Genomic DNA, 144,179 nt, shown 5'->3' on the forward strand with positions numbered 1-144,179 from the left:
CTTTGTCAACATTTATGGCACCTTTGGTATCACGATATAATGTTAAACATATTTTTCTTATCAAACTGCTGATCTTGACAATTTAAACAATGCTGATTGTTTAAAGCCCTTTATGATTTCAGGACAGTCAGTGGCTCCAAATACAATCAATTACTCTGCAGACAGAGCAACAATTCCTTGGGTCTTGTAAGGCACTTGATTGAAGTGTAACATTTTCTCCCAGCTACCTTCAACTCCAGAGCACAAAGAATCACAACCCATGTGGGGCTAAAGATCCGTTAGGAAAAATGACTCCGGCCAGAGACTGCAAAAAGGAGGATTGCATGGCTTAGTTTTGCAAATATAAATTTTGTTTTAGAGTTGGAGGAGAACTCAAAGAGGAAACCAGCAAGTGCAGCTTTCAGCCTCCAGGAAGGAAGGACTACAAGAGCTAAACCTGGATGTGCTATTTCAGTTCAAGGAAAGGGGGAAAATTTAATTTTGCAAAGTTTCATTTCTTTTAAAATAAGTGTAATGCTATGGCTCAGCAGGCTATATGGAAATGTGTATAGAGTGTGCACTAAAATGCGAGGCTAATTTCCCTAGAAAAAAACTGGGAGAGAAAGAGAGAGAAAACAGACTCCACTCTCCTAAAAACTCTCCAGTCTGTCGAGGAGGCAACTACAGAGTACAGTAAAAAATGACGGCAATACTTTGACAAGAACGCCTACAGAGCCGCTCAGTAGAATAAGAGTTAACATTCTCCTGCCTGACAACTTTACAGCAAAGCCCAGAAGAGGAAGCCAGAAAATTCAGAAAAACCAAAGCTTAAGTCTGACTATATTTTTAAATTTCATTTTTGGTTTCTTTATACTTGAGCAGAGCTCAGTCCCGCAAACGTCTTCTTCAACGGCGGCAGATGTCACCTTGGAATTCTCCCAGAGGCAAAGTGCTAGATTTGGGGCAGTTCTTCCTCGGTCACTAACCCGAGGTGGGCTGGGTTGTGCCTGAGCTGACTGAACTTCGGACCCGTAGAAGCACCTGCATTGGCACCATCTCCTAGGATGCACCCAGGCTAAGGGCCCGGGGAGGTAGGCGAGCCAGGTATCATTGCTTCGGGGCGAAAGCCGAAATCACAGCTAGGAGAGGGCTCTGCTCCTCGTCACGCTGTTACTTGGCTGCAGATTCCAAGGCTCAGCCTGACGCGCGCAAAGCGCCCGGGAAATGCCCTGGGGGCCAGAGAGGAGCCCGGAGCCAGTACTTTCTATTAAACTCGGTAAGTACTGCGCTCCCGCTGGCGGGGACACTGCATCGCCAAATGGAAGGGAGGGTTCCCTCTCCTCCACCTCGAACTCCTTCCAACCGCCACCTTTTCCTTCCCAACAGACCTGCCGCCCATTCAGGCGGACATCTGGGTCGCTGGCCTGAGGGCCAGAGCTGGGAGTCAGGGGGTCTGGGCGGCTGGGACCCTGGTTCCCCTCAGCACCTGGAGCCGCCAGTGGCCGAAGGACACTCGCGCTTGACGGCCGATTGAATCACGGGTGAATCAGCCCCTGCAGGGTTTCGGAGTTTCCTACTGGGAGGAGGCGGGGCCGGGGTGTGGATTCGCCAGAAGCAGCCCAGGGAGGCTGCTGGAGCCTGGCTGGGGGCGGGGAGTCGGGAGGAGGGGCGGGGGCGGCCGTAGGGCCTGCGGAGGCGCGGGCGTGCGAGGGGCTCTTTAAAGCGCGCCGGGCACGGGCTCCCACAGACTCGGGGTTCCTCGCGCCCCTCCTGCTCCATCCCGCAGCCCCAGGCGCCTCCAGTCCAACCTCAGCAGCCTCCCCGCCTCCCCAGCCTCCGGGGCGCAAGGAATCCTCCCGACCTCGCCGTCAGCTCGTGAACATGGCGACCCCCACCGGGCCCCGGGTACCCTGCTACGAGGCCGCCGTCGCTCGGGCGCTCCTATTCGGCTGGGTCCTGGTCCGGGTGGCCGGAGCCACAGGTGAGTGGTACCCTCCCCCCCACCCCCGAGCCCTGGGGCCCGCCACCGGGAAGAGGGAGGACAGTCCTGGCTGGCAGCAGGCTCGCCCTGCCGCCCTGAGGTGCCACCCGCCCGGGACCCGCCGCCCCTTCTGCTAGAGATGCTTGCTCGTGGCGTCCAGCGTTGCCTAAGTGCGTTCGGGGCTCTCGCTTGAAGTTTAGGAAAAGAGCTTCCCAGGGAGCCGACACCTTGAAGGTGGTGGGACGTGGCTCCTCACCTGCACGGGTCGGCGTGCAATGTTTGAATGTTATCCTTCATTATATATGCACTTTCCATAATAAAAAGCGGCTCTCGGTCTTATCTTGATCGTCTGTGTTTTAGATTGCGCTAGAGGCAGTCCCTGCAAAATGTCGCTTGGACTGGAGCAGGCACCACATTGTGCATGCCCTGTAAGCCTGTTCTGTGTGCGGGCAGGGCAGAGGCTGATCTGCTGAGAACTGGCCAGGCAGACCTTAACACTAAGGCATCCTAACCGAATACATCCGACGGTGTTAACAGGCTTAACGGCTGCATGGTTGTCTGTGGAAGTTTCAGTATAGAGACATTTTAGATACAAATGAAAAAAGTCAAGGTTTGGGTTTTTTATTGGATGCAGTCCTAACTCTTCTTACACATGTGGGCTTTGTCCTTTAACGTAATTTATGGAAAACCCTTCCTAGCTGGCTTTCCCTGCTAAGTTGAACCTGGAGTCCTGCCCTTCCCGAGTTGGGCCGTGGACACCCTGGGCCACTGATGGCTCCTGGGCTGTGCTTCCAGGTCATTATCACAGGGCTTTCCCCCATGAATAATTTCAAACAAGGGTTTCAAGATCCTTGTGTGTTTCCTCAGATTACCCGGTCAATCTTGCCATGAGGAAATTCTGGGTTTAGGAAAAAATTGCAGATTTTTTCTTGTAATTCACTTAAAGCTTTTGTGATTGGAAAAATATTAATGTGAGGTTTATGATGGTGTTGGGGAGTGGGAAGCTGTTTTATACCATCAACATGAAATCGTGTGCTGAGAAGTTCATGTAAACATTAATAGCTGTTTCTCTGTTGTTTAAAGGCACTACAGATGTAGCAGTAGCATATAATTTAACTTGGAAGTCAACTAATTTCAAGACCATTTTGGAGTGGGAACCCAAACCCATCAATCATGTCTACACTGTTCAGATAAGGTAAGCCAGGTACCAAAAAAGAAAAATAAGATTTTTGCTGTTTCCTGTGCTGAATATAAATGTCTTTAAAGCTGATTGATGGATGAGATTATTTAACAGATAACAAAGAAGAGGGCGTTCATCATAATTTGCTGGCCAGAGCCATACTCTGTCAAGCCTGCAACATTTCCAGACCTTAAACTGATAGAACATTTTAATTGTTTTTGGAGATGATGGGGAAATTTGTAAGTGGAGTATAAACTATGGATAGGAGAACCTTCTTGAGCAAGCCACGGTGGCACTGATCGCTGATAATTCATCTCATCTAAGTACACAGCTTTTTCCGTGCTGTCTAGACTGCTAGCGGGATTTAACATGTTAGAGAAGAGGTGGGGAGGAGTTTGGATGTATACATTGCCTTTAAACAGTGTTTGATTCATTAATCTTTGGATTCATGATTCAAAATTCGGTTGCATACATGATCTTGGAGGGGGTCAAATTCATGACTCACTGAGCGGGAATGGAATACTCCTCTGTCTGCACCCTGAGCTGTCAGGGCTGCTCTGCTCATCCGTCCCCATCCCTGATTGGCAGCTGTCCCCAAGAGCCCCTAATTCAGCATATTCAGTCTCAATGTCCTCTTTTTGATGGTTGTCACCATATTCTTAGCAAGTTTTTGGTTTCTGAAATGTTCTAGGAAGCTTGGTAGAGCTCTTATTAAGTAGAGGAGAGCAGCTGTGGAAATTAACACTGCTTGTAAAAGGCACAAAAGTATCGCTGGCTAAAATTAAAGGTGCTTTGCCATTTTGTTTAGCTTGTGCCAAGCCTTTTGTAGCATTTGGAATGCAGCTGCTAAGTATGGAGTGGGGCTTTTAGGTGGTTTTTTTTTTTTTTTTTCCCAAAAGCAACTTCATGACAACCATTGCCAAGGCAACACGGAAGAGAATTTGTGTGTGCATGCGTGCTTGTATAGATACATAGAAAGATTTAAAGGAATTTCATAACTCAAGGTAATAATTACTATTATGGTCAAACTTGTCAAATCAGATTCTACTGGTTGAGAGTTAGTAATTCCACTGATACAGAGCTGAAGCTTACCTTAGTAGATGCTTTCCTTCTGGGTAGTGAAAATAAGATTTTAGGAGGAATGCTTACCTCCAAAATATATTAAGTTTGGTGAACACGAGGAAACATATTTCTGAGTTACCAGCTTTTGAAACATAAGCCTTTGTCAACTCAAAGTTCTTGGACTTTGCAAGGCTGTTGTTACGTAAGTGGACGCAGTCCCCTTGTGTAAACATCCTAGTGCAGAGCTGCCTCTTGGGGGCGCCCGCGGACCCGGGCTGGGGGTGGTTCCCGCCGCACCGGCCGTCTCCACACCTGTGCTGGAGGACGTGTGAGCAGTCCCTCGCCCCTGCCAGAGACCCGCACTCTTCGGCGACCAGCCCACGGGTAAATGGGATTCCTGGGTGAAGGGACCGTAGCAATCATTTTATAGAAGAGGAAACTGGCCCTGGGAAGGTGAGGGACTTATTCATGACTGCGCTGATGGGGCTCGCCCAGCAGGGTCCGGTACCACGGTCTACCCAGCGACGCGCACCGCCACCCCTCAGTGGGTCTCCCCCGGGTCTGATGTGGGGCTCCAAAGCCGGGAGGAGGAAAGAAAGTCATTCCCACTGGTCTCCTCAGTGCGCCTTCCTCCCTCCCGGTTTCTTTCCCTAGAGAAAGCGTCTTGACCTGCTGCTCCTCCTGACCCACCCACCTCACCACCAGCCAGTCCTCAAACACAGGGTGCCGCTGCTGTGTCTGAAGCCCCTCCTTGGAGCGCCAACTGCCTTTTTCCCCTTTGGAAAGTGTTCACCGGTGGTTGCAAAGTGTTACTGGCTCAAGCCTTAGCACCAACCATCCCTTGTAGTATTGATTCCATGAAACGTTCTGAATTCTAAAACAGAACTCCCCAAGCTTGTAGAAAACAACTTGCTTCTTAATTGGTGAGTCTGGATTCTGTTGGGATTTTTTAGAAGTGCAGGCGGAACTTTTATTATTTCCAAATCAGGAGATTTTGCAATACCCAGAGGAACCTTGGAGGCGTTTATATTGTTCATGCTGATTATAGCATTCAGAGGAAGTGAACTGCAGAATTGCCCCTTCCTAACCTGTTCACAGCACTTCATGGCTTTATTACTTTTGATGATTTAGTTGCTTGTGCTAAATTTTGTCAGAGGACTGTGGTTGCTACTGTGAGCTGGAAGGAACCAAATGCTCTCTCTCAGACAGAGTATAGCCTCAGCACCCAGCAGTGTTGCTCCTGTTATCTGAACCATTTGTTTGCCATAGCAGTGGAGAAGAACCATCAGGTTCTCATTCACTTTTTAAAATAGAAATGATGTAATTTAAAAAAATGCATTCTGGTCATTCTGGAATTAAGACTGCATCTCTACTTTTATCACAGAAAATTAGAGAAATCTAAGAGTATGTAAACTGATATTTCTGTATCAATCTTTATTTGTGAATTTAAGGACCAAGAGTGTGTTTACTCACACCCTCTTAGCCCGATTACTTAGTTCAGACTTTTAAAAAAATACTTATTTGTGGTTCTCATGCCTGGATTTAGACAACTGAATCCATATGGCAGCTTGTTTTCCCCCGGTTCAACCTGGAAATGTAAACCATCTAATATCCAGCAAGGCCTGGCCATGTGCAAGCCCTAAAGCCCCACTGCGTGATGGGGGAGCACAAGGGCGTGGAGCCCTGGTACCACCCTCACCTTAAGTGCTTTAATGAGATGTCAGTGCTGGGGGATGGGGAAGGGAAAGATCAATTCTGAGCAAGGAGATCTGGAGATTCCTGCAGAAGGTGGGATTGGAACGTGGCCTTGAATGAAGGGTAGGGAACGCTAGTGGTTGATGATGGGGAAGGTCAGGGTAGCTGTCAACTTATGTGGGACAGATGTGTGTGGATCCAGCTGCAGTGACATTTGTCTAGGAATTGTCTTGGTTCTGTAGAATAATTTCATTTTTAGAAGCTCTTTATATCATTTCAGGATACTTTCATTTTTGGCAGTACTTTAAATCATTTCCTCTTCAATGACATCTTACAAAAGAAAGCTCTGTCTTTCGTCAGATCTGTCTCAGTCTCAGACTTTGACAGATAACCACCTGTATTGTTGCTCTATAGTTTTTGACAGCACATCTTGTGAAAGTGAGGGAGGCATGTCGTATAATGAGAGGAACAGACCCAGCTCTCACCGCATAAGCTGTGAGACCTTGTACAAGTTACCTAGCAGCTCTGTGCTTCAGGGTCCTCATATGTGAGGAAGATCCAATACCTTCTTGGAAGGATTATACCAAACAAAGTAACATGGCTGAGGGTCCAGTACAGTGCCTGGCTTATAGTAGATTCAATAACTGTTAAATAACCACACCAAGAATGGTCACAATAGAATGTAATAGGATAGAATATATTACATAGAACATAGAATGTGGTAAACAGAATATAATAAGTGGACTGTAATAAATAATTGGGTCTTGATGGAAAATTGCCCTTTATCCCACATAGTCATGACAAATCATCTACATTTTAAGGAAGATATTTAACAAAACGGTTCAGAGCACAGACCCAGTAGTCAAATTGCTGTCTGGCTCAAAATCCAGCTGTGTGACGAGGAGCTGGTCACCCAGTCTCCCTTTGCCTCCATTGCCTTACCTGTAAGAACAGAGACAATTACAGAGCCACCCGCAGGTTGCTGTGAGGATTCAAACTCATCTGAAGTGCTCAGCGTACCAAACGCCTCCTCGGGATCGCTTGTGGGAAGCTGCTATTGTAACAAGGCACCCCAGCCAGAAACCAGTTTGTCTTGTTGGATGCAAATCATAATGTTCCATTTCTCTTCCTTCAGCTCTAGATTAGGAAATTGGAAAAACAAATGCTTCTACACAACAGACACAGAGTGTGACGTCACCGATGAGATCGTGAAAAACGTGAAAGAGACATACTTGGCCCGGGTCTTTTCCTACCCATTGGATGCCATCGGTTCTACTGGGGAGCCTCCGTTTACCAACTCCCCGGAGTTCACACCTTACTTAGAGAGTAAGTAGCTCGGTTTGTAGTAACCATTCATTCTTGTTTTAAAAACTTCTGAATATTCTTGTGAGCTTGTGACCCTTAGGAGCCATGACGTAAGAAAATATTTATCCATAAACACGTCTTCTTTCTCAGAGACTGGTAAGTGCCACAGGCCTCTTCGCTCATTCCGGATGTGGCAGGAGGTTCACGGAACGTGAACTTTGGAGTTGATAACAATGTCATCAAGTAGGTTTCTCCACCAGTCTGTCCCCAGACCCTACCAGTAACTGGCTGGATGAGGGGCAGGGAGTAGGAAATTCACCAAGCCTGGGGTTCCAGTATTTCCCCATATATATTTAGGAGAGTCTATATACCTCACTTCTGAATTTTCAGAAGTCCCAGTTGAGGGTTTTTCACAGATGGTCACGAGTCCATGGGGAGAGTTCCATCTCCCTCCAATCTCATCATCGGGCTTGCTGACCTTTCTAATCGCTTGACCATGATCTGAGTCCTGTGATGTGCTGCCACTTGCCGGGCCAGCTCCCGTCCTGCTTCCTTCTTGCTGGTCTTGAAAACGCAGAATGCTTTTCTCCCCAGCCTTTGGCCCAGTAAACTGACTTGAGCGTCTACTAAGGGAGAGCAGAGGATTCCTGCCAAGTAGGAGACGTAAATTTTTTGTCACGGCTATGGTTCTGAACTAGGTATTTTAAATAAACACATGTAGCACATTGAGAAGAGTGAAATCAGCTGCTCTAGCAAGAAGACTTGGAATGAAAGTGTTGTGTTATTGGTGCTTTTATATTTACCCTTCTGACACCCAGAGGGGAGTTTCTCCCCTAGTGCTTCTACCTGTGTGCCTCTCCCAGCACTTAGCTAGAGTAGCGACCCTACCCACAGCCGCCTGCAGTAACTGCAGGGTCATTGACATTTATTCTCCCTCCACTGGCAGCATCCCCATGATTCCTTTTTATAGTTCTTGAGTTTTTTGTCAGCCACTGCAAATCCTTTTTCGGTGCAAGAGGGGAAATAGTTTATTTATTTATTTATGTGCTCACACACACACATACTTGCACATAGTTCCTGTTAAGTTATCGGGATTTGTTTTACTGTCCTTCAACCAAAGCACATGAGATAATTGAGCCATCAAAGAGACCTGGTGGTTAAAACTGGTTCCTTGAGGTACCAAAGACAGACATTTCTTGGGCTTTCCCACAGCCTCTACTTTATTGTATGTAAGATCTGGAACCTTATGCAGTTGGTTAACCACATGTGGCTGCTGAGCACCTGAGATATGGCTAATGCCCTAAGTGTAGAATACATGCTGGATTTTGAGAAAGATCTCCAAAAGTTTTTATACTGATTAAATGTTAAAATGATAATATTCTAGCCATATGGGGTTAAAAGAAATATATTATTAAGATTAACTTCACCTGTTCCTTTTTACGTTTTCTAATGTGACTCCAAGGAAACTTAAGGTGACATCTGTGGCTCCCACTACATTTCCGCTGGACAGCACTGCTGTAGAACGTCTCGGGGCCCAGCTCTGGGGCTAGGGAGTTGGTTCTATGAGCTGTTTCATGAGGGATGACCAAGTTGTTATTAACCGTGATTAATGGGATTCTACGTTGTCTAGAATTCTTTGATTCCAACAAAGCTCATTTTCTGTGTTTTAGCAAACCTTGGACAGCCAACAATTCGGAGTTTCGAACAAGCTGGGACAGAACTGAATGTGACCGTACAAGATGCACGTACCTTAGTCAGAGTGAGCGGCACATTCCTAAGCCTCCGCGATGTTTTTGGCAAGGACTTGAATTATATACTTTATTATTGGAGAGCTTCAAGTACAGGAAAGGTGAGCGCTCTTTTGTTTTTATGACTCGTTTTAAATTGTAGATCCTTGATTTTACAGCCTACTTCTTTTCCAACTCAAATATCAGAGCGGGTGGTTGAGAGGACAGGTTGGCGGAGTGGGAGGGGCCGCTGTCCTGGTTTTACCTGTGACTTCCAGCTGCCTTGGTCAGGGCCTCCTCGGATACTCAGGTTCCTCAGCCAGGGGGCTGGACCAGTCATCTCCAAGGTTCCCACCAGCTTCCTCATTTCTTCCTCTACGGAGGATCCCAGAGACAAGATTTGTTTTTCATTCAACAATTCATACTTCATTCCTATTTTCCTTTACTGCAGACTTTTTAAATTAATTAATTAATTAATTAATTTTTGGCTGTGTTGGGTCTTCGTTTCTGTGCGTGGGCTCTCTCTAGTTGCGGCGAGCGGGGGCCACTCTTCATCACGGTGCGCGGGCCTCTCGCTATCGTGGCCTCTCTTGTTGCGGAGCACAGGCTCCAGACGTGCAGGCTCAGTAGTTGTGGCTCACGGGCCTAGTTGCTCCGCGGCATGTGGGATCTTCCCGGACCAGGGCTCGAACCCATGTCCCCTGCATTGGCAGGCAGATTCTCAACCACTGCACCACCAGGGAAGCCCCAGATATCTTCTAAAGGGGCTAAAAACTGGGTTGGATGTGCCCAAACTGGATATCTTCATCCTTGGGGAAAACAACATCCTTAGCAGTTATCGGGGGAACTTGATGAGCCAACTCACTTCCAATCCTTTATGTCAGATGTGTCCATGTAGGCTTTAACTACCACAGTGACTTAGTAAAGGGGGCAGAATTCACGGAGCCCAGATGAATAAAGGACTCTGTCTTTTAACAGAAAAAGGCCACGACGAACACTAATGAGTTTCTGATTGATGTGGATGAAGGAGAAAACTACTGTTTCAATGTTCAAGCAGTGATTCCATCACGAAGAGCTAACCAGAAGAGTCCAGAAAGTCCCATCGAGTGTACCAGCCAAGAGAAAGTTCTGTCCATGGGTGAGTGGCTCTACCCCTGCCATGTGGGAGGGAGGGAGGGGTGCCTTCCAGGACGAGGATGTACTTTCTTCAGGGGAAAACTGCCTTGGTTTTTTGTGGTTTTGGGGGTACTCATAATTTTAGGCATTTAGAGATGTTTCTATGTTGTTCCCTTGTATTAGCAAGTGTTTTTCTGAGCACGTACCATGTGCTAAGCTCTCTGCTGAGCCCTGGGCCCATGGTACATGTTTAGGATTTAGCATCAAATGCAGATTTCTCTGAGCATTTCTTCATACTTAAATTCTGATTTGGGGAGCTTGGGGGGAGCTTCTGGACCAGGTGCAGCAGCACCTGATGCACATTTATGAGCACCTACTGTGGGCTGTTGCCACAAAGGTTTTAACCCACGAAGGGAAGGGACTGAGTCTATCAGGTATACCACGTGCATGTGTGTGTCCCTGGCCGGCACGTGTGTGTGTACATTATGTGCCACACCAGGGCCCTGACACCAAGTGAGGAGTGGATCTTATTTGGAGATGCCATGGAGGCTCAGACACGTGCATGAGGGTGAGAGCCCAGGAATCTCCCACCAGGCTTGAGCAGGTAGTGCTCTGAGTACTTTGGGGAACAAAAAGTCAAAGGATAGCAATAATGACCTAGTGCCTTGTTAAGATGTAATTTAAGCCTTTTAAAAACACTTTTAAAATTCCCTCCCGTTTATTGACACTGACAGAAGGAAAGGGCTCTCTTTCCCTCTGGTTCTGCACCGTCTGGGCCCTCATACCCACAGCCCTCAGGTCCATCCTCCTAAAGGCAGCTTGAGCTCCGCTGCTCTCTGACTTCATGCACACCTAGATCGCTGCTTCCCCTGCCTCTTCTCTATCTGCTGAATTGGGTCCTTTGAGAATCATTTCAAATGCCACCTCCACCAGGAAGCCTTCTTATTGCCCCAACCAGTTATCATCTCTTCTTTACTTGAATTTTGGTAGTGCTCTGCATCTCTCTTTGCACTGAGAGTTCAGCTTCTATAATCGTTGCCACCAAACTCAGCATCATTTTCAGCCACTTGTTTCTAACAGCCGTTCTTGCTTCCGTCTTCCTGCATCTTTCTAGACTGTGAGCATTATCCAGTTTATTAAATCGTTTTCACCATTGTCAATTGCCCGCAAACATCTAGGGTTTGACAGATTCTTTCCTAATCGAAATGTGTTGTGGTGGAAAGAGCGCAGGAAAGAAATTTCAAGTTACGCAAAAGCAGGATGGTGTAATTTGGGGTTATGCCTTCAGTTCTGCCCACTGATAAATGGGATTCAAGCTCTCTCTCTGAGTTGACTTGGTACCTTTTATTTTTCAGAAATGCCCTTCATCGTTGTAGCAGTGATGCTTGTGGTCATCATCTTCATCATCGTCCTGTCTGTGTCTCTGTATAAGTGCAGGAAGGCGAGAGCAGGGCAAAGTGGGAAGGAGAGCTTGCCCCTCAATGTTGCATGAAAGATCCTGCTCTTGGATCTGCCAGCTCTGCAGAACTCGTGTTGCACTGTGACCAAGAACATTTAAGGCAGTAGAACACATGGAAACACAAATGAGTGTTTGAAGCTTAGAGACCCTTGGGCTCAAAGAAAGCTCTTATCTGACCTGTTCTCACCATTAGCATTCTGGTTTCAACATCAGCATTAGACACTTTGGGACGTAATGAGCGGTACAACCAATTCCAAGTTTTTTAAATTTCTATTTTAATGCTGCAGCACCTTTTGCACATATCATGCTCTAGACTGTATATTTTCTACACTCAAGTTGAAGCCAGATCATCTAAGGAAAAACAAATGAACAAATGCCCTAAAAAATCCTGGGTGGATTTTTGGAGAACTTTTGAGAGGCCGACTTCAAACCATGTGGGAGAGTAAAATGGAAACTGGGTGGACTTTCTAACGTATGTCTGTCCTTTTGTAATATGGTGTTTAGGGTTTTTTTTTTTTTTTTGAGTACTTTTGGAGGTTCAAAACAATTAGCAAACAACATTTATATGAATGTGTTAAAAGCAGAAGACTTGTATTTGGGGCACATTCATAACATGCATTACAGTTTAGCACTTTAACTGACTTAAATGCTGTTGATGAAACACTTGACAGATAGCTGTATTTTTATAAGACTACTATACCAACAAATTACATAGAGTTTAAGATTTAAGGTACTTCACACTTTATGGTCAACATTGTACATATTTATAATTTGAAAAAAGGTTTTATATATGGGGATTTTCTATTTATAGAGGTAATATTGTTTGTATATATTGAGATTATTTATTTAATGTACTTTTATATAAATAAAGGTAACTGGGAATTGTGACTATTAATTATATCTTATTTATCTTATTTAGTTATTATTTATGGTTTGGCCTTTGTATTAGTTGGCTCTGCTGCAGTAACAAATGACCCTGGAATTCTCAGTGGCTTATGACAATGGTATCTTTACATTACACTTACAGTTTGGTGGCTGTGGATTGACTACAGCTCTTCTTAATATCTTCTCATTCTAGGACCAAAACCAAAGGTGAAGCCCCTATTTGGATCAGGGCAGAGGGAAAAGCAAAAAACTAGTAGAACGGGCAGCCATGTCTTCAAGGTTTAAGCCTCCTCCTAAAACTTCCACTCCAGAGTGGCTCAGTGTCACTTCTGGTCACATGCCACTGGCCTAAGCAAGACATATGACCAAGCCTGATAACACTCTGCCTGCCAGGAGGCACCACGAGTCACACAGCAACGGGCACGGGTGTATGGTTTCCAGGGAAGGGAGGATTTTATACCATCTACTGCAGGCTTAGCGGGAGAGAGACCTTCCCATGGGCATCAGTTTGAGTTGCAGATGAGGGTTGGAGAGGAGAACAGAAGAAAAATTCTTCAGATTATTGAAAGAAAATTTGATAAAAGGACAATGTAAGATAAGGAGAGAGAGAAGTGGAGTTTCTAGAGTTATTAGAAGCAAACTAGGTTGAGAGCTCTTTGTGGACAGGATGGGGTCACCGTCTGCTGCTCCTTGAGGGTGACCGTGCCAGTGGGCTCTTAGACATGGCTGAGTCGAACTACTTCACTTCGTCTAGAATGTAGAAATAGTGAGTTCTCCATTCAAATGCAAATAAAATCTAGCAGAACAGTCTTGATCCCACAACTGCACTGAAAGAGGATTCTAAGTAGAGATGAAAATGAGCCTCCTGGCATCTGGTTGAGCCCAGCCGTGTTTGCCTCCTGTTGTGGAAGGCTGGGCCAGTGCGGCCTAAGAAAGGCTTCCAGAGGCCACCCCCGCTTGGACATGGTCCCGCCAAGGAGACACTTAGTAAGCACTGAAAGCCAAGACGCAGCTCACTGTCCAGCTGTTCATGAATTAAGTGCATTTTGTTCCTTTGCTCCAAAGAGTTCAAAGCATTGTCAATAAAAATCTAAACATGAAATGTTAGGTATAACACCATATTTTTAGAAAGAATGGGGCCAAACAACCTTTCAGGTCCTCAGAAAGATGGCAGCCTGAAAAAAATATATTTTGGAGAAATTAAGGGAAACAGACCAGTGGTTGGTTTATTGGCTGGTTCTGATGGGTTGTTTGCCAGTCTGTGTCAATGCTGGAGTGGCATTCAAGCCAGAGAAAGGGCGTGCATTTGCAGCAGAGTCAACAAAAGAGAGGTTGGCATGGGAGCATGTCCCCAAAGAAGTATGCTTTGGCTGTTATCTTGAATTCCTGCTCACATGGGGCTATCCAGGACAAAGAGCTTAGTGCATGGGGGTAGAACAAGCTCCCAGAGAGGGTATCTGACTGGGTGGTTCCATCAGGCTGCTCTATTTTCGGCTAGGAATAAGTACAGCATTATGCAATTCCATGGCCTCATAATCTAAGGAACTTGAATGGTCCCACTAAAGAAAGTACTGGCAGAGTGAAAGCAGGTCTGGGTAGTAATGAGGTGTCTGGCTGTTCACAGGGAAGGAATTCATTACAGATCCAAACGAGGCTGCACTGCAATGATCGGGAAGCTTCAATATTGCACATTTTAACCACGACTCAGGTTTCCACCCCCGCCCTTATCGCTGAGACTAAAGAGCTGCTGCTCAAATCAACATCGTAATTAGCACTGGAGCAGAAAACCATACTCTAAATTGTTGGCTGGTATCCAGAAACTACTGCCCTCCAGTGGGCCAAATTATACTTCACTATTTATCCTGGTCTTTAAAAGTATCCCATAAAGCTAACTGTTAGTAAACTAAACGTTCATGCTTTGAAGACAGATTTTTACCATCTTAAATTATTAACCAAGTTTGACTTACATATAAGAGACTAATACTTGTGAAATCCAAAGACATTTTACCTTAGTTACAGCTGAGAGCCAATAACCTAAGGACTTGTCTCAAACAAAGGAACAATTCTATCAAATAGTAAATAAACTCATTACCAAATGCAGTTTTGACCTGTTCTAAGACACGTGTATTTAGCATGTGTTATTTTTCTTCGGTGGTTGCCTGAGAAGCTTTGTGATGGTCACAAGGTGACTTTCATTCATACCACACACTTATAATGGACTCTAGTTCTTCTTTCCCACAGCCCTGCTTTTCAACTGCAGACAGAGGTGATTCTGGCTTTGCCATTCAGCACATTCCTTCCTCATGACTGCAGAAACTGGTTTAGGGGTAATCACATGCCCTAACTTGGTCTAGGAAGGGTGAATCTCAGCGCTCTTTGTGGGAATGTTGGGATGCTCTCTTTCTTGATGAACATAATGAAGAAACATGTAGCCCCAATGTTAGCTTAATCTGATGGTTCTCAAAGTGTGGTCCTGCATCTCAGGTGATGGAATAAGAATTAGCATCACCTGAGAGCTTGTTAGAAATTCAAATTCACAACCCTGACCTCAGACTTACTGAATTAGAAATCTGCATTTTAACAAGAAGCCCTTCAAGTGATTCTAATGCCCAGTAAAGTTTCAGAACCACTGGCTTAATCTATAATCTACTGCAATGAGAGACTACAAGTAGCTCTAGACACAAATGGGGCATTCCTAGTCCTGGGAGAGCTCAGAAAGCAGCTTGCTGTGAAGCCAAAATCAAATTAAGAATACATAGAGCATAGACAAGATCCTCTGTCTTTAGCTGCACTGGAAGGTCTGTCATATATGGGTCTGTTAGGATTTTTTCTGTTGCAACGTACCGAAACTCTTTCAAGAGAACTTCAGCAAAATTGGGGAGCCTGTTTTCTCTTTTGTCAAGTGAGCTAATTGGTTGAAAGCTCTTCAATCTCTTTTAGCCTAAATTCCATGATTATGTATTCATTAGACAGAGCATGAATAATTAACAGCTGAAAGGCAACACTTTCTCTGGGAGAAATGAAAATACTTCAAAACAATCCAGGAATTTTGTAACAGAAATTGCAATTCATCTTGAATATACAAAATTTAATAAACATTTAAAACAGGGTTCTAAAAAAGCTTTAAGAAAAAAGGTTTTGACATAATCTTAATCCAGCCTGATTTTCAAAAATCCCTGGAAAACTATGCTCCATCTGCAAAGAAACTTGTCTTCTCTAAGCATGTATCAGGCCAGAGAATAAGAAACATTCAGAGGGGCAGGAAAATGCTTTTCCTCTGCATAACGGCATTTAGGGTGGAAGCGTCCTTTAATGACTAAGATTGCGGTGCCACCTTCAGTTCCTGAGGAGGATCGCAACTTAACCAGAATTCACGAACTGGATTGCAAAAGCAAAGGAATAGTAAATAAAACCCAAAACACCTGTAAATGATTAAGAATGAAGGAACATGGTGGGGGGGTGGCCAGAATCACTGAACCAGAGAACCTCCTCCAAGTTGCTGCAACTCCACCTGTGATGGTCTCTTTAGTCCACAGCTAGAGCTCCACCCCAGATCCTGCTACTTAAAGTGTGGTCTCGGGACAGCGTTTGAGCATCACTTGAGAGGTAGTTAGAGATGGAAATTCTCGGACCCCACCCCCGACCTACTGAACCAGAATCTGCATTTTCCAGGTGATTTATGTGCACACTGAAGTCTGAGAAGCTCTGTGCTCTGTGCTTTCCCCAATCATTTAGCCCACTCTTCTGATTTCACAAAGGCAGGGTAGGGGAAGTGAGGTGGAGAAAGGGAAGAGACACCTCACCAATGGATAGAACTGCACAGCCTTGACAAGAAGTTGCCATTTATTAAACTTAAATTTTAGCAAGTTATTAATCCAGGCCAAAAGTAAAAGCAGAGCCATGATCATACTGTAAATACTACACATTCACTAAGACAATACTTTGAGGACCTCTGCTTTAATCCACAGCTCTCTAAAGACCAAAAGCTTTCCTGCCTCAATCTCACTGATTCATGTGCCCTGCTTCTACCTACCCATCCTTCAAGACTGGATAATAATTCCTGGATCTCACCCAGGAGCTTTCCTCTCCCGTATTCCCAGTGCACTCTTCCTACCTCCTTACTGCATTCTCACAATTCTTTCTTACCACCCTTAGTATTGTACAGATCTTTACCTGTTATGGCCCCTTTCTAGATGGTAATTTTTCTGGCAAGAACCATGCTTATGCATTTGAATTCATTCATTTATTCTAATATTAAGCACCTATTATGTGCCAGGCATTTTGGATTTGATAAAATACAACAGGTATAATCTCAGCTCTTGTGGAGCTCATGTATTTGCAGGGTAAAATGTCAAACAAGTAATGATAATAGAACGTAATCATTATGATAGGGGAAGTATAGGGTGCTTTGGGAACTCACGTGGGGCCATCTAACTTGGAAGGGCTACCTAAAACCTCAGCTGAAGGACACAGTTATAACCAGGCAGATGGAGGAAAGGGAGAGGAGAAAGTGTGAGAAGTGTTCCAGGAAGACGGAAGGCTTGATCACAAAACAATGTCTTGGACATAGGATGATGCCAAAAATAAATATGTGTTTGAAAACGCTTGGAGTTTTGTACTGCCTTAAGCATCCCAAATTCAAAGCCATTTGGCAAAATATCTTTGGCTAAATAGTTTGGCCAATTAATTTATGTTTAAAATTTAAATTTCTAATGGATATGTGTATAACTAACTCGCTTTGCTGTACAGCAGAAACTAACACAACATTGTAAAGCAGGCTAGGATCACTAGCTAAAAGCCCGCCTGTGACAAACTCAAATCCTCACACATCGACTGCTTTAAATATTGTCCCAAACCATAATTTTAGCCGATTAGAGCCTACCTACTTTACATACCCCATGAAATTGTATTGAACATCTGCTGACCATAGATAAGACAATCCTATAGCTGTAAGACCCCAAACCACTGCTTGTCCTTCAGAGCAACTGCTGCTGAGGGACATCACCTAGACACATGAGCCCCTCTCTGATTTCCCTGTTGCCCTTGGGAGTCCCCTTGTCCTATTCCATTTATAGGCGGTGGTCTCACGCCACCATCTCTGGAACTATTTTTTTCTTAAGTTCTGTCAGTTCTCACGTGTTAAAGGACTTCCTCTCTCATGCAATCCTGTCCAACTGCCATCCAAATAAACTTTATGTGTTTAAAGTTTATCTTGTCTCCTCCTTGATGAACACCCAAGCCCTTGACTTACCACAAGAAGTTACGAAGTTCACAGGTTCAACGGATGGGATTATAAACCTCACTTCTCTTTGGAGGATGTTCATACCACACTGTAAAGAGCATGTGGGATAGGAGCATCCTTGGAAAATACAATCTGTCACAAAGATCAATTTACAAAAATTAACAAGTAGAAAATAAAATATACTATACTAGAATCAACAAACATCAAATGCCTAGCAATGAAGATGTGCAAGACCTCTACACAGGAAACAACAAAATATTACTGACAGAAATTCAAGAAGTCTTAAATAAACAGAGGGATCTATCATGTTGGGTGAATTCTGCAGTTGCTGGGTACACATGTTAATTAGGTCAAGTTGGTTAATTGTGTTCAATATTTATGTGGGTTTTTTTTTTCCCCCACTACTGGTGGATCAACCTTTTATCATCATGAAATGACCTTTTTAATTTTTAGAAATGCTCATTATCTTAAATGTCTACTTTGGATTCTGGGACAAGATGATAGAGTAGAAGGACTTGAGCTCACCTACTCTCATGAAAACACCGAAATCACAACTATCTGCTGAACAACCATCAACAAAAAAGACTGGAACCTACCAAAAAAAGATATTCTATGTCCGAAGACAAAGAAGAAGCCACAGCAAGACAGTAGGAGGGCGTATGTGTGATATAATCAAATCCCATACCTGCTGGGTGGGTGACCCACAAACTGGAAAGTAATTGTATCACAGAGGTTCTCCCACAGGAGTGAGAGTTCTGAGCCCCATGTCCGGCTCCCCAGCCTGGGGATCTGGCATCAGGAGGAGGAGCCCCCAGAGCTTTTGGCTTTGAAGGCCAGCGGGGCTTGATGGCAGGAACTCCACAGGACTGGGGAAAACAAAAACTCCACTTGTGGAGGGTGCACGCAAGGTCTCATGTGCACTGGGACCCAGGGAAAAAGCAGTGACTTCATAGGAGCCTGGGCCAGACCTACCTGCTGCTCTTGGAGAGTCTCTTGGGAGGCGGGGGGTGGCTGTGGCCCACTGTGGGGACAAGGACACTGGTGGCAGAGGTACTGGGGATTACTCATTGGCGTAAGGTCTCCTGGAGGCTGCCATTCTGACACCAAGACCTGGCCCCACCCAACAGCCTGTAGGCTCCAGTGTTGTAACACCTCAGGCCAAACAACCAACAGGGTGGCAACACAGCCCCACCCATCAGCAGACAGGCTGCCTAAAGTCTTCCTGAGCCCACAGCCACCTCTAAACACAACCCTTGACGTAGCCCTGCCCACCAGAGGGTCAAGACCCAGCTCCACCCACCAGTGGGCAGGCAACAGTCCTCCCACTAGGAAGCCTGCACAAGTCTCTAGACCAGCCTCACCCACCAGGGGGAAGACACCAGAAGCAAGAGGACCTACAACCCTGCAGCCTGTGGAACGGAGATCACAAACACGGAAAGTTACGCAAAATGAGATGGCAGAGGAAGATGCTGAAGGAATCAGATAAAACCCCAGAAGAATAACTAAGTGAAGTGGAGACAGGCAATCTACTCAAAAAAAGAATTCAGAGTAATGATAGTAAAGATGACACAAGATCTCAGAAAAAGAATGGAGGTACAGACCAGGAAGATACAAGAAATGTTTAACAAAGAGCTAGATGTTATAAAGAACAGAGTTGAACAAATACAATAACTGAAATGAAAAATACACTAAAAGGAATCAATAGCAGAATGAGGCAGAAGAACAGATAAGTGACCTGGAAGACAGAATGGTGGAATTCACTGTCATGGAACAGAATAAAGAAAAAAGAATTGAGGACAGTTTAAGAGACTTCTGGGACATTAAACACACCGACGTTCACATTATAGGGGTCCCAGAAGGAGAAGAGAGAGAGAAAGGGCCTGAGAAAATATCTGAAAGGGCCTGAGATAATAGCTGAAAACTTCCTTAACATGGGCAAAGAAACAGTCACCCAAGTCCAGGAAGTGCAGAGTCCCATACAGGATAAACCCAAGGAGGAACATGCTGAGACACATAGTAATCAAACTGATAAAAACTAAAGGCACAGAGAAAATATTAAAAGCAACAAGGGAAAAGCAACAAATAACATACAAGGGAATCCCCACAGGGCTGTCAGCTGATCTTTCAACAGAAACTCTGCAGGCCAGAAGGAAGTGGCACAACATAAAGTGATGAAAGAGAAAAACCTACAATCAAGAATACTCTACCCAGCAAGGCTCTCATTCAGATTCAACAGAGAAATCAAAAGCTTTACAGACAAGCAAAAGATAAGTCAGCACCACCAAACCAGCTTTACAACAAATGCTAAAAGAACTTCTCTAAGTGGAAAAGAAAAGGCCACAGCTAGAAACAAGAAAATTACGAATAGGAAAGCTCACCAGTAAAGGCAAACATATAGTAAAGATAGGAATCATCCACACACAAATATATCAAAACCAGCAATCGTGAGGAGAATACAAATGTAGGATATTGGAAATGCATTTGAAATTAAGAGACCAGCAACTTAAAACAATCGTGTGTGTGTGTGTGTGTGTGTGTGTGTGTGTGTGTGTATGGACTGCTATATCAAAACCTCATGGTAACTGCAAACCAAAATTCTACAATTCATATACACACAAAAAAGAAAAAGCAAAAAAGTAAAATTAAATTTAAAAAAAAGCAACCCAAACACAACACTAAAAATGGTCATCAAAACACAAGAGAACAAAAGAGGAAGAGAAGAAAAAAGACCTACAAAAACAAATTCAAAACAATTAACAACATGACAATAAGAACATACATATCAATAATTACCTTAAATGTAAATGGATTAAATACTCCAACCAAAAGACAGACTGGCTGAATGGATACAAAAACAAGACCCATATATATGTTATCTACAAGGACCCACTTCAGATCAAGGGACACATACAGACTGAAGGTGAGGGGATGGAAAAAGGTATTCCATGCAATTGGAAATCAAAAGAAAGCTGGAAAAAAAAAAAAAAAAGAAAGCTGGAGTAGCAACACTCGTATCAGACAAAATAGACTTTAAAGACTGTTACAAGAGACAAAGAAGGACACTACATAATGATCAAGGGATCAATCCAAGAATATGTAACAACTGTAAATATGTATGCACCCAACAAAGGAGCATGTTAATATATAAGGCAAATGTTAACAGCCATAAAAGGAGAAATCAACAGAAACACAATAGTAGTGGGGGATTTTAACAACCCACTTACATCAATGGACAGACCGTCCAGACAGAAATCAATAAGGGAACACAGGCCTTAAATGACACATCAGACCAGATGGACTTAATTGATATTTACAGAGCATTCCACCCGAAAGCAGCAGAATACACTTTCTTCTCAAGTGCACATGGAACATTCTCCAAAATAGATCACATGCTGGGCCACAAAGCAAGCCTTGGTAAATTTAAGAAAACTGAAATCATATCAAGCATCTTTTCCAACCACAACACTATGAGATTAGAAATCAACTTCAAGTCTTCGTGCAGGAAGATCCCACATGCCATGGAGCAACCAAGCCCGTGCACCACAACTACTGAAGCCCGCGTGCCTAGAGCCCGTGCTCCACAACAAAGAGAAGCCACCGCAATGAGAAGCACGTGCACCACAACGAAGAGTAGCCCCCACTGGCCACAACTAGAGAAAGCCCATGCGCAGCAACAAAGACTCAACACAGCCAAAAATAAAATATAATAAATTAAAAAAAAAGAGAAATCAACTACAAGTAAAAAACTGTAAAGAACACAAACATGTGGAGGCCAAACCATATGCTACCAAATAACCAATGGATCACTGAAGAAATCAGAGGAAATCAAAAAAATACCTAGAGACAAATGAAAATGAAAATGTGATGATCCAAAACCTATGGGACGCAGCAAAAGCAGTTCTAAGAGGGAAGTATTCAATATATAGCAATACAAGCGTATCTCAGGAAACAAGAAAAATCTCAAAACAACCTAGCCTTACACCTGCAACAACTAGAGAAAGAAGAACAAACAAAACCCAAAGTTAGTAGAAGGAAAGAAATCATAAAGATCAGAGCAGAAATAAATGAATTAGAGGTGAAGAAAACAATAGAAAAGATAAATGAAACTAAAAGCTGGTTCTTTGAAAAGACAAACAAAATTGATAAACATTTAGCCAGACACATCAAGAAAAAAAGGGAGAGGGTTCAAACCACTAAAATTAGAAATGAAAAAGGAGAAGTTACAACTGACACCACAGAAATACAAAGGATCATAAGAGACTAGTACAAGCAACTATATGCCAATAAAATGGATAACCTAGAAGAAATGGACAAATTCTTAGAAAGGTACATTCTTCCAAGACTGAACCATAAAGAAACAGAAAATATGAACAGGCCAATCACAAGTACTGAAATTGAAACTGTGATTTAAAAACTCCCAACAAACAAAAGTCCAGGACCAGACAGTTTCACAGGCAAACACTATCTTAACATTTAGAGAAAGTTAACACCTACCCTTCTGAAACTATTCCAAAAAATTGCAGAGGAAGGAACACTCCCAAACTCATTCCATGAGGCCCCCATCATCCTGAAAACAAAACCAGATAAAGATATGCCTAAAAAAGAAAATTAGAGCCAATATCATTAATGAACATAGACACAAAAATTCTCAACAAAATACTAGCAAACTGAATCCAACAATACATTAAAAGGTTCATATACCATGATCAAGTGGGATTTATCCCAGGGATACAAGGACTTTTCAATATCTGCAAATCAATCAGTGTGATACACCACATTAACACATTGAAGAATAAAAACCATATGATCATCTCAATACATGCAGAAAAAGCTTTTGACAAAATTCAACACCCACTTATGATAAAAACTCCCCAGAAAGTGGGCATAGAGGGAACCTACCTCAACATAATAAAGGCCATCTATGACAAACCCATAGCTAACATCATACTCAATGGTAAAAAGCTGAAAGCATTTCCTCCAAGATCAGGAACAGGACACGTTTATTCAACATAGTTTTGGAAGTCCTAGCCATGACAATCAGAGAAGAGAAATAAATAAAAGGAATACAAACTGAAAAAGAAGTAAAACTGTCACTGTTTGTAGATGACATAATACTATACATAGAGAATCCTAAAGATGCTACCAGAAAACTACTAGAGCTCATCAATGAATTATGGTAAAGTTGCACGATACAAAACGAATACACAGAAATCTGTTGCACTTCCATATATTAACAATGAAAGATCAGAAACAGAAATGAAGGAAACACTCCCATTTACCATCGCATTAAAAAGAATAAAATACCTAAAAATAAACCTACCTCAGGATGCAAAGGACCTGTACTCTGAAGGGAGTACACAAAGGGTATCCAATTACATATGAAGTTCACAAACAGGCAACCTAATTTATAAGTCAGGATAAAGTGGCTTTTATGGGCTAACGATTGGAAGAAGACATGAAGGAGGCCTGGAGGCGTGACAACGTCCTATTTCTTGATCTGGGGGGTGGTAATGCACATGAACACTTTCTAAAAATCCAATGAGCATAAGATTTGTGGGCCTTTCTGCTTATGTATTATATTGCAATAAATATATTGGCTGTGGCTGGAATACGGGCAGCAGGGGATGCCTAGAACTGAAAAAGTAAGAAGTAGCTATTATAATACACTGCTTAAAAATAAAACCACCAGGGCTTCCCTGGTGGCGCAGTGGCTGAGAGTCCGCCTGCCAATGCAGGGGACACGGGTTCATGCCCTGGTCCGGGAAGATCCCACATGCCACGGAGCGGCTGGGCCCGGGAGCCATGGCCGCTGAGCTTGCGCGTCCGGAGCCTGTGCTCAGCAACGGGAGAGGCCACAACAGTGAGAGGCCCACGTACCGCAAAAAATAAATAAATAAATAAAAAATAAAACCACCATAAAACAGTTACAGGTTAAAAATGGTTGCCCCACTGAACAGCAGAAACGACCTCAGCATTGTAAAGCGATTATACTCCAATTTAAAACAAAAAAAGAGAGAGAGATTGCCCTTAGGGTGTGGGGACGGACTGTTATTTATGAATTTCTGGTACTAGATTTTTTTAAGTGGCATGCATACGTTTATAGGTCAGAGCATTTCAACTCTTCACAAAAGAAAAATTACTGATGGAGGTAAAAATGTAAACAGCTTCCTACAACTAACAATGCTAAAGTCCCATCTGATAGGAGAAAACTCACTCTGCTTTTAGGCAAACTATGGTTTTAAACACCAAATTTAAAAGTTAAAAAATTATATAAGGAAATGATAGATGCTATAATATCACCACAGTTTTAAGCCAAATGCTAATCATTAAGGGGTGGAGGGGGAAGAGGTGAAGGGTGGTAGGATTTGTCATCCCAAAATATGCCACTTTGGCATAAGGACTAGTTTGAGCTACAGGCACTTAAACAGCAGGTGCAGGAAGGGCACTCTGACTCTCCCCTTTTTCTTCCTTAAAACAGGCGATAAAACCCCCATATGGAATATGTCCTCACTACATCCGAAGGAGAATAACACTGTTATCAAGGACAGGATGTTGAGGCTGAGAGAATTCTATACAAAACTTACTGAAATAATTCTTACCTTCTTTTAGCCTCTCCACATAGTTATTTTCCACAATTGCGTGTTTGTTCAGCTTTGTAGCCTCAGGTTTTGCCACTTCTTTGGGGCTTTATTTCCTTACGAGGGCTCCCGTGTCACATAAAACTTATATTAAATAAATGGGTATGTTTTTGTCCTGTTAATGTCTTATGTCAATTTAATTCTTAGGCCCAGTCAAAAACCCAAAGAGGGTAGAACTTTTGTCTCCCTTATAGAGGCAAACCCCAGATACATTTATTCTATTAGTGCATAGCATACAACCCTAGGTGTCTGCATCCCTATTTTCTCATAGAAAAAGTAGAAGCTTGGTATGATACACTTGATATGCAGTGTGTTGCTCATGGATGAAAGTCCTTATCTTCAGTTTATTCTTCAGATTAAACTGCCATTTCCCAGTTCAGTCTATGAACGATACTAACAGGAATTATATGGGAAAAGATGTTCCATGGTCAATCACGTTCTGGAAACACTGGATTCCTTTACTGCAAGCCTTCCTAGAACCAACAAGTTAATGTATACTGTGATTCTCCAGGAAAGGGATCTTTCTTTATACCTCATATGGTGAGGCACTTTAACATTTGTTAAATTAAAAATGGAAGAAAAAAATAAAGAAAACAGAAACAAAAAAAGTTTTTTGATTGCAAGAATTCATTACAGGGCTTCCCTGGTGGCACAGTGGTTGAGAGTCCGCCTGCCGATGCATGGGATGTGGGTTCGTGCCCTGGTCTGGGAAGATCCCACATGCCGCGGAGAGGCTAGGCCCGTGAGCCATGGCCGCTGAGCCTGCGCATCCGGAGCCTGTGCTCCGCAACGGGAGAGGCCACAACAGTGAGAGGCCCGCATACAGCAAAAAAAAAAAAAGAATTCATTACAGAGAAATAAGGAGGCAGCTAGGAAAATACTTCTATTAGTAGGCTTACGATAACCTAGAAATCTGAAAATCTGAAACTTCCCCTATGCCATAAAATGTTTCCCAGGACTGATACTATCTTTTAAGGTCTCCTGTCTATTTGGTAGCATTTGTGAAGTACACTGAAGGTTTTTTCCTGGCTTTTCTAAAGAAGAAATTCATTCCATTAAAACCACATTTGACAAAAATTTTTAAAAATTAGATACTGGATGCTAAAAGGGCTTTCTGAATGTTTATTTTTGTATTTTTCAAGTCAAGACTGTATAACTCTGTATGAACTACCTAGGATTTATATACCAGAATAAAAAGAACAAGCAAAGGTTGTATAGGATATCTGATTCTTTTTTAATCTGAACAGAAAATAAGTAAGTATACAAGTTTGCTAAAGAGAAGTGGTAAAAATTGAATGTTATGTATTATGGAATCAGTACATCAAGTTTTAACTTTGGTAGTCAGTGATTCTTATAGTTAATTCTGCAAAAAAAAAACCCAAACCAGTTATGCAGAGACAAGAATATAAAAAGCCCCTTTCTGAATCCCAGTTTGATAAAACTGATTTCATATCTAGCTTATTGATAATACTCAATTTCAGTTCTCCCTGTGCAAATAATACACATAGTCATTAATGGTGGTCTGGTGAGATGAAATTGATTTCTCTTAGGATATAGTTCAACATAATGACCCAAATACAAAAAAGTTATTAAAGAGTCACAGAGATAAACCAGTGCCTTAGGAAACATAATTCATTCATGTGCATAATTTTATAACATATTTTTTAAACATAAAATCACAGTCAAAGACAGTGATAACATTGCATACTCAGTGCTTTACTTCATGTAATACATTCCTATGGCTCATCTGGAGTTTAACGCCATGTAACCACCACACTTCTAATGAATGGGCTCCTAACATATACAAATCCATCCAATTCTTTAAAAATTCTAAAAATCTTATAAGACCTTGAGCTTGACATGTAAGGACTTTGTGTTTTCATATCCCATCACTGAGAAGATTAGGTGTGAAACACAGTAACCATCCCCTGTAAGCAAGACTGCACATATACTTTTGTTGCATCACCACAAATAACCCTCAAAACAACTCAATAATGAAGATTGCGAGTGGCACATTTATTATTTAGCCAAAGAAAATCCAAATGGCTTTCCTGGATTCAAATGTACCCCAAGACATAAGCAAGGAATGAGTATAACTGTGGCAGCTAAAGACATCTGCCACGGGGTAATAAAGGCCATTATGCCAAGATGTACATTTTGATAATACACTATGATTTGTTTGTTTCCCACTATCATGGGGCACAAGAAAATGAAACTCAAGACTATCTTGTTAGAACAGGACAAGTGATGACCCTAGTTTTAAATAGGGTTCTTCATTGAAGGAAAAGATAGAGCCATAAAAGTCAAAGTAGCTGACTTCAAATGGTTTACATCCCAGGATGAATCAGGTTACACTGATTTAAGCCCAATTTAATTTAGGCAGGTTTTTAACCACAAGAATAAGGACATTCTTAGTACATATTAATAATTAAACCAACATATACACAATTAGCAATATCCTATATGATATTAAATGTTTCAACAACTTATTCGTGATTATTTTATATCTAGTTAATTTGTTGTTTTGTTTAAAAAAACAAGCTCAACTTTATTTTACAATGTACTTTGTATTTCTAATTGTATTGTGTAATTATTTCATTGAAGCTGGTTCAATACAGTTCTCTGGATTCTAAGAGCCAAACTCAACTGTATCTTCTGTTATCTGTTTGAATTCATAATTGCCTCTGCCATCCATATGCAGGTAGTACTATGGGAAAGAAGGGGGAAAAAAATCAATAACTGAGAATCTCCTTTTTGTCAGGAATTTATGTAGAGCTTATTATACGAGAAAATGACTGAAAATAATTGTTTTAAGCCACTAAAATCTTCAAAAGTTTATACTCAGAAATGCATACCATTTTCCAAGGAAAGACTAAAAGAAGATGTCCGCTCTCTTTAAAAGGAGCCACAATATACAACTGCTTGTAGTGGATACAGTACTTTCCATTAAGAGAACTAAAACACCAGACTTCCTTATTATTTTTTCCTTATTATTTTAAAGGAACCAAATCTGTAAGCATCCCACAAATCAGAAAGCTTCTAGCACTCCACAACCAACAATCTGATCTACAGAGGTGCAAGTGCACTAAGTGCAAGCCTGTCGTATAGGACAGCCTCTAAAATACTTACTTTAGCTGGTTTCCCAGATCAGCTCAGAACCTCTAACTTAAGGCTTTTTGTTCATTTGTTCTTTGACTTAGCAGAGGAGGATGAGAACTAGAGAGTGAGCTCAAATATTTCATCCTATGAAGATGCTTAGGACAGCAGTTACAAAGCCTTCCGTTTTATTTAGTGGCTTTTTGTTTACAGAAAAGACTTTTGTTTTTCCATTTTCTATATTGTTATTTTTAAGCTATTCTGGACTCTTTAACATTGCAGTTTTTTGTGTTACCCCTCCTTCATATGATCAATGGCCTGACGGTTATTTTGATAACTGTCTATACACCTCCAGGAGAAGAGGAGAGGGGAAACCCAAGTCCTTTCACTGTCCTATGGCTGTAATGTTTATGAACTTCTGAGAAAACACAAAGGCTTGGGTATATTTTAAACTGCTTTGATTTCTAGTTATTTAGTTTTTCATTCAATTCATGAAAATGGGCAAATTATAATGTCATTAAGATAATAAAAGTATCTTTAAAAGTCAACAGCTATATAGAACTTCATTACGGTTTATTAAGAACTTTCATACAGGCTACCTCTTTGATCCTCACGGTAATCTATGAGACAGTTAGGCAAGGATCAATACTTTATTATACGAAGGAAGCAATTAATGCCAGAAACAGTGATGCCTGAACCCAGGTTTTCTGACTTCAAATCCCATGCTCTTCATTTAACCATTTATACACTATCATCTAAACCATAAGGTTCTTGAGTGTAAGGACAGTACTCTGTATCCCTCATGACACTTAGCCCAGTATCTGGTTAAAAAGATAATCAATCAGGTATGTATTTTATGGGACAAAACACCCTTACCATGTTCCAATTTTTCTCAACCCTTTCTGTATCATTTAGGTAGGAAAAAAAGGAAAGAAGAGAAGAGGGAAGGGAGAAAGAAAGAAAGGATGGAAGGAAGGAAGGGGGGGGAGAGAGGAAGGAAGGAAGGAAGGAAGGAAGGAAGGAAGGAAGGAAGGAAGGAAGGGAGGGAGGGAGGGAGGGAGGGAGGGAGGGAAAAGAAAAGAAAAAAGAGAAGAGGAACTAAGCTGGGTTTATTTTTAGGGTTTGATTATTTTACATTAAGAGTTGAAGAGAACTCCCACACTGAGAATGGCACTATGGCACTGCTGGAGCACCTGTACCTATGTAAACCTCACTGTAATATCTTTGTAAATTATAGTGACCACCTAATGAATTCTGTTTATTACAGTGTGATGACAAATATAGCTGACATTATATAGTTTCCTCCTTGTAGTCCTGATCTCTACTAAAACTGTCTCTAAACTTTTTGCTACCTGATCCTTCTTAAAACTTTCTCCTTCTGTCAATACAGAATGGTAAGAAAAAGTTTGTTTGGCCATAGTTGTGATAAGATTATGCACATTTTAGTCAGTTATTATACAACAGTCATTTATAAAATTGGAGAACTTCTGTCAATACAGAATGGTAAAAAAAAGTTTGTTTGGCCATAGTTGTGATAAGATTATGCACATTTTAGTCAGTTATTATACAACAGTCATTTATAAAACTGGAGAACCACTAACTGGTTCTCTAATATCTATCATATATAACAAGGGACTGTTTACATATATTGTAGCTTTCAAAATTAACAACTACAATAATATTTATGAAAATCCTGTTTTATAAAAATGAATTAGCATCACCTTTTTCCCTTAAGTTATATATTTATAAGGGAATATACACCAAGAAATCTAAAACCATAATCACCTGAATTCATATATGAAAATAAACTCTCACTATACCATTCAATAAGAAATACAAACCTCATGGTGTTTCCAAAGAGACTTTCTATGTGACACAGTGAAGAGGGTAATGCCAACCTAATACAAGGAAAATGATTTAGGTTTATATCAAGAACACAAAGTCACAAATTAAACTAGTCTATATAATTTAAGCTGTTAAGATGACTGTCTTCAGTAGCTATAGTTAAAAATCAATGCCAAAGAGAAAGAACTGTAACTGATGCCAAATGTTTAAGGTAATGCAAAGTACAGGCCATTGACCGCATAATAAAAACTAACAAGTATCAACAGAATCTTAAAGAAAAAAAAAACTAAACTAATAGGTACTAGCTTAATTAAGTGTATTATTTTGTTTTGGGCAGGAAATATATATCCTAGCACATTTTGTATTTTATTGTAAAAAATATATGAAAAGAGTATAAAGGTGGTAAAAGTAGCAAAAAGTCAAAAACAGGAAAATTAAATCAATATAGTACTGCCTACAGCAAATTTGTTTTTCAAATACAGGGTCATAATCTTTTATTGGAAACCCTTATTTTGGAATGTCTTAGAATTCAGACTTTGGAAAAGTAGTATTTACCACCCCCAGAGGGTTCTGAGGCAGAATTCAGAAATCAAACACATCAATGTTTCTGCATCAACACATATGGACATGAACATTCAGTGAGATAAATAAGAGCTTAAAAGTCTTCTGTTAGTTCAGGCCAGGTCTGGCTACCCAGTGAACTTGCTACAAAATAATGAAAAATCTTTTGGTTTTACTAGCTTACTGGATTTCAGACTGTGAATTAGGATTTATAGATTGTTCTTCAAATTTTCAAAACAACACTAAGAGATATAGCTAGTTGCTCTGGATCAGTGATTCTCAACCAGGGAGGGGAGGCAGGGGATTTTGTCCCATAGGGGACATTTGGCAAGGTCTTTTTTGATTGTTGCAACTGAGAGTGCTACAGAAGTCTAATGAGTAGAGGTCAGAAATGCCGCCAAACATCCTACAAACAGAGGACAGCCTCCCACAACTAAGAGTCATCCAACCCACAATGTCAACAGTGCTGAGATTGAGAAACCTTGCTCTAGATCAGTGTTTCTCAAAATGGATCTCTCGAGGCTGAGATACATGCTAGGGTAGCCAGGAAATCTCCACCATGAGTTCCAATTTTTATCTTCATTTTGATAATTAAAAAGAATTTTGAGTATGTTCTTCTTATCACTTCTATCATGAGATTTAAGTGCCCAAGTTTGTGTTTACACTTCTGTTGGCACCAAGTGGTGACTTAAAGTGGTATCATTTAAAACTTTTAATGTATCATAAGTTTGGCTGCCATGGGAAAGGTTTTCAAACAGGTTAGGAACTGCATGACAAGTATACGGTCCGTTATTAATAAAACATATATTTCGATGGTGCAACACATATCTGATTTTTGAAACCTCACTTCAGATATTATTTCTCTTACAACTCTAAAATAACTGGATTAGATCTCAACTGAATGAAGGCATTCTTATAATAGAATTACTTAAGTCAAAATACGTAAGCAAAATTCAAAACATAAGATCTGGACCTCCTATTATTTTTGGACCTCAGATTAAACCTAAACGAGTGGTTTAGTTTCAGCAAAACAGTATCATAGGTCTCTCTAACGCTGCAGTTTTGAAACTGTGTTTTAAAGTTTTATCTGTTTTATAAGTTTATATTGGTTTTGTAGCTTTTGTAAATGAGTTTTAAGTTTAAGTTCATACTTCATTTCATGCTTATCCATATTCAAGTGCCATTATAGTAATACAATTTATCAACTGGGGGCTCCAAAAGAATTTTTTTCTTTTAAGTGGAATCTATACATAGGAGAATTGCATCCTTTGTGGGGACTTGCAGCCTACAGCTAGATATAAGAGGAAACTGCATGGACAAAATTACCAGCAAAGTGCCTCTAAATCACTAATCAAGTAGAGACTACGTGGTTCTATGTGTAAGAGATTCCACAAACACCTCTAATGCCTATAAATCTGAAAATATGTATGGACAAATGGATAAAAAATTATAAATGACTAAAACTGATTAAGAACAGAAAACCATTAAAGAAATAAAATCAGTAGCTATAAAATCTTCCTAAAAGATGAACGTAGCAAATTTATTCCTTCTTCATTATGCCAATTCTTCTCAAACTTTAATGTGCATTTGAATCATCTGGGGGTTTTGTTAAAATGCAGGCTCTGATTTAGTAGTAGGGCTTGAGACCGCATTTCTAACAAGCTCCGAGGCGATGCTGCCGCTGCTGAGCTGTGACCAACCACACTTTGAGCAGAAGGAATTGATCCTGTATATATGCATCGTGACTTTTTATATTTATTGTGAACTCCCAAAGAGCAGTTACAAAATGTTAAAAGACTCCTGTACTTCATTTGCTTACACTGAAACTCTAAAAAACAGTTAGGATACACTGCTCTTGTTCTCAAAATCCAACACAAGTATAGATGATGGTGACAATTCCTCACAGGAAAAAAAAACAAACAAAAAAACTGAGATTACTGGATAATTACTTAAAGAATGGAACCAATGTAGACAGCCTCAGAAAAGGCTACTAAAAGAAGCCTTGGTAAAATACTGGCCAGGCCAGAGAAAAAAATGGATAAATTAAAAGTTGCCAAATAATTACTATCGAATTTTTTTAATTAAAATTTTTTTTTATTTTTTGAATTTTCTTTATAAAAATACAAATGATATTTAGGTAAAGTTGATGGAACAAATTAAGAAAATATCAGTTTACTAACTCTGAGTATAGAGAATGAGTTAAAAGGAAAATAAATGTAAACACTTATTTTATATCTAATACATGGCTAAAAAGAATTATATTCAGAATTCACTGATAATTTTTTTTACTCATATCTATTAATTATCAGTTTAAAATATTAAAGCAAGATATCATCCTATGATAGTAATTTTGTCACTTTATAACTTGGAATCTTCTCTTTGGGTAGATATTTGGTTGGACACAGAGTAAACTGAAAGGGGGGACTGAGAATTTATCACACTTACCTTTCGACAATGACTGTAAATGTAGTCTTCCACATCCACACTAACTGCACTTGTGCATTCATCCAAAATGGCAAACTGGGGCTTATGATAAAATAATCTTGCCATCTGAAGCATAAAAAGAAATATTCTGTACAATCATTTAGAGAGCTAAAATTAATATGCGAAAGTAGATTTACTTTAAATTGAATACTCATTTACAGTCTTCTAAAGCAAAGATGAAAATTATTCTAACTCAAAAAATCTACTTCTCAGAAGCAAAAACAATATAAAGAAACCTGATTGTTTTTATTATCGTCCTGAACAAAGGGAAAAATGTAACACATGGGAAATATTGTTAAGAGTAAAGCAAAAACTTTTAAGACTGATGGGAGATGAAGTTGAGTTTTAAACTAGTATTAAAGAAAGCTCTCTAAAAGTCAGAGGGTACACTTTTTGATGAAATCTTAGAATTCAGACTATAGATGACTCATGCAAAAACTGACTATTTTTAAACATTTTGTTGCTAAAGTAATGTCAATATTATGTTGCCAATTAATATTCCCACCAACAATGTTTGAGTGCACCTGTTGTATATATCCCTGTGGTCAGTACTGGGCATGCTCATTTTTAAAAGGCTGTGCTAATTTTATAAGTGAAAATTAACATCAAGGTTAGTATAGCTTACATCTCTTTGATTAGCAGTAATGCTGAACATTTTGCTGTTTATTTTCCATATGTAGCTTATTTTCTGGGAATTATTTATTCTGATCCTTTGTCTAACAGATACTCCAAATTGTCATCTGCTCTTAACAGTGATCTCCATGTTGCATGACCATGGACACTTTCTATCCTTGCCCAATTTATCTTCTCTGCAACATTCAATGCAGGTGACCAGTCCCTCCTTCTTGAGAAAGTGAAATCATGGTTTTAAGTTTCTTTCCATTTCTTATGCTGTTTTCTCAGTTTCTTTTCCAGCATTTTCTCTTTCACTTGACCATTAAATGTTGGGGTCCCTGATGGTTAATTCCTAGGTCCTCTCCGCTTTTTCCTATGTTGTTTCTGAGTGATCTCATCAAATCTCATGATTTCAAATACTATTTACATTTGTAAACTCTCGATATATCTCCCTCACCCATACTTCTCTTCTGATTTCCAAACTAATACATAAAAATTCCTATTTGATCTTTCTATTTGGATATCTTACAGGGCTCACAGACTTTAAAAATCTAAAACTCAACGGATTTTCTAGATTTTTCCCTTAAATCCATTCATCCATTTCCCCCACCCCATCTTGAACATTTCAGAAATGAAGCTATCAAACAAGCTGCTCAAGCTAGAAAGCTGTGAGTCCTCCTTGATCTTTCCTTTCTCCTCCTCCCTTCCCCTCCCCCCCATTTTTAGTCCATTCAAGTCAGTCCTGTGGACCCTACTCACCTTCCCCCAGCTCACAATCATGTCCTTAGCCCAGAGCATAATCCTCTCCTGCCTGGACGACCACAAAGAGCCTCCTGCTTCCTCTTTTGCACCTCTTTAACCCATTCTCCATGTAATCAGAGAGGATCTTCCAGAATCGTAACAGAGAATTTCATTCTTCTGCTTAAAACCCTTCAATAACTTCCCATTTCACTTAGAATAAAATTCAAACTCTTTACCATGGTCTACAAGGCCCCGCACAACCTTATTACTACTCACTCTCTAACTTCAACATTCCAGCCACCCTCTCCTCTCAACTACCAGGACACAATGTGTCACAGGTCTTACAGGCTTAGCACGTCACTTTCCTTGTGTCTCAAACGCCTTACTCTGCTCCTTGCATCTTTCAAATTTCTGCTTAATGTCACCTTCTCAGACAAACCTACCCTGATCCCTTTCCCCAATCCAAGTAGGTCCCTTCTGTAACATCTCTGCAGCTCTTCACATACTGTAAATTGTATGTTGTCTGTTTCTTTGTCTACCCCTTAGGCTATAACATTCACAAAAGCCGAAACTCCGTTTTAATCACTACTGTACACCCAACACCTGTGTAGTATAGGAAACATTCAAATATTTGATAAATGAATGACTAAAACATAAAAACAGCTTTCTTGGGGTTTATATCTTATTTATGAGAGGTGTGAGGAAGGGGAAGCAGCAAGGACAGACCATCAAGAAGTTCAGCTGTGCAGAGAATGAAAGGTATAGGCTACATGGGACCTTTGGTTAAGGCAGAGTTTGCTTTTTAGATCACAGAGACCTGAAAATATCTTTCTATAAGAGGACTAGAAGAGATTAAATATGGGGGGGTGTGTCGGAGGGGGTGCATAACTGAAGGAGAGGGATGTGATAAAGTTGGAGGAGGGAGGGTCCAAAAACATAGATGGAGACATTTAGCCTTTCTCAAGAGGAAGGATGACATATCCTCCAGTAAGAGTGGGAGCAGGGAGGTCAGGACAGCCCAGTGCAAAGTTATTAAGAGGAGTGATGATTTGAAGGCATTCTACAAATGCTCCTCCTCTGTGTTCCCATGCAATGCTTTGCATACCTTCGTCACCACACTTAGCACATTATATGGAAATTGTCTCATCGTGTGTTTTTCTCTCTCCCACTATGCAGTCAGCTACTCGGTTTCTCAATACAAGGAGATTTTGGAGTATATGAACTCTGCAGTCATACTGCTGACTGAGCATGACAGGCCACTCCCACCCCCCACCAGCTTTAACATTTCCTAGATATCTTTGCCTGGCAAGCCACTTAACTGTTCTACATTCTATTTCCTCTGTGAAATGGGACACTCACAGCTCGCATCTCACAGGACTATGGCGAGAATGAAATGAGATAACCTGTGTAAAGTGCTTGGCATACTGCCTATCGCCTATTTAGCACTCAATAAAAATTAGCAGTCATGTAACTGAAATAACAGCATCTCTTTTTTCTTTAAGAAGTAGGAGGGGGCTTCCCTGGTGCCGCAGTGGTTGAGAGTCCACCTGCCGATGCAGGGGAGACAGGTTCGTGCCCCGGTCCGGGAAGATCCCACATGCCGCGGAGCGGCTAGGCCCGTGAGCCATGGCCGCTAAGCCTGCGCGTCTGGAGCCTGTGCTCGGCAACAGGAGAGGCCGCAACAGTGAGAGGCCCGCGTGCCGCCAAAAAAAAAAAAAGAAGTAGGAGGAGTTATTCTGCTGAGAGTGGTGGAGAAAGTAATGGGGTAGAAAGCCTGAGACTGGTAGTTTTCAAATGATTATCATGAAAAATGAGACAGAGGGACAAAAATCAGTAATAGGATTGCCAAGCCATGCTGTGAATCCCTGTAAGACTGGAAACCATGGAAGTGCAGTGCCACCAATCCATCTTATTCTCTGATTTTTTTTCCAGCGGTGCTCAGAAGCCAATGTACAGAGATGCCAAGGCAAACAAATGCTCTTGGATTGGTGTTTAAATAATATGAGAAAACAGAAAGTGGGAAAGGAAGTTAAGGGGAAGGGATCATTTGTTCATTCCTTTAAGAAATATCTCCTGTGTACCTCCTATGTTCTAGGCCCTGGATTGTTAAGTCTGTGCTGGACAGGAAAGAAGGTAGTCAGAAGGGAACTGATCAATTATAGAGAAGGAATGGGTCAATATTAGAGAGACCTCAGTGAGTCTGAAGAACGGGGACAGCTGCCAATTAGGTAAAAGAAAAAGAATTACAAAAATGAATTTAAAAAAACACTAAAAATCTTATGACAGTGGTATGTCTGGTAAGGTGTTTTGGGCCTTTCTTTACACTTTTATAAACATTCCAACTTTTCTATCATATATACTTTTTCATAATTCAATATAAAGAAACCATCACTAAAGAGGAAGAGCAAGAACAGAAGAGTAGAAAAGAAAACTATGGGTCAGAGAAATAAGACAGCCCAATTTATGATATTAGGTGGAGCAACCCTGGCTGATGTTTGGACCAGGGTTGGACTAGCTGATGGCTGGACACAAATGGGTACAATGGGGGAAAAAGACATGTCACTTGAGACTTCAAGGCACAGTGAGAGAAGAGAACTGGTCAGACAGTTCACCTGCATATTGAAGGCCATATACTGTAATGTACTGGTTAAGAACAAGAGTTCTGGGGTCAGACTCACCTGCACGTGGATCTCAGTTCTGCCATGCAGCAGCTGTTTGGTATCAGTAAGCTGCTAAGTTCTCCAAGTCTTTCCCTCATCTGTACCTTACTTCACAGGGGCTCTTGAGAGAATTAAATGGGACCTGCCATTCCAAACCAATCTTTCCCTCATCAATATTCTAGTGCATTTTCTTTGTAACTATCACTGAAGACTGCCTGCCTGGTATCACAATTAAAGGAGCATATCTGGCTCTCCTAACTAGATTATAAAGGCAGGCACCTAGCTAAGTGCCTTGCACAGAATAGATTCTTAGCTAATCCTAAACTCTGTGGCAAGCATACCATAATTAATTTTTTTGCTGTTAAAATAATGGAATAATATTTCCCCCTATATTTATGTTGATATTTTTCAAGGGACTTTTAGAAATGTGTTCACCAGATCTCCCTTTATTCAGTAGTTTTATTCCATTCCCTCAAATTCAAATCCTGATTCTCCTTACCTAAGACTTCCTTTGGTTCATCTGTTTTATACCAACCTTCACTCATAGATTCACTGTTTTGGTTAAACCTCTCAAGTCTGTTCTTCCTAAAAACTATAATTTTTATAATTTATAAATTATAGGTTTTTATAATTTATAAAAATTATGTCTTCTCTTCCCATCAACTTTTTACTTTGAAAATTTTAATCCTACCAAAAAAATGAAAGAACAATAAAATGAATACACATACATTCTCCACCCAACTTCAGCCATGTTAATATTTATTGCATTAGCCTTTTCTATCTTCCTCCAAACCCTTCTAAAGTAGCAAAACAATATGCTCTCTTTTAAACTTCACATTCAATTCTCCAAATATTGGCCTATACAGAACACACCCTGTCAAGGGCTTGGCCATGCAACCGTGTTACAGGTGAGCTCTCCCCATTTCCCAGCTCTATCATGGTTCATCTAGCTTTATAGGGTTCCTTCCCCCACTCCCTATTCTTCCAAAATAACCTCTCACACCTCTAGGCATACCCTTAAATTTTGTATCTTCTAATAAAAACTACCCTCTGTGTAACATTTATACCAAACATATAGAATTCCTTAGTTTAAGCAGATTTATTTTTCTTTCTGAGTCTCCATTGTGTCCACTTGTGAATCTTGCCTTATCCTTCCATTTTCTTTGAAGTCATAGTATAGGAATGTAAATTAGTTTTCTTGAATTGCAGTTATTTCTATAGGCATCTTCTAAACTGATTCCAGAAATGCTCAATCACTTTGTATTTTCATGCCTTCAGCCCAATTTCCACTTTGAGTATGGCTGATATCTCCTCTTTCGTTTATGATTCATTCATCACTCTAGATTAATCTCACTAGCCAGACAAATCACAATATTAAGTTGATATTAAGTTCATATAGAACGGGTATGACCTGGAGAAAAACAACATGCAAAACAATCATGGAATAGGAGGTAACCAAAAGGTAGAATATAACCTGAAGATAAACAGTAAGCAATTCTAAAATAAGTCCATTCTGCTGCTATCTTTCCTTGGCTACAGTTTTCTCTAATTTCCACAAGGTTATAACACTCCCTCACCAAAACATTCCTCTGGATCTGCTCAAATTATGGTATGTCTAGTTAGAAAATGACTCCCTAAAAGTTATCCCCCTTGCGACTTCCCTGGTGGCGCAGTGGTTAAGAATCCGCCTGCCAATGCAGGGGACACGGGTTCAATCCCTGGTCTGGGAAGATTCCCACATGCCGTGGAGCAATTAAGCCCGTGCACCACAACTACTGAAGCCCACGCGCCTAGAGCCCATGCTCCACAATGAGAGAAGCCAATTCAACGAGAAGCCTGCGCACCACAACAAAGAGCAGCCCCTGCTCGCCGCAACTAGAGAAAGCCCACGTGCACCAATGAAGACCCAACGCAGCCAAAAATTAATTAATTACAAAAAATAAAATAAAAAAATAAAAGTTATCCCCCTTTACAGAGTACTCAAAGAATCCCTCTTAATATGTCACATTTTGTAGTCATGTTTGATTGAGATAACTTTAGTTGATCATAAAATAATTGCTTTGAAATGTTTCTTTATATTAGGAAAATTTTAAAATTCTAAATAACTTTAGGTAGTAGATACTGAGCCCTGAAACAAGGATAAATATAATGATAGAGGGAAAGGACAAGAACAGAATAAAGAATAAAATGATAATAAAATTAACATCTCTAATACCTTCAGCTACTTTAGAGAGAACAGGCTAAGACAGAGAGGTGTCTATAGGGAAAAAATACTGAAAGGGATCTCATAACCCAACCAGGACCTATGTGCTACAAAGTTCCCCAAACTTTTGGAAAAACGGATTAACGGTATATAATTGGATCTGCATCTTTTCCTTTCATAGGAATATTTTTGAATTTTTCAGAATTCCAAATTTACATGCAAGCTATACTTCTATTATCATATAAACTAAACCACACTATAATAATTGCTAAATAAAAAGATTAAAACAAAACTGTATGCCTTGATTATCAAAATGCTGGATTCTAAGAGTGACTTTATGCAACCAGCTGCATTGCTGTGCAGTGTTTTCAGAGCACACTTACTGCCATTCTTTGCTTTTCTCCACCACTGAGTACATCCATCCAATCCTGAACACTGTCCCAGCCTCCTTCACGTTCAAGGATATGACCCAGCTGGACATTGTCTAAGTATTCCTTCAGTACCTTTCAGCAAAATGATTAAAGATGAAATCATGCTTAATATAAACCAATATTCTCTATCTTGCTTTATTTTTTAAACTAGAAGGACTATAATACTATTGTCAATATCACTAAAAAAGGCACATTTCACAAAAGAATGTGGCACAAAGGTAAACAAACTCTTTACTTCCTATTTATACTAATTTTGACAAAATATATCTAGAGGCATAAAGAAAATAATACTATTGTACATAATTAAAGGACAAGGGCAATGAGAAAACAAACAATAGTGTAAAGACAAGGTTAAACATTCAACAAGTCATATTTAAGCAAAATGGTTAATGTCTTACCTCAACCTGGAAAGTTATAATTAATGATCAGGCTGTAGAAGCCTTTACAAAAGGTTAGGATAAACTACTTGAAATCTAAAATACTTAACTGATTAAGATAAAGACTCTGAAGTGGTGTTTTCAGTAAGTCTAGGAAATAAACATTTCCTTACGAGGTCAGAAATCCCCTTCTTTCTCTGATCTTCTCTTCCATCTGGATATATCACTTGGTCTCGAAGTGTTCCAAGGGTCATATAAGGTCTCTGATAGTAACAGAGCAAAAATCATTAGAAGTGATTTTTTAAAAAATAAGTTAAAAGATCTTGAAATCAAAGATTATAAAATAACTCAAACAAGGTCTTACCTGGGGAACGTAAAATAACTTTCCTCTCTCGGGTTTAGTTAGACGTCCTCCAAAAAGAGGCCATAACTATAAAAGCAAAGGAGGAGGGGGAAGAAGAGCTGTAAATTTCACAATGTGGTAGATTATATGGCAAAATAAGACTACAAAACCTTGAGGCCAATTTTTACTTACTTCACCAAGAACACGGAAAAGTGAACTCTTTCCACAGCCATTTGGACCACAAATTAGAACGTTTGCCCCAGATCGAACCTGAAAGGAAATGAGTCTATGAATTAATTAAATAGAATATACACTCAATGAACATTTCCATAGAGTCAAATAGTTCTTCGCTAATGATAAGCTTTCTATTATGTCTATAAATGTGATATTAGGTAGAAGCAGTGGAGGGTATGGATGAAGAGACCTTTTATTTTTGTTTACTCTCAATTTTTACTCAGTCACTTTTTTCCCACTTAAATATCACTATTGATATCCACTTAATCTCAATCAGAATACAAATATCTAAAGCTTGAATTCTTGAAAACAGTAATTATGTACGTAAACACAGTCTTGTTTTAAAAATAGAATTGTACTATATATACTGCTCTACAACTTGTTCTTATTTAACAACATATCGGGTGCTGAATAGACTCATCCTGCCTAGTTGGGGAGGTCAGCAAAGAATTATGTTTTATTTTGCTTTGCTTTTGAGGTTTTTAAAATGTACTTAAAAAAATCTAGTTATATATTGCTTACAAGAAATATACCATAATAAAACAGCTCAGGAAAGGTATAAATAAAGACTTGTACAAAATACAGATGTAAACAAAATGAATTTCATGGAAGGGATCAAGATGGTGGAATAGAAGGAAATGCCCTCCCTCTTGCAAGAGCACCAGAATCACAACTAACTGCTGAAAAATCTTATCAACAGGAAAACACTGGAACTCACCAAAAAAGATACCCCACATACAAAGACAAAGGTGGAGCCGCAATGTGACGGTAGGAGGGGAACAATCACAATAAAATCAAATCCCATAACCACTGGGAGAACACAAACTGGAGAACAATTATACCACAGAAGTCCACCCTCTGGAGTGACGGTTCTGAGCCCCACGTCAGGCTTCCCAACCTAGGGGTCTGGCAACGGGAGGAAGAATTCCCAGAGAATCAGCCTTTGAAGGCTAGCAGGATTTGACTGCAGGACTTCAACAGGACTGGGGGAAACAGAGACTCCACTCTTGGAGGGCACACACAAAGTAGTGTGCACATCAGGACCCAGGGGGAAGGAGCAGTGACCCCACAGGAGACTGAACCAGACCTACCTGCTAGTGCGGGAGGGTCTCCTGCAGAGGCGGGGGGGGGGGGGTGGCTGTGGCTCACCCTGGGGACAAGGACACTGGCAGGAGAAGTTCTGGGAAGTAATCCTTGGCATGAGCACTCCCAGAGTCACCATTAGCCCCACCAAAGAGCTGCGTAGGTTCCAGTGTTGGGTCACCTCAGGCCAAACAACCAACAGGGAGGGAACTCAGCCCCACACATCAGCAGACAAGTGGATTAAAGTTTTACTGAGTTCTGCCCATCAGAGCAACACCCAGCTCTACCTACCACTAGTCCCTCCCAACAGGAAGCTTACACAAGACTCTCAGACAGCCTCATCCACCAGAGGGCAGACAGCAGAAACAAGAACTACAGTCCTGCAGCCTGGGGAACAAAAACCATATTCACACAAAGATAGACAAAATGAAAAGGCAGAGTACTATGTACCAGATGAGGGAACAAGATAAAACCCCAGAAAAACAACTAAATGAAGTGGAGATACGCAATCTTCCAGAAAAATAATTCAGAATAATGATAGCAAAGATGATCCAGGACCTCAGAAAAAGAACAGAGGAGTCAAAGATTGAGAAGATACAAGAAATGTATCTTCTAGAACAATTAAAGACCTAGAACAATTAAAAAAAAAAACACCCAGAAGATTTAAGAACAAACAAACAGAGATGAACAACACAATAACTGAAATGAAAAGTACACTAGAAGGAATCAATAGCAGAGTAACTGAGGCAGAAGAACAGATAAGTGACCTGGAAGAAATGGTGGAATTCACTGCAGTGGAACAGAATATGGAAGAAAGAATGGTGGGATTCACTGCTGTGGAACAGAATAAAGAAAACAGAATGAACAGAAATGAAGACAGACTGAGAGACCTCTGGGACAACATTAAACACATGAACAGTCACATTACAGGGGTCCCAAGAAGAAGAGAGAGAGAAAGGACCCGAGAAAATATCTGAAGAGATTAGAGTCTAAAACTTTCCTTAACATGGGAAAGAAAATAGCCACCCAAGTCCAGGAAGTGCAGAGAGTCCCACACAGGATAAATCCAAGGAGAAACACGCCGAGACATATAATAATCAAACTGGCAAAAATTAAAGACAAAGAAAAATTATTAAAAGCAACAAGGGAAAAATGAAAAATACAAGAGAACTCCCATAAGATTAACAGCTGATTTCTCAGCAGAAACTCTACAAGCCAGAAGGGAGGGGCACGATATATCTAAAGTACAACTAAGATTACTTCCCTGGCAAGGACTTCATTCAGATTCAGTGGAGAAATCAAAAGCTTTACAGACAAGCAAAAGCTAAGAGAATTCAGCACCACCAAACCAGCTTTACAACAGATGCTAAAGGAACTTCTCTAGGTGGGAAACGTAAGAGAAAAAAAGGACATACAAAACCAAACCCAAAACAATTCAGAAAATGGTAATAGGAACATACATATTGATAATTACCTTAAATGTGAATGGATTAAATGCTCCAACCAAAAGACACAGGATTGCTGAATGGATACAAAAACAAGACCCATAAATATGCTATCTACAAGAGACCCACTTCAGACCTAGGGATACTACAGACTGAAAGTGAGGAGATGGAAAAAGATATTCCATGCAAATGGAAATCAAAAGAAAGCTGGAGTAGCAACACTCATATCAGATAGACTTTGAAATAAAGAATGTTATAAGAGACAAGGAAGGACACTACATAATGATCAAGGGGTCAATCCAAGAAGAAGATATAACAATTATAAATATTTATGCAGCAACACAGGAGCACCTCAATACATAAGGCAAGTGCTAACAGCTATAAAAGAGGAAATCAACGGTAACACAACAATAGAGGGGGACTTTAACACCTCACTTACACCAATGGACCGATAATCCAGACAGAAAACTAATAAGGAAGCACAAACTTTAAATGACACAACAGACCAGACAGATTTAAATGATATTTATAGGACATTCCATCCAAAAACAGCAGATTACACTTTCAAGTGCATATGGAACATTCTCCAGGGTAGATCAGACCTTGGGTCACAAATCAAACCTCAGTAAGTTAAGAACACTGAAATCATAGCAAGCATCTTTTTCAACCACAACACTATGAGATTAGAAATCAATTACAGGGAAAAAAACGTAAAAAACACAAACACATGGAGGCTAAACAATACATTAATAAATAACCAAGAGATCACTGAAGAAATCAAAGAGGAAATCAAAAAATACCTAGAGACAAATGACAACGAAAACACGATGATCCAAAAGCTATGGGATGCAGCAAAAGCAGTTCTAAGAGGGAACTTTAGAGCAACACAATCCTACCTCAAGAAACAAGAAAAAATCTCAAATAAGCAATCTAAGCTTACACCTAAAGGAACTAGAGAAAGAAGAACAAACAAAACCCAAAGTTAGTAGAAGGAAAGAAACCATAAAGATCAGAGCAGAAATAAATGCAATGGAAACAAAGAAAACAATAGCAAAGATCAATAAAACTAAAAGCTATTTCTCTGAGAAGATAAACAGAATTGATAAACCTTTAGCCAGACTCATCAAGAAAAAGAGGGAGAGGACTCAAATCAATAAAATTAGAAATGAAAAAGAAGTTACAATGGACACCACAGAAATACAAAGCATCGTAAGAGACTACTATAAGCAACTCTATGCCAATAAAATGGACAACCTGGAAGAAATGGACAAATTCTTAGAAAAGTATAACCTTCCGAGACTGAACCAGGAAGAAAGAGAAAATATAAACAGACCAATCACAAGTAATGAAATTGAAACTGTGATTAAAAATCTTCCAACAAACAAAAATCCAGGACCAAATGGCTTCACAGGTGAATTCTATCAAACATTTAGAGGAGATCTAACATCTATCCTTCTCAAACTCTTCCAAAATATAGCAGAGGGAGAACACTCCCAAACTCATTCTACAAGGCCACCATCACCCTGATACCCAAACCAGACAAAGATACTACAAAAAAAGAAAATTACAGACTGATGAACATAGATGCAAAAATCCTCAACAAAATACTAACAAACAGAATCCAACAATACATTAAAAGGATCATACACCATGATCAAGTGGGATTTATCCCAGGGATGCGAGGATTCTTCAATATATGCAAATCAATGCGATACACCATATTAACAAATTGAAGAAAAAAACCATATGATCATCTCAATAGATGCAGTAAAAGCTTTTGACAAAATTCAACACCCATTTATGATAAAAACTCTCCAGAAAGTGGGCAAAGAGGGAAACTACCTCAACATAACAAAGGCCATCTATGACAAACCCACAGCAAACATCATTCTCAATGGTGAAAAACTGAAAGCATTTCCTCTAAGATCAGGAACAAAACAAGGATGTCCACTCTCACCACTTTTATTCAACATAGTTTTGGAAGTCCTAGCCACAGCAATCAGAAAAGAAAAAGAAATAAAAGGAATCAAATTGGAAAAGAAGAAGTAAAACTGTCACTGTTTACAGATGACATGATACTATACATGGAGAATCCTAAAGATGCCACCAGACAACTACTACAGCTAATCAATGAATTTGGTAAAGTTGCAGGATACAAAATTAATGCACAGAAATCTCTTGCATTCCTATACACTAACAATGAAAGATCAGAAAGAGAAATTATGGAAACAATCTCCTTTACCATTGCAATGAAAAGAATAAAATACCTAGGAATAAACCTACCTAGGGAGACAAAAGACCTGTATGCAGAAAACTATAAGACACTGATGAAAGAAATTAAAGATGATACCAACAGATGGAGAGATATACCATGTTCCTGGATTGGAAGAATCAGTACTGTGAAAATGACTATACTACCCAAAGCAATCTACAGATTCAATGCAATCCCTACCAAATTATCAATGGCATTTTTTACAGAACTAGAACAAAAAAATCTTAAAATTTGTATGGAGACACAAAAGACCCCGAAGAGCCAAAGCTAGCTTGAGGGAAAAAAACGGAGCTGGAGGAATCACACTCCCTGACTTCAGACTATATCACAAAGCTACAGTAATCAAGACAATATGGTAGGGGCTTCCCTGGTGGCACAGTGGTTAAGAATCTGCCTGCCAATGTAAGGGACACGAGTTCGAGTCTGGCCCAGGAAGATCTCACACACCACAGAGCAACGAAGCCCATGTGCCACAACTACTGAGCCTGAGCTCTAGAGCCCGCAAGCCACAACTCCTGAGCCCACATGTCACAACTACTGAAACCTGCGTGCCTAGAGCCCGTGTCTGCTACAAGAGAAGCCACGACAATGAGAAGCCCGCACACAGTAACGAAGAGTAGCCCTGGCTCACCGCAACTAGAGAAAGCCCGTGCACAGCAACGGAGACCCAACACAGCCAAAAATTAAAAATAAAATAAAATAAAGACAATATGGTATTAGCACAGAAACAGAATATAGATCAGTGGAACAGGATAGAAAGCCCAGAGATAAACCCATGCACCTATGGTCAACTAATCTATGACAAAGGAGGCAAGGATATATAATAGAGAAAAGACAGCCTCTTCAATAAGTGGTGCTGGGAAAACTGGACAGCTACATGTAAAAGAATGAAATTGGAACACTCCCTAACACAATACACAAAAAATAAACTCAAAATGGATTAAAGACCTAAATTTAAGACCAGACACTATAAAACTGTTAGAGGAAAACACAGGAAGAAGACTCTTGAAATAAATCACAGCAAGATCTTTTTTTATCTACCTCCTAGAGTAATGGAAATAAAAACAAAAATCAAGAAATGGAACCTAATGAAACTTCAAAGCTTTTGCACAGCAAAGCAAACTATAAACAAGACAAAAAGACAACCCTCAGAATGGGAGAAAATATTTGCAAACGAATCAATGGACAAAGGATTAATCTCCAAACTATATAAACATGCAGCTCAGTATTAAAAAGAACAAACAACCCAATCGAAAAATGGGCAGAAGACCTAAATAAACATTTCTCCAAAGAAGACATACAGGTGCCAAAGAGGCACATAAAAAGCTGCTCAACATTACTAATTATTAGAGAAATGCAAATCAAAACTACAATAAGTTATCACCTCACACCAGTTAGAATGGGCATCATCAGAAAATCCACAAACAACAAACGCTGGAGAGGGTGTGGAGAAAAGGGAACCTTCTCGCACTGTTGGTGGGAATGTAAATTGATACAGCCACTATAGAGAACAGCATGGATGATCCTTAAAAAATTAAAAATAGAATTACCATATGACCCAGCAATCCCACTACTGGGCAGATAGCCAGAGAAAACCATAATTCAAAAAGACACATGCACCCCAATGCTCACTGCAGCACTATTTACAATAGTAAGGTCACGGAAGCAACCTAAATGCCCATGAACAGGCGAATGGATAAAGAAGATGTGGTACATATATACAATGGAATATTACTCAGCCAGAAAAAGGAACGAAATTGGGTCATTTGTCGAGACGTGGATGGACCTGGAGACTGTCATACAGAGTGAAGTAAGTCAGAAAGAGAAAAACAAGTATCGTATATTAATGCATATATGTGGAATCTAGAAAAATGGTGCAGATGAACTGGTTCGCATGGCAGAAATAGAGACACAGATGAAGAGAACAAACGTATGGACACCAAGGTGAGGGAAACAGAGGTGGCGGTCGGGTGGGGGGCAGGGTGGTGGTGGTATGAAATGGGAGATTGGGATTGACATATACACTAATATGTATAAAAGAGATAACTAATAAGAACTGCTATATAAAAATAAAATAAAATTTAAAATAAATAAACAAACAAACAATATATCACAGATATTCTTTCAGGTCAGTATATTCAGATTCTCCCCATTCCTCTCTTAATGCCTGCAGTGTATTCCATAGTAAGGATGTATCATAACGTATTTAAATACTCTCCTTTTGTTAAATATTTAGGTCATCTGCATTTTGCTTGCTCTTTTAATAATACTGCAATGAAGCTCTGAGAGTGCAAACTGATGCACTAGTGAGAAATACTTCTACAGATCAGATTCTTAGAAATTATGTATTGTATCAAAGTACATATGTATTATAAATATTTATAAGTGCCACCAAATTGCTCTGCAACAACGTAAAGTTAAATGAAAAATGTCAAGAGTGGTTGATTTCTAAGCTTATGGTCTTATCTGAGTTAATCAACCTGGTGATGAATCAAAAAACCTGAGTCATAATTGTAGCTCACACAGCAATGTATCACAGCAGGAAAAGACAACAGAGAGATATGAGTTACCCTGGCTGTGGAACCTGCCTTTTTTAAACTGTTGAGCCTTACGTTCTTATTTTTTAATTCAATGAATATGTATTGAATACTCAGTGTCTGGCTCTGTTCGAGGCAATGCAGCTACATTAGTGAGTAAAAGAGACCAAAGAAACCCAAAGAACAACAAAAAAACACAACAAAATCCTTACCCTTACCAGTACACATTCTAGTGGGAGAGATATACAATAAGGAACATGCATAATAAATAAGTAAATTAAACAGTATGTTAGAAAATAAGTGCTACAGGGAAAAAAATAGATAAAGGTAAAAAAAACTGTGGGGGGGGGGTTTGCATTTTTAAGGTGGTCAGGCCAGGCCTCACTGAAAATGACAACTGGGCAAAGCTGTGAAAGAAAGAGTAAACCAGAAGTTTATCTGGAGAGACTGTTGCAGTCCCAACCCTACCCACAAAAAGTAGCTACAAAGGCTGAAGCAGGAATGTACCTGTCCTATTCAAAAACCAGAAAGGATTCTGCTGAAGAAGAATGAGCAGGAGGGAAGAGTAGCAGGAAGTGAGCTCAGAGAGGTCAGAGGCGGTGGTAGGGTAACGGCAGGTAAACACTATAGGGTGCTGTAAGCCACTGAAAGAACTTTTTCTGATGGAATGCAGAGCCTTCTGCGTTATTCAAAATAGTCGAAAGTGGAAGCAACCCAAGTGGATAAATGAATAAACAAAATGTGGCATATACATACAATGGAATATTATTATTCAGCCTTAAAAGGAATGAAATTCCGGTACATGCCACAACATGAATGAACCTGAAGACACAATGCTAAGTGAGATATGCCAGACACAAAAGGACAAATGTTATGATTCCATTCACATGAGGTACCCAGAATAGGCAAATTCAGTGAGACAGAAAGTAGAACAGAGGTTACCAGGGACTAAGGGGTGGGGAGAAATGAGTTACTGTTTAATGGGTACAGAGTTTCTCTTTGCTGTGATGAAAAAGTTCTGAAGATAGAGGTGATGGTTGCACAACACACTAAATGTACTTAATGCCACTGAACTGTATACTTCAAAATAGTTAAAATGGTAAATTTTATGTTGTATATTAGAGAATGAGCTATTCTGAATGACTTTTCCAGATATTTGTCTTTTTTTCTGAGAAATTATTTTAAAGAGTTATTTTGATGGACTTCTTCTAAATACATATTTCTTTTTCCTATAAAATTGAATATAGTGAATATTCCTAGTAATACATTATATATAATAATTGTACTCTACTATAAAAGTGTTTCCCCTAGGAGCACCTTAAAGTTCAGAGAACGATTAATTAAATGGTTCGCTAGCACTCTGATTTATTTAGGTAATGTTAGCCATATGTACTGTTCTCTGCACCTAACTGCTTACTGTGGCTTTCACTGATATCCAATACCCCTCCACATTACTTGGTGCAACATGCTGGGAAACCTCAAAACCAAGTTTGTAATGATGTGTATAAATAGCAACTAGAGTTACTGAAATCCTTAGGTACTCTTCTATGCACAAATGTCTTAGACTCAGCATTAACTTTTCTTTACTCCGTGGCTTTTGATAATGTTGGACAAAACTTCCAATTATGACATCAGCCATGGTAAGCCAGCGATAATTTTTCCAAATTAAAGATTTGTAAAAACATGTATTTTTTTTTCTGGGTTGAATTAAGACTAAAAGCCAAGGGTTCCTTTCACTGAAAACCAGTTATTAAGTTCTTAATAACACTCTATTTTTAAATTTTTTAAATATAAATTTATTTTATTTACTTATTTTTGGCTACGTTGGGTCTTCATTGCTGCGCACAGGCTTTCTTTGGTTGTGGTGAGCGGGGGCTACTCTTTGTTGCGGTGTGCTTCTCATTGTGGTGGCTTCTCTTGCTGCAGAGCATGGGCTCTAGGGACAGGCTTCAGTAGCTGTGGAGCACGGGCTTAGCTGCTCCACGGCATGTGGGATCTTCCCGGACCAGGGCTGGAACCAGTGTCCCCTGCACTGGCAGGCGGATTCTTAACCACTGAACCACCAGGGAAGTCCCAATAACACTCTATTATTGAGGATCCTGGATTGCTTTACTGGGGCAACGAATGCTTTGAACCACCATATCTTTACCAATAAAAATATTCCCCCAGAAATATCACTTCTTGATAAATCCTACTTCCTATGAATTTACTATAATAAAACATCAAAATATTCTACACATAAATATGATTTAAATAAAAGAGAGATTACATGAAAGTATGCTGTTTACGAAGACTTACTGAGGCTTCTTTAAACATTAAAATATGCTCGCTTACTGAAAAGGTAAAAATTTTAGTAAGTTACAAAGTACTATTTTAATGCCCACATTATAACCTGCAAGTAGTTATTTCTTAGGGTTTCTCCAGTCTATATAAATATGCCATTGCTGAGGGAGTTTATAAAGGAATAAGATATAAAATCTCCTATCTCAAAGAAGCTTACATTATTTGATTGTTAGGTAACACAAAAGGCAAACTGATCATAAAGTAGGACACATTTATTTGTGATGGCCAAGTCTCAGTTTTATCATGCCTCTTTGCAGGAGAAAGGAATCTTTACTTTATTTTCAAGTAAGCCAGATGGATAGAAAACAATCAGATGTTACAAAGAAGTGATGGATGTTTGTTGAATTAAAAAACAAAATAAAACAATGTTAAAAAAATGATAGAAAGACAAAATAAATGAGAAAAAGCCAAGTCTAACTTAGAATACCCTAAGTCAGAAAGAGACAGAAGAGGAATTTATTAACAGTGGACCAAAAGTACAGAAGTCAAAGAAACAGCTCCAAGTGGAGGAGAAAACAATACAAGAATCACAGAATAAACAACAGTGATATGGAACATGGTCACAGAGTAAAAAAACTTAAACAAGCAGGGGTGTGACTGATAACTAAAATAAGACTTTCTAAAATGAAACCAAAATAAGAGCAAAAAAGTTAGGTCCTTTCTGAGACTAAAAGTGAAGGTATCAGGACTGGCCAGAAGTATACTAAAATTCAAACATAAAGGCTTTAAAGGGAAGGGCGGCTTTGGACTAAGATGAAAGGGACAGCATTAGTGTGGTAACACTATGACAAAGTGAGCATATCACAGACCATAATCATGATCTATTTATTCCACGTGGCTGCACATACAGATCCCAAATCTCTCCTCACTAGGCTCAAGCCATGTGCGCATCTGTATTGTTGGCGTATTCTATGTCTGTGTAAAGACACAAGTGAGGGAAAGTAGGAGAAAGGGCTAAGAGGATTCTTCAATGGAGAAATCTCATGGCCCTTTTTACTCTTGGGTAGTGACAATAAAGGGGCTACTGAAAATCTATCAAAGATGGAGTTTTAAGCTCTGTTTTATTCCTGAAATCAAGCCCTGTAGGTGGCCACCTACTTTGCCAAGGGAGCAAAGCAGCACCTAGAGCTGTAGCTCTGACTGCAGCACCTGGAGCTAAATGAGAAAACACTCATTTAGTGTTTCTGTAATACTTCTGTAATACTTCTGTAATACTTGTGCCATTAAATATTTACCAAGTATATTCACATTTTCTGTACTTCCCTTTTTGTTTCCTGGCTTTAAAATAAACATGACAATATATAACACTCATTGTTGAATAAGTCCAAAGTACTTTGCATAACCAACAATTTTCATTTTTACAGTTCCTTAAAAAGAAAGTGGAGACGTACATAATAAATATACATGACTAAGAGTAGAAAAACTGAAGACTTACCTATAACACTTTGAAAACAAATCCAGTAATTATACTCCTTATTTTATAAACTATCAGAAAACATTCCTTCAATAACAGCAGTTGAAAAGAATCTCCATATACAACACAAATTACAGAGGACCATAAACATAAACATGTAGAGAATTCTAGAGTTGTGCTGTCCAATACAATAGCCACTAGTCACACGGCTATTTAAGGTCAAATTCATTAAAATTAAGTAAAATCTAAAATTCAGTTCCTGAACTGTACTAGCCATATTTCAAGAATACAATATCCACATGTGGCTACTATACTGGACAATGCAGACATAGAACATTTCCATCATGGCAGAAAGTGCTATTGGACAGTGTTATTCTAGAGTAATGGTATCTGGAACTGGAGAGACAGCCCACATGATAGCCATCTGTTACTAATCTTCAAGATTTTCAGATAGGAACTATTCGTAAAGTCACAATAGACACATAACCTAAATAGTAACCCTTAGGTCTGCAAGAGTCTTATAAAATCATACAATAACAATAATTCTCATCTTTTTCTTTTTCTTTTTCATTTGGCCTGCCATATTCCCATTTGGTTAACAGACTATATTGATCAGCACCACAATTCACTTGGCTCGAGATGTTATGTGTCTTGAGTGAGTGGCAATCTGCAGCACTATTGTGCTGCTCTTCCACTGTTTTCATCAGTAATATGAAAGTTTATGTTTTGTTTTTATAGGTACAGATCCTCCTATACCATCAAAATACTACCAAATGGTAAATTATTTTAATTTAAAGAGACTAATGTTATATTTGCATGTTTAAATATTCATCTTACATCGGAGATTCCAATTATCTATATCTTCTATGGCTTTCTTCAGATGGACTTTATTTGCAAAAGATTTTTGATAGTAGTATTTGAAACTTTAAAGTCCTGTCAAATAAGAAAAATAAATTTCTATTTCAAAGACTTACTTTTTATTTTTTTCTTCCAGTTTTATTGAGATATCATTGACATGCAACACTAAGTTTAAGGTGTACAGCATAATGATTTGACTTCCATACACCATGAAATGATTATCACAGTAAGTTTAGTGAACATCCATCACCTCATACAGATACAAAATTAGAGAAATAGAAAAAAAATTTGTGTGTGTGATGAGAACTCCTAGGGTTTACTCTCTTAACAACTTTTCTATATGACATACAGCAGTGTTTTTATATTGGTCATGTTGTACATTACATCCCTGGTACTTATTTATCTTATAACTGGAAATTTACAGTACCTTATGACTACCTTAATCGAAGGCAGTCCTCCTTTATAAAGACTTACTTTTTAAAGCAATTTTGTGGGTTCAGAAACTAAGCGAAGCCTTAAAATTATGTTAAATATTCAGACAACAGTTCTCCATTTCACATTCTGAAGATGATTTAAGCTTTTATATAACCATGTAAAAACTTACTTCAAAATTAAGGTCTCGAATCAAGATATCTCCATTTGGCGTTGCTAAAGGAACATGATCAAATCTATAGAGGAAATTAATAAAAAGAGAATAATTTTACATTAAACACTAAGCAGATGTAGCTGAAAGAGAAAGGCTACTGTGTAGTTTAACAGATGTTTATGGTGCTAAAGAACCCTTTTCTGTACGTACTTTATAATGTTATCTGCATTGATGATTTCTCCAACACCAGGTATCAAGGGAATGCCTTGTGCTCCTTCAATACATTAAATGGAAAAATCAGTATTAAAGCATCATGTCATGTCAGCAAAAACTTATGTGACCTAGTGCATTCATATTTACCTTTTTCCTGTTGTGAGACCATGGTGCGTTCATATTTGCCCTGATTTAAATCTTTTAGTACTTGCATTAATTCTGTAATCCGAGCAGTAAAGCTGAAGAAAAAAAGAAGTCATAATCAAAACTCCAAAGGCTATATCTTTAATTTTTATTATTTATTTTGAATATAATTGACATATAACATTAAGTTCATATTTTTTACTTTATACAAATCTAACTGAAGTTTCTAAACTTATCATTTAGTTTAAATGAGATAACTTAAAAGACATCTCATCAACATAAAGTATTAGTACACGTTTTATTATTATGCTTCAATAGGAGAGGAGGAACATGCGGCTAAGAAAAGAGGTCTCATAGGATCCCACCTCAACAGATACTTCATTAATAGGCAAATCAAGAAGGTTCTCTGCCACTAGAATTTTAAGGAATTTTCTAGTAAATACTATAAAAGGACTAATGCTAGTGCATTCCTTAGGTCCAGGAAGCATGGACCCTGAGTTCCTGCTGGAGCGAGTTATAAAGCCTTGGATAAAGTTGGCTTTTCTCTCTGAGGACATCATTTATTTTAAGTATGCCAAATGCACACTACTTCCCTGCAAACATGGAAGAATTTGCAGGATTCCTCTCTTTCTTCCTCTGAAGAGGGAAAAAAGATGAAGTGTTCTTAATATTAGAGAGAAATCACTGTGGTGATAGAAATCAAAACTAATGACAAGAAGTTGAGGAGGAGAAGAATGATATGATGGTCGAAGAGAAAGCACTCTAACCAGAGAAGCAAACAGGATCATTCTGTGAATAACAAGCAGAAACTTCCTAAAGGAACAGAAGCATCCCATATGCTAGGAGCTGTAAAGGCATGAGAAAGTTATTAACAAGTAGGAAGAATGTCAGCATTCTCAAGAGAGAGACTCCTCATAGTAGTTTATAACTTCTTCTATCTTGCCATGAAGACCTTAACTGCCAAAGGAGTAGAGAAGAAGGAACAGAGGAAACAGGCAGACTAACCACAGGCCTGGGAAAGATCCAAAGACATCTAATTTCTTCAGATGACCTGAAACTTACGGTGCTCTTTTTTTACATTATCGTTTTTTTGACACCATACCAAGCCCTTTATATTAGACCCTGAAATTTTGAAATATTTAACTCCATTTGATGGTCTAAGAACAATTTTACTAGACACCCTGACCATATTTACAACTGGACCTACAGCTACCATAAGGTAACTTTTCACTTTTTTCATTAAAATCAACTTCATCCTTGTTTATCTTTTGCTGAGTTGCCAGGTATCAAAGACCTAAGGAAAAAAAAGTCTGGTAGGGGACAAAAAAGTTCAAACGAGAAAATTCTATTCACTAACTTAATTTTCTGTGAATCAAGGAAAGACTGCCCCAATTCGACACTTCCCAGCTTACTGAATACCAGTGTCCACAGAACAGACAGCTTGAGAACAACTAACCTAGTTTAAGGCTCCAAACAGCTATCTTAAGGAAACATGGAAAGTTCACTATCAAAGAAAAATCTTCCTACTTTTCTATCAAAACCAGCTTGCAAGAGCAAGAAATACGGGGCTTCACTGCCCCTTATCTCAACCTCAACTGGGCACAATTATTAAGGATAACATATTTGAAAAAAATTATCCTCTGCAATTGCTCATTATTACTAATCTTACTTACCCAGCCAATCTTGTCATTTCACGGCCAGCCAAAACTATTCGACCCAGAGCTTGAGACATTCGCAAAAGCATTCTTCCACTTTGGTAGTAATCCTGACAAAGAAATAAATATTAGTTTTCACTTATATTTCTAAGATTAAAACTAGCTTTTCTTTATTGTTATATTTAAAATTTCAATTGAGTATGACTACTACTACCACTTTACCTCCAGAAGTTCTGAATGTGAGCTTTTGAGATGTCGAGGATGAGACAAATCTAGGAAAGGACGACTGACAACTACATAACCAACCACAGTGGCAAAATCTGAAACAAAACAGTTAAAAACATCAACGATACTTCACTTTTCCCACAAATTCCATTCCACTATCTCTTTTAAAGCATACTTACATTTGGCAATTATGCTATCAATGAAGCCCATAGAAAACCGAAACAAAATGAAATTATGTAGGTGCTCCACCTGGCAGAAAGCAAAAACAAAAAATATATATACTTTCTGTATATTAAAAAAATGAATCTATCATGAGGACAAAAGAAACTAAATAATTTTTGTATTCAACAAGTATTAACTGAGTGCCTGTGATCTCTGATGACATTATATACATCACATTTCATTGAGCACAATGCTGATCACAGAACTGTTGCCAAACAAATACTTCATGAAACCATTTTTATGCAAACAGAATGGAAACTACTTAAAGAATATCAATGTGGTGTCCCTTGCATGTAACAGTACAATGATCCTGTATTCATAATATTGTCAGATACATACATGTTAAAATTGATCAATAATCAAAAGAAAAAGAACAGAAAGATGAGCTAATTTAGGTGAAACACCAGCTGTCTGGAGATAGCACTCAATGCTTTGCCTTAGCTGGAAACCTCTGGTCTGTGCTTTCTCTAAGAATTATATTACACTCAATTTGAACCCAGCGCTAGTGATGCTGCACAGCCCGAGGCTGTAGCTTTAATCTCAGCATGCATTATCTCAAAATTACAAGTCTAAAAATGTATTTTATTCTGCATTTTTAATGTTCTTGACTTTTCCATCTATCATATTACTCAAGGCCCTGCATGATCCGGCACTGGTCTCTATCTTAAACCTCATCTGCTTCTACTTTGCTCTTTCTCACTGAGCTCCAAAAATATTGGTTCCTCAAACATGCTTTTGCCTTAAGGCTTTTCTCCTGCTGTTCCCTCTGCCAGGATTACTGTCTTCCTAGATACTTATATTCTGTGACTAACTCCCTTACTTCATATGGGTTTCTGATAAAAATGCCACCTCTTCAAGAAAGACCTTCTTGCCATCCCCTACCTAAAATAGCTAGGCAACAGCCCCCATCATACTCTACCACTTTATTCCATTTTATTTTTGGTCACAAAATTCACTACAACCTGAAATCATATATTGTAAAATATCCAGTTGTTTACTTGTTTATTGTCTCCCCCACTAAAACGTGGATTTCCTGAGTACAGGGTAGCTTGCTTTTAATATCTTCTGTAAAAGAACAATGGCTAGAACATGTATTCAATGAATGACAGATGTTACATACTGAGCTCAATGCTGGAGATACAACAATGAATAAAGCAGACAAGGTCCCTGAGCTCATGGAATTCACATACTAATGAAAGAGACAAACTGGTAAACAAACAAAATAATTATAAATCACAATGTACGCTTTTAAGGAAACAGATCATTAAAATGGGAAAATAACTGGTGGAGGCCATCAGAGAAGACAAGGCCTCAAAAAGGTGTTAACTTTTGGGCTGAAATCTAAAGGATAAGCATGGGTAAGCCATGTGAAGAGCGAACTAGTTAACAGCAGTCCCCTAGAACATTACCTTAAATGCATTTTATCAGTGAATACTATCAAAGTTCAGTCATGTTAAATATAAAAAAGGCAAAAATTCAATTTCTGAAATAATTTAAAATAACTTCTTTAACCTTTACAAATCACCTCAAATATGTATTTAATTTCAAAAACTTCCACTAAAATGTAAGCTCCTTAAAGGGAGGATGTGGCCCATCACACACACCACTGTTATCACACTAACCACCTGGACAAGCACAGACACCTAGATGGTGCTCCGTATCTTTTGAATGAATAATCAATAAAATTAATTAAATTCAAATTTTCCAAGCGGCAAGTAAATAAAAACCAAGGTATAGTTTTCATAAGAAACAACGTTTATATTCTAAATCAAGGGTCAGCAAACTATGGCCCACAGTTCAAATCCAGCCTGTCACTTATTTTTGTAAATAAAGTTTTATTAGAACATAGCCACATCCATTCATTTACATACAGAATATGGTTACTCTTGAGTGGCAGAACTGAACAGTTGCAGCAGAGACCATATGGCCTGAAAAGCCTAAACTATACATGTATTATCTTGCCCATTACAGAAAATGTTTGCTGAACTGTGCTCACAGTATTTCCATGAATTAATTAATTAATTAATTAATTTCCATGAATTAATTAATTTCCATGGAATTAATTAATTAATTAATTAATTAATTAATTCCATGGAAATTAAGCATTTCCATGAATGCTACAGGAACAAATTCTTTCTGTAATAATCACTAAATTTATCACTAAATAAGACTCCTAAGTAACCGCTTTAAAAGTACAGACAATTATTTTAATAAAACCTAACCATTTTTATAGTTGGGCAGCTTAATACAATGATTTGATAGTTTTTAGGAAAACAGTATAAAAATTCTTCAGTTAGTTATTTTAAAAATAAATATTTTAAAGATTAAAGGTATATGTATCTTGGCAAAGGCCCCCAATCTTTTTTCCATAAACACATGAGCCTCCAACACGTTATCTTACCAGTTTTCGGAAGACTGAGTGGATTGTCTGCTTTTCTCTTTTATTTCCATTGTAAAAGGCAATTTCTTCACTATTAAAGAAAATAATTTAGCAATTAATTTTAATGTTACCTAAGCCTGAAAAATAACTGAAATACCGTATTTAATGACTGAATATTTGTATATAACTGGACATTTTGTGACTATGAGCTTATTGGGTACATCTCAAGCCACTATCTGTACCCAGCTCAACTGATCAGAGCACAGGGATACGCACCTGACTGACTGGATCACAGACTGCACTACCGACATATGTTGCATATGCCACATATAGCCTGGCTGGAAAAGATGTGCTGGGTTAATTCTCAGAAATGTGAACAAAGAAATAAGAAATATAATAAGAAGTAAGAAGGAAATTGCCATGACATATAGGAAGGCAAGACTAGGGCAGCCATTACTACAAACTGAGTACAGATCTAACCAGAAGGGAGAGGAGAAAACAACAGAAAAAAAATAAGGTAGTGATGCCATGACATGCAGCCTTTAAAAGACAGAAAAGCAAACTAAGTCCTGCCCGCCTCACAGTGCCAGCTCCCAGGAGGCCTAGCTGAACAGTTGTTCTTATTCTTGGAACCCCAGCATAGCCTCGCAACTCCTCTTTCTTTGAGCTGATTTGAATGGGTACACAGGGGCCACAAGGATCTTAACTAGGAAAAAAGGGTCATTTTATGGATGAAAAAAGGTTAAATATAGTTAACTAAATTTGCAGAAGTCATGGAGCTGGCAGGTCAAATAGCTGAAATTATAACTCGTATCTGACACTAAAGTCTAGTTTTCCACTCTATTCAGTATAATGTAAACTCTCCCAGCAAAGTACCTCTTACAGCAGAGGAAAGTAAAGATTTACATAGGCATCTAGAAGGCACAGTTAAAACAGCTCTTAATAAACACACAATATTTCTTTAAAGTCTCTTTTTTCCCTTAAAAATTTATGTGAGTTTTATATTCTAGTCCAAAATGTACCTGTATTTTTTTCCATCATAAAAACAAGGTAGCCCCTACCTCAACCAATTCAAGTAAAATTAACTTTCCATAAAGTTGCTTCGTGTTTGACCTGCCTTTCACAATTTCCCTTACACAATAATACAGGGCCCCAGGGTATCAGAATCCCAGTTTAACACAATTCTATACCTATAATTTGTTTTCTTACTTCCTTTTACCTCCTCTGCACATTTAAGTCAGTGGAGAAAGATGAGGTGATAATTCTACTTCTCCTGAATGTTTTAGCCTAAACCTAAAACCTGAAAGAACAGAACATCCCAGAATACTGACAACCGCCTATCCAACATTTATTCTCTTCCATGTCCTTCTTCCTAAGAGGACCCCAATTTTCTTAAAGTTCTCTATCCTTTTCTATGCATCCAAATGGTTGAGGAATGGCCTCAATTCCATCCACAGGGGAAGAGTTCCCAATGGTCTAAGCCAATCACTTTGCTGTAATTGCTTTAGTGATAATTCTGGCCAATGAGATGTGAAAGAAAGTCTGTTGTGGGGCTTCTGGCGAAGATTCCTTGCTCTCTTAAAGAGACAGCAGAAATGGTCTGTTTTTGTTTCTGGACTTTTTGCAGGAGAGGAGGGCTGGTGAGATCTAAAACTGCTTTTGCCATCTTGTGATCACAAAGAGAACTAGCCAGAGGAAAAGGGTAACATACAGAGGAGGAGAGAGCCAAGAGAAGACCCAGACACCCCGATCATGCTGCGCCTGGAACTGCTCTATCTTTAAGAGTTTTTATGTGAAGTAGTAAATGTCTTTATTGTTGCAGCCACCTGAGTCAGGGTTTTCTGTTTCTTGCAATGGAAAGCATCCTAGCTGATACCATCTTTCATTCACTTGGCAGATCACCTCTCTACTCAACCTTCTATTCTTCTGTCTCCCTACAGCACAAAAACCCTATTTAGAACTGGTACTATTTTAGCAATCCAAGGAAATAAAGGAAGAGGGAACTGTTAAAAGAATAATTTCCTAAATAATTCTGTAATGCCAACAGGGTAGTAAATAAATATTAGGACCCTCAAGATGACTTAAGGTTGACAGATCATCAATATGCGAGAAAATGTATTGAGCACTTGCTACATATTAAAAACAGTGCTGGAAGCTTTATATATATTTCATATTTAATCCTCATGACAACCCTATATTATCTACCTAGCATAAACAAGAAAAGCGAGGCTATAAATAACTTGCCAAAAGTCATATATAACTGATAAGTGGAGAAGGTAGCTTTTGAAACTAGTCAGGCTGGCTCTAACGCCCAATACTTCCTTCTTTGGATTTTTAAACTGTCTGGAGAATAGGTAGAGACACATGCAGTGAGACTGAATTAACTCTGAGTAGTCCAAATACAGTCTCAAACGAAAAACATTTGTGGATAAATTGAGACAAAATTTTCTTTGAAGAAGTAAATTTGAATTTAAATTGTTTTTTTGACTTTGCTTAAAGTGAAATCAACAGAAAGTTATTAGTCAATAGAAGACATGAAGAGGTAAATCAGGGATACTAAACAGTTAACAAGAAACAGGGTTAGAAACGTAGAGGATTACTACTTTATAAAACCGATATCCTTCATAATGTATATTTTCAAAAGAAGTAAATACACACAGACATAATTTCAGTAACAGTGTTACTAGACTTTTTGGAGTCAGCTTACAGGACTTCAATAGCCATACAAAGGAATTTTTAGTACAGCCAAATACATTTAATACATTTGTACACACCTGTTTGTGATGAGCCGAGAATTAACGTATCTATACTCTCCTTCAAGCTTTTGCTCAGTTATTGTCATCTTACCAATGGGTCTTCTAATTCGAGTTAGGAATAGCCCAGAAACAAGCAAGTAGGCCATCATGCTTGCTGGGCCCTGTTATTATTGGGAGAGAAAGATATACAAAGGTCAAGGATATAATAAATTCACTGAATGCAACACACACAATTTATTATAATTAACTCCAGTTACTTTGAGAGAAATTACTCTTTTGACTAATTTTTTCCCTTAATTGTTTCTTTTCTGAGAAATTACACACTGGGTCTTCTTTGTTTTTACTACTCATCTACTCCTCCTCCCACCACTCTTTCCCCAGCTCTCCCAAATTTGCTCACTTAAAAACTCCTAATTGTAGTCCCCACTCTTTTTTACAGCACCTAAAACTCTTCTGATGGAACTCTTCTCGACACTCTCTTAATTCCACAATAACTCGCAAACCTCTTTTTCGCCTTTTCTTTGAATGTTAATACTCCGAGGTTTTCTCTTTCACTCCCTTCTCCTCCCAAATTTATACCTCTAATCCCATCACTCTTAAGAATCCAAGATGTTATTTCCAAATACTTACTGTACATCTGAAGCTTACTACTCTGTAGAACCTCAAGCTCAATTCCCCCAAATGAGCTCAATCTGCCTTTCCCTTCTCCCGCGTCTTGCTTCTAGCTGCCGTACTTTCTAATGTGGTAAAGTACCTCATCACGCATTGACCCTTCTAAGAGAGAAGCTTCAAGCTTGCCTTTCCAAGCTCATCGAAGGTACTTCCCTCATTCCCATATATATATCCTATGTTCTGCTATACTGAAATAACTGTTTCCTGAACGTGCCTTTCAATGAAGTTGTTCTTATGTCTGGCAAGCCTGACATGTTTAATGGAGGCCTACTCATCATCCTCAAAGCAGCGCAAATATCACCTCCAATTCTTCTGGACAATAAATACATTTCCACACTTCCATTACTGGACTTATCACTTATTACAATTGTTTGAATATCTACCCTTTCACCAGATCATAATCCCTCTTCAGTAGGAACTGTGTCTTACTCATCTTTTTATTCAGACAGTGTGTATGGAATATAGTGTGTATTATTTTTAAATTCAATATGATTGATTCAATGCATTTCAACAATTACTAGAAGTATGGGCAAAAGAGATAACTAAAACATAGTTTCTACCTAAGAAATACAAAATCAAAAAATAAGAACACATGGAGATATATTTAAATATAATACTTAAGTATTATAAACATGTAATAAGTACCATCAAAATATTACAATATATCGGTAAGAGGCCTTAAGCCTATTCACTTGTTTACAGTAAAAACAAGTTTTAAGAATGATTAAACCTGGCTTATGAGATATCAAAAGGTTAGGAAGATAGACAAGAAAATTAAAATAAAAAACTGCTTTCCCCAATGTTTTGGAACAGAACAAAAATCACTACATAAATTATTTATTCATCAACTACAGAAAGTATATACATACACATGTACATATACACATGAAACAACCACACTATTATATGACTGTTATAAATATATAACAATAATACTACATATTTAATGAGTAAAGTTAGACTTCAACGAGAATACTCAGAATATAAAGGTCATTCTTATTAACACAAATGTCAGAGAGACACCTAATAAGGCTCATGGGATAGTCAACCATTTATATTATTATAAAATATTCTTGAAACTGTTATGGCCACTCTAAAAGTATTTAAACATTCAAATTGCATAGTAAAATAGCTGTCTCCAAATTTCTTTTTAGACATTACTTTGCAACAATAAATACATGTATGTTCAATGTTTAAGCACTTCTGGTTGTTAAAGCCACAAAAATTTTCCAAGTGTCTGGCTTAAGCAAAATTAAAAAGCTAAATTAGAAAACTTTAAAAATCTCTAGTACAGTATTATTTTATAACCAGACTTTATTACCTACACTTGTAAAAAATACATTGAGATACATAAAAATTCTTACAAACCATCCAGCTATTCACAGCACAGTACTGTAGCCATTTAGAAGATAGAATAAAAGTAAACTTACCTGAGCTCCTATTGCACTCGTTAACTTGAAGATATACAAAACTATGTCTAAAAATGGCTGTAAAATAAACATCAGAACGTTCAGAATTAAAAAGAACTAGATTGCCTAGACTGATAGCCAATAAACATGTTAAATACAAAATGCTATTCGACATTTATAATTGTCAACATGCAGAGTTCCCAGTATGTATAATGTACTGTAACAGTAAGCAGCTCAATGAATACATAAAAGACACAGTTCTTACTCTCAAGAAACCCAAAATGGAGACAGCCTGGCCAATGTCTACTGACCATCAACGGGGAAAAGTATTTACCACTTTCCATCAACTAAGGTAGCTCTACTGTGATAATTAGCCATTACTTACTTAGCAATTTCTCAATGTAGTATAAAGACACTGAATAAAATGACCTGAGTTTTAACCCCAAATCTACTAACAGCTTTTCTGGTTTCTATATATCTTCACCTGAAAAATGAGAGACTCTTTCTGCTCTTAACGTTGTCTGATTTTATCATAACATCTACATGTTGAAATATGGTGAGTGAGCTTATGAATCTAATTTTCTGACCTAAAACTCAAGCTCCTAGAACTAAAATAATACATTAATGTACTGCTCCTCACACAGAGACAACTCAACTGACATACCAAAAGTTGTACATATTTTGAACTGTTTTTCAAGAAACCCAAACTGTGTTCATTTACTTTAAGTCCATAGCCACTCCTTTCTGACTATATTAGGATAGGTGGCTTCGTTTATTAATTGGCTTGTACTAAGATGAACCTTTTCTTTCTTGTCTTACGAATTATCAAGAAGTTAGATATATTTAAACATATACTTAGATATATAAAATTCAAGTACACTTAAGTTACTGACAAAAATAATGACTCAATTGAAGTCAGAGTTCAAACAATCAGATATTTTATAAACTAAATATACTGTCGTATATAGCACCACTACAATCAATTAATTTGATATTTTTCTTTACGGCAGCTGTGACAAGTCCTGAGCTATGGACTTACTCAAGTGCCAAGATGTAATAAAGAATACACAACAATGTCTACAGAATTACATGAAAAATATTATATACAGCACCTCCCCCCTACACACACACACAGAGAACGAACTAAAATGTGGTGATGGGCGGAGGGAAAAAAGCAGCTGAATTACTGAACAACTTGCAGCTGTCTGAGTTTCTAGAGTTTGGATCAGTAAAGACTTAAAGAGAGCTAAATAAAGAACAAAGTTTGGCATGAAGTGAAAAGGTGTCCTAGCAGTGGGCCTATCAAGAGGGATACAGATCGCTTTTCTTAGAACTGCCTAACCTCCTTCCATCCACATGGTTGAAATGGGAGCATTCCTATTCTTACACTGTGACCCAGCCCCTTGTAGTATATAGTTTTTTGTCTCAAGACTGGAATATTTGGATCAATTGTGGTCAGAGGCAAGATACTACAAATGGTCCAGTTTGAGACAAGCTCCGACCACAAACCAAGAGCAGTCATGTGGACTGGATGGGAAATGGGGCATCTAAGATGAAGAGTGGCGGGGGAAATGCTGGGCAGACAGTCTTATAGATGCCCTCTACATGTGCTAGCCAACGCAGGAGGTAATGGCAAAGAAGATGGCTTAATGAGAAGACCACAGCAAAAACCGTAAGGGTGGTGAGATAAGAAGAGGAAGTAAGAGCTGACATAATCAGGAGGAAGAAAACTAGTTAAGGTCAGAGTCAAAAGCTTTGGCAATATTCTGGAAAGGGGGGAAAACAGTAATTAGAAAAAACTGAAATGTACTAATATCTTGTGAAAATTTTTTGACTATTACTTGAATGATCTATTAGAGATACTGAAGCAGAGAATTGGGCAAGAATATGTCCTAGCCTAGGGTTATGAATGTGGAACTAAAAATAAATTGACCATGAATTTCTAACAACTGCCAGAAGTACACAGGTCAAGAGATAAAAATCCAAGTTTCTGTCGTTTTACTGAAATCAGCCTGCAAAGTTCTTATAACATCTTTATAAGACACTAAATTCTCAGTTCTTGGCCAAAGCACTTCACACCAATAACATAAAAAATTAAGTAACTGTAGTTAAAACTATTATAACAACTCTATAATTTTCTTATAAAAGCATTAAATACTTATATGCTGCTGTTATGTGCATCAAATCAATTCCATATAAATTTGCTTAGATTCAAAGATAAGCAAATTAACAACAATAAAAATAGAAAAACTTACCTTACTAAGATTTGAATACAGATCAACTACACTGTTACAAAACTTTTCTACATCTTGTGTAAGCAGCTGGTCTGGATTAGCTATTCTGTTGTCCAGATTTCCCATTTTATAATACGTGAAAGTTCTAAAATAACAATAAGAAGATGACTTTAAAACAAATGATTTTAAAAACAAAAAAATTCACATTATACCATGTAGTGCAAATTCATAGAAACAGAAAAATCTGGAGCTGGAAGAGGCCCTAAAGATTGTCCTAATTTATTTTAGAGATGCAGATGCAAGTCTGGAGAAGGATCACTGGCCAATTAATGGAAGAGCCAGGATTAGATTCCAAATAGCTGATGTCTTTCTCTATATGCTTCTGGGTCTAAGAGCAATCCTCTTGAAAAACGTATCAAATAAAAAAGAAAAACTTCTACATCTCAATATCATAAGTATTATTGTTTAAGTATTTTAAATATAAAAATAGGTTATTACTTACTGGAGATACTCCTCATAGAGGTACTTAGTTAGTCTTACTCGGAAGCACAGTTTGAGCTCATTTAACCCAAACTTCAAGAAGTTATTAACCAGAGAAATCTAAAACAAACAAACACATATTATTGGTTTTGCTTCATTTCTACTTACTAAATTATAATTTATTTCCCTATCATTGATTTTGTCTCCAAATCCTATAAATTTTTTATAACTGATAGTACAAATTGATATAATTCAGTTCTGTTTTACTAAACATTTCCAAAGACACAAAGAGAACATGCTAAATCAAATGCAATTAGCTATATTACCCTTTACTTGGAAATTAATTTTAGAATATATTAATATTATTAATTATGAGAAGCACCTTGTTACCTTTTTAATTTTTTTGGGGGGGGGGAGATATAAACAAGCCAAAGAGCAAATCTGTCACCTTTCTATCCAGTGTAAAGAACTTACTTTAGGAGTACTGACATTTATGCTTAGTATATCTTCTCTTTCCTGCTACCAGCACTACAACCCTAGACAACGGAACTCTATACCCACTGTATTTGCATTTGTTAAAAAAATTACTACAAGTTTTATACCAACTAATGCCATCTTCTAGATTATTTCTGGAGTCAACTTTACTACTCTTTTCCACCATTATATTAAAATTAATTCTTCCATAGTTCTGAGGTCACATTTATATAAAAATTTTCTCAAGGAAACACTGGTCTTCTGCTGAATTTTCATCTTTGATTGACATCAATGCTGCTTTTCTCAATTTTCTATTTTAAAAGGTCTTCCATGTATGTCTATCCTCAAGCTTTATTAAATCTGACATATGTTCTAATTAATTAAGTTCTATAATCAAGCTCCTCCCTTTTACTACCACACATACAATACTAAAATTCTTATCGTGCCGATAAAATAGAATAAAGGTAAGACTCAAGCTAAGAAAATTACTTATGATTTGGACCACTTAACGTTTATTTTTAGTAAATTTGGACAATAAATTCCAATTAAATTACATTACATTACATTAGTGGTTCGAGTTACTGTAACAGTTTATGGCCTATAGCAGTGATTCTCACCCAGGACTTCTGCCCTCAGCTCACTGCCCCACAATCTCACCTCAGCCCCCTACAGGCCACTTGGTAATGTTTGGAGACACTGAAGACATTTTTTTTGTTGTCACAACTGGGGGAGGGGTACTATTTCCATCTAGTGGGATGTTACTAAATACCTGAGAAACCCTGGCCTAATGGTCAAAGAAAAAATCATTTACACTTGTATACACCTACATATGTATACAAAGAAACTGATCCAAACATAATTCCTTTAAATTTTTCTATCTAGTGTAAAGGTTTGCGCACTGAAAAACTCCACTATAAGTTACAAAACTAAACTTGAAAAAACTTAGTATATAAATCTTCAAAGAACTTAATAAGTAAAAATCCTAAAAGATTTCAGTAAGATGCAATTTTTTCCCTATGTGAAAATCTTTAAAGAATTAACACTTACGAGAGGCATGGCAGCGATGAAGTTGAATAAGTATTTCTTGAAATCTTTTCTGCTACGACCAATGATACCACTGCAAACCACCACATGCAATGCATTAGTTGCAAAAGAAGCAATATTTAACACTAAAAAAACCTCTCTAAATCTCTAAAACTATTTTTGAAAATTTTCATTGAATCAAATGAATCAATAAGAAAAAAGATGCTAAAAACATTTTCTTACAAAAACATTAACTTTTGAAATTTTGTCATTTTAAACAGCTTGCTTGGAAATCACTCTACAAACGGCAAAATTAAATAAGAATGATAGCTAGTTCTTTCCTTCGTAAAAATGGTAATTAAACAGCAGGCTTGGGCTTCCCTGGTGGCGCAGTGGTTGAGAGTCCACCTGCCAATGCAGAGGACGCGGGTTCGTACCCCAGTCCGGGAGGATCCCACATGCCGCGGAGCAGCTGGGCCCGTGAGCCATGGCCGCTGGGCCTGCGCGTCCGGAGCCTGTGCTCCGCAACGGGAGAGGCCGCAACAGTGAGAGGCCCGCGTACCGCAAAAAAAAAAAAAACCCAGCAGGCTTACACTTAAGCAGTCACAAAAGGGGTTTTATATGATGAAACAATTAACAACTTTATAGACCCAGGAATGGATTACCTTGGATAAAACAAAGTACTATTTCTTTGTTTGCCTTTAAATATTTTAACATCCTGTCATTTGTATGAACTAATGGCAAGGAGACAGACTAATGACAGATGAGCAAATTCTTACTATAAAGGGCCAAGAGCAACCATTTTAAGCTTTGTGGGCCATAAGGTCTCTGTTGCAACTACTCAATTCTGCTATTGTAAAGCTAAAACAGCTAAGAATGAGATTGACTGTGGTCCTAAGAAAATTTTACCAAAAAAGATGACAGTGGGATTTTAATGAAACCAGATCTTTTATCTATTTTTAATCTATTTTAAATATTTATGTTTTTAAAATATCCACTAAGAACTTATTTAAGGGTTCCACTACTTTTTTAAAAAGCTAGAAAGCCATTATATCATTATAAGTAAAGGATCTCTGACTACCAAATGTCTGTGGTCTAGTGCAAAGATAATGTTAATATTCCCAGAAGTAAATTAACCATATTTTGAAAAACAATGCGCTAAATGATTCAAACCTAGCTCTACACAAAAAAATGACTGGTATACATACTGATAAATAATTTCTTTTTATGAGGGAGTAGATGAATAATGCCAAGTAATATGAACTGATCTTTTAGAGCAAAAAAGTTCCATGGTCAAATAAATTTGCAAAAACCTGAGTTAACGCTAACAAATGTCTTTACCAAAGGCCCTCTCAAAGCTCTAATGTATAATATGCATTGTAAAACTCTGAGAGGGCTTTGTAGCACTAGCATTTCCTCCATCATTGCTAAGATTCCAAAGAACATACTTTGGGAAATGCTACTCTAGACCGATAGAAAAATTAATAGTCCAATTTTGACATAGCTGCTAAAAAGTGTTAAAAAAAATTTTTTTTTAAGCTGAACTAGAAAAAAGTTAAAATAGAGCCACACAAAAATGTTGTGTGAGCAATAAGAATATTAGAGGCGAAAAGTAAGTACAAAAGTTTAGAGGTTTAAATTAAAATTATTTGAACCAAACTTTACATAAAACCAAAGTGCTTTAGTGCTGCCCAAGCTGTGAAACACACAAGATTATCAAACTTTGGTAAAGCACATGCCATCATTCAGCAATGGTTTACCACTGGAGTAGCAGCTACAAATTTAAAAAATGGTTTCTTGAATAAAGCTTTATTTCTGCTTATTATCCCGCTGCAAAAGAAAAATAATCATCAATAAAGTAATTTTAGAGTAGTCGCAATCATAGTTACTTCTAAAACATACAGGAATCTTAAGATAGTTTTGTAATTTTAAAATGCTACTTATAGCCAAGTGGTTAAAAATAAAAGATGTATTTATGATTACATACGGCAGTATAGGGGAACAAACTTTGCCACCCCAAAACGTGTTTCTTTGGCATAAGGATTACTTAAGGCTGATTAGTTTTAAGAAACAGAAGCCTCAGGAAGTCTTTCTTTTTGCCTCCCCCTTAGCTGCCTAAAGAATTTAGATAAAAGGGCCTGCTCCCAGAATAGAGCTATGACCAGAGATATCTGCAAAGCATATGGGCTAAGCGTGTGTGAGGAAAGTAGGCAGGACCTAGAGATCAGAGTCCACGCTGTGTCCCAGAGCCTCCACGTGGCCCAGCAAACATTTGTTTACCAAACATTTGCTTTTCCATCTTCATGTGAATTGCCTTCCTCCCCTGTGAAGTCCCAAACCCCTACCCCCAACATCCTCTCTGTCGTTAGCTGAAGATGGTATTCAACATGAGGGCTTCGGCTATTCTGGCGAGTTACTAAGTTCTCCTGGGTCTCTCCCATGTACACATGTTATTAAACCTTTGTTTGATTTTCTCCTGTTAATCTGTCTCACGCCCATTTAATTCTTAGACCAGCCAGAAGAACCTAGAAGGGCAGAGGGGAATTTCTTCCTCCCCAGCAGCAGCAACAAGATATGAAACATTACCTTCCATATCATAGAATTGCCAGTTTCTACCTTAAAGAAGGGGTCAGCCCTACTAAAATCTGCCCCATTCCGAAGTCATTAGTCACTGCTAACAAGTAAGCCTAAAAGATGTAAAGGATATTAAAATTAAGTACATTAAGGACCATAACAAGTCTCTTTGTGACTCTATTTTAGCAGAAGAACATAAATCTAAACATACTTTGCAAGAGGCAAAATGGAAAAGACAAAGTTTACGATGTAGCTTTAGTAGCAAGTTAGAGAAATGTGTTAATTTTTCAAATAAAACTGTTCTATATTATGAATTCACAATATTTTAAAACTTTTAATTTGACCAAATATCAAAAGATCTCATGCACAGCAGAAGCTCAAAAATCTTTATTCAGGAGAAAATAAACAATTAACTTTTGTTTTGTTTTTTTGGGGGAGGAGCAGAGAAAGGTTTATTGCAGGGCCAAGCAAGGAAAAGAGGTGGCTCGTGCTCAAAAAAAACCCAAACTCAACAATTAACTTTATTTATTTATTTATTTTGGCCACACTGCACAGTATGCAGGATCTTCCCTGACCAGGGATTGAACTCATGCCCCCGCAATGGAAGTGCACAGTCTTAACCACTGGACTGTCAAGGAAGTCCTCAACAATTAATTTTTAAATGACTGCTTCAAGGATTTCTCTGGTAGTGCAGTGGTTGAGAATCCACCTGCCAATGCAGGGGACACGGGTTCGATCCCTGGTCCGGGAAGATGCCACATGCCGCAGAGCAGCTAAGCTTGTGTGCCACAACTACTGAGCCTGTGCTCTAGAGCCTGCGAGCTATAACTATTGAGCCCACGTGCCGCAACTACTGAAGCCCATGCACTCTAGGGCCTGCGTGCTGTAACTACTGAGCCCACTTGCTGCAACTACTGAAGCCCACACACCTAGAGCCTGTGCTCCACAACAAGAGAAACGACCGCAATGAGAAGCCCGCGCACCACAACAAAGAGTAGCCCCTGCTCGCCGCAACTAGAGAAAGCCCACGCGCAGCACCAAAGACCTAATGCAGCCAATAAACAAACAAACAAATAAATAAAATGACTGCTTCAGAATCGTGAATTTGGGTTAAGAGTATAAGGAAGCTCCCTGTACTATTCTTGCAGCTTTTCTGCAAGTTTAAATTATGTCAAAATAATATGTTTCTTAAAAACTCTTAAAATTTTTGTTTTTTTAATTTTTTTCTACATCTCATAACTGAATTTTAAGGCTGAGTACCCAACAAGTTGATTAGTCTAGTAGAATTATAAGTTGGCTCATGCTACATAATAACTTTCCTCTTATCCATCATTACCAATTAAATTAATGCACCACATACTCTTAGTGATGGATTTTCTCTAGAGCATTCAGTCTTTGAGAAAATTAAAATAAGCACCTATTTAATTAAAGTTGGAAATCCCTAGCTTAGAAAATTAAATATTATTCTTTTAGGTTACAAAAACATGAAATCACAAAATATGAATAAAAGGGAAAAAACTTTAAAAGATAATCTTCTATACTATACCATGATTGTACAGGGTTCTTTATATGTATCATGTGACTGACTGTACACAGATATCTAATATAATGTTATTCACAGTGGATGTAACCTGTTATTTTTGTCACAGGTAATTAATAACACTACAGTTGGGGAGCCTGTATTTTTATTAACAGATATGGCATTTAAATAATAAGTAAAGCCATCAAAGGAAAAAAATATAAAATTCTATAATCATGTAAAAGGACATACATGTCTTCTCTATATTAATCATACAAATGACTCAAATTACTTGTACACAAAGCTCATAGAAAGAGAACTTAACAAAACTGATCCTGCTAAAGCTGATGTGCCAGCAGCAATGAACAAACGCTTCAATTACACTCATGCTTAACTTCTTAGAATTCCTTAGAGGATTCCTCACTGGGGCACAAACACACAAAACTGACCAGACTCCCCCTACAAATTCCCTTCAGGGAAACCAGACAATCAACAATCCCACAACTTGGCTTCTAGCAAGTTAAATATGAATACACAGCCGAGAGTGACTGCTTAAGGAAAGCTCTAAACTGAACGACAAAGATCAGAACAACAAAGGACACTGAAAGTCACAGACTTGAAAGAATGACTGCTACAAAAATGAACATTCATACAAAAAGAGCTCCTGGAAATAAAATTAAAACAAATAAAAATTCACTGGATGATAAAGTTAAAAGAAATCTCCTAGAATATAATACAAAATGTCAGAGATGTAAACAGTAGAGAAATTATAGTCAGAAGATCAGTCCAGGAAGTCCAACACTCAACTAAGATTCCAGAAAAAGTACAGAAAACACTGGAGAGGAAGAACTTATTTAAAAACACAAGAAAATATCATTCTTCAGAATGAAGAATGAGTTTCTAGATTGAAAAGAGCCCACCTAGTGCCTAGCACAAACACACGGAATGAAAAAAAATTCACACCAACATTCAGTGAAATTCCCATAACACCAGCAATACAACATCAACAATAAAGAAATAATAAAAGCTTCCAAAGCAGGTAAAAGAAGATCCGCTGCTAAGGGCGGGCAATCAGCACAGGAATGGGACTCAACACCAAATGTGGAAGCTAGATCAGTAGTTTTTAACCTTGGCTGGGATCAAGGTTAGGATCACCTGGGATGCTTCAAAAAGTAATGATTGATTGAATCAGAATCTCTAGGGGTGGGCCCAGGCATTAGTAGGTCTCAAAATTCCCCAGATGATTCTAATTATACTGCAGCCAAGGTTGAGAACCACAGAGCCCTATAGAAGACAACAGGATGATGCTTTCCAAATTCTGAAAAAAAGTGATTTCCAATTTAGAATGAATAAATAGAGCTAAATTATCAATCAAGTGTGAGAGTAAAAGACTTTATCAGACCCACAAGGTCTCAAAATTTTACTTCCCTTGTAACCTTTTCTCAGAAAAAGACTGCATCTGCCAAAATGAGAGAGTAAACTGAGGAAGAGGAAAACAAAAGATCCAGAACATAGGAGTTATTTAATGCAGGAAAGAAAGATGAAAAAAACTCCTAAGATCATGATAAAAGTAAATTCAAACATGACTGCTATTTATGGAAGCTAAAGCACAATCAATCCTAATGAGAGCTGGAAGACAGAAAACTAACAAGAGGCATGGGGTGGTAATAGATAAAAATCAGTAAGTTATCTAGTGTGTTTGACATATTACAATACTGAGATTTTTTTTTTTTTTTTGCGGTACGCAGGCCCCTCACTGTTGTGGCGTCTCCCATTGCGGAGCACAGGCTCCGGACGCGCAGGCTCAGCAGCCATGGCTCACGGGCCCAGCCGCTCCGCGGCATGTGCGATCTTCCCAGTCCGGGGCATGAACCCGTGTCCCCTGCATTGGCAGGTGGACTCTCAACCACTGCGCCACCAGGGAAGCCCCCAAATACTAAGATTTTATAGTGTTGTCAATAAGCTTGAGCTGAATTAGTAAGAAGTAGGCAAAAAATTAATGTGCACAAAACCCTGCAATTTATAAATGCCAGGAAAAGAAGTTGTATATAAAAGAAACTACCAAAGAAGAGCATTTGGCTCAGCTGTAAACAAAAGTCAAAATCATGTAAACAATAAATTCTGATTTAACAAAAAACTGTGATATAACATTGAGAGAATGAGCACAGACATGGGTAGGAGTGGAAAAGAGCTAATTCTCATCTTCCAAAAGAGAAATAAATACACCCATAGTCTCTAAGATTGAAAAATCTAGAGACAGTAACATAAGTGTGTTACAATGAAATGCAAAGACAAAATAAGAGATGAAACAGTAAAAAGAACAGAAGACATCTGGCTCCAGGAATGACAGTTACAGGTGGGAGGAATGGGGCACAGAACTAATGTTTTTGTGATTAAGTCCTGTATGGCTATTTGATATTAAACTATATTCATGTTTTACTTTTTAAGCTTTTCATATATTACTTTGATTAAAATAAAAAGGCATGGGACTGACCAAAGGATTCAGGGCGCCCTGAATTGAATATTGGCGTCTATACCATTTACACATATTCAGAGGCACGTGGTCGGGGCTTTAATCCTATGCAAATAACCTTCTTTGTTCTTCTAGAGAGATGAGTCAGAAAACACCTGCATAAAGCATTCTGCCTCTCCTACAAATCCTCTAAGCCACACACAAATCAAGGATGTCAGAAAAAAACTTACAAAATTTGGGAGCATTTAAAAATTTTAAGTACTGTCATTCAAACAGTTACGTTATACTAAGTACTTTAAGAAATTTTCTGATAAAATACTGCATGCCAGGAAACAAAATTCCAAGAAAAAATTTTTTACTGACATTCAAATTGGTATCATGAGGATACCAATACCTTTGTTAATACCTTTATTAACAGATAAATGTTAATATCCCAACTGTTTTTTTGTTTTTAAATTCCAAATCATCAATTGCAGTGATTAATATACATACAAAGACTATAATGAAAAAATATATAAAGCACTAACTTCAGAAACTGAAGAAAATGTCTAAGAATTTTTTTCTGTTTAATAAACATTCTCAACATGATTCCCTGAAATGCTTTGATATTTTCCTCAAATTATCTCATTAATTTCAGACATCCAGCTTGGTGACTTTTTAAGTTCCCACTACAGCATTTATTATACTGCATATTAATTTTCTTTCTTTCTTTCTTTTTGGCCGTGCCCCGGGGGCATGCGATATCTTAGTTCCCCAACTAGGGATCGGACCTGTGCCCCCTACAGTGGAAGCATGGAGTCTTAACCACTGGACCGCCAGGGAAGTCCGATAATTTTCTGTTTACTTGTCTCTGACCCTCTATAAACGGCCAGCTCTGCAGGGCTTGGTAAGGGGTCTCTCCTGTTCACTCATGGGTACATCCCTATCACTGCCTGTGGCACAAGGGAGACATTTACTAAGTAAATGAACAAAGACATAATTTGACTTAAGTATTTATACCTAACTTAGAATCTATTCCTTGCTTAAAATAACACTTAAATATGACACAAATTAGTATTTCATACATACAGGAGGAAGATGAAAAGTACCTTTCAATGAGTGTCCCGTTCTGAATCATCCAAACATCACAATATGTTCGAGACACCAGCATAACAGCAATAAGTATCAAGTAACCTGTCTAAAATAAACCAGGTATAGTAAATTAATTAAATGCATTTTAGAAAGTTAAAAGAAACATTACTTTGGTTAAGATTTTTGGTTTCTAAGTTCAAAGCTTTATTCTAGCTTTAATGTAGTTGGCTGACATTTTACCTACAGGTTATTTTTAAATATAATTTTGAAAGAAGTTTAAAATATAATGTAAATGGAAAAGGCCTTATAGATCATTTAATCTAATTTTTCATCCAGATTCAAAAGTGAATCTCAGGCAGGTCAAATGACTTGCCTTCATATAATTAGTCAATGACAGAAACCAGCAGTATAAGTTAGACTACCTAAATCACAGTGTATTGTGATTGTCCTATGTTTTTAATATACAACTCTAATAAAGAAAAATGACAACTACCAATACACAGTTAAGAACAAATACTGAAGCCTAAAATTTTGCTTAAGTAGAATAAATTTGGTTCAGTTTGTTAGAAAAATCTCTTAATAGTGCCCCTGCCCTTGCAGGGCTTTCAATTTAGTTATTAAGGCAAGATTTACACATAAAATGTAAGAAAACAGACCAGTGTAGGTAAGTATATTTGCATCACTTCATGTGATACGTGGCAGATCGAAAGGTCTGAGGTAGCAAAAAAGGCTTATGACATTAGAAATACATTAAATAACCCAAGTAAAACAAAGGAGAAAATGAGGATTATGAGTAAAAAAAAAAAAAGATGAAAGATTTAATGGAAAATAAAAAATAGATTAAAACCATATGAATTACAGTATTGCACATCCAGCAGATCATAAAACTACTGCAAGCTTTTAGGCAGAACAAAATATTAAAAAGTGTTGTTTACAGAGCATTACTTAAGCAATGCTGGGCAAGATGGATCATTGTGGGGGAGAGATGAGAGGCTGAGTGGCTGGCTAGGAGTCAATTGTCTTTGTGTGGGATGAAAATCTACCCTCCAGCCTCCAACTGCAACACACATCCATTCAAAGGTGACCTTAAACTTTCTAAATGGGAAAAATATGACAGCAGCATAGAAGCTAAAGTCAGAGAAGAGGGTGTGTGGCAGGGGCAATGTTTGTTGGATAAGGTGTTTGATTTCAAAGTTATGGAATTGAGAGGCAAATGCATCTATGATTTCTGTAATTTTTGCAAAACGAATCTTGTTTTTTAAAAAAGGTGAAGGTTCTGAAAATACGGCCCTTAAGTGACAGACAAGGCAGGGAGTCATAAACGTGGAAGTAATAAATGAATCCATAAGAAAGAAGACAATGTCAAAGAAAGTCTACACGACTGAGTTGTGACAGCTGCTCCCCCAACGTTTGCCAGAGTTGTCCAGCAAGGAAGATACCATCTTCCTACCCTCTCCCACCATCTCGAAGTTAGGTATTAAACTGAGAACAGAAGAACCTACTGATTTTAATAAATCCTATCTGTAGATGACACTTGAATGGTAATGCTAACTTTTAATTCAGACCTTAAGTACAGCCTCAATCCTAAATTAATCATTTGAGGAATGAAGGTAACATTAGACAAAGATAGTTTATTTTTTCCTTTATTTTATATACTTTGCTTAATTTTTTCTTTAAATAAGTATCAAGTTTATTGTCTCATTTAGCAAAATCTGCCGAACTTTGATTACTGACAGTCCTGAAATGCCTTTTTGATGCAAAGGCTGTCCTCAGAATCACCATAATTCTATTACTGGGTTCATAGAATATGTCAGAAACTAAAGATAGGCTTGATTTAGGCAGTCCCTCACCTTATGATACAGATGAACTTCTATATGTTCATATGCAGCATTTTTATTTTATAAATTGATTAAATTAATCTCTCTAACTCTACCTCCAATTATCTGTGATTTCTACTGGAGTTTATTTCACTTTCTTGAACTGGGGTTAAGCCCGTATTTTTATATCCCTCAAAGATGGTTCGTAAAATGGCTCTGTGGCATGGATGCACCTTGACAGAACTGGGAGGTTGGCCAAGTTAGGTCCATCTACCTTCTTATTAACTCCCAGAGATCTATTCAATGTCTCACATTCATTTCATATTCAGCAAACCTCTGCTAAAAGGTTAAATGAACATTAAGCTGTTAACTGGTAAGCGGGGGTAATACAAAAATCTTTCCAGAGAAGAAGCTTGTACTTTAAATAAAGATTCTTCAAAGTCAGGTAGATTGTAGAATGAGAAAACAATGAATTATATCCAGAGAGTCACGGGACGCCTTCACAAAGAAGATAAAGAGCATTAAGCTGTTTTTTAAACATATTTGTTTTTGTTGGGGGTGTTGTCACAAACATGGTGTCATGAAAGTACGAGGGCACAAGGCCTGGCTACAAAACAGCAAAGGACCTTCCAAGTAGATGGTATGCAAAGGAAGGGCAAAGTCACGTTGTGATTTACCCTACAGGAGAAAAGAAGCCAAGTGTTCTTATTCGGGTTTTAGAAAGAAGACTAGTTAGAAAAGGAGAAGAGATTATAATAATCCAAGCAAGTGAGAACAGTACAAATGGAAAGTAAGGGACTAATCGAAGAGAAACTCAAGGATGCTTGGAAAAAATATTTAAAATATAAGGGACGAAGCAGATTTAAAAAGTGCATTTTCCAATTTTTCTTCAAGAAACACATAGGATCTCTATCTAATTAGAAAAAAACCAAATGTTATTAAATTATTTTTTAGAGTCTCTTTTAAGGGCAGAGTCAACAAGACATGACGCTGAAGTGAAGGAGAAGGGGAAGGAGAGCAAGTCCAGTGTGATGGAGGAATGTGCCTTTCCTTTGAGAATTATAGTGCTTTTGGAATGTCTTATCCTTTTCCTGCTATCAACAGATTACAAGCCTAATGCTTTTTAAAATTTGAACAGTGGGAAACAATTATGTTTGAAGAAGACAAACTTGACAGAAAAGATTTAAAAAGGAGAGATTCGGGCTTCCCTGGTGGCGCAGTGGTTGAGAGTCCGCCTGCCGATGCAGGGGACACGGGTTCGTGCCCGGGTCCGGGAAGATCCCACATGCCACGGAGCGGCTGGGCCCGTGAGCCATGGCCGCTGAGCCTGCGCATCTGGACCCTGTGCTCCGCAACGGGAGAGGCCACAACAGTGAGAGGCCCGCGTACCGCAAAATAAATAAATAAAAAAATAAAAAGGAGAGATTCTTTGAAATGAGACTAATTAAAGAACACTGTAATATCTAGGTAAGAATATTTAGAAAGAAAAATTAGCAGATAGCAGTGACTGAAAGGATGAGATGTAGGTATGGGGAGGAGAAAGAGTCAACAGTGATAATATTTCTAGTTGTACAAAAGGAGAATATTAAGGTAATTAAAGATGGAGAACACAGCATTATGTTATTTTTTAATCATTAAAATACTTAATAAATCATGACAAAGATAATCTTGACAAAAGAGTAAATGAAAGAATAACAAAACTTTATTCTTACAACCAGTTCACTTCCTGAAAATACTTGAAGAATTCAGGTATCTTAAAAACATATTTAATCAAATATGAAGAAGCAACTCTCATATTCCATATCAATGCTACTTGTTAACATCTTAATGTAATAAAAAGGTCTTTCTAAATTTAATCTCGTTTGCATTATATTATAATAAAGCAACACCATTTAGGCTGGCTGTACTGAAGTACTCTAGTATTTCACATAAAATATAATAATATTTCATAAACAAGAGAAAATCATTTAAAAACTGGCGCTGAACAACAAGAGTACTTGCATGACAGGCAATGACTTAGACAAAAATTTAGTCTTCATTACCTACAGAGGAGACACTTGACCTGCAGTAGAACAAAGGCTTTATAATTCTATCGTTCTGATCTCACATAAGCTTTAAAGTTGAACACTTAATATTATCGTTTCATAAGACTTACCTCTTTACAAAATGTTCTAGGGACCATGATTTTCAGAATTCGTGTGAGCCTTGAAAAAAACACCTTGTCCACCACAGCTCGTTCTTTTTTCCCCTCTTTCTACATTAAAAAAAAAAAAAAAGAAAGCAAGCTCTTAAAATAGTTATAACAAATTAGATTAAAGAACCATGTTTCATCTAAGGCAACATAAATAACTACTAAGATGGATACTGCATTTGAAGAACATAGTCTTATACTGCTCTTCATATTCAAACATGCTTTCAAGAAACTAAGATGTTACCAAAAACTGAATAAGGAAGGGAGAACTTCCTTTCAGAAGTGAAGTTGCAGAAATATCTGGAAAAAGAACACTGCAAACAGAAGAAACAGCAAATGCCAAATACCAAGGTAAAAGCTCGTTTAATAACAAAATGGCCAATCTGGCTGGAGCTGTGAGCAAGAGAAAGTAGTAGAAGATGAGGTCAGAGGACAGCTAAGAAATGGCCATTATCCATCTCATTACTGTTAGTTCATCATCTACTTCCTTATTAACAACAGAATTTTTAAAAAATCCTGAACAGGAGTTTTCCTGCTATCAATTACAGGAAACTTTTGGATTCCTAGATTTATCATTTAACATTTCTAATATGCACTCTTCCTTACAAATTCAAAGACAGACAAGGTTCCCTCACTCATACAGTTCACATTCTAGCAGGGGAAACCCAGATAAAAATAAACCAATAAATAAACTGTTACAGATAGACTAGGCAGGGTCAAGAGAAAAAGAATGATCCAGAAAAGTATGAGAAGAAAGGTCTCTTTGGGGGAGGGTAGTAAAGCACAGGGAATACCAAGCACAAAACCCAGTTCAGGAATAAAATTGGTATGCACACCGAAGAGCAAGACGACAGTGCTGCTAGAGCAGAGGGGACAAAAGGAGAGACGCTGAAGAGATGGGCAGGACCTATAAAAAACAGAGCCCTGAAGCCATAGAAGGATTTAGAGTTTACTGTCACTGTAGAGGAAAACCACTGACGATAATTAAGAGCAGTAAATCATTTTATTACCCTCAGATATTTCTTCATTTTCACTGGTCCAAGAAAATAGAGCTATAAAACCATTTGCAAGGATAAGGAAAGAGTAACACGAACTGGGTATAGTGGACGTTATTTACTTCATTACCCTTGGGCTGTCTGGAAGAACAGGCAGAAGAAACTTCTGAATAGGCAAGACTCTCCAGAAGGACCCCATCCCCAATTGAGCTCCTTTCCCCAACTCCTATAATCACAGCTCACTTATGTATTAACTACTACGCTCTTGATAAACAAATACCCATGGTATAGTAAATTCTATTTGTTAGACAAACTTTGCTGTAAATATGCTTTAATTAAATTAATATCTAACTTGATAAACCTTAAATGAGTTGTTTGTGTACTGAATTAGAATAATAAGCTACCATCCATATGTCACACACTGTGCTAAGGGCTTTATATATGTAATTCTAATAAATAGACACTGCATGTCGTACAGAACTGTAGACAAGAGATGAAGGCACTGGGTGTGTAGAGTTAGATCAGAAAGACTAAGACAGAAAGAACTGGATAGGAACCAACCTACCGTGTAACTGCTGGAACAGAGTTCAGGTCTTTCAAACCATACAAAGGTTGTAAACCCCATCCCACTGAGTCACAGGCCCAGTCTACTTCATTCACACATGTATGTATTCATTCATTCAATATTTACTTGGCCCAAGGCACTGTTCTAAACCATGGGGACACACCAGTGAACAAAACACAAAATGCCCTACTCACAGTCTATTTACTCTAGCTAGCCTATTCTCCCCAAGCCAAACCTTACAACTTCAACCTAAATATCCCCTTTCACCTCCCCAAACTGAGAAAGTATAGGAAGAAAAGAATAAAGAGAAAGCAATGTACATCAACTACCTTTAAAGAAAGTTAGACTTCTACTCTCGTTTCCCTCCTGTCACTGCCTCCCTACCTCACTTCATCCCACCTGTAGTCAGTACCTTCTCCATCCCTAGCTTGAGCCTTAGACAGAATAATTCCAAAGTGAAACGGCCACCTTCTGACTTAAACAGAGGATAACTATTTCCAGCTGTTCTCAAGAAACGATCTAGGGCAAACAATGAGGAAGGTTTAAAAAAAAGTTATAAGAAAGTAACAATGAAGCACGTCGTATATAATTAGCAGTTTACCTGGTATTAATTCCTCCTCCTCTTTTTCTTCTGTCCCTGTTGTCACTGCTCCTATTTCTTAAGCTGTCTGAAAGCTGACTTTATTATTTTCATTACATTTGAATCCATAAAGGGAACGATATACTTCCTAAAGTCAGGAAACACCAAACATCTGGGCTGGAGGGCTGACTCAGGGTGAAGAAATAATCAAGATGCTGTACCATTCTTTTTTTAAAAAAAAACATGGAACGCTTCACGAATCTGCGTGTCATCCTTGCGCAGGGGCCATGCTAATCTTCTCTGTATCATTCCAATTTTAGTATATGTGCTGCCGAAGCGAGCACTGTACCATTCTTGATACATAATAAAAGTCATACCTGAAACCAATCTAAATGCAAATACTTACAGAGACAGTACATCTCATAAACACTACTAGCTTCTCCTAAGAATTCATTTTAACCACAATTGACTTTCCCCACCTTTAAACTTCCCAGTAATTTTTTAAAAATATAAAATATACTTTTATGATATAAATCTAACATGCAAATCATAGGAAAAAAACAACCATTAAAGACCATTTAAGAAGCTAAAGTAATAATGCAGTCAGAAAAAAAAAATGTACCTAACATTCAGGAGGCAACAAGGTCAAAGGGCAACGAGAAGTTCCTATTGATGTGTCAATCAACTTAGAAAGGTGACATGAACCAGAACTGACCAGAAAAGACAGATGTTTGAAATAGCAAATAAAAGGTCATGTGGTGCTGACAAAAGTGTAAGCATTTCTGTATATTGTTAGACGAAGTATAAATCAACATAACTATTATGTTGCATCTATCAAAATATAAAATGTACACTCATTGCAAAATGTAAAACAACCCAGCAAATTTACTTTTAGAAACTTATCCTAGAGATATTCCTGAACATATGCTTAAACACATAAATGAAAAAACTTGCACATTGTTTTATAATACTATAAAATTAAAAACCTAAATGTACATCAATTATGAGATACTACATAAATCATGGTAAATTTATGCAATGAAGATTCTACACAACTGTAAAAAAGGAAGCAGCTCATATTCATACAAGAGAATACTATAGAGTGGTTAGTTAACTAGATCTATAGCTATCAACATAGATGGATCTTAAGAAAACATTATGCTAAAAAGAAGGAGGATAGTATAATGATTCAATTTATAAAATTTTTCAATAAGCAAAATAATTCTACCTATATTGTTTATGGAGATATACGCACACCCCAAAAGTACAAAAATATGCATGGGAATGCTGAAGACCAAACCCAGCACAGTGCTACCTTTGTATATTTTGAATTTTATACCCTGTGTATTACATCAAAAAGAATATTTTAAAACAAGTCAACTATCTCTTTATACTATATCTAAATTTTTTTCTCCTTAAATCTCATGTCTTATGAAACTTGTCTCACCTCAACCCATCCCACCAAAGATTATAAAAAATTTCAATAAAAAGTTCTTTTCAATTGCGTCCCCTCATAAGTGACACACATTCACTGTCGTAAAATTAGAAAATTCTGATGAGCAAAAATAAGGAGCCTATAGCTACCACTGAGAGACATCAACTGTTAATATGTGGCACATCTCTTACCAAACTTCATTTCAGCATATGTCTGTGTGTGCACTTCCTATAGATTTCACAAATGTGGTATCAGGATGTACACTGCCTTAAACCTTTTTTTTGGCCAACCATTTGATCTAAACTAAATTTATTTTGCTTACACTATATGACTAGCAAACAAGTATATATATTTTTAAATGTACAAAAAAATAGGAAGAATTAAAATATGAGTGAATGAATACTGCTGTACTGGATAGTTTCACTGATGTCCTAGAACTTTCAGATACGGTGGTATAAAAATAGTAGCTATAACTAAGATAACTAAGGTTTGATTACTCAGGTATAATTTAGATATAAGAGATTATGAAGATGGAAATTTGCCAAATGACTGGAGATAAGCATATCTTGTCCCATTTTTCAAAGATTATGGAAACGGGAGAACAGCAATTTGGATGTCCATCTCCAGGATATTCAGAGAATAGACATTAATATTGAGGGTTTAGGAAGACCTAAGAGACGCTAATCCCTAGAAGCCAGCAGAAGTTTACTAGGAAGAAGTCATGTCAAAGCCTTCTAATTTCCTTCTTTGTTAAGGATACTGTGCTAGTATATTAGCTGACACGCACAACATTAAGGTCCATGAGGGTAGGAACTTTTGTTAACTGCTATACACGCAGAACCAAGAACAATGCCAGGCATATATGAGGGGCTCAATCAATATTTTTTGACAGGCTGACTTAATAAATGAATTAACAAATTAATCAAGGAATTTGATGTTTCTTATCAAACTGTTGTGGCCTTAACGGAGAAATAAAGACCAGATTTTTCTGCAGTTGGATACAGTCACAGCTGAATAAACCATAACCAAAAAAACAAAGATTAAAAGATGCCACAGAGGAATTTTCTGGTCCTAACCTAGTCAATACTATCAGCAATTGTGAGGAAGATAGAGAAGACAAATTAAATTTGTAGATAATACCTTCCACTTAACACACTAGATGTTAGAATTATATTCAGAATTATACTAGGGAGTTCCCTGGTGGCCTAGTGGTTAGTATTCCAGGCTTTCACTGCCATGGCCCGGGTTCAATCCCTGGTCAGGGAACTGAGATCCCGCAAGCTGTGCAGTGTGGCCAAAAAGAAAAAAAAGAAAATTACAGTAATAGAATAGACATATTATAGAATAGACTAATAGTATAGACCCTATAGGCTGACATTTACAGGGAAACAACTGAGTTACCATATGACCTAGCAATTCTACTCCTAAGTATATACCCAAGAGAAATGAAAACATATGTCCACACAAAAACTTGTACATGAATGTTCATAGCAGCATTATTCATAATGACCAAAAGGGGGAAACCACTTAAATTTCCCTCAACTGATGGATAAATACATGTGGTATATCTAAACAATGAAATACTATTCAGCAATAAAAAGGAATGAAATACTGATACATTCAACAATACATATGAAGCTTGAAAACATCATGTTAAGTGAAAGAAGCCAGTCACAAAAGGCCACATATTACATGATTCTATTTATATGAAATGTCCAAAATAGGCAAATCAATAGAGACAGAAAGTAGATCAGTGGTTACCAAGGGCCAGGAGGAGAGGGTAATGAGGAATGACTGCTAATGTGTATGGAATTTCCTTCTGGGGAATTGAAAATTTTCTAAAATTAGATAGTGGTGATGGCTGTACAACTCTGTGAACATACTAAAACCACTGAATTGTACACTTAAATAGATGGATTTTATGGTATATGAATTACATCTCAATAAAATTGTCATTAAAAAAAGAAATAAAGAAATCAACTGATGAATACAGACGTCTGTCAAAAGAGCTGTTCATCAGAAAGACACCTGAAGGCTTACAATTTATCACAAACTCCACTTAATATAAACAGAAGTAATGGCTAAAGAAGTAAAAGCAACTTTAGGCTGAATTTTAGCAACATGATGTTCATATCAAGAAATGTAGTAGTGCTGATGCATTCCATGCTAGTCAGACCACGTCTACATTAGACTACACTCTATAGACCACAGACTACATTCTATCCTAAACATAATGTCTAGAGGAACTAACTAGTATAGATCCAGAGGAATGTATACATAATTGAAGAACAATTAGAAACCATGTCACCTGAGAAACACTTGAAGGAATGAGGATTGCTTAGCGGGGGAAAAAGATTCAGAAAATACAACCATCTTCAAACAATATGAGGGTCTATTAAGAGAAAATAGAGTAAACTTGTCCTGTGTTTCTACAAGTGACAAAATAGAGGCTTAGAGAGGGAAGATTAATTCCATCATGGACTTGAACTAATACAGTTATGGCTATCTCCTAGGTAGTACTTTCCATCAAATGAACAGATTCAAGTAAATACGAAAAGTCACCTACCAAGGATTCCTATTTTAGGAAGAATTCCTATAATATGTAGTGGATTAGAGATGATATTTAAGTTCCCTTCTAATTCTTAAATTCCGTGATTTTATTCTAATTCAAAAATATATAATGAAACAAATGAAATAAATGCACGAAATCCCAAAGAGTATACAACATAAATTTTACCTCATTGTTCCGTAATGGTGGTTTTCCATTTTTCTTACTGCAGAGAAAAAGAAAAAAGAGCAAGACAGCTTTATTTGCAACTGTTCCCATCATAAAATATTATTTTAAGATATCAAAAGAATATACCAAATTCTCCAAATGAATTTCTTCTTTTACATTTCATACTGAGATAGAATATATTAAATACAATAGTCCAACTGTATAATCCACAGTCCTCTTACTAAGTATAAATCACAAAAAGTGCTCAATAAATGTTAACTACTACTATAATATATCAGGCATTACGTTGTAATTTTTTTCATACACACACAACTACACTTATTTTACCATTTCTCCCATGGAGATGCAGAGTCTGTTTTTCCATCCTTGAATCAAGGCTTGGCCAAGATATTAGCAAATTGACACAAGGAAGGCCTTGAAAAACGTTTGTGCATTGGGCTCACTCTCTTGCTGCTGGGAATCTTTTCCCAGCCATGTGAGCAATCCCAGGTTAGCTGCCTAAAGGATGGGAGACCATGTGTCATTTCCATGTTACAAATTAAAAAACTGGCTTGGGGGACTTCACTGGCAGCACAGTGGTTAAGAATCCGCCTGTCAATGCAAGGGACACGGGTTCGAGTCCTGGTCTGGGAAGATCCCACATGCCGCAGAGCAACTAAGCCCGTGATCCTGCACTCTAGAGCCTGCTCACCACAACTACTGAGCCCGCTCACCACAATTACTGAAGCCCACGTGCCTAGAGCCCGTGCTCTGCAACAAGAGAAGCCACCGCAATGAGAAGCCCGCACACTGTAACCAAGAGTAGCCCCCACTCACCGCAACTAGAGAAAGACCCAACGCAGCCATAAATAAATTAATTAATTAATTTTAAAAAAAAAAAGGAAAGAAAAAACTGGCTTGGAAAAGTCAGTACCATGCCCAAGGTTCACGCTACTCAAAGTAGTTAATCTACCCCAAAACAATATAATAACCAGGCTTGGCTTCTTTTTATACACACTACCATAGCACCCTATGCTTCTATATAACATTAATCACATATTAAATCTCTTGTTTAACATATATTTCCTCCCAGTATATTAGTTCTATGAGATCAGGAGCTATTGCAGGTTGGCTTCTCCAAAGTAGAGGCGAGGTGGTGTTTGGAGTACAAAATGTTTATTAGAGATCAGTATCTGTGAAAGGAAGGCAAAGAAAGAAAGTTTGGGCAGAACTCAAACTATGATATAGGCCAACAAAATTTCAGCCAACCAAGTGGGAAGCCCTGAATCAAATACTGTCCATCATAGTGCTCTGTGATGGGATGAAATGGTCAGGTCTTTAAACTTCTTTCTAGCTCTGCATGCAAATGTATGCTGCTCCAGGGAGATCATGACCTCGAGGGAGGTAGCTCTGCAGGTAAGGCAGACCCTAGAGATGTGTGCAGAAGGGGCTACCTGGTAATCCGCACTCCTCATAGCTGAACAATGAGCCCTTCTTTGAAGGGGAATCTGGGTAGCATATCTCCTTGTCTACTACAGGGGTCATATATTACCCAACCCTGTATGTTCAATACCTAGTTGAGCCACAGCAATCTGTACAGCAATCAGTGAACATTTTCAGTAATAGGATACCACGTCACTGAATAACGCTAGAAAGGCAAACAACTATTGATACAATTCGGTAGATGCTATCATTTTTAAAGTGCTTAGGTTTATTACTGTTTCTAGTTTCACTTATACTGCAGGATTGTTCATCTGTTTTTAAATTTCCATGAGACCGCAAAACTGTTTCACAGAATGCCTTTTATATATATGTTCAAGCATGCACAGTTAATTATGAGCCCCTTTTATAAATAAGGCTTTCTAAATTCCTCTTAAGAATTCTTTAATGTTTCCTCAATTTTGAAGATACCAGCTATATAAATACATACAAATTACTTAGGATAAATTAGAGCAGTATACTATATTTATGAGCTAAATCCATTAAAATAAAAGTATTCAACATGTTCGAAATATATTATCAATATGCACACAAAATGGCGAGGTATCTATAATACCTAGAACAATCACTAAATATCAGTTATCTTGTTACATTTCAGGGTATAACCAACTGAAGTTATTTTTAAATCTAATTTTGTGACTATGTGAATGATGACCTTAAACCAGTCTATTATACCAATATCAGTGTCATGTTCAGTCAGGAGCTGCTCATCTATCTTCTTCTCACTCAATAAATCAGCACACTTGCCAAAATACGACGGCACTCCTGCATCAATCCTTTTCATTGCCTTGCCCAACATCCAGGCGTGGGCAAAGGCAAGTAAAAGAGAATTGCAGTACCAGGATAAGATATATAAAAACAACTTGGTTGCTAGAGTATGAAACAAAGGCACACAGAAAAGATACATTATCAAGTGCATGTGGTACTGAAAAGACAGGTAAATCATAAAAGTGACATGGTCAAGAAGCATTCAAACGTCTACTAATTGCTTACTACATGCTAGGCACTATTCTAGATCAGCATTTCTCAAATCTCGTGGTCTCAGGATCCCCAAGAACTTTTATATATTTGTGTTACAATTTGTGTTACAATTTGTGTTATATTTTGTGTTACAATTTTATATATTTGTGTTACATTTGTTTTCATATGAAATTTCAACCTCATAAATTTTAAAAATACTTATTTACTCATTTAAAGACAACAAACACATTACATGTTCAATAAAATTTTTATAAAAATAGCTATATTTTCTCAAACAAAATAGTTTAGTAAGAAAAGTGGCATTGTTTTTACATTTTGGCAAATCTCCTTTATGTCTGGCTCAGTAGACGACAAATGGATTCTCATATCTGAGTCTGTATTCGTTCTATCTACTGCAATTCAGATAGGTAGTTGTAAAACAGGAGTATTCTGATAACTGTGGATATTCTTCTGTGATACTATAATGCTGCAATGCAGTCTGATAATTATATCAATGAACTTGTACTCTGATACAATAAAATTCACTGGTCTATATTATATTACACTTTAAAAAAAATTAATTTATTTTATTTATTTATTTTTGGCTGTGTTGCGTCTTCGTTGCTGTGCACGAGCTTTCTCTAATTGCGGTGAGCAGGGGCTACTCTTCGTTCCGGCGTGCGGGCTTCTCATTGTGGTGGCTTCTCTGGTTGCAGAGCATGGGCTCTAGGCACATGGGTTTCAGTAGTGGCAGCTTATGGGCTCAGTAGTTGTGGCTCGCGGGCTTAGTTGCTCTGCAGCATGTGGGATCTTCCCAGACCAGGGATGGAACCCGTGTCCCCTGAATTGGCAGGCGGATTCTCAACCACTGTACCACGAGGGAAGCCCCTATATTACACTTTCAATGGCTCTTTTAACCCACTCGAAATTTTCTAAGACCAAGCATTAGTCATTTGGAAAATGCTGGTTCACTGGGTTATATAGTAGGCCTTCCAAATGTAATACATTTTATTATACAATATTTTTAAATTATATTTGTTAATATTACCACCAACCTCATCAGAAAGGTCTTAAGCACTGGGAAACTAGCAAGCTCATGGTAGCAGACAAGATTTCCAAATTCTAATTTTCACTTGAAAGCTTAAACTGTAACATTAGCAACAAACACTGCCAGTTGTTTTTCCTTGAAGGCATTACAAGAAAATGTCTGCAACATTCAAGGCTGAATAACCAGAGTTATTCAGTCTTTCTTTCAAGTAAAAATGATGTTCCACCAAAAAAACAAAAAAAGAAAAGTGGCTAGTTCAGTTCACAACTCAAACAACTGCACAGTGCTTTCCCTCAAGACAACCTCTGTATTTGATATGCTACAAGAAGTGCTTTTGCAAATTTCTCATTTTTCTTTGGCAAAGACATTACAAAAAAGAAAAAACAAGAGCAGTAACCAACTATAAAAAGTATAGGAAGGTTTTATCCAAGAAATGTAATGTCAGGTTAACATTTGAGAAAACAAGGTAATTCATCATATTAACAGTCTAAAGAAGAATAAGCATATGATCATATCAATAGATACAGAAAAGGCCTATAAAACCTGACACCTACTCATCCTAAGAACTCTCATCAAACTAGAAATAAAAGGAACTTCCTCAGTCTGATAAAGGACATCATCAAACACCTACAATTATCATATCAATTAACAAAAGACGGAGTCTCTGTAAGATCTGGGACATTGCAAAGATGCCAACACTCACCACTTTTATTCAATATTGTTACTGAAGGACACAGTGCAATAAAGTAAGCAGAACAAACAAAAGGCACATAGAATGAAAACGAAGAAGTAAAACTATCTTTATTGCAGACTCTATAAACACTATATAGAAAAGCCTAAGGAATCTACAAAAAAGCTAAGTGAGTTCAACTGGTTTCCAGGATACAACATCTATATATAAATACCAATTGTATTTCTACATATGAGTGAAGAACAACTGGAAACTGAAATTTTAAACATACCATTTATAAAAGCATCAAAAATATTAAATACTTAGGACTAAAATTAAAAAGAAAAAAAAAGACCTGCAAGACTTGCATGCTGAAAACTACAACACATTGCAAAGAAATGTTCAAAGAAGACTAGATAGAGAGATATATATCATGGTCATGGATCAGAAGACTCAATATTATTAAAGTGTCAATTCTTTCCAAATTGATTTAGAAATACAATGAAATCCCAATCAAAATCGTACCAGACTTTTCTATAGAGAGTAACAAGTTGAATCTAAAATCCGTATGTAAATGCAAAGGACCTAGAACAATCAATAAATTTTTACAAAGAAGAACAAAGTTGGAGGAATTGCACCTAATTTCAAGGCTTATCATAAAGCTATACTAATCAAGAATTTGATACTGGAGTATAAACAGAGATCAAAGAAACAGAAAAGTCCAAAATAGACCTACACATATAAGGTCAATTGATATAAGACAAAAGTGCCAATGGCAACTCAATGAGGAAAGGATAATCTTTTAACAAATGGTATTGGATCAACTGGACAGACATATGCAAAAAAAATCAAAAGGAACCTCAGATGTTATTGCACACCATATACAAAAATTAACCTGTAGTGAAACAGAGACCTAAATGTAAGAGCTAAAACTACAAAATTTCTAGAAGAAAACAGAAGATCTCAGTAATCTTGAGTTAAAGACGTGTTAAATAGAACAAAGTACAAACTACACACAGAAAAAAAAAATCAATAAACTAGAATTCATCAAAATTCTAAATGTTTGTTTCTCAAAATATACTACTAAGAAAATTAAGACAAGCCACCAACTGGGAGAACATATATGCAAAATACATACCCAAGAAAAAACTTGTATTCAGAATACATAACAGACTCTTATAATCAAATAAGGTGGCAATTCATTTAAAGATTTAAACAGACACTTTGCCAAAGAAAATGTATGGATGGAAAATAAACACAAGGAAACATGCTCCAAATCATTAGTTCTTAGGGAAACTCAAATTAATATCACAATGAGAAACCACTACACACATCCACTAGAATGGCTAAGATTAAAAAGACTGATCATAGCAAGTGTTATCAAGGATGTGGAGCAACTGGAATTTTCTTATACTGCTGATGGGAATATAAAATGGTACAATCACTTTGGAAAACAGTTTCTTAAAAAGTTAAACATACACCTACCATACAAGCCAGCCATTCCACTACTAAGTATTTACTCAAGGAAAATAAAAGCGTATTTCCATACATAAACCTTACACACACATTCATAGCTGCTTTATTTTTAATAGCCAAAACCTGGAAACATCCAAATGTTCATCAACAAGTGAATGGATTTAAAAAATTGTAGTTATTTCCATAAAATGTACTCAACAATTAAAAAAAAAACCTATTGATGCACGCAACATGGATGAATCTCAAAATCATTATGCCGACTAAAAGTAGCTAGACAAAAATGTACATAGTGTAGATCCCACTTAACATGAAATTCTAGAGCAGTCAAATCTAATCTACAGTTATAGAAAGCAGGTCAGTGGTCGCTTCAGGCTGGTGCAAGGGAGAAGACTGACTACAAAGGGGCATGAGGGATCTCTGGAGTGATGGAAATGTTTGCTATCTTGATGGGTGTGATGGTTTCACAGGTGCTTACATGTCAAAACTCATTAAGTTGTGTATTTTAAACATAAGCAGTTTATTGTACATCAGTAAAGCTTCAATAAAACTATAAAAGAAAAAGATGACCAAAACCTAGGGGAGACTTTTTCCTAAGAACACAGTAGAAAAGTACATTTTCTTTGTTCTTTATTGTTGGAGGGGTGAGGGAGAAGGAGATGGAGTTAACTATTCCTTAATAATGCCAACAAAATATGTAAAACTAATAAGCAGAAACTTCCCCCAACAAACTATGAGACTAGGAAAAAGAAACTGACAAAAATTAAAAGAGAAGTTTTCAGATAACTTTCAGACTAAGTAAAAAAAAAAAAGAAAACAATTCTGAAAACTTTGATCAGAGTTTTGTTATCCAGAACAATAATTCTGACCCTAAAATTTCTCACTTAGTTCATTTTTCTAGGCCAGTGTTTCCTGGACTTCAGATAATTTATGAACCTCTCCTGAAGGAAAAAAAAAATTCTTACAGACCCCAGCGTTGACTTAATTTGGTGCTTCCTTAAATATGTATAAGTGGACTTCCTTGGTGGTGCAGGGGTTAGGAATCCACCTGCCAATGCAGAAGTCACGGGTTCAAGCCCTGGTCCGGGAGGATCCCCCATGCCGCAGAGCAGCTAAGCCTATGCACCACTGAGCCTGCGCTCTAGAGACCACGAGACACAATTGCTGAAGCCCAGGTGCCACAACTACTGAAGCCCATGCACCTTGAGCCTGTGCTCCACAACGGGAGAGGCCACCGCAATGGGAAGCCCACACACTGCAACGGAGAGTAGCCCCCGCTTGCCTCAACTAGGGGGGGCCCGCGCGCAACGACGAAGACCCAACACAGCCAAAACTAAATAAATAAATTTTTTTTAAATGTATAAGCATAAAATTAAGTTAATTGACCCTTAAACCTGAAGACTTAGGAGCACTGACCCTCACTGCAGTTGAAAATTCACCTATAACTATACAGTAGGCCCTCGTATCCGAGACTCCAGATCCTTGGATTCAACCAACCATGGATCATATAGTATGGAAGTACGTATTTAGTGAAAAAAATCCACACATAAGTGGACCCTCGCAGTTCAAAAACATGTTGTTCAAGGGTCAACTGTATACATTCCTTTTGTTTACAGCTCTTCTACAACCACAAAATAAAATTTATCGCTTAAAAACTAACAAAAATTTTAAAGCCAATAAAAATGGAATCAACATTCATTTAAAGTGATAGGTGAGATAACATTGCTACAACTAATCACCAGTGCTGGGGTAAAAGAGTAGAAGGAATTATTTATGTGTTATATGTTCCAGTTAACAGCCAAGATTTTTAAATAATCTTCATTATTTTTCTTTTGTAAACAATGAACTGGCTTTAAATCACTGCTTCATTAATGTTGATGGGATAATCAATTTATTAGTACACCCCAAAACAAAATTCTAAAAATTAAAATACTCAGTGAAAATGTCATAGAACTTACTGCTAATAATGCTACTAATAATAAGTGTTACAAATTGGTATTTATAGAGACATATGGAGATCCATGCAATGTAACTGCTCACAAAAATATAATTTGCATATATATATAACATACATATACATATATACATATATACACACATATCTACCCACAATACATATATATACACACACCCACAACGGGCCACATGATCAGTCAGCTCTCCCATCACTTTTCTCTCTTCAAGCTACCATGAAATACCTTATTCAGAGTATACCATGACATCTTATGAGGCCTTCACTTGGTGTAAACACATAATCTACATGTCAGCCCTATGTTCTTTTATCAGTTTGTGACAAAGTAATACACTACTCGATTGCTCTATGTCTTTTTCATGATTTCAAACCAAAGCTTCATTATAAGATTTCAGTTACTTAGAAATTCTATGAAAACACCTTTCACCTGTAATTACCACTACAAAAGAAAATTTTAATAGCAAAATAATTCAGTATGAATACTAAGGTTGAAGATGATTTTCTTAGTTTTACATTACTACACTTCAGCCTGATGTAGGTTCTAATGCAGCAGATTTGTCTACCATACATGTGGTCTCTTCTGATGATCACTTAAGCAACAATTCAAACACAAATACGGGCACAAAAATCTGCAATACTATGGTAGTCATTCAGACGATCCAGAATGTGCTTATACTAATTTATTTATAATTTATCACCAAGATGAAAACACAAAGTTAGAAAATTCTCATAGAACTTTAGGACTCTGAAGAATGAATCATTAGATCCATTATCTCTAGGCCCTAGAGATACTACATTAGAACACCTCGGTCAAAACCATGATATCAGCTATCACCCATTCTCTAATGACTCCCCAAATCTCTAGCTCCCTCATCTTTCCTAAGCTCCTGACTTGAATAATCTATTTTTTTAAATAAGGTATCTGTACCTGGATCTACTGAAATCATTTTAAACTCAACATGCATTCTATGTCTGAACTTACCTTTCCACCCCAAATCTACCTTTCCACCCCAAATCTACCTTTCTACCTTCTCATTCTGAGCTGGGCCCTAACTCAGTGAATATACCTTCTTCTATCCAATCACCTAAGCCACAAACTTGGGAATTATTCTTAGATACTCTCCCTTTCTCATACTCTCCCTATCCAATCTCTCTTTATGCTCTCCTTTTCCTCTATTGCAACAACTTCAGTTCAGGCTATCAAAATTTCTCATCTAAACTAACAATTTTCTCACCTGCTTTCTAAGTAGGTTCCTTATCATTTCTATTGTCCCCCAGTTCAAGTCCTTAGCCATATCAAATATAGCTGTGTGTGTGTGTGTGTGTGTGTGTGTGTGTGTGTGTGTGTGTGGGCACACATGTGCACACACACAACCAAGGTCAATCAGGGCCCAGAAATGATGAAGATGTGAACAAAGGTGGTGGCTATGGAAATAGAAAGATGAAACAAAATTGCTAGAAATAACAGGGTGAGAGAATAGATAAGAGCTAAGACCTAACTGAATATGGAAATGAGAGGAGAAGAGCAAAGACTTAAAGAACTATGTAAAGATACAGGAGGTATTAGAAACCTTCCGCTCCAAACTTATGCCCTGAAAGGCAAAGATCATTTTTCCTCAGGTCTCACAGTTTGCACCCTAAGCGACCCGAGGACAGTCATTCCATTTACCATAATAAAGAATAACAGTGGAAGCATTCAGGGAAATAATAATTGGACTCATTATAAATGTGTTAAATTTCAGGTTCCAATAAGATAACGATACGGAATTGTCCAGAAGATTTTTTTTTTTAAGTTTAGATTTGAAGTTCAAGAGTGGAGATGTTGATTTGAAAGGAATTAACATGACAATACTGTGAATATACAATGATATAACTCCTTTGGGAAACAAAAATATGAAATCTGAAATGTGAGTCTTACACCTGTTTATTAAGCTACTGTACTAAAAATTTTAGTATGTGCTCTTAAGAAACTTGGTTTAAGGTCTTCCCTGACTGATACTGCTCCCAGGTACTTTAACAAGTAAACTTTCCTCTTAAAATGAAAGTATGTTTACTATAAGCCTCAAAATTATTCCTACAAGTAATTTTAAATAAAATGTCTAGACCATAATCAAAAATAACCAAGCACACAGGAAACTACACTCCATAACCAAGAACCAGTAGAAATGACAGAAAACAGGAGCAGACCCAAAAAGATTTCACATGTTGGAATTTCCAAACATACCCTATAAAACAATGCAGACTATATTTAAAGAAATAAACAGATAAAATAAAACAAAGTATCTACCAAGATAAAAAATAATAAAAAGCTACACAGACTTAAGAAAACCAGACGGAATTCTTAAAAATAAAAATACAATTAAAATTAAATATTTAATCAATAGGTTTAACAGATTTCACACAGCTGAAGAGAAAATTAATAATCTAGCAGCTAAGTCAGAATTGACTATACAGAGTATAGCAAGGAGAAAACAAAAAGACAGCAAACAAAGAAATAAGAGACAGTGGTTACAATAAGACTATCTCAGTTGGTGTCCAGGAAGAATAAAGAAAGAAAACGAGGCATAGGTAATGGCCGAGAATATTCCAAAATCGAAGAAAGACACCAATCCACAAAAATTAAAAGGCCCAGTGAATTCTAAGCAAGACAGATAAAAAATAAATCCACACCTAACCATTACTGCCAATCTAGAATTAAACATTCAGGAAAAAAGACACTTACATGAATGAAGGCAAATAAAGACATTCCCTGGCAATATGGAGAGGGTTCATCATCAGCAGAGTTGTACTAAAGAAATTTATAAAGGACATATTATGGGGGAGAGGAGGGTTGATCTCAGTTGAAAGGTATAGATTGCAAGAAGGAATGGAAAGCAAAGAATGTGGTAAATATATAACTCTAAGTAAATATTATATAAAACAATAATAATAATGTCTTATAGTACTAAAAAAAAAACCCCACAACAAATGCATCTGAATAAGGAGGAAAAGTTAATGGGGTCACTGCTCTGAAGTCCTTTTACTGCCTGGGAGAATTACGAAGTATTTCTTATTGATTAATATTTAGACTTGAAAAGGTAAACAGATGGCAAAATTTCTAGGGTAACCAGTAAAATTAAAAAAAAAAATTTATATAGAGAATAACTTCCAAACAACTAAAAGAGGTAAAAATAAAATGAGGAAAAAAATCAATACTCTATAACCACAAAGCAATTATGCTGGTAATTAACAGCAAAAAGAAAAATACAAGAAAAATTCCCAAATGTTTTGAAATTCTGGTATATTAAATACTGAGACAAATTCCTAAAAAGGAGGAATCTTTTTTCCCACCCTTGAATCTGGGCCAGGCTTGTGACTTGCTCTAGCCAACAGAATGGGTGGAAGCCTTTCTGCTTTCACCCTGGCTTCTTGGAATGCTGACCTGAGACCACCATGTAAGGAACTGGTATAGCCTACTGAATGATATAGTCACTTAGATGAAAATCAAGGCATCCCAGCCACCAGCCAGCACCAACTACCAGATATGAACCTTCCAGTGCAGCCAATCCTCTACTGGGTTCCTCATAAGGGAACCCAAACAAAACAAGCAAAGGAACTACCCAGCCATCCATAGAAATAAGGGGGAAAAATAACTGTTGGGGTGGTTTGTTATACAACAATAGGTAACTGACATAAATAAAGAGATTCCCTTTGGTTTGTGAAAAGTCATGGGTCAAAGAAATTTTTAAAATATTTGAAACGAATGATATACATATCAAATGATATGTTTACAACATGAGTTTACATATCAAAAAAACTGTGGGATGCAACTAAACAGTGCTTAGAGAACTTTATAACCTTAAACGAATACATTAGAAAAGACGGAAAATTCATCATCTATGTGAACATTAGAAAAAGAACAAAATTAACTGAAGTATAAAGAATAAAAGAATACAGATAAAAGCAAATAAAAATGAAATAAAAGACACTCAACAGAGGTAAAGCAAAACTGAAAGTCAGATTTTTAAAAAAACTGACACACGTTACAAACTCATGGCAAGACTGATCAAAAAAAAAAGGGCACTATAACCAATTTTAGAAATTAATCTATAAATTAGATGAAATCCTCATCAAAATCCCAACATGCTCATTCTAAAATTTAAATAGAAATAAAACCAATGCAAGAGTTGATACCTGAGGCACATTTCATATTTTTATAAGATTCACTGCATTCATAAAGGTTCCTCCAAAGCATCTATAAGAGAGCATTAACTACTTATTTACAAGCAGTGAATCATTAGGTTCATAATGACACTTAAGAAGAATTCATTGGTCACCTCCAGAGAATAACAAGAAACTGATGTATAATAAAGAAGCAAACATCCATCCTGCCTTTCCTAACTGAACTGTACCACTGGGGAACCAAATAGATGAAGAAAACTTCCTTTTTACAGAAGCATTCCACCTTATAAATGAAGTAATAACCAAATTCAAATATCATCATTTTGTAAGACCTAATAAACTCATTGTTCTAGGTATCAAATATCAGTGGCTGCTCAAATCACAAAAAGAAACCACCAGACCTTATATACCTTGTGACAGAGAGTATACCACATCAACACCTAGGAAGCATTCTTGTCCAAAAAATAAAAACAAAATCTAAACTTTAGTTTCAACTAGCAATTTACAGGAAATAGAGAATGAAGAAAAATTATACAACTGGCATAATCCAAATTACAGAATAGGTATAGGTGAAAACACCTGGTTGCTTCAACAAATAAACTATAACAAAGGGGAAAGAGAAATGGCATGCAGACTCATAGATGAAGAGAGACTTGAACAAAAAATCCCACAAACACATCTGAATTATACTGCTTAGGAGCGCACCTTTGGGTGATAAAATTATAAAGAAATGCAAAAATGTAATTACTATAGAAGTCAGGATAGTACAGGGAAGGGGCTGTGACTGGGAAGGGGCATGTGGCTTCTGGGTAGATGGCAAAGATATTTCTTGACCTGGGTGGCAGTTACAAAAAAAGTCATTAATTTATATACGTGTTTTATGCACTTTTCTATATTTGCTGTATAATATACAATAAAAATGTTTTAAAAATCTTAAGAGTATTTCACCATGACTATATTTTAAAATTAATATACTACAATAAAATTGTTAATCTAACAATTAACATAACTTTGAATTTAACATAAGACTTTTTCTTAGCCCCTGAATGATTCTTGACTGTTCTTCTGAATCTGAAACTGAGTTCCCTTACTGAGTTTATGATTACTCTCTCTGTCCAATTCTTTATTCCCTTTTTTGTCCCCTCTGACCTCAATCCTGTGCTAACTGAACACTAATCAACCAGAGTCAGAGGACGAAGACTGCTACTGTCGATAACATCGTTAATGTACTAAAATTGCTATTCTATATATCATCATTAACATACAAACCCAGGTTGTTTCTCCAGGGCAAGATGTGCTGATGGACCCCCAAGCCACGGACCACCTGGTCTGAGCCTCATAAACCAGAACATCCCGACTCTCGAAACTATGATGAAGAAATGTCACAAGATGATGATTAGTCCCAGCTTTCGTTCTTCCCCTTAAAAAAAAAAATCCCTAACTCAAAGACCAAGATGGAGTGGATCTGAAGCTTGTCTCTCTCTCTTGCTTGGCGCCGTGTAATAAACCCTTACTTTGCTGAAAACACCTGCTGTCAAGAGTTTGGCTTTCTGTCCAGGGGCGCATGAGGCCTTGCTTGGTTACAAACCTAAGTATATCTGAAGGATCTGATAAAAATGTTTTATTCTGTCTTTTACCCTCCACATGGCTAATTCAAACGTAAGAACTCTTATAATCAGGTACCATTTTTACCTTTCTGATTACTCACCGATAAAATAAAGATAATAAAACAACTATCTCAAACGACTGTTGTCAGGAATAAATGCAAAATATTTAGAACCTATAATATGGCAAATGCTCAATAAATAGTTAACAGTAAGGTTACCAGCTTCATGTCTTTGCAGTCCCTTCTTCTCAAATCATAACTCCACTAACGCCATGCCTTTGCTCATGCTACTTTCTCTACCCAGAATGCCTTTTATGCATTATCTCTTAAGATCAGGCACAAAAGTGAAAGCTCCCCAGGTGACAACCAAAACAATCAAACATTCCCAATCCAGTGCTCCCTCCCACAGAATTATTATTAGACCACAGGTCTAGTCATACTGACTTGTACGACTTTTCTATATATTTGTATTTCCACAAGACAGGGGTTAGAAATAATGTTCATCAATTTGGTATCTCAATGCCTAGCTTAGAGACATACAAGAAGCATTCAATAGAATGTACTGGATAAACATTGTATTTCCTTCCACATTGAAAGTTTCTTCACTGAAGTAAGGGGAAGTAGCTATTTTGTTGAGCTGGTGATAAAATACAGAGAGAAATGTATTCACTCATCAATAGTTAAATTGGAAATTATCTGATACGTTAAAAATGGGATCATTTCATTGATTCTGTCCTACACTTGCCTCCCCCAGTGCCTCCACTGTTTTACTAAACACATCTTGGGCATTACTGCAGGGGAAAGAAAATGAATACCATAGTTGAAAACACCTTAAATCTAATCTCCTGATGGAACAAAATTGTATCACAGGTAAATGGAGAATAATATTTTAAATAAAATATACCAGGAGTTTCTTTTTTAACTAGAAATTTGGTGTGAAATGTCCAGACAGAGGATTCCCTCTTTTAATAGTCTGTGGGTTTCTTAACAGCAAAAATCTTGCCTAATTTAATTTTTAATCTTCCCAAGTGCCCAATACAAAACTAAAATGAAATGGGTTCTGTCTTCTCTCACTACAGGATCCATCTAGGAAACAGACCTACTCTTATTCACTACCGTGTGTTCTCAGCACCTAGCACTAAATGTTGAATGAAGGTACAGACTTGTATCATACCCCCCAACGCTCGAGAATAGGACCTTTTTTTCATCTCTATAAACCCAGCATCTGACATGTAGCAAGCACGAGATGTTTTGTGAGTTAGTGCATGATCTTTCGGTCCCTTTCTTTGAGTGGTTCATTGATTCCCATGCCACCCTACTTCCTCCAGTCCTTGCTCTGGAATGAGGAAAAGATCTGATTCTACCTCAACTTAAGTTAACTTAAGTTAACCTCTAAGATATAATGAAGAAAGAATGACAGTAACACTGAATATGGAGTCAAAAGATTGAGTTTGATGTAAATTACCAAGAAGCATTTTTATAAGCAAATTAAAAACATGCACAGTAAAACGGAAATGTAACAATATGCCAATACCATATTAATCAAAGCTAAGATGCGTCGGCTGTAAATTGCATCCTAATTTCAGAGAAGCCGAAATGTAAGAACGTCCTACTCACTAAAGTATGATAAATTTATAGGACCATACTTTTTCCTTCTGAGGAGACACTATGTGTCTCGTTGCTTACTTCATAGGTTTATGAAAGTGTAAATGTTTTAAATAGCGACATGCAGTGACCTACAGACACAGTATGCTGATTAAATAACCAAATTATGATTTACCTAGAGAAGCTGCCTCATTCCACATAGTACATTTATTTTTAATGCCAACAGATAACTATTGGCACTAAATTAATGCCAATAACTTCTTAAGCAGAGAGTAAATCATACAACCCATGTTTATGTCTATTATTATGGTACCATTACAGTGGTATGTGAGATTGTTACGTCTATTCACAGATATCAAATTAGCTGAATGCTTTGATGAGCTTTATTTTCAATTTTATACTTTATTAATTTAATTGCAATCATTCAGGACTGCTAATTAGCCAAACAACAAATGCATGTTTTTTTTTTAAAAAACACCTTTACCACACTCACTAGTTTTATCTAACAAGGCTTCAAACTATCTTAATATGCATAATAGTTCCCAATGAAGAGCGCAACCATCAGTTATCCAGACCATTTTATCCTAATGCTTATGGAAGGCTATATTCTTAAAAGAGATGCCTAAAACAAAAGTTATTTCCTCATAAAAAGAATGTTATGATAAAAGCCATATTCTTAAGCAAGGGCCTTATGTCTAATTTTTTGTAGAAATGACTACAAATGTCGTTTATAAAAATTCTAACATTCTGTAAAAAAATCACTCCAAAAAAAATAACAATAGGGAAATACAGTACCCATTTTGCATAAAATTTAATTTGCCATATATAACTCTAAAGAAAATTATAAAGAGCGCCTATCTTTCTTCTTCATAACTCCAGTTTAGGGAATTCCCTGGGAGTCCAATGGTTAGGACTGACTCCATGCTTCCACTGCAGTGGGCATGGGCTCAATCCCTGGTCAGGGAACTAAGATCCTGCAAGCTGCGTGGTGAGGCCAATAAAATAATAATAATAATAATTCCAGTTTATATTTTATTGCAACAGATTATTAGAAGGTGGTGATATTCATCATCCATGACCGAAAAAGGAAGACCATTTCCCACTGACTCCACAGCAGAAACATCACAGAGGAGGAAGGATTCTGACTGGCCCAGTATGGATCAAATGCCTAGCCCGACCGTCAGAGTGCCAAATATCACCAGAAGGAAAGGTGTGAAAAGGTACCAGGTAAGTTAAAGATGAGAACCAATACAACCCCCAAAAGGTATCATTTAAAAGAAAGGTTATAGTGACAGAAATACATTGTTCTATACTTAGTCCTGTCCGATAACTTATTGACAAAATATACAGAAAGAATACTAATTAAATGTGCAGGATCTACTGTATAGCACAGGGAACTCTACTCAATGTCTGAGGTGACCTAAATGGGAAGGAAACCCAAAAAAGAGGGGATATATGTATATGTATAGCTGATTCGCTTTGCTATACAGTAGAAACTAACACAACATTGTAAAGCAACTATACTCCAATAATTTTTTTTTTAATGTGCATGATGAAAAAAAATTTAGGAGAAAGTGATGTGCCCAAACAAAGATAAGTTGTAAATACCCACACCCAGGTTTAAAAAAAAAAAAATCAAACACAGCAAGCTAAGAAGGGGAAAGGAAGGGAAAACAATTGTGCAAGCTAAAATATGAGTGAAGAATACTGACTGTCACAAAAATGAACGTAACCTCACCTATTTTAACAAAAGTTTTGGATTTACAAAGCAGGTAACAGCCCACTTCACTCTGTCAGTCAGACCACACTTAGAATAATGAATTCAGTTTCAGACCTCCCTTTAAGGGGTGGAGAAACAGAGTATCATATTCAGGAAGCAACAACTGAAAAAACAGAGGACTGAAACCATGTCACATAAAAGTAACTTAAATACTTTCCAACTCTGAATGAGTCTATCAATTTGAAAGGTTTCTTTAGGGAGATTTTGGTGGGCATATTTGAGGAAATTTTTATGAAAGCTCAATAGTTACTGAGTACATAACAATGGGATGTTTTGCTGTCCTTTGGCAAGCACAGGGAAAGCTAAAGCTATCTTCTATTTACTGAGCTTTGTTCCAGCTATTGAGTTAGGACATTTTCTCATTTGATCCTCACAACTACTGATTAAGTAAATACTATTATCCCTGTTCTACAGATGAGAAAACTGAGGCTGAAAGAGGCTGAGTAAATTGACCAAGATCACAGGTCTAGCAGATGGCTGAATAAAAACCTGAACCCATATCTAACACCAAAGACCATGTTTTATACTATGCTGAGTGCCTCCATAATAAAGACAGGTTTCTGCATATAAAAATATGCATTCTTGGAAATTAAAATAATCCTGAAACATTATTTTACATCTCTAAAGCAGTTCCCCCTCCAAAAAAATTCAAACATCCCTTAATGATGATTAGAGAATTAAATTAGCACTCATTCATAGTACTCTATGGCACAATTCTTAAAAAGTAATATGTGGAATTTGTGTAGCTCCAGAATGTTTATGTTTTCCTTTTCCACAAAAACTAAAGAAAGCTTATAATCTTCATTCATTAATCCTAATTCTGGCAATTTATTCCAAGGAAATAATTCAGCAGACAGAAATGTTCACTCACAAACACACACAGTATTATCTGTAAAAATTACAGAAGCAATCTAGATACCAAATATTTAAGGGTAAAATAAATTATGATATAGTCACACAAAGGAGTATTTATGTATTTCTTTTAAAATATAGTAATGAGGTTCATGTAGAAACACAGGAATGATGTCTATGCTTTAAATGAAAATAGCAAACCATGTATATAACTGTGTAAAAATATATGCATATAAATAATAAAAGGTAATAAAAATAAAACAATATGTGTGTTATGGTGATGACATTATGCATGATTTTTTAATAGATCTTTATTGGCGTATAACTGCTTCACAATACTGTGTTAGTGTCTGTTGTACACCAAAGTACATGATTTTTAATTTCTTAAAATTGTCTTTAATGTTTCTACTCTATTGTTAACTGTCAAAAGCAGGTTATAAAATAATGATACTATTTTTATAAATTTCTAAGACTTGCTTTACCCATGCATATAGAAGGGGCCCAGCTCCTAAAGAGCTCATAATGTACTTCAGGAGACAACATTTACATGTGTAGCAAGAAAAAAATTGTTATTTAAAACAAACAGTAACCACAGCTCTAAGAAAAATGGGAGGGAAAACAGTGAGGATGTATGGGGAAAGAGAATTCCAGGCAGGGGAAAAGCAACTGCAAAAGCCCTAAAATGGAATGCCTGGCCAATGATGCTAATGTGCCCAAAGCTGAGAAGTTTAATTATAATAATTAAAAAGTCAGTACCCAGTTACCCCCAGCATACCACAGACAGCTGCACAGTTCTGAGAACATGACCTGCATCAGTTGGTTTCTGTATAGAGCTGCTTTTCCTGGCAAATCCTTTAAGGCCTTCTTTACCTATAGCTGCTTAAGCATCTCCTTTTTATTCTGAGGATCCATATGGCGATGAACCCTACAACATCCACTCATGGTTCATCCTAAGGGTCTCATGCAACTCCAGCCCCTCACCTGACACACGCCTGTACTTTGCAGAACATTCAGTGGGCCTGTGAAACTGAGAAAAGTGAAGCCAGCCCCTTCTAAAGCTTGATATGAAAGGGGCAGATCTCAAGAAGGAAAGCTGAATTCAGTATGCAGGAAAGCTGTAGGGAGGTTAGTGGGGACAGAGTACAGGGAGTAGAAGCTAGAGATATGGAAACATCCAAGGGGTACAGAAAAGACCCAGCAACAGGCCACAGGGCTGAGGCTCAGGGGAAAACACAACAAATTTCCAACAGTGGGAATGTACAAGAAACTTGTAAATAAAAGAACTTCTCCATTTTAAGCTGTTCCCTATGTTGCAATATAATCCCTGCCACTACTCCCAAATTTTCAGTAAAGCTCTACTACAAATACTGCTTTGTGACTGATGCTTTGGAGGAATCAAGGCAGATACCAAAATGACAGGCTCAAGAGACAACGTACAAGTGGCTTCTAAAATAGAGCAGAAGCATAGAAGTAAGGCATGACTAAGAGAAACACAAGCTCCCTGAAACTCTCCAAAAATATTTGGTTATTCCTACCATCTATAGATTGGGGATTTGAAAAAGGACGAAGGAGGACCCCATAAGCTGGTGGACATGGCTACACTCCGATGGCTAACAACTAGATCATACCCAGTCAAACAATTAATAGATAAAAAAGAAAAGCAACTAAATACATGGTTCATAAGATTAAAAAGGGGTTGTTTAAAATTACTTCATGGAAAAGGTGACCTTGACGTAACCCTTAAAGGATAAGAGTTGAAGAACAGAGGATACAGGAAGAGATATTCCAGGTATGGCTAATATCATGAATAAGGCTCCAAAGCCAGAAACGAGTGTGGCCTGTTCAGAAAACAGTGCAGAAACTGGCCTATTTGGAACAGAGAGTAGTCACTGGCAGGCAATGGAATAAAAGATTAGCCAGGTAAGGTGAGACCAGATAAAGGAAGGTTCTGAAATCCAGGAAGAGAAATCTGAACTTTGACAAGCATTCATGGGAAGAGAAAGAAAACTGCTTTGTTCTGTTTTTGTTCTTTGTTTGGTTTTATTAAGATTACAAAATAGTTTGGCAATGTAGACTGGTCTCTTCCCTGCCTTATAATACTGGCCCACTGATTTCCTACCCCTCCCTACCCCCCCGTTCCTGTTATATAATCTCAGGTACACAACTATCACTTCTCTGAAGATAATGCCTTTACTCATGTTTGAACTAGTACCCCATCTCCAACTGCCTGTCAGACAATTACCCTTAAAAATTCTTCAAATGGGCTTCCCTGGTGGCGCAGTGGTTGAGCGCCTGCCTGCCGATGCAGGGGACACGGGTTCATGCCCCGGTCCGGGAAGATCCCACATGCCTGTGGAGCGGCTAGGCCCGTGAGCCATGGCCGCTGAGCCTGCGCGTCGGGAACCTGTGCTCCGCAACGGGAGAGGCCACAACAGTGAGAGGCCCGCATACCGCAAAAAAAAAAAAAAAAAAAAAAAAAAAATTCTTCAACTATCCTACATCATTTGTCCGCCCTATAAATACTTACTGAATGTCTATCCTATGACATGTGCAAACTAGGAATTTAAAGATGACTCAGTCCATGTCCTCCAGAAACTCACAGTCTGATGCAGGTAGAAGCCAAGAAAATAAACTACCATACAGAGTGGTAACTAGAGTAGGGGAATGCTTAGAGCAGCCTGAGAGCAGAGGACAACAACATCAGTTTGGAGATCAGGAAAAGACAGGAAAGTGCTAACTGAACTGAGTCTTGAAGGAAAATAAACATCAGAGGGTGGGAAGAAGTGGTGGGGATGACTGTGATTACAATAAGACTGCAACGGCTGGGCAGAGCCTGTCCTACTCAGAGTGTGTTAATTCCATATGGCTGGCTGAGTCGAAGTAGCAAAGGACCAGATCATGAACATCATTCACTCATGCTAAGAATTTTGTATTTTAGAATAGCTGAAAGATTTTAATGAAGAAATAACATGATTATATTTGTGTTTAAACTGAAAGAGTACCACCAAGCTTCTTCCTCCCATAAAATGCAACAAAAATCTAATAAGGGCTGCTACCGACATTCAATTTATCTCCAGTTATTCATTCCTACCCTCTTTCTAGGCTTAGCTCACATTCTTCATAAAACCTTCCCTAACTCTTCCCAAACACATTATTAATCTCTTCTTTCTCAGAATTTTTAATATATGACTGTCTGTACACTGCATTGTCATCATCTTACATTTTTAACTAATTCACACTTAAAGATGTCATATATTTTTTTAATGTATGTGTAACACACACACGCACACACACACACCTCTCCATCCCATAGCACCTAGTAATACAACATTCAATACTTCCTTTGCACTGAAATACATGGTCTCCTTTATCCATGAGTAAAAAGATTCCACTATTCCCCATATAAATAATAAACAAAATAAGATGTACGATTAAGCAAAACTAGGGTGAAAAAGGTTAGTACGGTGGTCATGTAGAATGAATACAAGAGAACTTTCTGGGGAGATGAAAACGTTCTAATTTATGAAAGGGATGTGTTATACTATGGTATCCATTTATTTTAAAAATGTACAAGATGTGTACAGTTCAATATATATAAATTTTACCTAAACATCTGTAAAAATCAGGGGCGGGGAACAAGAAGCTATAAGAAACAAGAATGGTAAAATGTTAACGACACTTCTTGTGTGAAGTGTATAGGAGGCCCATTATATTATTCTGCTTACTTTGAATGTGTGTGAAATTTCCCGTAATAAAAAGTAAATTTCACCCAGTCAAATCATATGTAACTAAAAAATTATTCAGAACATTAAATTACTCATTCTCCCAATGTCTGGAATAAAATGACACTGTAACTTTTAAAGTGATTTTATTATCTTTATTAACTATCTGGTTCTAAGGAATATCTTCTAAGGCAAATCTACTGTCAACAGCATAGACAAATAAAGGTCAAGCACTCACAGGTTCCTTCATTAGGCACCAGATAGTAAAATTAATTCGCCCTGTTACCATAGTCACCCGACAAGCCAGTAAAATATAAAGTTAGAATTTTCTCATCTTCAAACTATGATGCCAAAGTAGCAACTGAAAGACATCCAAATGATTATGGAAGTATATTATCTACAAAGATAGATTTGACACCATTCTTAATGGTTTTATAGTAATTCAACCATTTTACCTCAGTAATTTAAACATCATGCTTATCTGCTCATAACTTGCACTCTCCTCCCACAAACTAATGTGTAAAATAAAGATTTTCCTCACTACTGCCAGTGCAAAAGATTAACAATCTTTTGTTCAGTAAATTAACTGTTGCATAATTTAATCCCCCAAAAAGTTTACAAAGTTTCTCAAAAAGAGGTTTGTAAAGCATTTTATATAATAATGAATAAACACTTAAATTATTTAATAAAACTGATTGCATTATACCATCTTGCTATTATTGCTACTATTTCCCATTAGATTATATTTAAAATTTCCCTCGCTCAATAATCTATGGCCTTATTAATCAGTAACTACTTTAGCTGTGACTGGAAGGGACTTGAAAAGAGCTTCTGGGTTGCTGATAATATTTTTATCTGGGTGCAGATGACGGTGATGATTACATGAGTGAGTTCTATTTGTGAAAACCCTTCAAGCTTTACACTTATATGTATTTTTCTACAACTATGTAATACTCCAATAAAACAAAGTTTTTAATTAAAAAAATCATAAAAGCAAGCCAGAGCTGTTAGGGCTGTCCTCAAATCTCCCTCTCCCATACTAAAACACCTGTTCTATGCACTAAAACACCTGTTCTATGCACTAAAACACTTCTCTGTAAAAATGTAATTCAAAGTTATTTTATAGCATTCAGCATTTTCTATTGGCATATTCCCAGATAACAAATAACTTCCATTTGCAACTGGGAGATCAGAAAGCACACAATCCAACAGAAAATTTTGTTTATATTTTCCAGAATAAATCATTTTAAAAGCAAACTGAAGAGAGGAAAAGTGAATAGGTACTGTACTGTCCTGACAAAGAAGCAAATCATTTTCAACTTTGTTAAGCAGATTTGGGAAGAAAAAGAAAGACCACTGCTTCAGACTAATAAGATAAAGAAGCCAGGGGAAGGTTAGTAAGAACTTCATGGGAAGGAAGGCCACTTGTCAGTGTTTTAGTCCAAAATCTACTACTAATAAGATATATTAGGCAAGTCAAAACCGAAGGCAACAGAACCTGCCCAAAGAAATGAAGTAAAATGGATGAAAGCACTATGCTAAGATTTAATATGAAATATCCAATAGTAGCAAGAATGCGTTGGAAGTAGCCTTTTCTCATTCATTTGCTGAAGGAAAGTGACTCCCAGCAAATAAAAAATTATGTCTTGTAACGCCACAACAGTAACTCAATTCTCTCTCTTCCTTCTCTAATCTTATAATCTCCCAAAGTTAAATTTAAACATTAAAATTCTCGAGGGAGAAGCAGCGGAATATAATCAAAAGGGATCTGGAGCCTTATCTAGAACACACTTTCACGTTCCACCTGCGAGTCAGGGAAACGAACCTTGCCCTCCAAATACCTCGGAACCGATTCAGCTTTTCGGATGAAATGCTCGGGCGTTCACTGGCCAACTCGAAGGGGACACCACTTTAGAAAGCAACTTTGCCAAATGGACCCAGGAGAGTTCACACAAACCATCCTCGCGACTTTCAACAGCAACTACTAAGGAATCGTGCCAAACCTCACTCATCCAATGACTTAGACAACAGCCTCCAGCCTGGTGAGTCCAATCCCCTTCCTCAAATCACACATACACGTCCACAAAGCAAATCCACGGTCTGTCAGGAGATGAGATGGCAAAACAAGAATACACTCATAAAGTTAATGCAAAAAGGAGGTGGTGGTGCTGATGCAAGAAAGGGGAGGACATCAGGGGCGACGGCCTCGGGGTAGAGGTACGGGTTTGCTAGCGAGCGCAGGAAAAAGATTCGCACACCCGGGGGCAGAGTGAGCAGCCGGACAGGCCGGCGGAGCGCAGAGAGCACGGGGGACGCCCGCGCCGCGGGGACACCGGACATCCTGACATTGGAGCCTGGCAGCGGCCGCAGCCGGCCCCCTCTCCGCTTGACCTCGCGGGGCAAAGGCACTCGTCCGCCGGGCGAAGAAGAAGAGAGCGCGGGGAGCTCACGTTCGGGCCCGGGAAGGCGGCGCGGCCACGGGCCTTCTTACCCGTGCAGGCCGAGGGCGCGGCGCCGCTTGTGGAGCAGGCAAAGCAGCAGGAACGCGGCCCCCGCCAGCGAGGAGTTTCGCACGGTCAGGTACTTGCTGAAGGCCGCCATGGCACAGCCTTTGCTAACGAGACGGGGACAGGCACGGGGACACGGCAGCGACTACCGTACTGCAGGAAGCGCGGGGGAGACTGGGAGGAGAGGAGCGCGCTGGGGGCGGGCAGTGCCGGCCGCGCAGGACCGCCCCCTGGCGCGCGCCGCCGCACCGGCCGCGCGCCGGAGCCCACCTCGCACTTTGGCTCGTGGGGAGCGCGCGCGGGCGCCACGGAGGCCGGAAAGGTCCCGGGACGCGCTCTGCGCACGCGTGGACCCTCGCAGGGTCTCTGGGAAAGAGGGCTCGGAGACGGCCGTGGGCCTGCCTCTGCTGCTCCTGGCTGCTGCTGGGTCAGTGTGTCGCCCCTAGCTCACCCCTACCCCCCACCTCCGCGCGCACACACGCGCAGGCTTTCACACGAACTGGAAAAGCGGGCCTGGCCTGCGCCGGGGGCTTCGTGGGACCTGCCACTCCACCTCCAGGATGGGCCGTTACCACCCTCTTAAAGGAGCCAGGAAGAAGGGAAACGGCCCCGTCACAGAGCATTTACACAAAACTGAGGGCACAGTAATCCTTTAGATGAAAACAGCTGTCGGGAACTCTCCGAGGTGTACGGAAATGTGGAAAGAATGACTACAAATCAAAAACCTTTTGCCAAGCCGGTGTTTTCTAAACCATAGATTATAGTCTCTAGGGGATTGTGATATCGGTTTGATAGATGGAGACCACCACTTCTTTTTTTTAAATGAAATCTAGAAGAATAGAACACAATAGAACAATCTGAGAGTGCATTACATGTAAAGGAGTTGTTTTGAGAAATTTTTATACCAGTCTTTTATATCTGTGTGTCCTGAGGAGTGATACAAAATGTATTTCTTGGGCTTCCCTGGTGGCGCAGTGGTTGAGAGTCCGCCTGCCTATGCAGGGGACACGGGTTCGTGCCCCGGTCCGGGAAGATCCCACATGCCGCGGAGCGGCTGGGCCCGTGAGCCGTGGCCGCTGAGCCTGCGCGTCCAGAGCCTGTGCTCCGCAACGGGAGAGGCCACAACAGTGAGAGGCCCGCGCACCGCAAAAAAAAAAAAATTATTTCTTAATGTGGATCTGATCAAACAAAAAGTTTGAGAAACACTGTTCTTTGCAGAGGGACATTCAGACATAACAAGAGTGCATTGTATTAATGCTGGCCTTACTCTCAGAATCAGAAGGGCATTACAGATTACAGCATTCTTCTGTCAGGCCCGATGATACAGAATTTCTTATCCTTAGCATTTAGACTCGGGTATGTACAGTGACTAGCGAGTCCCTGTCTTTAGTTGAGGAAATGAGAAAAAAGCAAGTGTGTCAGTCAGAAAATAAGTACATAAAACCTTGCATAATACACGTATTAAAGTAGCCCACTCTGAAGTAGCCCACAAAACAGTGGTTTCCTAGGTGTTTTCTCAATATAAATTGGTAGTTGCCTAATAAAGGTTACAAGAGTCACTCAGTAAGACAAGAGGAAAAGTTACTAATTCACTAATAAATTGCATAGTACTGTGAAAATGTTAGGGACCTTGGGAGAAAGTGACTGTATCATCTTGGAGTTTGTAGCACTGAAGGAAGGGCATGCAAGGTTAGTCCAAAACATGTCTAATTAGTAAATAGATTATATTTCAAAGAAAAGATATATTTAGGAAGTAGACTATAGTTCAGAGGAAAGATAAGAATGACTCATTGGGCAAGATATTCTAAAAGATACCCTTGTTCAAGGAGCATGAGTGATTCTTAAAAAATGAAATTAGTTAATAATGAGCTCAAATAATTTTAGTTGTTCATAAAGCCCATCATATAAAGACCACCAGGGACAAACCTGTAACCCAACAAAGTTAGGTTTATTAACTTACTGCAGCAAAGGAAACCCCACACAGCAGAGGAAGCAGAGGAATTGTGGGTATGTCTCCAAAACAGGGAGGAAATGGGGATCATTATGGTATCAGGGGAAGGGAAGCGTTTAGGTAGATTCTAAATAAAACAGTACTTAATAGGCTCAGAGCAAATCAGATCTGTATGTAAAGGGGTTAATATCAGACCTGGCTTGAGAAGCAGACTAGTGGTTCTATTTTCTTGAAAGATAAATTTAAGATTAACGTAGAGTATTGTGTCTAAACCCCCGCACTGAAAATTGAAGCCAATTCTCTAAATCAAAGTGACCTGTAGGGTATACACCCCCCCAGGCAAGAAAGGAATGTCCTGTTCTCACTAATATGAGTTCCAAACAATGAAGTTTCTGTCAACCTAGGATTTTAGAGAAGGTTCCTTAGCACTGTGTCCTTTGATAATTAACCAAAGCAATTTTTCGGATTTATACTTTATAATACTAAATGATTTTTTTAAGTGTGAATTAATTGCGAGATCTTCAGAAGCTCTGATTTTTAAAGAATTTGAACTATTGGGAATAGGGAGGAGAGGGGCATACGGAGCTAGGGAATCTAGAAAGCCTCTTGAAGAGATGTTGTGACAGCCAGCCTCCAACACTGTCCCAGATGATCCTTGCTTCCTGCCTTTGTGTAATCTCCCTCATGCTAGGACTGGTCTGTGTAACCGAAAGAGTATGGCGAAAGTGATGGTATGTGACTTCTGAAACCAGATCATAAAAGGCATTGTGGTTCCCGCCTTGGTCTCTCAGATTGCTGCTGCTGGGGAAGCCAGCTGTGCAGAGAACAAATAGCCCTAGGGAAGAACTGAGGACTCCTACCAAGAGCCAGCACCAGGTTCCCAGCTTAGGAAGCAGATCTGCCATCCCCAGTCAAGCCTCAGATGACTGCAGCCTCATGAACCATCCCAAGCCAGAACACTCAACCAAGACGCTCCTAAATTCCTGACTCACACAAACTGTAGGACATAATAAATGCTGGTCGTTGCTTTCAACTACTAAATTTTGGAGTAATATGTTATGCAGCTGATGTGGTTTGGGCCAGGCCTTGAAAAATGGATAGAAGAAAAGGCTTTAGGAGACGATATAATAGGAGCAAAGCTACAGAGACAAGTAGGTACAAAGCAGATTCAGGAAGATGATTAACTCTGGTGTGGATGGAGGTTCAAGAAGGGGTGTGAGGGCTTCCCTGGTGGCGCAGTGGTTGAGAGTCCACCTGCCGATGCGGGGGACACGGGTTCGTGCCCCAGTCCGGGAAGATCCCACATGCCACGGAGCGGCTAGGCCTGTGAGCCATGGCCGCTGATCCTGCACGTCCGGAGCCTGTGCTCCGCAACGGGAGAGGCCACAACAGTGAGAGGCCCACGTACAGCAAAAAAAAAAAAGAAAAAAAAAAAGAAGGGGTGTGAAATGAGAGAAAAGGATGAAATGTTTAATGGAAGATCTAGAACACTAAGTTAACCAGGTGGGATTTTATTCTGCATGTAAGAGGGAGTATTGCAGGTTTGGGGGAAGGGTAGTGACCTCAGCTATCATTTAAGGAAGACCATGCTAGTGGCAGTGTGTAGGGCAGATTGAAGGAGCTTCTCATCAAGTAGAGAAACCAGTTTGAACACTCTTGAAATAATCTAGGTAAAATGTTGTGGGCATCTGAGAGAGTGCAGCACAGAGCAAACAGGAAGGAAAGGACTTTGTGGATTCAAATTGGGTGGGGATGGGTGAGATCATTACTTAGTAGGAAGAAACATTTTTTATTAACTCCGAAATTTCCTGGTTGAGTGCCTGAGAGGATAATAGTATTTCCCAGAGTGCAGGGGCACACAAATGGCACACCTTGTCAGGAAAGATATTGAGATGCGGATGAATAAATTCCTCACTGGTTCCTCATCACCAAGGTAAACCCCAAGACCCTTAGCATCTTACAGAAAGGCAGTTATGATATAAGCTCTGCCTACCTCTCTGAATTCCTAACTTGGCACTCTTCCCCTCCAACAGGTATACTCTACCTCTGCCCCAGGACACACTTCTATTCCCCCCTGTGTTTTTCCCTCGAGTATGCTATTCCTTCTACCTGAAATACCAATCCCGTTCTGCCCTAACATCCTTTAAGCTGAAGCTTTGATGGGCTCCGACCCCAAAGTGTTTTCTGACCACTTCCCCCCACTGCCACCCCCACTCCCTGCAAAGTTAATCACTCCCCTCTTTGTACTACTTATGTTCATATGTAGTTCTATTAATGTAGAACTAGGGTGTTGGGGAGGCAGATCTTAAAACTTTTTTAAAGAGAAACAGCCAATCATTTCTCTGACAAGGTAAACACCTCTAGTCACAAGGAACAGTTCATCTTTGCTTAGAAAAGAAGCACTTGAGAAGCCCTTCTTACTGACACATTTATAAGAGAGTTTGGTACCCATTGGATTGGGGAAAGTATGTAACAGGACATCTGGACAAGACCATTCCTCCAAATAACCCTAGTTAGCCCAAATTGGTAATGTGAAAATTTGCCTAGGATTGCCTTCTGGGAAGAAAGACTGAGATGTCAACCTCTTTCCTTTCAAGGTTCCGTATTATTAGAACCTTCTGATAGACTGAGATAGTCCTGTCTCATAAGCTCGGGATCCTAAAGAGAAACTCTCAGGGGAAATAGGAAGCCTGGGCTGGTGAACTAGTTCAAAAACAGCCTCATGGCCACAAGGAGAACTGGTTCCAGCACAGTACTTGGCTAAGTCATGAAGGCCATCCAAATTCAGCCATCTAGGAATACCCGTGTTCTTTGGGAACAGTATCAAAGCATAGAAAAACTTTGGGAGTCCATGCTTCAGCCACTCTACAAGCTGTGCACCCAGGACGACACGACAGGGGAGCAAGGATGCTGAGGACAGCCAACTCGCAATGGCAACAGCAGCTAGTACCCACAGAGTTTTGGCAGTAGTTCCCTCTCTTACCTGGAGACGGACAACTTTTAACTGCTCTGGGCTAAATTACTGCCTGTGGTTTTCAGTGAATTAGGTGAGAAAGGCAGCCTCAAGGGTAAGACACAGGTTTTCCTAAAAAGGACCTAACTGAGCAATTAATTGGAAAAATAAATGATATGAAATGATATGTGACTATTACCCCAAACTGATGGAGCAGGTCATACTGATTAAAAGCATTCACACACACAATTGTGCTTTTTGTTTCTTTAGAATAGATATATCTTTAGGCCCTATATACTGTTGGCACACAGCATATGTTTGTTAACCTGAACAAATATTTTGGAGTGTTAAGAGGAATACCAAGTGGAAATGCCCAGTACGTAATCAGAAAATTAAGATCTAGTTCATAGGAAAAAAGATTAGTATTAAACATTTATTCATATGAAAATATTTGTTAATGACTTACTGTGTGCCAGGAACTGAGGCCACAGGTGAGAAAAACAGAACAGTCCTAACCCAGAACAGTCTAGTAGGTGAACAGATATTAAGCAAATAATCAAATAAATATAAAATTCCAAATATAATAAGAGTTTCAAACACACATTTAGAAAAAATATACATGGATTTAGAGGTCTTCCATATACAAAACAGATGAATCCTTGGAACTGAATAAGAGTTAAAAAGAAGAATGGGCAGTTGAGAAGTGGAGTGTAATCCTATGAAACACCTACATTTTAAGGCTAAAGGAAGGAAAAGGAGCCAGGACAGTGAGAATACTTTAAAAGGTAGTATGGGAATGCAGAGACATGAGAATCAGAGAAGTCAAGATAAAAGAGAGTTCCAGTAGGATATAGGAGCATTAATTCTGATCAGTAAGTATTGGAGATACATTCCTTTGTGAAGCCTTTTCTGGACTCTCTTTTCCTCTCTTTGGTGTCCCCAAGGCACACTGTTCTGATTTCTGTCACAGCTCCTAAAATGCTAATTTATTTAAATGGCAGTAACCATTACAAGGGAAGAAACCAAGTCTTATTTTTCTTTAATCCTGCATCATCTCAATAAAAAGAATTGGATCCATACCTCATCAGCCAAACAAAATAAAGAGAATAATTTCCAAATTGATCAAAGGATGAATAAAAAGAAAAAAGAAATTTAAAGAAACTATAAAACTATTGGAAGGAAACATAAAATAATTCTTCATGAAATAATTATCTTATAACCTTGGCACGAGGAAGACCTTTACAAGTATTAAAATCCAGAAACTGTAGAAGAAAAAAATTGATGCTTGGCTACTAAAAATAATTTCTTCATGACAAAAAACACAATAAACTGAGCAGAAAGAAAACTGTAGGAAACAATTGCACTTTATTTCATAGACTAGTGGTTCATTTTCCTAAAAGTACATCAAATCAGTAAGAAAAAGACCATAGCTAAATAGAAAATGGGTAAATAATATGAAATATAGTTCATAGAATAAAAAATTAAAATTAATATGAAACAATGCTTTTTGTCACACATGATAAGTGATACAAAATAAAACTACACTAAAATACAATTTTCACCTACCAGATTGGCAAAGATCCCAAATTTTTTAAAACATACTATGAAATTTTTAAATTAATATTTCTGAGGGGCAGGTAAATTAGAGCAAACTATAAAATAATTGATCAAAAGCTTTAAAATAGTCACAAATGCACATACCCTATGACCTAGTAATTCACTTCAGGGAATTGATTCTGTAGATGTACTCTCAGGTAAGTGAAATGTCATAGATATAATGCATCTTTGTAAAAGAAAGGAATTGGGAATATTCTTTAATTCCTATCAGTGAAAAACTGGTTAAATAAATGTAATGGAATATTGTACATGCATTAAAATAATGAAGCAATTCTGTATGTACTACTATGGAATGATATCAAAATATAATATTAAGCAGAAAAAAAAAAACCAGGAGCAGAATAGTATGTGAAATGTGTTACCATTCATAAAAGGAGTGGGGAGGTGAGCAATATATACTTACTTGCTTATAGATGAATGTAATATCTTTGGAAGGATACTCATGAAGTTGATCGTATTGACTAGTTGCAGGAAGGGTAAAATTGTGGTGAAAGGCAGGAAGAAATATTTGCACCGAATAAATTTGTACCTTTTATATTTTTCACCCTGTGAATATATCGTCTATTACATTTCAGAAAAAAATTTAATGAGGTGAAATTCACATAACATAAAATTAACTATTTTGAAGTCAACAATTCAGTGGCATTTAGTACATTCACAATATTAGACAACTGCCGCCTGTATCTAGATCTAAAATATTTTCATCACCTCAAAAGAAAACCCCATACCCATTAAGCAGTTACTCTCCACTGTCCCCTCCCCTCAGCCTCTGGCAACCACCAATCTTCTTTCTCTATGGATTTATCTATTCTGGATATTTCATATAAATGAAATCATACAATAAGTGACATTTTGTGTCTGGCCTCCTTTACATAGCATAATGTTTCCCAGGTTCATCCGCATTGTAGCCTTCCTTTCTATGACTGAACAATGTTACATTGTATGGATAGACCACATTTTATTTATCCACTCGTCAGCTAAGGACATTTGGATTCTTTCTACCTTTGGGCTACTGTGAATAGTGCTGCTATGAACATCCATGTACAAGTATTTGCTTGAGTACCTGATTTCAATTCCTTTGGGTGTACACCTGGGAGTAAAATTGCTAGACATATAGTAATTCTATGCTTAAAGTTTTTGAGGAGCCGCCAAACTGTTTTTCACAGCAACTGAACCATGTTGTGTTTCCACCAGCAATGAATGGGGGTTCTAATTCTTTGACATTCTCACCAACACCTGTTATTGTTTGGGTTTTTGATCATAGCCATCCTAGTGAGTCTGAATACTCATTGTGGTAATGATTTGTATTTTCCTAGTGACTAATAATGGTGAGTACATATTCATGTGCTTGTTGGCCCTTGTGTATCCTCTTTGGAGAAATGTCTGTTCAAGTCCTTTGTCCTTTTTAAAATTGGGTTGTTTTCGTTGTTGAGTTGTAAGAGTTCTTTATATATTCTGGATACTAGATCTTTATCAGATATATGATTTGAAAGTAGTTTCTCTCATTCTTTAGGTTGTCTTTTCACTTTCTTGATCATGTCCCTTAACGCACATTAGTTTTTAATTTTGACCAAGTCCAGTTTATCTGTTTTTTCTTTTGTTGCTTATGCTTTTGGTGACATATCTAAGAATCTATTGCCAAATCCAAGGTCATGAAGATTTATCTTTTATCTTCTTCTAAGTGTTTTATTGTTTTAGCTCTTATATTTAGACCTTTGATCCATTTTTAGTTAATTTTTGCATATGGTATGAAGTTGTCTAATTTTCTTCTTTTTTGTGTGGATATCCAGTTATCCCAGAACTATTTTTGAACCTATTATATTTTTTAAATGAACTTTAAGTATAAAAAAAATAAACTTAGTCTTTTCAGGCTTTCCTCCTTTTGGGGGGTATAAAAGTTTTGGGGTCTCATACATAACTAAGGAATTGTGGAGGCCCCTTCATTTATCAGTTCTCTGTCTGTACTATCTGTGACTGAAGCGTCATTGTCTCAGCCTGCACAGTTCCTTCCATGCCAGGAGATTTTGGATGAGTCTAGGATCTTCCAACCTAGCATTTAGCTGACGTGGTACACTCTGCAGCTAAAGAACCCCTCTCTCCTCCTGTCTCAGGCAAGATCTTTTTATTCTCTTCAAACCCCAGTCTCAGTTTAAGCTTTGACAATCAAAAGTCATAAAGCCATCCTACCAAGCCTAGCTGAAACAATGAAGCATAGAGCTTGCTCCATGAATGGGAAAGGGAAAGGGGAAACGATAGGGAGAAAACATAAACTGATATTATGCTGCTACCCATGTATTGGGAACCTACTTACAAGAAATTTGAAAGCAAAGAACATAGTCCCCACCCTCTTGAAATTAACAATGTAAGGACAAACACAGGCTAGGGAGTTATAAGGCGCCAAGTCTCTGATAACATTTATTTCTGTATTTACTTTTACATTTACATTCACTTCAGTTCTCTGTCTGGTCCACTGTGCCCCACACTTGCATGCTCAGTTCCAATCATTTTTAGGCAAATTCTGATTCAAATAGTAGTTACAGTATTGATGCCCTACCTGACAGGCTAAATTCTCAGTCATCCACTTGTATGTGGGATCCAGTCAACCAGACACAGCTCCTGGGCCTCCGTAAAGGAAAGTTTGATTCATTATTCAACTGAATACCACCATCTCTCTTTTAGAATTATTGTGCTGCCCTGACCCCGGCTGGGACTGGACACTATGCTGAGTCTTCTCAGGCCTCCTTCACAGAACTAGAACTTTGCACAATTCCATGGCCAGCCTAGGGTCCTGCTCCCCAGTCCCTTTATATGACTATTGGCCATTGTCTGATTCCTGGATTCTCTACCACTCTATGCTATCCACCAGAATGGCAATTTAAAAGGCTGCTAGAATTTGGTGTGTCAGGAAAACCATAATAAAGCCAGAAAGATATGAAATAAAAAAGCTATAAAAAGGCCAATGAAGTCTTTACTATTTTCATTTATATAATTTTTAAAAAACTGAAAATGCATACTGTTTTACCAATATAGTTGACCCTTGAGCAACATGGGTTTGAACTGAGTGGGTCCACTTTCATACAAATTTTTCTCAGTAAATATAGTACCTGTGTTTTCATTTTGCAGGTCTTTAAATTAACAAGTTTGGAGGAAAGTTTGTCTTCGATAAGGCGTCACAATATATGGAATCAAAAGAAGTAGGGTTTGAGTCCTGATTCTATCCAAACTGTTTCACCTTTCATCTCAGGTGAGTCATTGATCAATTCCTTTGTTTTTGAGGCAGAGAAAGCAGCACTGATTTTCAGCTGGGCAGCAGGGTCAGTGCCCCTAACTCCCACATTGCTCAACGGTCAACGGTGTGGCTGTATATTGTAGTGATAAATTGTGAGATAAGAAAAATGTAAATTGGCTTATAATTAAATTGCAGATCTAAATTAATTCATCCTATGTTGTCTCAATTGCCTATTCATACAATGTTTCAAAGATCTATCAGGGATCTTTAGGGAAAAAGGACTGAAACATAAAACATTTAAAACTATAAGGTGACTTATTTAATGTAAACATGAGCGTAGGCAAAAATGCCTTAGAAGTTTCCAAAAGGAGCAGAATAATATGAATGGAATTAGCATGGTGAAAAGTTCTCTGTTCTCTGAATGTTCCTTTTATAGACTCTTATTCTTACATGATGGTTATGGTATCATTTCTTATCTCTCTGAGACTATGAATGATAGTTATTTTTAAGTTGTCTTCTCTCTGCACACTCTGTTTTCTCCAAGTTATTATTTCTTTTTTTAAAAAATTTATTTATTTAATTTATTTATTTTTGGCTGCGTGGGGTCTTTGTTGCTCGTGCAGGCTTTTCTCTAGTTGCGGCAAGCAGTGGCTACTCTTCGTTGTGGTGCGCGGGGTTCTCATTGCAGTGGCTTCTCTTGTTGTGGAGCACAGGCTCTAGGCACGTGGGCTTCAGTAGTTGTGGCATGCAGGCACAGTAGTTGTGGCTCGCGGGCTCTAGAGTGCAGGCTCAGTAGTTGTGACGCACGGGCTTAGTTGCTCCGTGGCATGTGGGATCTTCCTGGGCCAGGGCTTGAACCCATGTCCCCTGCTTTGGCAGGCGGATTCTTAACCACTGCGCCACCAGGGAAGTCCCCAAGTTGTTATTTCTATCATGCCTTTATCTTCCACATAGGAGATTTTCCTTGGATGTCTAATAACCCTTGATTTTGTGTTCATGATCCTTGATCGTGTGGAACAATTTTTAAAGCCTAAAAATTAGCACTGATTAAAAAGAAAAATACCACCAACATGTAGGTATTTTACTTTATTCAACTGACTTAGTTTACTTTATTTACTTTATGCCTTCATGTCTATTCCTATATTTACTTGGGCCCTACTTTGTGAAACAGGTTCAAGAAGATGATTATTTAAATCATAATGATAACTCCGAGGGGGAAAGCTATAAAAAGGTAAGCATGAGCAGAAGATTGTAAAGCTACAATGGACCTTTTTTTTGATGCTAATGCTTTTTTAAAATTGAAGTATAGCTGATTTACAATTTTGTGCTAGTTTCAGGTGTATAGCAAGTGATTCAGTTATACATGTATCTATATCTATTCTTTTTCAGAATCTTTTCCCTTATAGGTTATTACAGAATATTGAGTAGAGTTCCCTGTGCTATACAGTAGGTCCTTGTTGATTATCTATTTTATATATACTAGCATGTGTATGTTAATCCCAAACTCCTAATTTATCCCTCTCCTTTCTTTCCCCTTTGGTAACCATAAGTTTGTTTTCTATGTCTGTGGGTCTATTTGTTCTGTATATAAGTTCATTTGTATAACTTTCTTTTAGAGTCCACATATAAATGATATATGATATTTGTCTTTCTCTGTCTGTCTTACTTCACCTAGTATGATAATCTCTAGGTTCATCCATGTTGCTGCAAATTATATAATTTCATTCTTTTTATGGCTGAGTAATATTCCATTGTGTATATATACCACATCTTCTTTATCCATTCATCTGTCAATGGGCATTTAGTTTTTAAAAAACTAAAAGTAGAGCTACCGTATGATCCTGCAATCCCACTCCTGGGCATATATCCGGAGAACGCCATAATTCAAAAAGCACGCCAATGTTCACTGCATCACTATTTACAATAGCAAGACATGGAAGCAAACTAAATGTCCATCGACAGATAAATGGATCTTTACATCTAGACCCATGGCCTTATTTACAGATGAAGAAACTGAGTTAAGGAGAGGTGAAGTGACTTGGCCAATATTCTGTGACTAATTAGTGACAAAATCAGTATAATCTTCCCTATTCTATTTTTTGTTTCTATATTCTTCCCAGCTCCTTCCTCTGTAATATAGTTACAGGAAGACAGACCCATTCAGAGTAGTGTATAAATGTTGGTACCCACTTGAATTCAAATATTTCTGTTTAAAGTTGTTAACTTGAGGTTTTAATAATCAAAGCAGGATTATTAGAAAATAAATAATGAGATTCATTAAACAAATTAAGAAATTGCCAATTAAATATATCTTTTTAAAGAAAGCTATACATAGGAAAGTTGACTTGATTACCAATCCATAACCATTAAGAAGGTTTTGATTGTTTTGTTTAAATTTTTTGTTTATTTTCATTTTATGATCTATTTATTCTATTCTCTTGGTCTCAATTAATTGCTCCCTAATATCCCTGATAGCACCTTGGAGCAGCTTTGTTCATAGTTTCATTTGTGCTACAAGAATGAATGGAGGGCTTCCCTGGTGGCGCAGTGGTTGAGAATCCGCCTGCCGATGCAGGGGACACGGGTTCGTGCCCCGGTCCAGGAAGATCCCACGTGTCGCGGAGCGGCTGGTCTCGTGAGCCATGGCCGCTGAGCCTGTGCTTCGCAACGGGAGAGGCCACAACAGCGAGAGGCCCGTGTACAGCAAAAAAAAAAAAAAAAAAGAATGAATGGATATTTTTTCATCATGACAAAATATATGAACCTTACTCCTAAAGTCAGCTCCGAAACGAGGAAACTCTAGCAGCATTCTCACTAAAGTCAGGAACAACAGATGCCTGCTATCTCCACTATTATTTAACATTCTCTGGAGTTACTACCCAGTGTAATTAGACTACTGGAAACAATGAGGCAGAAGAAAATAAGAAGTAAATCTATCTATTTGCAGATAAGATGGTGATATACCTGGAAAACCCTAGAATAGGGGTCAGCAAATTAGGGACCACAGGTGAAATTCAGCCCCTCATCTGTTTTTTAAATAAAGTTTTAATGGAACACAGCTATATCTACTCATTTCTGACTTGTCTATGGCCGCTTTTGCACTACAATGGCAGGGTTGAGTCGTTGCATCAGAGACCTTTAGACCATCAGGTCTAACATATTTACTCTCTGGTCCTTTACATAAAATGTTTGCTGACTTCTGCCCTAGAGAATCAATGGTAAAATTATCTCAAACAATAAAAGAATTACAAAAGGTAGCAAGATATAAATTTACCATGCAAGAATCAATAACATTCATATATACAAATAACAACCAGTTAGAAGATATAATGGATGAGAAGACCCTATTCACAATAGCATCAAAAAAGAAAAAATATTTCAGAATAAACCTAATAATAAATGTTCAAAACCAATATGAAGAAAATTATAAAACATTCCCAAAAGACACAATAGTAGTTTTGAACAAATAGAAAGACATCCCCGTTCTTGGTTAGGATGTTTCAACACCATCAGTATGTGAGTTCTCCCTTAGTAAACACTGCAATTTCAAGAAAAATTCCAACGAGCTTTGTTTGGAAGTAGATAAGTTAATCCCAAAGTTCATATGGGAAAATAAACATGCAAGAACAGCTGACAAGAAAGCATTTAACCCTTTCAGATATTAAAATATACTATAATGCCTCTATAATTAAAAGTGTGGTATTGATACATGAATAGATAGACCAATGGAATAGTATAGAAAATCCAGAAATGGAGCCAACTGCATATAACAGTCTAGCATATGATAAATGTGGTATCTCTCATCACTGGGCAAATATAATTTTTTTTTAATAAATGGTGTTGAGACAACTGGATAACCATTTGAAAAAAGATAAATTTAAGTCCATTTCTCACACCATACACCAAAATAAACTCCAAATGGATCAGATATCTAAATGCAAAAAATAAATTACACAAGTACTGCAAGAAAACATGAGTGAATTCCCCTATAACACAGATATCAGAAAAGTCTTTCTAACTATAATTAAAAATCCAGATGCAGTAAAAGAAAAAGATTGATAAATATAAGGACTAAAAATTTAAAAACTTTGATATGTCCAAAAAACAGCATAAGCAAAGTCAAAAGACAGATGATAAACTAGAAGAAAATATTTGCAACTTACATTCCAGTTAATGGGATAATATCCCTAATTTATAAATAACGTATAAAACCTGAAAGAAAAAAAGCCTATAGAAAAATAGGCAAATGACAAAACACAGACAATTTACAAAAAGAGATATAAAAAATGGCCTTTAAACATATTGAAAGACGTCTAATAAGAGAAATTAATGGAAGTAAATTTCTTACCAATAGCAAGTTACCCTCTGGCAATAATATGAGGAAAACAGACACCCTCATACATCACCGTGGGAATGGAAAAAAAAAATGAGGGAAGTTGGGAAATACAAATACAAACACAAAATTATACATGCATTTACCCCTTGCCCAGAAATCCTACTTCTAGGAATTTAAATGACCAAGGAAGTGGATCCACTTCCAGAAATACAAAAATCCATGCGCACAAAATTCTCTCTTGCAGCATTATTTGAAATTGCAAAATAATGGAAACCAGCCAAAGATTCAAGCATAGGACATTGATTGAAGAATCTTTGGTACAGGTACACAAAGAAATTCTATGCAGCTTTAAAAAAAAATAATAGAGAAGATCTCTGTGAATTGAAATGGAGTAATTTTAGGAGGTACGACTAAGTTTAGAAAAAGCAGAAGGGCTTACATAGGGTATTATCTTTTATGTACAAAAGAAGGGAAAACAAGGATACATACTTTTTTTGCTTATCTTTTTTTTCTTAAATTTATTTATTTATTTAACTTATTAATTTTTGGCCGCGTTGGGTGTTCGTTGCTGTGCACAGGCTTTCTCTAGCTGCAGTGAGCGGGGGCTACTCTTTGTTGTGGTGTGCAGGCTTCTCATTGCGGTGGCTTCTCTTGTTGCGGAGCACAGGCTCTAGGTGCGTGGGCTTCAGTAGTTGTGGCACGCGGGCTCAGTAGTTGTGGCACAGGGGCTTAGTTGCTCCGTGGCATGTGGGATCTTCCCGGACCAGGGATCGAACCCGTGTCCCCTGCATTGGCAGGCAGATTCTCAACCACTGCGCCACCAGAGAAGCCCATTTTTGCTTATCTTTACAAAAAGAAACACAGAAGGAGAAACCAGGTAACAGTGAAAGTGGTGGCATACAAGGATAGGAGGAAATAGGGTGGGAGGAATGTGAAGAGAGTATCCCTTCTCTGAGGATACCTATTTGCATAATTTTGATACTTGAAAGCATGTTTATGTTCTACATATTCAAAAATTAAATTCAACCACTAAGAATGGGGAGAAAATCAAAAACTTAAAGCAAAATAAAACAAATGAATCTAATTGTACTTCAAATGAATACCATAACCAAACTGAGGGAAGAAAAAGGAAGGAAAGGGCTCAGGAAAGAAGGAAGCCTAGACACTTATGAACAAATATTTGACTACGCACCCTGAGTCTTGGACAGGGTGGGGGCTAGGAAAGAATTACAAGTGAATCCTGAGCTCATTTTAGAGATTTGTTTATTGTAGTAGTATGGGAAAATACTGAAGCTATTGAACAAATGTATTGATGTTCCTGGGAGCTGGAGATCTCACAGAGGAAGAAAGGACATACAAATATGGAATAGAAGAAGACAGAAAAGAACCCTGAGGACATGGAATGGAACTGGAGATCTCAGGTATGAATTTATGATTTCTAAAATATGCATATGGGGTGTGTGTGCATATATCAGTGCATGTGTGTAAGTATGTAGATATAGGTATTTAATTCTGTCCACTGAAAGGACCAAGAAGCAAAGATACTGGCAGCAAAGATCATACCTAGTACTTAGATCTTGGTCTTTAATACCATTCTTCACTAAGATGAACCAGGGCTCCTCAAAGAAATGGCTAATACCAGGGATGGAGCAAAGCAGATGTTAGATGAACCTGAAACATCTAGTTATACTAGAAAATAAGGAAGTGATTTAAAAAATCATGGGGGAAAGAATGTCATAAGAACACAACAGCCATCTTGAAGAGACTTCTCTTAGCCAAATCTGGGATAATTTGTGTGTCAAAATATGTAGAGTAATGAATTGTAAGCCATTGAAAAAATAGAAATTAATGAGTTCGTACCTATAATAAATAAATAAATAATAGTGCAGAGGAAAGAGCTCTTGATTACAGTTGAATGTTGAGGGCCAACTGGTAAATGTGGAAGAGTAAGCAAGTTGGAAAATGATCATTTTGCAACAATCACAGTAAAGATTGTATCAGGTAAGAATCACCAATGATGCTAAATCTAGGAGGAAATTTTCATAAGGAATAGGATATTTTCTCGATTCTAAATTATCTCTGCATAGTCCACCCATGATTTACAACAGAGAGAAAAATAGTAATTTTACACTGAATAAATTAGACAGCATCTTGACAGGACAATCCAAATTAACATCACCAATGGGGGACAGATGGACAGTTCATGCCTCTAACTGTGCTACCCTGAGAAAGAGCATCTCCCATGCAGTATTCTGTTCTAGACTGCATAATATAAATCTAATTCTGAGGAAACATCAGAACAACCTGAAATGAGGAACACTTTTTTTTTAAAGAGAGGGGGGTACCAATTTGTCAAAAATGTAATGTTATAAAGACAAAAAAAGGCTTTAGAAATATTCCAGATTAAAGGAGGCTAAAGAGAGGTGACAGTTAAAAGCAATAGCTGATCCTAAACTGGATTTTTTATTGGGGGAGTAGGGGACTTTGTTAAGGACATTATTGGGTCAATAATTGACAAAATTGGAATACAACTGATAGATTAGAGTATTACACTGATGTTAAAGTCACTGAAATTGGTAACTATACTGTGACTATATTAGAGAATATCCACATTCTAAGGAAGTATAGACTGAACTTTTTAGGAGTAAAAGGTCATAATTTTGGAGCAAAGGACTTTCAAATTGTTCAGGGAAAACACACACACACACACACAAATGATAAAGCAAAGTTTAAATAGTTACAGTAGATAAATCTGGAAAAAGGGTATATGAGTGTTTTGTGCAACTTCAATTTTTGCTACTTTTGGTAAGTTTGAAATTATTTTTTAAAAAGAGAAAATTTAGGGCTTCCCTGGTGGCGCAGTGGTTGAGAGTCCGCCTGCCGATGCAGGGGACACGGGTTTGTGCCCCGGTCCAGGAAGATACCACATGCCGCGGAGCGGCTGCGCCCGTGAGCCATGGCCGCTGAGCCTGCGCGTCCGGGGCCTGTGCTCCACAACGGGAGAGGCCACAACAGGGAGAGGCCTGCGTACAGCAAAAAAAAAAAAAAAAGAAGTTTTTTAAAAAGAGAAAATTTAGGGCGTCCCTGGTGGCGCAGTGGTTGAGAGTCCGCCTGCCGATGCGGGGGACACGGGTTCGTGCCCCGGTCCGGGAAGATCCCACATGCCGCGCAGCGGCTGGGCCCGTGAGCCATGGCCGCTGAGCCTGCGCGTCCGGAGCCTGTGCTCTGCAATGGGAGAGGCCACAGCAGTGAGAGGCCGGCGTACCGCAAAAAAAAAAAAAAAAAAAAGAGGGAAAATTTAAAGACATTCGAGAACATCCGCAGCAGCCTTATTCATAACAGCCTAAAACTGGAAACCCTCGTGTCCATCAACAAGAGAATGAGTAAACAAGCTGTGATATAGGCATACAATGGAACACCACTCAGCAACAAAAATGAAGAACTACTGACAAGTACAGCAACATGGATGAATCTCAGAAACTGAAAGAAGATACATGCACACGCACATGTGCACACACGCACACACACGCTACTTGATTCAATGAATATGAAGTGCAAGAACAGGCAAAATACTATAAACGTATCATAGAAGTCAGAAAATGGTTGCATTTGGAAGTGGGGTAAAATCGACCAGAACTTTCCGGGGTGATGAAAGTGTTCTATATTTTGTTTGGGGTCAGGGTTTTATGGGTGTTTACAAATGTCAAAACATCAAACTGAACACTTAAGATCTGTGTCTTTTATGGACTACAAATTATAACTCCAACTAAATGAATGAATGAATGAATAAACAAACAAACAAGCTAATTCTTTTTTAAGGGCAATAACTTAAGGTTAATTCAGGTTCAAAGAGAAGTTAACATCCCTGGAATTTGTTCCAGTGTTAAGACCATTATGTCCTGAGAAAAATCTGGAGTTTCTAAAAATAGCAAAGGGAAATAATTTATCTTAAGAAGACCTAGGGTATCTGAAAACATGGAAGGGAAATAATTTATCTTAACCATCCCTCAAACAACTTTTAGAATATTTAAGAATGTCCTGTGGGATGTATGGTTAATTTCAAAACATAACTAACCAGTTTGTTAACCCCAAAAGATGCATATATTGCTACACTTGTGAGGATGCCCAGATTTTGCTGCTACAGTTTTTTATTTTCTCTCTTACATATAAGGAGTGGCATGCCTTTATAGAATTGGGGCCTGTTTGGGCACCATTCTGTGCTGGGAATGTTCTCCTGATTTGCTCACACTGGGCCCAAAGCAGGGCTGCAACTACGTGTGTTACCTGAGTTCCACCCAGTTCAGGCATCTATCTTTAGCAGTACATGAAGGAGTTCATTTTATTCAAGCGATAAAAGGATTAGTCCACAAAAACTAAATTGTGCAATGGAAATAATGCTAGTTTAAATATCTGTGCCATATTTCAAGTACTCACAGCTATAATCATAGCATAGCTTTAGAGTTGCAGCAGCGCCTCTCCTCTAGATGCTGGTGTAGGCTTCATCCAAGAGGCACTAGGGTGATGCTCTATTCCAGTCCTGTGGCAGCTCTGCATCTTTGGTCAGGCTGGCTCTGAGATTTCTCTCCTTGACCTCTTTTGTTCCAGAATGCCACACTGGTGCAGTTGGGGGGGTCATTTCCTATTATCACAGCTAGGATACAAATTCTGAAGTTTTCCAACCTCTTCAGTTCATCAAAGTTCAGTTTCAAGGGCACAGATTTTATCAATAGTTCTTTTATCGTTCTAGAATATTGTGCTTCTAATTGCTACTGCTCCAATCTTTGCAAAACAGGGACTTCCATGAGAAAATCCTTGCTGGTGCCTTCTGTCTGTGAGCTGCTCTATGAATCCCTACTAAACCCCTGCTGTGGCCAGAGTGGAAAGGTTTTTTATAGACCTCCATGGCATAACACGGAAGATAAAAATCATACTCCCCCAACACATGACTGCCCCTTTATCCACAACTACCGCAGCTGAGGTCAAAACGGTCTACTTACCACCTCATGGGTGTTTTACAAGTTGTCCATTTCACACTCATCTATATTTGGGTTGCAGATTGATATGAGTACGTGCCTTTGAACAAAAACACCAGGAAGTAGAAAGAACAATGATCTGGTAGTCTTGAGTCTGAGATCCAGCTCGGTTTGTCATAACAAAACTTGTGTGACCTTAATCTCTGATATGTGAAATAAAACAATCAATACCAGTTAACTCTGAGAGTGGGGCTTGGAACCATTTTTAACTACTAGGCCAGATATGGACATACCAATGGAGATGAAAAGAACTACAGAAATAGTCAAACCCTTACATATTGACACATACAAACAACTGAGGGAGAATTGTTTTCATATTATACCTTTCTTTACCATTAAACAAAAATGTGTGTGTATTTTGTAAACTTTAAAAATACAAAAAAAATTATAAAATAGAAAAATTTTGGACAAGTTGATTCCTAATATTCTTTATTGCTTAAAAATGTTTATTATTTTACCAGAAGGTGTTAGAACAGGGGAAAGAATGTATGAAAAATAAGTGACACAACTGCATGGGGATGGGAGAAGAGCTGACCCATCCGGGAGAAGAGTGTTTTTACTGGAAACTGTAAGACTAAAGACAAAAAGAACTGATGAAAACACTGATATATTTTACTTGGTAAATGTGTGTCACACAAGAGTACAGTTTAGCAATTCCGATACTGCGTTACAAGTATACTAGGGTTGAACAAAAGTAAGTAAATTGTAGATAATGGAAATCATGTTTCTCATTGTCAGAGAAAGTAAATTACAAATAAGTAAGGGAGGAAAGGTTAGAATGAACCCTGTGGAGTTGACTGAGTCAAAGATATCAGCATAAACTCACATAGTTGTTAGATAGATAGATAGATAGATAGATAGATAGATAGATAGATAGATAGATAGATAGAAAGAAATGATACAGAAATAAAAAGAGCTTCATTGACCAAACTTGGAGGAATTTGAGCAATAAAATTAACAATAGTATTGGATTATAACTCAAAGAATAAAATAAGTATCTATTAATTCATATTGATATAAATAAATAATTGAATAAATAAATGGAGAAGGGAAAACTCTTCCTTACAGAAAAATTCCAAAATTCCAAATAATAAATATAGAAGGAATGAGGGCAATAGAAAAATCACTATTTGAACACCAGAGTAATAACTACTGTGGACAAGATTCAAGGATGTGTGCTGAAATTAGTGGGTGAAACTTTAAGGAGAAACAGCATAGTTGCACAGCCTCAATGTATCTCCCCCCAAATATTTACTAAATGCTTTAGTGGTTTTAACATATGTCCACAAATTCTTTAATACTCCTCCCTCCAGAAGGTGTCATTTATTTCCCCAGATCTTGAGCGTTGACTGGACTTAGAAAGTCACTTCTAATGAATACAGTATGGAAATGGAAAAAAAATTAGTCATTTTACAGTGTAGAAACCTGCCAGACACCACTGTAACCAAGTGCTCACCAGTAATAAGTTGATTAGTACATGCTGATATCATGTATCCTTGATATGATGCAATGAGAAGGACACTTCATCTCTGTGGTATTCTAAAAACTCCACAACCCCAGTCGGATCATGAGAAAACATTAGACAAACTCAAATTGAGGGACATTCTGGAAAATATCTGGCCAGTGTTCTTCAAAAGCGTCAAGTTCATGAAACACAAGGAAAGACTGAGAACCCATCAGAGATTAGAGGAGACTAAGGAGATATGATGACTAAATGCAGTATAGAATCCCACTCAATCCTGGAGCGGAAAAAGCAGAAGTGGGGAAACTGGTGAAATTCAATGAAGTTTGTGATTTTGTTAATAATGCTGTACCAAGGTTGATTTATTAGGCTTTGATAAATAGAATACGCAATGTAATAACATTAAGGGACGCTGGGTGAAACATATGCAAGAATTCTCTGTACTATCTTTGTAACTTAATCTCTGCACTATGTAAGTTATCTTTGTAACATTTGTAAATCTAAATTGTTTCAAAATTAAAGTTCAGAAAAATGTCATGATAAAATGCATTCAGTGTTGCTATACAAAATATACGTGTCTAATCAGGAGCCTTACTGTTGAACCCAGAAATCAAGAAAGAAACTAGCATTAAAAAAATCCTAAAAATAATGTTAAATGTAAAGAAATATAGACGACTACACTCTTTTTTCTTGGAATACCAGCCAACAACATCTTGGACTTATCAACAAAGCCTGGGCACATACCTTGCACATCATGTAAGGCTAGAACTCATTATTTTGTCATAAGCTTGCTTTTCATATCTCTAAAAGAACCTCAGGAGATCATTGAGTCCCAGGCTGGGAGACCGTTTCATTCCCATCCACACGCATAGACCCATAGAAGAACATAAGCATTAGGACAAAACAATTTAATGCTATTTCAGTTGTTAGTTGTTTTTTTTTTTTAGAGACAGAAATGTGTAATATTATATTCATGTGCATCTAAAATTAAGAAGAGTTTACATAAAATTGTTCCATAAATGTAGAAAGAAATGACCAAACAAACTTCTATCCACACTAGGAACAGTGTATGGAGTGAGAAGGAAAGGAGAGAGGAAGGGAGATGAGGATTAGCTGCCTGCTACCCTAAGATGGGCACTGACTTCATGGCTAAACTTCTTGTGGTGCCCTAGAGAATGAGGTTGGATGAGGTGTGTATGTGAAACAGCCCTTGAGAGTAGCTGCAGTCGGTGTCCTGGTAAAGAAGAGTGTTAAAGTTCACTATCAAGATTTTGTTGTCTGGTCTGAGGGGTGAAAAGGGAAAGACTGAGTAATTACTAGAGCCTCCACTTATAGGAACATATCTCATTTGATTTATTTTTAGGGAAACTAAAGCTTAGGGACAATAAGGAACTTGCCCAAGGTCACACAGTAACTGGAGAAGCCAGAACTGGAACCTAGGTTTATGTGACCTCAGAGTTGGAGCTCTTAACCACAACACAAAAGGAGTCAATAGCTGAGCAGACACAGAAACAAAGAACAGAAAGAAAGCCTGGACAGGAATAATGTGAGAGAGTTTAGCATTTGCCTCAAATACCTGAGATTCACTTCTAATGGCTGCTGGATTTTCCAGGTTGCTGGGTTATCACTGGCACAAACAAAGAAATGTCAGTGGACGTAGAGACGTAAAAATGCTCCCTTTCTCTCTCTCTCTCTCTCTCTCTCCCACACACACGCACACACACACACACACACACACACACACACACAGAAATCTTAGCCTCACAGAGGATGTGGAATTGGAGCCACCACATGTAACCACACACACACCTACAGAAGCAGTTTTTCTCCTTTTCTAGGGCCAACCTTCCATCTGGCTCCATCCTGTGAGGGCCTTGAACTTGGCAGAGTCAAAGCTGGTTGGGGGGCTTCCCTGGTGGCGCAGTAGTTGAGAGTCTGTCTGCCGATGCAGGGGACACGGGTTCGTGCCCCCGTCCAGGAAGATCCCACATGCCACGGAGCGGCTGGGCCCGTGAGCCATGGCCGCTGGGCCTGCGCGTCCAGAGCCTGTGCTTCGCAATGGGAGAGGCCACAACAGTGAGAGGCCCGCATACCGCAAAAAAAAAAAAAAAAAAAAAAAAAAGCTGGTTGGATAGTGACTGGGAACTCTTTCACCAAGACAGAGTGGTGTCTGGAAGTGGTTTACTGCTCTCACACCTGCCAGCAAGATACTGTTTCTAAACTGGCCAAAACATCTAAAAACCTAGAGAAGAACAAAATGGTATTCAAAGCCTCATGCTTCTTGTGATCCCCTTCCCCAGCCTCTTTGTCTCAGGTGACATCTTGCGTGTCTTCCCCAGAAGGCAACTTGTGCTCAAACTCTACCCCCGTGCCATCTTCCTCCCTCCTCCTCTGTGAAAACCTGACACCTTAAAATCGGACCCTCTGAGAATCCAAATGCACAACCCCTAATTCTGTTTCTAAGTAAACTGGAGCAAATAAACAACTAGAAGGAAAGATTAAAATAGCAATTACCCTTGATTTTTCATAATAGACAAATATACTCCAAAACTCCTAGGAGAAAACTTGCTTTCTGTTTCTGTCGGTCTGTTTGTTGAAGGCTTTTGGCAAGTCACCCATTCCTTTCAAAAGGGGGAAACTTTGTTTTAAATAAGTCTACCTTAAGGGACATCCTTAAAAGAGAGGAGACAATGGAATCTATTTCTTAATTTTTATGCAGAAGCTTCTGAAAGACAAACTGACTCCAAAAAACAGCTCTAAAAGGATCCTTACAGCATACAAAAACAAAAACCAAACAAAAAACTTTGACCACCTGGGCAAGTAAACTTAATTTAGTTGTTGGTTTAATTAAAAACAAGCATGTCTTTGGAGTTATCAAATCTGAAAGTAATTGCAAGCATACAGTTTTAATTCTGTCTGGATGTATTGACCAGAGAAGTTCATGTTATTTTTTTTACAAAATTTGTCAGCCAGAAAAATAACTTAAGATGGCTAGCTGTTTGAATGTCATGTGAAAGTTTTTGTGAATAATCTAAACATAATTGTTGGAAAAAAATGATTTAGGTAGAGGAAAATAGAATAAGAGTTTTTGGTATAATAATTATGTTTTGAGGTATATGTGCTTGAAAAGTAAATTCCTGAAGCTTTTTTGGTAACTTGAAACTTTGGAGTCTTGCTAAGATTAAATTAAATGATGAGTAGTCTAGATCTCTATATATGGAAATATCTAGATCATTTCCAAATAAGTTAAAATACTGAAACGTTACTAAAAATAGATTCATCAACTTTTGGCTTTCTTTACAAAGAAATTAAAGGTATTTGGGTTTATTGGTTTTTTGGTGCCACATTGGAAAATTTACTATGAAGGAAATATACTTTTATACTGGTCCACTCCTGATGACAGATTGTGAAGGATTTTTCTTTACCTATTAAGTAATCTGCTTAGAAAACAAAGATTTGTGTTTTATGAAAATAATTTCTTGCCCTTCATGTGGTATTCTTTTTTTGTCCGGGCCTTATGGCTTGTGGGATCTTAGTTCCCCAGCTAGGGATTGAAACCCAGCCCTGAGGAGTGAAAGCACAGAGTCCTAACCACTGGACTGCCAGGGAATTCCCACCCTTCATGTGGTCTTAATCAGGTGTTTGATTACTAAAGGAAACTGAATCTTCTCAATATTCAAAGAGCTAAGTTTTGCTACAACTATGTAAGCTATTTGTGTTTGCCTTTGAAATCTTTTGTTGTTACTTTCGTCAAATAGATAAATTAAGTACCATTTCATAATGATCTATGGTCCTGTTTGGTCAAGTGTCCAAAACTTTTTGATGTTTTTGACCAATTTCGCAAAAGCTGGGTTCTAAACGAAGCCTTCTTGTCCTTGAACTAACTTTGGGTTCATACAGAGGGCCAAAAATCTTAAAGAATTTGTCTCTCACCTGTAAAATGTTAAACTAATCAATATTATGTTATATACAGAATTACATGGGAAGCTTGTCAAGAAGGAATACTAAAACTTTTTTTTTTAACATCTTCATTGAAGTATAATTGCTTTACATTGTTGTGTTACTTTCTGCTGTATAACAAAGTGAATCAGCAATATGTGTACTTATATCCCCATATCCCCTCCCTCTTGTGTCTCCCTCCCACCCTCCCTATCCCACCCCTCTAGGTGGTCACAAAGCACTCAGCTGATCTCACTGTGCTATGCAGCTGCTTCCCACTAGCTATCTATTTTATATGTGGTAGTGTATATATGTCCATGCCACTCTCTCATTTCGTCCCAGCTTACCCTTCCCCCTCCCCTGGTCCTTAAGTCCATTCTCTACATCTGCTTCTTTATTCCTGTCTTTCCCCTAGGTTGTTCAGAAACATTTTCTTTTTTAGATTCCATATATATGTGTTACCATATGGTATTTGCTTTTCTCTTTCTGACTTACTTCATTCTCTATCTGTCATACAGAGTGACAGATAGAGAGTGAAGGTCCATCCACCTCACTACAAATAACTCAATTTCATTTCTTTTTATGGCTGAGTAATATTCCATTGTATATATGTGCCACATCTTCTTTATCCATTCATCTGTCGATGGACACTTAGGTTGCTTCCATGTCCTGCCTACTGTAAATAGTGCTGTAGTGAACATTGTGGTACATGACTCTTTTTGAATTATGGTTTTCTCAGAGTATATGCCCAACAGTGGGATTGCTGGGTCATATGGTAGTTCTATTTTCAGTATTTTAAGGAACCTCCGTACTGTTCTGCATAGTGGCTGCATCAATCTACATTCCCACCGACAATGTAGGAGGGTTCCCTTTTCTCCACATCCTCTTGAGCATTTATTGTTTGTAGATTTTTTGATGATGGCCATTCTGACTGGTGTGAAGTGATACCTCATTGTAGTTTTGATTTGCATTTCTCTAATGATTAGTGATGTTGAGCATCCTTTCATGTGTTTGTTGGCAGTCTGTATATCTTATATGGAGAAATGTCTATTTAGGCCTTCTGCCCATTTCTGGATTGGGTTGTTTGGTTTTTTTGATATTGAGCTGCATGAGCTGCTTCTGTATTTTGGAGATGAATCCTTTGTCAGTTTCTTCATTTTCAAATATTATCTCCCATTCTGAGCGTTGTCTTTTGGTCTTGTTTATGGTTTCCTTTGCTGTGCAAAAGCTTTTAAATTTCATTTGATCGCATTTGTTTATTTTTATTTTTACTTGCATCTCTCTAGGAGGGGTGTCAAAAAGGATCTTTCTGTGATTTATGTCATAGAGTGTTCTACCTAGGTTTTCCTCTAAGAGTTTTATAGTGTCTGGCCTTACATTTAGGTTTTTAATCCATTTTGAGTTTATATTTGTGTATGGTGATGGGTAGTGTTCTAATTTCATTCTTTTACATGTAGCTGTCCAGTTTTCCTGGCACCACTTATTGAAGAGACTGTCTTTTCTTCTTTGTATATCCTTGCCTCCTTTGTCATAGATTAGTTGACCATACGTGCATGGGTTTATCTCTGGGCTTTCTATCCTGTTCCATTGATCTGTATTTCTGTTTTTGTGCCAGTACCATACTGGCTTGATTACTGTAGCTTTGTAGTATAGTCTGAAGTCAGGGAGTGTGATTCCTCCAGCTCCGTTTTTCTTTCTCAAGATTGCTTTAGCTCTTCGGGGTCTTTTGTGTTTCCATACAAATTGTGAAATATTTTGTTCTAGTTCTGTGAAAAATGACATTGGTAGTTTGATAAGGATTGCATTGAATCTGTACATTGCTTTAGGTAGTATAGTCATTTTCACAATGTTGATTCTTCCAATCCAAGAACATGGTATTTCTCTCCATCTGTTTGTATCATCTTTAATATCTTTCATCAGTGTCATAGTTTTCTGCATACAGCTCTTTTGTCTCCTTAGGTAGGTTTATTCCTAGGTATTTTAGTCTTTTTGTTGCAGTGGTAAATGGGAGTGTTTCCTTAATTTCTCTTTCAGGTTTTTCATCATTAGTGTATAGGAATGCCAGAGATTTCTGTGCATTAATTTTGTATCCCGCTACTTTACCAAATTCATTGATTAGCTCTAGTAGTTTATTGGTAACATCTTTAGGTTTCTCTGTGTATAGTATCACGTCATCTGCAAACAGTGACAGCTTTACTTCTTCTTTTCTGATTTGGATTCCTTTTATTTCTTTTTCTTCTCTGATTGCTGTGGCTAAAACTTCCAAAACTATGTTGAATAAGAGTGGTGAGAGTGGGCAACCTTGTCTTGTTCCTGATCTTAGAGGAAATGGTTTCAGTTTTTCACCACTGAGAACAATGTTGGCTGTGGGTTTGTCATATATGGCCTTTATTATGTTGAGGTATGTTCCCTCTATGCCTGCCTTCTGGAGAGTTTTTATCATAAATAGGTGTTGAATTTTGTCACAAGCTTTTTCTGCGTCTATTGAGCTGATCATATGGTTTTTCTCCTTCAATTTGTTAATATGGTGTATCACACTGATTGATTTGCCTATATTGAAGAATCTTTGCCTTCCTGGGATAAACCCCATTTGATCATTGTATTTGATCCTTTTAATGTGCTGTTGGATTCTGTTTGCTAGTATTTTGTTGAGGATTTTTGCATCTATATTCATCAGTGATATTGGCCTGTAGTTTTCTTTTTTTGTGACATCTTTGTCTGGTTTTGGTATCAGGGTGATGGTGGCCTCAGAGAATGAGTTTGGGAGTGTTCCTCCCTCTGCTATATTTTGTAAGAGTTTCAGAAGGATAAGTGTTAGTTCTTCTGTAAATGTTTGATAGAATTGACCTGTGAAGCCATCTGGTCCTGGGCTTTTGTTTGTTGGAAGATTTTTAACCTCAGTTTCAATTTCAGTGCTTGTGATTGGTCTGTTTATATTTCCTATTTATTCCTGATTCAGTCTCAGAAGGTTGTGCTTCTCTAAGAATTTGTCCAATTCTTCCAGGTTGTCCACTTTATTGGCATAGAGTTGCCTGTAGTAATCTCTCATGATCCTTTGTATTTCTGCAGTGTCAGTTGTTACTTCTCCTTTTTCACTTCTAATTCTGTTGATTTGAGTCTTCTCCCTTTTTTTCTTGATGAGTCTGGCTAATGGTTTATCAATTTTGTTTATCTTCTCAAAAAACCAGCTTTTAGTTTTATTGATCTTTGCTATTGTTTCCTTCATTTCTTTTTCATTTATTTCTGATCTGATCTTTATGGCTTCTTTCCTTCTGCTAACTTTGGGATTTTTTGTTCTTCTTTCTCTAATTGCTTTAGGTGTTAGGTTAGGTTGTTTGTTTGAGATTTTTCTTGTTTCTTGAGGTAGGATTGTATTGCTATAAACTTCCCTTTTAGAACTGCTTTTGCTGCATCCCATAGATTTTGGGTTGTCATGTTTTCATTGTGATATTTTTCTAGGTATTTTTGGATTTCCTCTTTGAGTTCTTCAGTGATCTCTTGGTTATATAGTAGCGCATTGTTTAGCCTCCATGTGTTTGTATTTTTTACAGTTTTTTTCCTGTAATTGATATGTAGTCTCATACTGTTGTGGTCAGAAAAGATAATTGGTATGCTTTCAATTTTCTTAAATTTACCAAGGCTTTATTTGTGACCCAAGATACAATCTATCCTGGAGAATGTTCCATGAGCACTTGAGAAGAAAGTGTATTCTGTTGTTTTTGGATGGAACGTCCTGTAAATATCAATTATATCCATCTGTTTAATGTATCATTTAAATCTTGTGTTTCTTTATTTATTTTCATTTTGGTTGATCTGTCCTTTGGTGAAAGTGGGGTGTTAAAGTCCCCTACTCTTATTGTGTTACTGTCGATTTCCCCTTTTATGGCTGTTAGCATTTGCCTTATGTATTGAGGTGCTCCTATGTAGGGTGCATAAATATTTACAATTGTTATATCTTCCTCTTGGATTCATCCCTTGATCATTATGTAGTGTCCTTCTTTGTCTCTTGTAATAATCTTTACTTTAAAATCCATTTTGTCTGATATGAGAATTGCTACTGCAGCTTTCTTTTGATTTCCATTTGCATGGAATATCTTTTTTTCATCCCCTCTCTTTCAGTCTGTATGTGTCCCTAGGTCTGAAGTGGGTCTCCTGTAGACAGCATATAAATGGGCCTTGTTTTTGTATCTCTTCAACTAGTCTATGTCTTTTGGTTGGACATTTAATCCATTTACATTTAAGGTAATTATCGATACGTATGTTGCCATTACCATTTTTTTAATTGTTTTGGGTTTGTTATTGTAGGTCTTTTCCTTCTCTTGTGTTTCCTTCCTAGAGAAGGTCCTTTAGTTTTTGTTGCAGAGCTGGTTTGGTGGTGCTGAATTCTCTTAGCTTTTGCTTGTCTGTAAAGGTTTTAATTTCTCCGTCGAATCTGAATGAGATCCTTGCTGGGTAGAGTAATCTTGGTTGTAGGTTTTTCCCTTTCCTGACTTTAAATATGTCCTGAACTCCCTTCTGGCTTGCAGAGTTTCTGCTGAAATATCAGCTGTTAACGTTATGGGGATTCCCTTGCATGTTATTTTTTGCTTTTCCCTTGCTGCTTTCAACATTTTTTCTTTGTATTTAATTTTTGATTGTTTGATTAATATGTGTCTTGTCATGTTTCTCCTTGGAATTATCCTGTATGGGACTCTCTGTGCTTCCTGGACTTGACTGACTCTTTCATTTCCCATGTTAGGGGAGATTTCAATTATCATCTCTTCAAATATTTTCTCAGACCCTTTCTTTTTCTTTTCTTCCTCGGCAACCCCTATAATTCGAATGTTGGTACGTTTAATGTTGTCCCAGATGTCTCTGAGACTGTCCTCAGTTCTTTTCATTCTTTTTTCTTTATTCTGCTCTGCAGTAGTTATTTCCACTATTTTTTTTTTTTTTTTTTTTTTTTTGTGGTACATGGGCCTCTCACTGTTGTGGCCTCTCCCGTTGCGGAGCAAAGGCTCTGGACGCGCAGACTCAGTGGCCATGGCTCACGGGCCTAGCCGTTCCGCGGCACGTGGGATCTTCCTGGACTGGGGCATGAACCTGTGTCCCCTGCATTGGCCGGCGGACTCTCAACCACTGCGCCACCAGGAAAGCCATATTTCCACTATTTTTATCTTCCAGGTCACTTATTCATTCTTCTGCCTCAGTTATTCTGCTATTGAATTTTAAATTTCATTTATTGTGTTGTTCATCATTGTTTGTTTGCTCTTTAATTCTTCTAGGTCTTTATTAAACGTTTCTTGTATTTTCTCCATTCTATTTCCAAGATTTTGGATCATCTTTACTATCATTACTCTGAATTCTTTTTCAGGTAGACTGCCTATTTCCTCTTCCTTTGTTTGGTCTGGTGGGTTTTTATCGTGCTCCTTCATCTGCTGAGTATTTCTCTGTCTTCTCATTTTGTTTAACTTATTGTGTTTGGGGTAACCTTTTCTCAGGCTGCAGGTTTGTAGTTCCCATTGTCTTTGGTGTCTGCCCCCAGTGGGTAAGTTTGGTTCAGTGGCTTGTGTTGGCTTCCTGGTGGAAGGGCCTGGTGCCTGTGTTCCAGTGGGTCGGGCTGGAACTTGTCTTTCTGGTGGGCAAGGCTGCTTTCCGTCGTGTGTTTTGCGGTGTCTGTGAACTTATTAGGATTTTAGGCAGCCTCTCTGCTAATGGGTGGGGTTGTGTTCCTGTCTTGCTTGTTGTTTGGCATGGGGCGTCCAGCACTGGAGCTTGCTGGTCATTGAGTGGAGCTGGGTCTTAGCGTTGAGACAGAGATCTCTGGGACAGACTCGCCATTTGATATTAGAGGGGGCCGGGAGGTCTCTGGTGGTCCAATGTCCAGAACTTGGCCCTTCCACCTAAGAAGCTCAGGCCTGACACCAGGCTGGAGCACCAGGACCCTGTCAGCCACACGGCTCAGAAAAAAAGGGAGAAGAAAAGAAGAAAGAAAGAGAAAAAATAAAATAAAATAGTTGTTAAAATTAAAAAATTTTAAAAATATATTATTAAAATAAAGAAATAATTAAAAAAAGAAAAAAGAGAGCAACCAAACCAATAAACAAATCCACCAATGATAACCAGCACTAAAAACTAAACTAAGATAAACATAAACCCAGAAACAAATTAGATGCATAAAGCACATCCCAAGTCTACAGTTGCTCCCAAAGTCTACAATTTTGGGATGATACATTGTCTATTCAGGTATTCCACAGATGCAGGGTACTTCAAGTTGACTGTGGAAATTTAATCCACTGCTCCTGCGGCTGCACAGAGAAATTTCCCTTTCTCTTCTTTGTTCGCACAGCTCCTGGCTTTCGGCTTTGGTTTTGACTCTGCCTCTGCATGTAGGTTGCCCTCTGATATCTGTTCTTTGCCCAGACAGGAAGGGGTTAAAGGAGCGGCTGACTAGGGGGCTCTGGCTCACTCAGGCCAGTGGCAGGGAGGGGTATGGAATGTGGTGCAAGCCTGCGCCGGCAGAGACCAGCGTGACATTGCACCAGCCTGAGGCGCACCGTGTGTTCTCCCGGGGAAGTTGTCCCTGGATCCCGGGACCCTGGCAGTGGCGGGCTGCACAGGCTCCCTGGAGGGGAGGTGTGGATAGTGACCTGTGCTCGCAGCACACAGGCTTCTTGGTGACGGCAGCAGCAGTGTTAGCGTTTCATGCCCGTCTCTGGTGTCCGCATTAATAGCACGGCTCACACCCATCTCTGGAGCTGGTTTAGGCGGTTCTCTGAATCCCTCTCCTCACGCACCCAGAAACAATAGCCTCTTGAATCTTAGGCAGGTCCAGACTTTTTCCCGGACTCCCTCCTGGCTAGCTGTGGTGCACTAGCTCCCTTCAGTCTGTGTTCACGCAGACAACCCCAGACCTCTCCCTGGGATCTGATCTCCGAAGCCCAAGCCTTGGCTCCCAGCTCCCACCCGCCCCAGCAAGTGAGCAGACAAGCCTCTCAGGCTGGTGAGTGCTGGTCGGCACCGATCCTCTGTGCGGGAATCTCTCCACTTTGCCCTCTGCACCCCTGATGCTGCGCTCTCCTCCATGGCTCTGAAGCTTCCCCCTGCCACCCCACCCCGTCTCCGCCAGTGAAGGGGCTTCCTAGTGCATGGAAACTTTTCCTTCTTCACAGCTCCCTCCCCGAGGTGCATGTTCCATCCTTATTCTTTTGTCTCTGTTTTTTTTTTTTCCTTTTACCCTACCCAGGTACGTGGGGAGTTTCTTGCCTTTTGGGAAGTCTGAGGTCTTCTGCCAGCATTCAGTAGGTGTTTTGTAGGAGCTGTTCCACATGTAGATGTATTTTTTATGTATTTGTGGGGAGGAAGGTGATCACCACGTCTTACTCGTCTGTCATCTTGAAGGTCCTCCTAAGACTTTTTACCTTATATTTGTATAGGTACATGTCAATATAAGTGTTCTAAAGTTGTGTGAAATCCCTGAAACTTTAATTTGTCCTGATATAATCTTACTGGCCATAATTTTAAAATGTATGTCACAGAAATAAGCAGATCCCCTTGTCAATCTCATTATAATGAACTCTCAACATGTCTTTAATAATGGGCATCTTCAAGTCCTTCAAGTCCTTTTGTCATTCACAGAGTTATTTCTTTACTCAGATGCTTTTGCAAATGGGTTTCATCTTCAGAAAAATTCATGGAAAGGATTCTGAGAGACATTCTGGAATACAGGGGGTTTTTTGATAACTTTAAGATTATAACACTGAACTGGGTAAGAATTTCTAAAACTCCAAAAGAAAACTGATTACCTTAATGTTTTATGTTCCAGATGTAAAGGACCCCTCTTTCTCTTCTCCTGTAAGCTATCTATAACTTACAGCAATTTGCTAAACTATATCTTCACAACAAAGGTTGAAGCAATTATTTTTTTCTCCCTACCTGATCTCTCAAGAGTTCTGAAGCTCTTGTTCAATATTCTTGTTTTTCATGACAATGTATGTATTTGCATACATTGCAACCTACATACATAGGTTCAATGGGAGGCTGTTCTCCTTGTAATGGGGTGCCCAATGCACTTAGTTCTACATCTTTTCATCTACAACTGTTAAGGGGAGACAGACTTCTACACTGTAAATGCCTAAATTGCTTCTACTAAAAACCATCTTGCTCCAGTAGAGCACTCTTTTTGCAACATGCTCCCAGAAGGCAAAGACCCCAAACATCCACCCTATAACCTAGAGATTTTGTGTACTGGAAAAGGCACCTCCAAGAGGACTATGTCCAGCATTGCTGGAAGAGCAATTATCAGGTTCCATTAACTAACCCCTATGCCACCAAACTCCAGGGAGTAGACTCCTAGATCCACATGTCACACCAAAGGAGACACCAAACCCCAACTGGACCTGCACACTTCATGGCAACCTGAAGATAAAGCTCAGTAGGATCTGAAGCATGACATCTGAGGCTGACAGCTTTCCCAAGATTTCCGTACCAGGCCTGTATACCTTTCTTTCAATAATCTTTTTTAACTTATTTTCTCACTCCCTTCCATGGAAGGACAAGGCCCTTGTCCATATTTCCCAGTCCCTTCTGAAAGAGGGAAACCTCTCCAATTGCTGGATCTGCCGTTGGAAACCTCAGTCCATCCAAGATAGCAATGACCCTTTGGTTCACTCTGTCCAACATTCCAATGACCCTTTGGTTCACCCTAGAAGTAATTTCGCTGGGGTTTCAGAGGCTGTTATCTGTCCAGATTGTTCTGTGGTCGCATTTTATAGAGTCAGTGCCTGCCTAAACTTATTCCTTGCTTCAACTTGACCCAATCCTGGAATGGGAAAACAAGATCTTTTGAATATTTATATGAAAGGTTCTCCAGAGTTGGCAATGCAAGTTGGATTATTTGTAAACTTGCTGACATATCTGTACATCTAGGTAACCTCTCAGAGTATAACAACATAATGTCTAAGCCTTGGTTAAGTAATGTTAATCCCTCTATGCCAGTGAATGGATCCATAGGTACTATCCCTTATGCAGGCATCTTATGTACCCCCGCTGGTTATACCTTCACATGTGGAAGTCTGGGGAGTGGTCTTTATGCTTGGGCAACCCATTGCCTTGATAGCTAGAGAATACAAGGACAATGTGCCTCTGTTGTATTCACTGTCTTATTCTCCCTACATAACTGAACAGAAGCCTCTCATTGGTCTGTACCATTAAGCCTCTATAACTGCCTTAAGTGAGAACTTCTGGGAGGTGTACATAATTCTGGCTTTGTCTCCACAGGGAGAGCTTTCTTCCATGGATTGGAGTGAGTGCCAATGAACAAACGATCAAGAGCCTCTCCCTGATATTAGGAAAGTTAGCTTACTCTGTAGCCAACACAGTTTCAGCTCAGCAATGATCCTTGCTAAGTCATTGGCTAAAGTGGTTTTAGATACCCACATAGCCCTTGATAACCTATCTGCTGAGCAAGGAGGGGTCTGTGCAACAGCAAACACCTCTTGTTGCACTTGGATAAAAGCCTCTGAGATAGTAGAGACCCAATTACATAAAATTAAAGAGCAAACACACTGGTTACAGCAACTTTTACCAGACAACCTACTGTCTTTTGATTTATTCACCTGGCTACCTTCTGGTCTGGGTTCCCAGTTTAGAACCATCTTGCAAACTGGGTTTATTATGTTGTTTTAAATTCTGCTGTCTATACTTGTTAAGTTCTGCATCTATTGCTTGTCAAGCCTTTGTAAAAATGACATGCCTAATAAGGTGATGCTAGCTCATCGCTTTGAGATAATTTCTAACATTTACAACCTTGATTTAAAATGGACTTTTAATAAAAACCTCCTGAGAGTTCTCCCTACTACTTTCCTTGTTACTCAGATGCAGGCTAATGAGGTTTCTGACTTGTGTACTTTCCCTTTGATATGGGACATGATACTAGGGAAGGTCCTTCCTGGCACGAAGGACCTTCCTGGTCCTTCCTTCACTACTTGCGGAGGTCCTGACTCAGTCAGCAATCCTGAGAGGAAAGATCTTGACCAAAAGGAGGAAATGTAGAATTAATTAAAGAAACTTCAGCTAAAATTGGAGTTGGAACAGGCCTGTACGGTGAGCTCTCACTCTCAACCATGCATCATAAATTACTCCAAACAGGAAGAGATGTACAGCTACATCTCTGACAGGAAAGTGCTGACTACTTTACTACCCAGCAGGCAGAAGAAAACTTCTCTCTGCCCAACAGCCCAGTCAATCAGAGGCTATAGCAGCCCAACCAATGAGAAGCTTCTAACTTTGTACTCCCAGCTTTCTCCAATGGACTCTTTGGTTATACAGCCCATCCCAGCTCCCCCTTTTCCCTATAAAAGCAAGATTCCCTTCCTTGTTCTCTGGACTTGCCTATGGTCTGCCATAGTTCTCATATCCCAAATTGCAATTCCTCTTTCAATTCCCAAGTAAACTTGCTTTTGCTGGTAAAATAACTGGCCATTATGTTATTAAAGTTGACAAGGTATAGCAGAACAAACAAAGGACTAGGAGCAAGGAGACCTAGATAATAATTCTAACCCTACAGCTGAACTGTTTGTAATTTTGTTCAATTCATTTACCCTCCCTTGGCCTTGTTTACTTGTCTGACAGGTGAAGATACTTATCAAGATGATCTTTTCATTCCCTCTGAGCTCTAAAATTCTTTAGACCATGTGAGGTACAAGGGTTCTAAATCCCTGTGCTATGGAATGTGAAGTACCTTATGAAATGTTCCCTTCATTCTATCCCCACTGCCAGTATAATAATTCTAACACATAATAGGTATTTAAAAAGTGTTTGTTAATCAGCATTTACCTCATTGAATAGTCATAATAATCCTCCAAGGTAAATAGTATTCTTCTCCTTGTGCATTTAAGATGATCTTATAGAGGTTGAATTTATATGCCTGATAAGTAAACGAATACCATGGTCTGTCTGCTCCAAAGTCAAGACACACTTTCTGACACATAGGCAAATTAACTTCAATGCAGAATGTCTGTTACAATTCTTAGCAACAGGATCAACTTTAATCTAAAAGCAAAACTAGAACATATCTGTAATATTATGAATTATGGAAAATATTTAGTCAAATGACTTTTTATAAGAGACAGTAATAGGCATGGGGTTGTTCATTGAAAAATTAGTACTCTGGTCCTTCCCTCTGAAAGACTTTCAGATTAGTTGGGAGACATGTAGTATATATGTGAACAATGAGAAACGTATATAAAGCATGTTACAAAACTGTGCAAGATTATAGGGCAAATACTGATTGTTGTCCCTGAACTCTTCACCCTTTGCAGATGTCAGTGATTAGACATCTTGGATGATCTCCGATCAAACTGCTTTCACTAAAAGAGAAGATAATATTTACATTGTATTAAAAACCAGATTAAGTAATTCTGGTATTTCTGTTCCAATCGGACGGGTGACCTTACAAACTCCCTCCTTTACCATAAGCAAGATTGCTCCTTTAGTATGTGTTAATATTTAGGTCTTTCCTTTGGTTCCTAGACCCATCTTTGTCCAAGACAATGTCTTGGTTCCCCTCTTTATTCCAAATTCTGTAACTTAAAGCTTATTTCA

At 38.2% G+C, this 144,179-nt stretch overlaps 2 protein-coding genes, 2 long non-coding RNA genes and 1 other non-coding gene across 8 annotated transcripts in view; 3 read left to right on the forward strand and 2 right to left on the reverse strand.

Moving 5' to 3' along the window:
• Nucleotides 1-1,666: 1,666 nt before the first annotated feature.
• F3 (coagulation factor III, tissue factor) lies at nucleotides 1,667-12,392 on the forward strand. The gene is made up of 6 exons (XM_004263046.3): nucleotides 1,667-1,960; nucleotides 3,044-3,155; nucleotides 7,033-7,223; nucleotides 8,873-9,051; nucleotides 9,908-10,067; nucleotides 11,401-12,392. Exons 1-6 carry the CDS (start codon nucleotides 1,861-1,863, stop codon nucleotides 11,535-11,537), a joined length of 879 nt encoding a protein of 292 aa, XP_004263094.1. The 5' UTR covers nucleotides 1,667-1,860; the 3' UTR covers nucleotides 11,538-12,392.
• Nucleotides 12,393-25,479: 13,087 nt separating this feature from the next.
• Nucleotides 25,480-108,500, reverse strand: ABCD3 (ATP binding cassette subfamily D member 3). Of its 2 annotated transcripts, XM_004263044.3 has the most exons (23): nucleotides 108,061-108,485; nucleotides 84,242-84,278; nucleotides 77,894-77,992; nucleotides 73,939-74,027; nucleotides 66,309-66,378; nucleotides 64,810-64,907; nucleotides 64,329-64,452; nucleotides 62,095-62,151; nucleotides 60,011-60,153; nucleotides 57,258-57,327; nucleotides 54,814-54,883; nucleotides 54,632-54,729; nucleotides 54,428-54,519; nucleotides 52,758-52,849; nucleotides 52,608-52,671; nucleotides 52,416-52,479; nucleotides 39,818-39,895; nucleotides 39,647-39,712; nucleotides 39,456-39,545; nucleotides 38,858-38,977; nucleotides 32,217-32,321; nucleotides 29,207-29,263; nucleotides 25,480-26,976 (listed from the first exon to the last, which is right to left on the reverse strand). In XM_004263044.3, the coding sequence occupies exons 1-23, from the start codon at nucleotides 108,168-108,170 to the stop codon at nucleotides 26,899-26,901; spliced, it is 1,971 nt and encodes a 656-aa protein (XP_004263092.1). In that variant the 5' UTR covers nucleotides 108,171-108,485; the 3' UTR covers nucleotides 25,480-26,898. The 2 variants fall into 2 exon arrangements, 1 of the variants encoding a protein (XP_004263092.1); XR_007479151.1 differs by lacking the exons at nucleotides 25,480-26,976; nucleotides 29,207-29,263; nucleotides 32,217-32,321; nucleotides 38,858-38,977; nucleotides 39,456-39,545 and adding an exon at nucleotides 51,791-51,886 and having other exon boundaries at nucleotides 39,688-39,712; nucleotides 108,061-108,500.
• Nucleotides 80,307-80,413, reverse strand: LOC117203238 (U6 spliceosomal RNA). The gene has a single exon (XR_004485930.1). It is a non-coding gene; the product is annotated as a U6 spliceosomal RNA (small nuclear RNA).
• On the forward strand, nucleotides 106,672-120,884 carry LOC117201993 (uncharacterized). The gene is made up of 4 exons (XR_004484154.2): nucleotides 106,672-107,611; nucleotides 117,721-117,841; nucleotides 118,998-119,057; nucleotides 120,302-120,884. It is a non-coding gene; the product is annotated as an uncharacterized LOC117201993 (long non-coding RNA).
• A 20,074-nt stretch (nucleotides 120,885-140,958) lies between these two features.
• The window catches only part of LOC117202378 (uncharacterized), a 12,708-nt gene continuing 9,487 nt past the window's right edge, over nucleotides 140,959-144,179 (forward strand). For 2 of the 3 annotated variants that reach the window (XR_004484717.2, XR_004484719.2), the window contains exon 1: nucleotides 141,015-144,179. This exon is cut by the window's right edge. This is a non-coding gene — a long non-coding RNA (uncharacterized LOC117202378). The other variant, XR_007479314.1, reaches the window with a different exon arrangement.

This window comes from Orcinus orca, chromosome 1 (assembly GCF_937001465.1).
Source record: "Orcinus orca chromosome 1, mOrcOrc1.1, whole genome shotgun sequence".
NCBI classification, from domain to species: Eukaryota; Metazoa; Chordata; class Mammalia; order Artiodactyla; family Delphinidae; genus Orcinus; species Orcinus orca.

Bases quoted from the DNA above. Each gene is read 5' to 3' on its own strand.
- F3 (XM_004263046.3), top strand. From the start codon at position 1,861: ATGGCGACCCCCACCGGGCCCCGGGTACCCTGCTACGAGGCCGCCGTC. The intron at 3,156-7,032 runs GTAAGCCAGGTA...CTCTTCCTTCAG, and splicing joins GTCTACACTGTTCAGATAAG to CTCTAGATTAGGAAATTGGA. The intron at 10,068-11,400 runs GTGAGTGGCTCT...TTTATTTTTCAG, and splicing joins AGAGAAAGTTCTGTCCATGG to AAATGCCCTTCATCGTTGTA.
- ABCD3 (XM_004263044.3), bottom strand. From the start codon at position 108,170: ATGGCGGCCTTCAGCAAGTACCTGACCGTGCGAAACTCCTCGCTGGCG. The intron at 39,546-39,646 runs GTAAGACCTTGT...TGTTACTATCAG, and splicing joins AGTTATTTTACGTTCCCCAG to AGACCTTATATGACCCTTGG. The intron at 32,322-38,857 runs GTAAGTGTGCTC...TTTATGCTTCAG, and splicing joins GAGAAAAGCAAAGAATGGCA to ATGGCAAGATTATTTTATCA.